General features: G+C 45.1%; 1 protein-coding gene across 3 annotated transcripts; it reads left to right on the top strand.

Moving 5' to 3' along the window:
* Positions 1-24,911: 24,911 nt before the first annotated feature.
* Positions 24,912-138,719, top strand: CERS1 (ceramide synthase 1). 3 transcript variants are annotated; one of them, XM_044285493.1, is made up of 8 exons: positions 63,100-63,421; positions 64,625-64,720; positions 71,320-71,479; positions 94,063-94,243; positions 96,668-96,829; positions 96,923-97,070; positions 118,808-118,956; positions 138,475-138,719. In XM_044285493.1, the coding sequence occupies exons 2-8, from the start codon at positions 64,634-64,636 to the stop codon at positions 138,515-138,517; spliced, it is 930 nt and encodes a 309-aa protein (XP_044141428.1). In that variant the 5' UTR covers positions 63,100-63,421; positions 64,625-64,633; the 3' UTR covers positions 138,518-138,719. The 3 variants fall into 3 exon arrangements, with proteins under 3 accessions (XP_044141421.1, XP_044141428.1, XP_044141435.1); XM_044285486.1 differs by lacking the exons at positions 63,100-63,421; positions 64,625-64,720 and adding an exon at positions 24,912-25,539; XM_044285500.1 differs by lacking the exon at positions 63,100-63,421 and having other exon boundaries at positions 63,939-64,720.
* Positions 138,720-144,179: the final 5,460 nt, after the last annotated feature.

Here is a 144,179-nt window from a genome sequence, read left to right as displayed (position 1 = left end):
GTGAGTAATCCAACACAAGGTCTTTTAAACTGTCAAAATTAACAAGCCGTGTGTTAGCGACATTGAGTGTTATACCCTTAACCTTCAATACGGTTTTGCCGTTGTTAAGTTTGTAGCCGTAAGTCTTTGGGCCTGCGGATACAAACTCGGTAATATGTGCATCGTCGGGTATTTCACTAGTTAGTTCACCGAGAAAATCACCCAAGGGTGGTGTCCATTCAGGCCCCTTACTCACGAATATGACTGAGTCTGTGTCGTGATAAAGGCAACGTTCCTGTAGCCTGTCTAGGAGCGTGTATAATTCGAGTCTGGCATAGGCGGTTGTAAAACAGGCTATAAAAATGTTTGTGTTTTTGTTGTGGGTGTAGCGCTCTTTTACATAGCGCCAATTGACTACGGCCGTATCGTCATCGATGAAATTAACCTCGGAGAGGTCATAGTACGGCACAAAAGCTAATTTGAAAAGCTCGTCAGGGTCCGTGACTATGCTGGTACGTGACAAGTTAGAACGCTGGCCAAACTTACCCCACAAAGAGTTTAGGAACAGTTTTGAAATTTGTCTTTTTGCGGGGTTTACAGCTATCTTATCAGAGCGCAAGCAGACATCTTCTTTTTTTTAAAATGCCGCTATGTAAGAGGTTTTTTCAGAATCCGTTTTACACCAACTGGGATAACCGGAAGCCTCCTGTTTATCTCTAAGGTGTAATTTGATGTACGGGGCGAACAAATCATCTGTTGTATTCGGAAAATGCCAGATCTCGTAGATCTCGGCAATCCTGTAACCTTTTTCAACAGCTAAAACTAGCTCTATCGTGCACCATGTACCGGTTAGGGACCGCTCATCGTCTGTGTGACTGCAAATGTCTTTCTGACAGCTCAAGGCGCATGTGTAACATAGCGGGAACATTAGTTTTTTATTTAGCTTTACAGGGAGGACCGGAAAAAATAAATCTCTTGGCTGGTACACTTTAACTCGTGCAATGCCAAAGTATTTTTTGATGTATCCAAAATGATCATAAATTATTTTTGGGTGCCCTACAGGGTAAGTCTTAGTTTTATTAACAAAAGGGTACAGACTGGTGAAATCGTAATAATGCACTGTTTCATCGGCCTGCACCTTGTGGTAAAGTTTAATGGCGTTAGTGCGCCCACCGTAAAGCGCGTCACGAGGATCCAAAGGAGTCGGGAATTTCATTTTAATCAGAAAGTCTTTGACCCCCGAATCGTTTGCAATCATTTCCCGCCACTCGTGTTTCCACAGGACGCGGACCGTAAAGCCTTGTCGCTGTAGTCGACTTTTCCTGACTAGGAAAGATTGGTACAGCTGTCCGTAGGACGATTTAGTAAGCTCGTTGCTGTCCTGCTCGTTATAACACACAGGACACCCATGATAAAAACAGCCCTGAAATTCAAAAGCGGTGTGTTTACCGTTAACAAAAGCATACCCGTCCAAAAAATATTTACCAACCTTTTTTTCACCGCCCTTTAACGCGTGTTGTATAGAAATGCCTTCAGCATGTTCAAGGTACATGAGCCAATGTATAGCAGGTGTTGAAAAGCGTTTCTGGGTCTTGTGGTAATTATCTGCAGGTACAATCGCTATGGTATTTTTGGGTAGAAATTTAAACCGATACATGGCCATGCACACGGATGCCAATGTGATAAGCTGGAGTGGATCAATACATTTAGTGACTGTTCTGTATTTCTTTTCACGTTTAATGTATTGCAGCACTTTTTGTTCCGTCATGGCCATAATCGTGTCCCTGTAACACTCACAAGCCCTTCTCAAAACCTCAACATCCTGCTTACAGTAAGCTTTTAACTCTTTTTGAAAATTAAAGGTATCATTTTTATGTTTCTCATACCAATCTGTGAATTCTTTTTTCTCACCGGGCATCATGTATTCGACGCCATAATACATAGCGGCCGGTAGGGCGCCTATGTAGTTTTGATTTTCGGCCGTGTTGAAAAAATGCGGGAAGTGACCCTTGGCGCCTGAAAAACCCATAGCCTCGGGCATCTTGCTGAGCTTCATAGGCATGAAATTCAGAGAGTCTATGAACCTAATTTTTAAGTCCTTCAGGGTAACGCACATTAACCGACCGCCTTGATTTATAATATCAATTTTTAATTTTTCATTAATCAGCGCCTGTAAAACAAAATAAGCGTCGTAGCGGCCTGCATTGTGAGCTATGAACATGTAACCCAAAAACTTACCGTCGGCAAAAAATCGCACAAAGTCAAACGTACAGGTTTTTCCGCTAAACTGCCAGGAGTCGGGTCCGTATAGTGTGTGTATAAATGAAATTGGGTATATGCAAGCCTGTTTCTTGCATGCATTCAAAATCGTAAAAGATGTATTTGTCAGTCATTTTTTTGCGGGTGTATGGCTGCATGTAACAAACATGGTCGTCAAATTTGTCAACCTGCCCACTTCAGATGGTGCATTTTAAACCATTACATTTGTGCTCATCGCCGTTTGTTTTTGTAACAAAATCTGCAAAAAGTTTTTTTCTTACAAAGAGCTTTATCACTAAGTGCCAGGTTTCTATGTGTTTCAAAACATGCCGCTGAACGGCAATACGTCCTACATATCGGGCAACGTGTATTATTAGACTGCTCAACACAATTCGGGCTCTGGCACGCTTTACAAAACTGCATGCACCCGTGTCGGTATTTATGTTTGTATACAGTGCAACAAACATCGCAAAAATAATCAAAGCCGATAAAGGCTTTTAGATTTTTTATGCCATAATAATGCTTTTCATGGTGCAATATATAGACGGTCTTTTCTTTAGCGGTGCGGGCTGTGTGATAATAACGCCACTGGCCCCTATTGTGGTACAAAATTTTAATTGTGATGTTTAATTTTTTTTCAAATTCAGCAACGTCAGTAAAAGACATTTGTAAGTCTCTATGCAGTTGTCGAGCTTTCTCTAACAAGGCGACATCGCCCAAAGCAACACCCTCCAAAATAGCGTAAACACTAGCGGCCAGACAGACGTTATTATCGTAATTATTAAAATCTTATAAATGTTGTTTTTTACGATCATTAATACGACTATACGCGACACCGCCCAAACGTCTTCGGGCCCCACCACGGCGGCACCTGACAATGATGACAACTAGTTTAAGTGTATTACCGGCTATGCACTCCGCGTTACTCTGTAAAGCGTTAGCGATATTGTTCAAAAATGTTTCGGCGCTAAATCCATCTCTAGAATACCTATTAGAAAAAATCGAATCAAACGTTTTGCCGCCGTCTAAACGCATTTGTATGAAATCACCCGGATCGGCGACCCGTAAAATCCTATCTAGCAATGTCTGTATAGCAGAGTGTATTGCATCAAGAGCGTCAACAAATGAGCGAATGGCTTCGAGGTTAGCGAATCTGAAGTGTTCCGTGTACATGGTACTGTTAAAATTAGCTAAGTCACGCTGTTGCTGATATACATGTTCTAGATAAACGGATCTAACATTTTGTGTTTCAGGGGGGTCATCTGTAATAGCCGTGTTATAGGGCCTGTCGCCTGAATGACTGCGCTTTGATTGCGTGTTTGAAGGTCTATTAGTGGGCGAGCTGTTTGGCCGACTGTGCTCCGCTTGCGCGGTCTGCGGTTGCTGATGTGTTTGTCCAGCATTCAGACGAGCCGACACACCAGTCTTGTTACGACACTCCTGTCTTTTTTTGCTAACTATTTTGTTCGGACGCGCCGGCGGCCCATTGTTACGCCGGCTGCGCCTTTTTTCTCTAGCTCTTTTAGAACGTTTAACTGAAAAACAGATTTTTATAGCCTTTTTTAACTTTCTAACCCTAGCACTTACAGTTGTTTTTGTGCTTTTAAAAGGGCATCCACCTCCACCAGTCATCACTAGTCAGTCTCGGCGTAGCAGCTCTTTTTCAAGAGCGTCAAGATGCGTAATCAGTCATATGCATTTGTCACGCGTAGCGTGTATTTGTCCCTCAGTATTTTTGTTGGGACTGTTAAACGCTAGAGACGTAGAGTCTTTAACGTAACATTTTAAATGCAACGCCATGCGTGCCATTTTGTCATTACATTTCGCGATATCCCTCAACGCGTCGTACGTCTTTCCACCCCGACAATAACAGGAATGGACAAGAGGCGCGTCTCGCTGTTGGGGTTCGCTTATCTGTTGTACGTTGCTGCATGTGTCTGGCGTATCAAATGTGATGCGCTTTTTACAAGGTACTACATCCTGTGTATTGGGTGCTGGTGTTATGTCGCATAAAGCTGTAATATCATTTATTACGCTAGTTGGCTCACCACTCTGCAGACCCGGCAGCGGCGTTGTTAGAACTCCCGCTATCGGTGAAAACTGCTCCTGATGCTGTTTAGTGGTCGAGCGTTGTCTCTCTTTAGCGATTCAGGCTCTGTTGTTTTGTTTTCTTTTGGCTGAAAATTAAAGACAAACATTAAGATATAGTATTAAGAATTTTAAAGCGCTATAATTAAACAGCTATTATAAAAATATCGAAAAATTGCTAGAATTTATATAGTTGTGTTATTTGGATGTATAGCTACATAGCTAGATAAATGGGTATATAGATAGATAGATAGATTGATAACTATATATGTCATTATGACTTTTATTAAAAATTTAAAGACAAGCAGCCAGCTGTATGTATTAAGAGCATCAAGCGGCTCTAATTACAACAGAGCACCCCGTGTAATATTAACTTACGGGCATCAGGACAGCGGATAACCGACATTGCGGTATTTTCCGCCAGCCAACTGTCGCGGGCGTTAGTGATCGCCTCTGGTGGTTCGGGGAATGAAACATTTCTGTTGGTACGTGCGCTACTACCCGGCAGCTGAAAAACTTTAAGTTACAAGGTTTGATTAAACATTATTGTTTTATAACCGCTTAAAAGTTATAGACATTGTTTTTTGAGCCGCTGTAGCTGGATCCTTACCCTTTGTGTTAGCTTTCTTTGATACCGTTTTGGAGCCGCCGGTCGTGGCCATTTTTCTTTTCAACGCTGCATTTAAAGAAAGTATTAGACTTATAGCCCTTGTTTAAAATATATTACAGCCTCAATGCATTTTGATCCTTACGCTCTTTGCCCCGCTTGCGAAGCTTTTGTAGGGCCTCCTCGGAGAGTGTTGCGATGTCATCAATTGTATACACTTTTCTTTCCAGCGCTGTGTTTTAAAAAAGTGTATTAGAAATATAGATAATGTTTAAAACAGCCAACATCAAAGAAGTCGTTCGAGCCTTACGTGTTCTGGCTAGCCTGGTCGTCTGTTTCATTTCAGGGCGCCCTGGGGTTGTGAGATCGATAACTCGCGACGGATCGTTCTCCTTTAGCTCGTCAGAATTGTTGTTGCTAGTAACTTCAATGTTTGAATGTACTGTATTTTCAGTATCAACGTCTCTGGTCGCAATTCCTAAAATGTTGCGGATTTGCGTGTCTGTAATAAATGTACATGAAATATAGCGAGCTCTAAAACTACATATGTAATAAAAGCATAAGCTGGTTATACTTACCGGGTAGGCAAGGTGATGTCGGATTGTAATCGGGTTCGCTTGAAATATACGTATGAACTAGCCCCATACTGGGCGAATCGTCTGAAAACAATTGCGCACCACCACCGCTAATGTACGACTCATAGTAATCATCGACCGCCATAAGCAGCTGCGCATCGGGCATGTTGTCATCCCCCCATAAATCTTGGTACGAATCCATCTAAACGAAATGTATATTGTTAGTTAAATTATAACTATATAGCTGACACGTTCGATAGATAAATTGTAGTTGTGGTATTTGTCTGTATGTATACATAGATAGATAGCTAGGTATCTAGCTAACAGAGAGATGTAAAGCTAGATAGTTAGATAGATAGATAGATTGATAGAATTTAGATAGTTGGGGGTATTTGGCTGTATGTATACATAGATAGGTAAATGGTTTGTTAGATAGATAGGTAGATAGCTAACAGATAGCTGGAAAGTTAGATAGATGTGAGATATATAGATAGATAGATAGATAGACAGATATGTAGTAGATGGGTGGATAGATAGATAGCTATGAGCTATGTAGATAGATAGATAGATAGATAGATAGATAGATAGATAGATAGACAGACAGAATAGATAGACAGAATAGATAGATACATAGATAGACGGACGGAATAGATAGATACATAGATAGATGGATAGATGTATAGATAGCTAGATAGGTTGATAGCTAGAAGAGATAGCTACATAGATAGATAGATACATAGATAGACGGATAGAATAGATAGATACATAGATAGATGGATAGATGTATAGATAGCTAGATAGGTTGATAGCTAGAAGAGATAGATACATATATAGATAGCTATGAGCTATATAGATAGATATATAGATAGACAGATAGAATAGATAGATACATAGATAGATGTATAGATGTATAGATAGCTAGATAGGTTGATAGCTAGAAGAGATAGATAGATAGATAGATAGATAGATAGATAGATAGATAGATAGACGGATAGAATAGATAGATACATAGATAGATGGATAGATAGCTAGATAGGTTGATAGCTAGAAGAGATAGATACATAGATAGATAGCTATGAGCTAGATAGATAGATAGATAGATAGATAGATAGATAGATAGACAGATAGAATAGATAGATAGATAGATAGATAGATAGACAGATAGAATAGATAGATACATAGATAGATAGATGTATAGATAGCTAGATAGGTTGATAGCTAGAAGAGATAGATACATAGATAGATAGATAGATAGATAGATAGATAGGTAGACAGATAGAATAGATAGATACATAGATAGATGTATAGATAGTTAGATTGCTAGAATTTAGATAGTTGGGGTATTTGGCGGCATGTACACATAGATAAAATGGATAGATAGATAGATAGACGTTACATAGATTCAGATAACATAAGACATATTCAATAAATAGTGAAAGATATTGCTAGTTAAAATATAACCTCATTTGTATGTGATAAAAGAAAAAAGCCAGTTAGTAAAGCATTACGAATTATAAATAAGCACAGTTACATAGATAACATAATGCATATTCAAAATAGTGAAAGCTTTAAAAGCATAAGTGCCAATGGTTCTTACCTTTTAAATGTATTATGACTTGTTTGGTCTCTGCGTCTATGTGCCCAAGTCTCTCTGTGATAGCCATGCAGAGACTGGACCCTGTTTATATAGGCGGTCCGTGTTGTAACACATGTCAGGTGGTAGCGATTAGCATATTGATTAGTTGCAAAAAAAATTAAAATGATCAAGCTGTATAAAATGATATAAAGAGATATCAAAGTGTTTAGCCTTTATATCAATGTTATAAAATTACAAAAATATTATTTCTAATACCTAAATAAATTATACTAGTTAAATTATGTTTTATAAGAATTTATGTTTATTATAGGCCTTTTTATGCATTAATCTTAATTTTATATCAATAGCTTATCGGGTGCTATAAAAAGGACTTTATCAGTGTCTTTTGCATTTATTTAAAATGAAACTTATAAACTGTATAAAATGATATAATGTGTTTTTGATGCACCTGACAGGGGTCATGGCCTTGTAGAGCCACTCCAATTTTATATCAATAGCTTATCGGGTGCTATAAAAAAGAATTATCAGTGTCTTTTGCATTTATTTAAAATGAAACTTATAAACTGTATAAAATGATATAATGTGTTTTTGATGCACCTGACAGGGGGCCATGGCCTTGTAGAGCCGCTCGATGACAGGGTCTGGGACAATCTTGAATTGAGCAGTCGTCTTTTTTTTTTTGTGAAAACCCCTAATTTTTTTAAACTTTCATGTTTTATTGATTTTCCAACATAAGAATATCAGAAAGTAAATATGTCACTTGTATAAGCCAATATCAATGTTACCATATGTAAAGTACATCCATGACATATATATATTATATTTTTACATGGTCAATCCAATAACATACTAATACATTTCAATCCAGAACTTGTGATCCTTCTATGAGATATAATTTATTCCAATATCCTAAAATCCAGGTGTAAGTAGTCATATAGTCGGAATATAGTTCTAAAACGTGTCATTATATAGTTTTTCATTATATAGTTGTTCATCCAGTGCTCTCTCCCACTATGGATACTATGCCATCAGTCACTATAGAGCCAAAGAGGAAATTTTAGCTGCAAACGGTGAGGAGTTCCACAGCTCCCATCTTTTTTGAGTTTTTAAGCGGTTAGAGTAAGAGTTTGCATATATATATTCATGCTGCATATATTGATTTACTAGAGAGATCACCTCAGCTAGCTTAGGTATAATAGGCAACTTCCAGGAGGTCGCAATAAGCTTCCTTGCAGCTGATAAGATGCCCATTATAACCGGCCTATGGAAGTAAGGCAGGTCCCCTATTCCCATGGATAATACAGCTTATGGAGGGTTGAGGGGAATCAGGAAATTTGCTATTGCTGAGATAAGGTCGAAAACCTGCTTCCAAAATGGGAGAATAACAGGGCATGACCACCACATATGGGATAAACTCCCCTTTTCCCCACAGTTCCTCCAACAGTTTGAACTATAGTTAGGATCCATGTGGGCTGTACGGGCTGGAGTCAAGTACCATCTAAGCTATATTTTCCTATTTTGTTATATGTGGTTAATGCACTTGGCGTTAACTATCGTCCAATGGAACGCATCCTTCCACTCCTCAATCGTCCAAGAGCTCCCCAACTCTTCTTCCCACTTCTCCATAAAGCTTAGCTTTGTTTCTAAAGTAGGACAAATTGCATGATACGCAGTCGCAAGTCCTTTCCCTTGACCTTTCTTACTGATAAAATACCTACTAAAAGGAGTAGTTCTAGACAATTGACTAATGGGAGGTCTCGCCCTGTGTAGCATATGTCTAACTTGGAGGTATTGATAAAAATAAGTGTTAGGGATACCGTAAGTTTGATGTAAGGTCTCAAAGCGTTTTATGTTAGAACCCTCGTACAACTGTTCCAGACATAGAATACCCGCTTTCTCCCATGTATCCAGCGAGAGATCAGGAACTCCATACGTGAGTGCAACAAGTGGGATCTCAGATCTCGTAGGAGAGAAAAGCTTCCCTTTCTCTATACAGTGGCACCAGGTCCAAGCTGCCGCCCGCATAGTCAAGAGGGAGGGTGAAAGTTTAGGCACCTCTAAGGAATGGGCAGCAAGAAAGCCTGGGAGAGATCCCATTTTTGTATAAGTGGATTCCAGTTCATGCCATCTCTGTTGCGAGGAAGGCGCCCACCACTCTCAATAAGGTTTGCTTTGTAATAACGAGCAAGGTCTGGAACTCCCAGTCCCCCCTCCCTCAGCTTTGGGTATAAAGCTTGTCGGTCCACTCTAGGTGGTTTGTTACCCCATATAAATCTTAGAAGGTTCGATTGTAACGACCATATTATTTTATGCGGTATTATAAGAGGTATACATCTAAGTTTATAGAGAATTTTAGGCAATATCATCATTTTGACCACATTAATTCTGGCCACCCATGAAATAAAAAGCTTAGAGTATTCGGCATAGTCCGCCAATAGTTCTGTTCTCAGGGAATTGAAGTTATTTCTCACTAAAGTTAGTATTTGAGATGTTAGTGACATGCCCAAGTATGTTATGCCATCCTCTGCCCATTGAAATGGAGCTTTCTCTAAGAGCTCCCTTTTGAGAGGGTCTTGAATCGCAAATGGAAGAACATGCTATTTTGTGACATTAAGTTTATATAAAGAGGCTTGTGCATACTCCTTTAAAACTGCCATGACATTTGGAAGAGATCTTTCTGGGCAAGTGAGTGATAGCAAAACATAATCTGCATATAGCCCAATTTTATGTGATGTGTTCCCCACTTGTATACCTAAAATACCTGGGTCTGTGCAGATTCTTTCTGCCAGGGGTTCCATCACCAGCGCAAACACCAATGGTGATAAAGGGCAACCTTGTCTGGTACCGTTCGTTATATCAAAACTTTTGGTATAAAACCTGGATGCCAATACACAAGCTGATGTAAAAACCCTAATTTTGATACTCTTTCAGGGTACTGTAGTTGCCCCATTCCAGTTATTACTTTAGATGCCCTCCTCTGGACCCTCTCCAGCTCTGCTATGTCTGCTTTGTTCACTGGAGCCCAGAACTGTACACAGTACTCCATGTGTGGTCTGACTAGCGATTTGTAAAGTGGTAGGACTCCCTGTCACCAATCTGATAGTTGCACGCCGCGGAAGACAGTTTCCGGGAGTAAAACCCACAGGGAAGCAGAGGACCCTCTGGTGTTCTACGCTGAGACAGAAGGGCGCCTACTCCCGTCTCAGACGCGTCCACCTCGAGGACAAAGGGCAACCCAGGGTTGGGATGCGACAGAATCGGAGCCGACACAAAGGCGGACTTTAGAGCCTCGAAAGCTCGGATGGCCTCGAGCGGCCAGACCTGGAAATTACTGCCCCTCCTGGTCAGATCCGTGAGAGGCTTGGCTAGCATGGAAAAGTCCCTGATGAACTTCCGATAATAATTGGCGAAGCCCAAAAAGCGCTGCAGGGCACGGAGACCACTGGGCTGGGGCCACTGTAAGACAGCCGAAACCTTCTCAGGATCCATGGAGAACCCCTCAGCGGAAATGATGTAACCTAAGAAGGTTACCTGGGAGAAATTCGCATTTCTCAAGCTTACCGAACAGCCTGTTCTCTCGTAACCGTTGCAACACTCGTCTGACATCCATAATGTGGGCCTCCATGGATTCAGAATATACCAAGATGTCATCCAAATAGACCACCACACACTGCTGCAACAGGTCACGGAAAACATCGTTGATGAATTCCTGGAAGACTGCGGGCGCATTGCACAACCCAAAGGGCATAACCAAGGATTCATAATGACCGGTCCTGGTGTTAAACACGGTCTCATCGCCCGCCTTGATCCTTACCAGGTTATATGCCGCCCTCAGGTCGAGTTTGGTAAAGACCGTGGCCCCTTTGAGGCGATCGAACAGCTCGGAAATCAAGGGTATCGGGTAAGCGTTCTTGATCGTGATGCGATTGAGACCCCTGTAATCGATGCAAGGCCTCAACTCACCGCCCTTCTTTTTCACAAAGAAAAATCCAGCCCCTGCCGGGGACGAGGATTTGCGAATGTGTCCGCGTGAAAGCGCCTCCCTCACGTACTCCTCCATGGCCTCATTCTCCGCTACCGACAGTGGATAGACTTTGCCACGAGGAGGAACGGCACCGGATTGTAACTCTATGGCACAATCGTATGGGCGGTGCGGAGGTAGGGCAACCGCGCGCACCTTATCGAATACATCCCGGTACTCTTCGTATTCAGGAGGCAACAGAGAGTCCGAGGAAGTACACAGCAACTTGACAGGCCCATGGATGCAACTAACCCCACACTGCGGTGACCACGAGAGGATCTCGACCGATCTCCAATCGAAAGTCGGATTATGCTTCTGGAGCCAGGGGTACCCCAAGACCACCGAGTAGTGTGGAGACGAAATAACCTGGAGACAGACCGACTCTCTGTGAACGGCACCAATGGCTATCCCCACTGGAAGGGTCTCATGAGTCACGTGTGGCGGCAGAAGGGGTCTGCCGTCTATCGCCTCAAGAGCCAGTGGGGAACCTCGAGGCTGCAGAGGAATGGAATTGGCGGCAACGAACACTCTATCAATGAACAAACCACCAGCACCAGAGTCCACCAACGCCTGGGTCGTCACCGAGCCCCCGACCCAGGAGAGGACAACCGTGATCAGTGGTTTGTCAACACGGGAAACCGGGGACGAGGAGACTCCACCCAAGATCTGCCCCCGACAGGACCTCAGGTGCGAGCGTTCTCCCGGACGGTTCGGACATGCCAACCGAAAATGCCCACCGAGACCACAGTACATGCATCGGCCCTCGCGTCTCCGGAGTGCCCTCTCCCCCTCGGACAGGCGAGCAAACCCCCGCTGCATGGGTTCACCCCCAGACAAGTCATCCCCAGGAGGCGTGGGAGGAGAGGGAGGCACGGGTGGGACAGCAAACGTAGGCGCCAATCTGTTAGGAGACCATGAGAGAAAGCAGCGACCAGAGCCTCATTATTCCAGCCCACCTCTGCTGCCAGGGTACGAAACTCAATGGCGTATTCAGCTACGGATCGTGAACCCTGTCTGATGGACATAAGGAGCTTCGCAGCAGAGGCAGCACGAGCCGGCACATCGAATACCTTCCGAAGAGAAGCAACAAAACCGGAAAACTCGGCAACCACCGGATTGTTGTTCTCCCATAAAGGGCTGGCCCATGCCAAGGCCTTGTCCGAGAGCAGCGAGATCAAGAAGCCCACCTTTGATCTCTCAGTAGGAAAGGCATGTGGCAGCAATTCGAAATAAATGCCCACCTGGTTAAGGAAACCTCGGCACTGAGTTGGCTCTCCCCCAAAGCGCTGTGGAAGGGGGGCAGAACCGGTCATACCCCGAGACACCGCAGGCGCAGCAACAGGTGTCGGGGTAGACTCTGGCGCAACAACCGGGGCGGCAGTAGGAGCGGGCCCAGGAGCGACAACCGACCCATCGGCAACGGAAGCGAAATGAGCCGTGCGTTCAAGCAGGGTTTGCAACGCCACAGCGAACCGACCCAACAGGTGATCCTGCTGATCAAGTCTGGCAACCAGCGTAGGTAGCGAGGATGGCCCTGTACCGTCAGAATTCATGGCTTGGTCCTAATGTCATGGAACCATGAACCAGACGTACAACAGAGATGAGTGGAAATAAGAAGGCTTTATTGGAAATCAAGCCGTAGCAAAAGTCCAAACGGATGGCTAAACCGAAGCAGGGTCTTGCGTAGACAGAGGTCAGGAACCAGGAGGGTAGTCAGACGAAGCCAGGATCAGGAACCAACGGGGTAGTCAGACGAGGCCAGGATCAGGAACCAGAAGCAGCAGCAGTCTTAGAAGCATGTGAACACAGGAGGACCAAGCAAGGAACTGAAGCCACAGACCTTCTATATATATGAGCTAGGCATCCAGCTCCTCCCAGTGGGAAGGAGAAGCTGCAGGGTGGGAGGCTACAAGAAACCCAGAAACCAAGATGGCCGCCAGCACATGTCAAACGAAGGTAAGACCATGACAGAAGTACATACCATGGGTGCTACCACTTCTACCACCACCTCTTCCTTCTCTGTAGTCACATAATAGGGACACGTACAACCTGTGATTCACAAGATTTAATAAAGCCAACAAACCTGTTCTTTCCTTTTTTAGAAATAAATTACTATGAGGAAAAGTACATGAAGGAGAATCCAGTTGGTTGTCCAAAACTAAATACTGTATAAAAACAAAAAAGGCAAACCTTATAATATTCTCTTCTTCTGAATATTACTCCTTTGGATCCATTTACAAAACTACATGGAGCAAATTATTACAGTCACTGGAGCAAAACTTTTTTAGAACACCAACATGAAAAGAAAATCGTTACTTACCATGTAAATTGATCCTGCAACGCTGAGAACTGGCAGCCACTTCCTTGCAGTGTGGCACATATCAGCACACACCACCAGTCAATATAAGGGCCTTTGTAGTATGGTGTTCTAGAGATCCACTCACACACACTCTTTTATCCAAATGAAAGATTGAATATGATATGAGAGAGATGTTAAACTTTCCCGTGTGCCAAGATCCAATCCTCCTTTTGATTAAAAAAATACGTAAGGACAGCGGATCTGCTAAACATAAGGTAATGCCAATTGGCCATTGCTTAGCAAACTAAAGGAACCACAAAATATTACTCAAAAGGTGCAGATCTTTCCATTACACCTTATCTCTGTGTAGGCTTCACTACTGGTTTTGGCTCAAAATCACTGGTGGAAACCACTGATCAAACTCTGGTCAAACACTGTCAGTGTGAAAGCGGCATAAAAAAAAAGGTTCTTTGACAATAATATGGTAATCAGCTTTAGGACTCACGCACACGACCGCTGGATGTTTTGCGGTCTGCAAATTGCAAATCTGCAAAACACGAATACCGGCTGTGTGCATTCCATAATTTGCAGAACTGAACAGCTGGCCTCTAACAGAACAGTCATATCCATGTCAATAATGAGGACAATAATAGGACGTTCAATTTTTTTTTGCGGAACAGATATGCGGAAACTGAATACACGTGGAGTAAATTCTGTTTCTTGTGGCCCCATTGAAGTGAATGGTTCCGCATACAGGCCGCAAATAAAAAACGGAACTGACACAGAATAAAATATGTTTGTGAGCATGAGCCCTTAGTTTGAGGGGAATTCTGACGGTGGAGGGGGCATTTATCATTGTAAAGAGTCTTTGAGGTTTGTTTTTAGATTGGAGTTGTTATGTGCACCTGCACCAAATTTCTGAAAATGGCACACGGCAGTAATAAGTCTGGCAGAAGTGCAATGTAGATGTGCTGGCCGTTGTTGTGTCCCGTGTCCATTCCGTTTTCCGTGATTTTCTGTGGACCCGTTGACTTTGTGGACCCGTTGACTTTCAATGGGTCGGTGGAAAACTCGGCTAATGCACCGTTTGTCATCCGCGTCCGTGATTCGTGTTTCCAGTCCGTGAAAAAAATAGGACCTGTCCTTTTTTTTTCACGGACAACAGTTCGTGGACCCATTCAAGTCAATGGGTCCGTGAAAAAACACGGATGCACACAAGATTGTCATCCGCGTCCGCGTCCGATTTTTTCCTATCATTTGCATGGCAAACTTGACTTTTTTTACTTTCCTTCATGTCTGGTGATCCTCCAAAAATAAAGGAAGACACACGGAAACAAAAACGGAAACGGATCACGGAACAACGGAACCCCATTTTGCGGACCGCAAAAAAATACTGTCGTGTGCATGAGGCCTAAATGAAACAAAAAAAAGGGATCTACAAGGCAAACTTGACCAAATTCTCACTCCACTTCAGAAAGTGGTTCAGAATGGCGTAGGTGGCCAAATATTGCAGAATTTTGTGCAACAGCGGCCATGTGCATGGATGGACTGGGAACTTAAAGTGGCCCTGGAAAAAAAAAATAAGAGTGACCTCATGTTGTAGACGGGTCCAAATTGACAGAAGGCAGGCAACACGAGTAGGCAGGGATATCACAAGTAGGAAGGGACATCACAAGTAGGTGTGGCCAAGACAAGCCACAAGTAGGTGGGGCCAAGGCAAGCCACAAGTAGGCATGGACATCACAAGTAGGTGGGGCCAAGGCAAGCCACAAGTAGGCAGGGACAACACAAGTAGGCAGGGCCAGCAGTACAATAGTGCAGCCCAAAAAACGGCCCAAGAAAATCAAATGCCACAGTGCAACATAAAACATTTTTACGCCCAAAAAAACAAGTTAAAAATTTAATAAACATCTCCCATAAGTGCGGTTTCCTGTGCGCAAAAACTGCAGCGTAGTACAGTAAAAGCAAAGTGTATGACAGTAAACTAATCTCATGTACACTTTGCATATGTTTTGTGTGTGCGGAAATTGATCCGCCGTGTGGAATCTGCATGGAAATTTGTGCGGCTCTTATGTGCATTCACCCGCATTCATGTACAGGCATCCTTAGAGATTCATTTTCCTGTAGTGCCACCACAGGGGACATCAAGCATTACACAGATCCAGTTAAAATCAATGGATTGTTTCAGTGGTGTACTTAGAAATTACTGGAGCTCATAGCAAATTTTTGAACCCCCCCCCCCCACCAACAACTTCTTACAGTGTCTCTGAATATAATGTCATTTTATAATACTGTTGAGGGGTCCTGACAATAAAATCTGTCAGTCCTCCTCCTGAGTGGGCCCCAAAGCAGCCGCTTCCCATATAGCTATGCCCCTGGATTGTTTGTGCAATGCAGGATAGAACAGGTCCTCCATATGTAACACTACTGCTCTATGCTCTGCTGATAGCGGGGGGATCCTGACAAGTCTTTTGGTTAGTCAACTCATAACCAATTATAATAGCACACTTGTAAAAAATGTTTTGTTGCCCGAGCTTTCTTAAAGGGGCATTCCCATATCAGCCATTTATTGTAATAATTCATGTTCATTATTCATGGAATAATTGTCCCATAGAAGCTAGCTGTTTCAGTAGCTCCCATCAGCTTCTATAGGAGTTACAGAAACAGTATACTCAGCTGTTTTCATTAATCCAGCTACCCTGATGGCTGCATACACTGGGAATATCCCTCGTAGGTGTGAATATATGGAGATTCACAAGAACACAAACAGAAATAGACGCATTAACCCCTTAACCACTTCAGCCCCGCTAGGTGAAACCCCCTTCATGACCAGAGCACTTTTTACACTTCGGCACTGCACTACTTTCACCGTTTATCGCTCGGTCATGCAACTTACCACCCAAATGAATTTTACCTCCTTTTCTTCTCACTAATAGAGCTTTCATTTGGTGGTATTTCATTGCTGCTGGCATTTTAACTTTTTTTGTTATTAATCAAAATGTAACGATTTTTTTGCAAAAAAATGACATTTTTCACTTTCAGCTGTAAAATTTTGCAAAAAAAACGACATCCATATATAAATTTTTCGCCAAATTTATTGTTCTACATGTCTTTGATAAAAAAAAAATGTTTGGGCAAAAAAAAAATGGTTTGGGTAAAAGTTATAGCATTTACAAACTATGGTCCAAAAATGTGAATTTCCGCTTTTTGAAACAGCTCTGACTTTCTGAGCACCTGTCATGATTCCTGAGGTTCTACAATGCCCAGACAGTAGAAAAACCCCACAAATGACCCCATTTCGGAAAGTAGACACCCTAAGGTATTCGCTGATGGGCATAGTGAGTTCATAGAACTTTTTATTTTTTGTCACAAGTTAGCGGAAAATGATGATGATTTTATTTTTTTTATTTTTTCTTACAAAGTCTCATATTCCACTAACTTGCGACAAAAAAAAAAAATTCTAGGAACTCACCATGCCCCTCACAGAATACCTTGGGGTGTCTTCTTTCCAAAATGGGGTCACTTGTGGCGTAGTTATACTGCCCTGGCAATTTAGGGGCCCAAATGTGTGAGAAGAACTTTGCAATCAAAATGTGTAAAAAATGACCGGTGAAATCCAAAAGGTGCACTTTGGAATATGCGCCCCTTTGCCCACCTTGGCAGCAAAAAAGTGTGACACATCTGGTATCGCCGTACTCAGGAGAAGTTGGGGAATGTGTTTTGGGGTGTCATTTTACATATACCCATGCTGGGTGAGAAAAATATCTTGGTAAAATGCCAACTTTGTATAAAAAAATGGGAAAAGTTGTCTTTTGCCAAGATATTTCTCTCATCCAGCATGGGTATATGTAAAATGACACCCCAAAACACATTCCCCAACTTCTCCTGAGTACGGCGATACCAGATGTGTCACACTTTTTTGCAGCCAAGGTGGGCAAAGGGGCACATATTCCAAAGTGCACCTTTCGGGTTTCGCAGGCCATTTTTTACAGATTTTGATTGCAAGGTACTTCTCACACATTTGGGCCCCTAAATTGCCAGGGCAGTATAACTACACCACAAGTGACCCCATTTTGGAAAGAAGACACCCCAAGGTATTCCGTGAGGGGCATGGCGAGTTCCTAGAATTTTTTATTTTTTGTCACAAGTTAGCGGAAAATGATGATTTTTTTTTCTTTCTCTTTTTTCCTTACAAAGTCTCATATTCCACTAACTTGCGACAAAAAACAAAAAATTCTAGGAACTCGCCATGCCCCTCACGGAATACCTTGGGGTGTCTTCTTTCCAAAATGGGGTCACTTGTGGCGTAGTTATACTGCCCTGGCAATTTAGGGGCCCATATGTGTGAGAAGTACTTTGCAATCAAAATCTGTAAAAAATGACCGGTGAAATCCGAAAGGTGCACTTTGGAATATGTGCCCCTTTGCCCACCTTGGCATCAAAAAAGTGTCACACATCTGGTATCGCCGTACTCAGGAGAAGTTGGGGAATGTGATTTGGGGTGTCATTTTACATATACCCATGCTGGGTGAGAGAAATATCTTGGCAAAAGACAACTTTTCCCATTTTTTTATACAAAGTTGGCATTTGACCAAGATATTTTTCTCACCCAGCATGGGTATATGTAAAATGACACCCCAAAACACATTGCCCAACTTCTCCTGAGTACGGCGATACCAGATGTGTCACACTTTTTTGCTGCCAAGGTGGGCAAAGGGGCACATATTCCAAAGTGCACCTTTCGGATTTTGCAGGGCATTTTTTACACATTTTGATTGCAAAGTTCTTCTCACACATTTGGGCCCCTAAATTGCCAGGGCAGTATAACTACCCCACAAGTGACCCCATTTTGGAAAGAAGACACCCCAAGGTATTCCGTGAGGGGCATGGCGAGTTCCTAGAATTTTTTATTTTTTGTCGCAAGTTAGTGGAATATGAGACTTTGTAAGGAAAAAAGAAAAAAAAAGAAAAATCATCATTTTCCGCTAAATTGTGACAAAAAATAAAAAATTCTAGGAACTCGCCGTGCCCCCCACGGAATACCTTGGGGTGTCTTCTTTCCAAAATGGGGTCACTTGTGGCGTAGTTATACTGCCCTGGCAATTTAGGGGCCCAAATGTGTAAGAAGTACCTTGCAATCAAAATGTGTAAAAAATGGCCTGCGAAATCCGAAAGGTGCCCCTTTGCCCACCTTGGCTGCAAAAAAGTGTCACACATGTCACACATTCAGACATCCGCATGATTTTTTACGGATCCATGGATACATGGATCGGATCCACAGAACGCATGCGGACGTCTGAATGGAGCCTTACAGGGGGGTTATCAATGACAGGGGGTGATCAGGGTAATCAGGGTGATCACCCCCCCTGTAAGGCTCCATTCAGACATCCGCATGATTTTTTACGGATCCATGGATCCATGGATCGGATCCACAAAACGCATGCGGACGTCTGAATGGAGCCTTACAGGGGGGTTATCAATGACAGGGGGTGATCAGGGTAATCAGGGTGATCACCCCCCTGTCACTGATCACCCCCCCTGTAAGGCTCCATTCAGACATCCGCATGATTTTTTACGGATCCATGGATACATGGATCGGATCCACAGAACGCATGCGGACGTCTGAATGGAGCCTTACAGGGGGGTTATCAATGACAGGGGGTGATCAGGGTAATCAGGGTGATCACCCCCCTGTCACTGATCACCCCCCCTGTAAGGCTCCATTCAGACGTCCGCATGATTTTTACGGATCCATGGATACATGGATCGGATCCACAGAACGCATGCGGACGTCTGAATGGAGCCTTACAGGGGGGTTATCAATGACAGGGGGTGATCAGGGTGATCACCCCCCTGTCACTGATCACCCCCCCTGTAAGGCTCCATTCAGACATCCGCATGATTTTTTACGGATCCATGGATACATGGATCGGATCCACAAAACGCATGCGGACGTCTGAATGGAGCCTTACAGGGGGGTTATCAATGACAGGGGGTGATCAGGGTAATCAGGGTGATCACCCCCCTGTCACTGATCACCCCCCCTGTAAGGCTCCATTCAGACATCCGCATGATTTTTTACGGATCCATGGATACATGGATCGGATCCACAGAACGCATGCGGACGTCTGAATGGAGCCTTACAGGGGGGTTATCAATGACAGGGGGTGATCAGGGTAATCAGGGTGATCACCCCCCTGTCACTGATCACCCCCCCTGTAAGGCTCCATTCAGACGTCCGCATGATTTTTACGGATCCATGGATACATGGATCGGATCCGTAAAAATCATGCGGACGTCTAAATGGAGCCTTACAGGGGGGTGATCAATGACAGGGGGTGATCAGGGAGTGTATATGGGTGATCACCCGCCTGTCATTGATCACCCCCCTGTAAGGCTCCATTCAGACGTCCGTATGCTTTTTGCGGATCCGATCCATGTATCCGTGGATCCGTAAAAATCATACGGACGTCTGAACGGAGCCTGACAGGGGGGTGATCAATGACAGGGCGGTGATCAATGACAGGGGGGTGATCAGGGAGTTTATATGGGGTGATCAGGGGTTTATAAGGGGTTAATAAGTGACGGGGGGGTGGGGGGGGGGTGTAGTGTAGTGTAGTGTGGTGTTTGGTGGGACTGTACTGACCTACCTGAGTCCTCTGGTGGTCGATCCTAACAAAAGGGACCACCAGAGGACCAGGTAGGAGGTATATTAGACGCTGTTATGAAAACAGCGTCTAATATACCTGTTAGGGGTTAAAAAATTCGGATCTCCAGCCTGCCAGCGAACGATCGCCGCTGGCAGGCTGGAGATCCACTCGCTTACCTTCCGTTCCTGTGAGCGCGCGCGCGCGCCTGTGCGCGCGCGTTCACAGGAAATCTCGCGTCTCGCGAGAAGACGCGTATATGCGTCCAGGAGGAGTAAAGCAACCACCTCCCGGACGCATATACGCGTACAGCGGTCGGGAGGTGGTTAAAGGGGATGTCTCACTTCAGCAAATGGCATTTATCATGTAGAGAAAGTTAAAGGGGTTGTCCGAGTTATTTTTTTGTTCTTTGTATGTTTATAACTAATCAAATGTAAAGGCTTTACCATGCACTTACTTTATCTGCCGTTTCTCACATTTCACTGAGGGTCACATGACCTGTGATGTCAGCTTCTCTCCCTGCTCTGATGATGTTTCGTGCACAAGCCTGAGAGATCAGATATGTGTCTGTACACCGGACACACTGTGCTGCCCCCCCCTCTGCACTGCCATCTGCTCTCTCCCTGGATTCTTCAGGGAAAACTTTAACCCTTTCTGTAGTGAGGAGACAAATGCTGGGCACAGGAGCTGACAGACTAGAGGAGTTCTGCAGGGCATTGCACAAGAACAGGTAGAAAGAAGTTCCTGTGTGTATCAGCAGTGTCATTGTACAGATGGGACTTGTAGTTCTACAAATACAACATGTTGCTGAGTATCCCAGCAGGCAGACATGTCACTTAGGGCAGCACTTGTACTCACTCCGTTTGCAGAGCAGGGGGAGGGGCAGAGATTGGTGTTATTGCAGGTAAACGAAGGGTAAGAAGAGAACCAGGGAAATGAAGAAATATATTTTTTTTTTGCCTAAAACTTGCTTAGCTTGGTTATATATTGCCTATCAGATTTACAGTGCTATATATTTTTTTTTCATAACTCGGACGACCCCTTTAATACAAGGCACTTACTAATGTATTGTGATTGGCTGGATTCATTTTTCCATCACATTATACACTGCTCGTTTCCATGATTATGACCACCCTGCAATCCAGCAGTGCTGGCCAAGCTTGCACACTATAGGAAAAAGCACCGGACTCTCTGGTGACCGCAGGAGTGCACATAGGCTGCATAGGCAGCCGAAAGAAGCAATATAGACAATCACAACACATTAGTAAGTGCCTTGTATTATTTTTCTCTACATAATAAAAGTAATTTGCTGAAGTGACACAACCCCTTTAAGCAGTGGCATAGCGTGGGTTGCCAGCTCCTGGGGCAAGCAAAGTATTGCCCCCCCCCCCAAACTGTGACCACGCCCCTTTTTACAAATAATGCAGTAGATGTCATCTGCAGTCCTATGTAACACCACAGATAACACAGTGATAGCTCTCTGAGTACAGATAATGTAGTAGATGTCACCTGCAGTCCTATGTAACACTACAGATAACACAGGGATAACTCTCTGAGTACAGATAATGTAGTAGATGTCACCTTCAGTCCTATGTAACACTACAGATAACACAGAGATAACTCTCTGAGTACAGATAATGTAGTAGATGGGTGTGAGGCCCCAGAATTCAGAACACACACAGTGTGACCTGAAGTCTGGGGCCAGGCGTCGGCAGTGTGGCCAAATTCTATATCCACCCCCCAAAACAGATATTTGGATGGACATAACATACATTGATATGAAAAATACAGGAGAAGACCGCACCATACCTGTTACATCCAGTAACATCTCCTGTGATGTAGACTTTCCTCAGCATCTTCATTCAGAGATAGGACCGTCATGACACCTTCTTTCAGCCGCGTCTCGTCTCTGTAGAGTTTCACAGAAAAGTTTTTTGATTCCTCACTTTACTATTATCCTCAGATAACAGACCTCCCTGTAGTGCCCATAACTATAATGCCCGCTGTATAATTATAATATATAATGGCCCCTCTGTATTATTATTATAATGGCCCCCTCTGTAGTATTATTGTAATTATAGCCCCCTTCATCCCCTCCAGCATACAGTCCCATGTAAGATACAACCTTCCCCCTGCCTTTAGCCCCTCCAGCATACAGTCCCATGTAAGATACATCACTCTCCTGTCTTCAGCCCCTCCAGCATATAGTCCCATGTAAGATACAACCCCCCGCCACCTTCAGCCCCTCCAGCATACAGTCCCATGTAAGACACATCACTTCCCTGCCTTCAGTCCCTCCAGCATACAGTCCCATGTAAGATACGACCCCCCATGTAAGAGGACAATGGAATAATACAAAGGATTATTACTGTGGGGGCCTAAGTTGAATTTAATGCACAATAGGCCTATGGGAAAGAATATTACTAGTGTGCATATTCCACCTAGGCCCCCACAATAATAATCCTCCATTATTAATCCTGGTCCAGTAATGACTCTTCCTGAGGCTCAGCCTGAGACACATTTTCCCCCAAAAAATTACCCCTCTGGGCAGCAGCAATTGTTAAACTGAAGAAATGCAGTCAGTCACCTACTACTGCTGCCCTCACTCCCTAACTGGTCTGAGTGGTGTTGCAGCAAGCAGCCGCCAGGCACTGTTTAGTTTGTTAAAATTGTGCCTCAGGCCCTCAGCTCAGTCACTCAGGGGCTGAGCCGCATGCCAGGGGGACTTAAAGGGGTTCTAAAGTTTGTTTTAACTGATGATCTATCCTCTGGATAGATCATCAGCTTCTGATCGGCGGGGGTCCGACACCCGGGACCCCAGCCGATCAGCTTTTTGAGAAGGCAGTGGCGCTCCGGCAGCGCCGCGGCCTTCTCGCTGTTTACTGCAGGCCCAGTGACGTCACGACTAGTATCAACTGGCCTGGGCGCGGCTAAGCTCTGTTCATGTGAATGGAGCTTAGCCCCGCCCAGGCCAGTTCATACAAGTCGTGACGTCACTGGGCCTGCGGTAAACAGTGAGAAGGCCGCAGTGCTTCTGGAGCGCCGCTGCCTTCTCAAACATCTGATCGGCGGGGGTCCCGGGTGTCGGACCCCCGCCGATCAGAAGCTCATGATCTATCCAAAGGGTAGATCATCAGTTAAAAATTATCTGCCTGAATAGACGTATGGAGGAAAATAATAGTTTATTAAATCATATAATAAAACGGGAAACTGAATATCACATCTGTGACTATCAGGCTTCCAGACTCAGGTGAAGTGGTGTAGGAGTGGGATTAGATCCACACCACAACCTGAAGGTCCGGACTAGATTCCTATCCAGCTAGCACGTAGGTGCTAATATATGCTGGCAAGGGAGACGGGACACGGTTCATATAATTAGACCAGGCACAGGTGCTTCATATGTGGATCTACCTGGCTGGGCGATGTAGGGTAGCTAGCGAATGAAGTTAAATACCATTAAGGGTAAAGCATCCACAAGGTGCCAATATATATGGACGCTCACTCAGCTATCCCCATCAGCCTGCCTAAACCATTTGGGTGTACAGTGGGGATCACAGACCATATGTATGCAACCAAGTCAGCTATGGCACTGCTTGGCACACAAACACGGGCGGTGCCTATATCAGTGCCAGTGCGTACAGCCGTGTGCACCCTGGTGATTCACCCGGGCGCGCACTCCTTCAGCCAGGCTGAGAGTTTACCACTCCTCGCCCTGTCTCTGCACAGTGCTGCAGAGGAGCAGAGTGAAAACATTAGTGATTTTGCACCAGCTGTTCTCATAGACTGCAATAGAACACTACTGCAGTCTATGGGATTTTCCCTAGCTGTGCCTTGGGGTGGGATGTGCCTTGGTCACCATTTTCAGGCAACTCGCTATAACAGCGCTGGGAGCCTTTATAAATTCACAAGCTGTCATGGCTACTGATCAGAGACCCATGATTTTGATGCAGGGGCTTCAATTGGAAAGCAGAGGGTGCACCCTCCCTCTGTCTAACCCGACAGATGCCATAGTCGCTATTGAGATGTATTTTTTCTTTTCTGGTGGGGAAAAAAAACGTCAACTTTTTGTCATTTTTTTTCACAGTTTACTCCCCCAAAAAAAGGTACAAACTATAACGCCCTATCTGTCCCTAAATCACAACCTGATAAGTTTTAGGATGGCGCTACATGGCAATTCTGACCGTCACACCCACTGTACAATCAAAGATCAGTGGATAGCGAATGGTGTTGTGGTGTGACTTACAAACTGCCACAACCCAGAAGAGGAAAAAATCCAGCAGCAATTTGCGATTCACGCTGCGATGCCATTCAGTTCAATGGCTGCAATGCTACACCGCGTTCCTTGGTTGCACGCCAAATATCGTACACCCACGTACATAAAAATCACATCAGGGTGTATTTACATAGGCTGGATTTTTGTGCAAAAAAGCAGTATAAAACCACCTTATGTCAATCCACCTGCTGTTTTTGAAGCCACAATTTGGAGTGGATCCAGAATAAAGGAGGCAGTAGATAGTTTCTGATATTCTCCCCCTTCCTTTATCTCCATTCCTGATGTTGCAAAAACTGCAGGTGTGAACGCCCCCTTATGGGATGACATACTCTGGGTAGAGAAGTGGTTAAATGAGAACAGCAGCTGTATTATGCGAGGACGGGACTCCGCATGTGATGCCAGTCCACTCCATGGTGGCTGCCTATGACTGAAGGATCTGACATCACTCGGGCTCTGTCCCCGCGCCTCCTGATTGGCTGGCGGACACTCGTCCCTTTTCTGCCCTCCTTCCATTCAAACGTGCCGTGAATATACATAGAGGCTGGCACTGTGCGGATCTCCACAGACCTGCATGCACCATCCTCTCCGACTGGATCTGATCGCTCTCCTCCCTTCTAGATCCTGCCCTGCTACACTGGATCCTACCAATCAGGGTGAGGGAGATTCACTGCACCAGCTGCCCCCTCCTATCCAGCTACGGCAAGAAGATTCGGGGGCTGCTGCTCAGCTTCCTTCCCACCCTCCCATAGCTGCTGGCATCAGTGCCCCCTCTTACAGATGCGCAGAAGATAAGGAAGGGGCACAGCAGAACATCATTTACTGCCCCTGATGTCAGTGCCAACCATCTGTCCTGCATGCAAGGGGAAATCTTCATGGACTCCATGGTCTGCACGTTAACCTGTCAAGCTTATTAGGAGCTGCTGTACTGGTATTTATAAGCAGACCACCATTCTCATGACAGCCATGGGGCAGGATGGGCAGATTGCATCTTCCCAGGGGTATGTGGATCTTCTCCTTCAGAGTAGTAGACAATTCATTGGAGCCCTGAAAGAATGCAAAGGCTGTGGCTTGGCATCATCATGGGACACATTTCGGGCTCATGCCTGTTTCACCTGGATGGAGTTCTTGTGTGTTATCTTTTGCGCCCTGGCATGGACTGGCATACGCATGGCAACTACTAGATGGATCTTCCATGTAAGTGACATTTTATGAACTGTGGGCATGTGCCTAGAGAAGAGGAGCAAGGGGTGCATATTCCAGCACAATAGTTGCTATTCTTCACACTCTCATAGTATAGAAAATTGTATATGTCTCACCTGTATACCTGCATAGTAGTTGATAGGAGAAGTTAGGTGGTACTACCTACACTACAGCTAGTAAAGTATGTATAACTTACCTATAGGTACACCAGCGGGTCACTAATTCCACCTTTGTCATAGAAAAGTGGAGTCTTTGATCTATAAAGTGGCCAGAACTTGTGGCATAGTTCACATTATTGCACACAAACATCTAATGGCACCTAGTCCTAATCCAAAGTTATCAGGACATGCACTGTCCCCATGTAGGAGGGATCTGACTAACCTTCTAATACACACATGGTTACCTCTAAAACATTATGGGCAAGGGCCTGCTGCTGAGCTGACCATCTAAAACATGGGCGAGGGCCTGCTGCCGAGCTGACCATCTAAAACATTATGGGCGAGGACCTGCTGCCGAGCTGACCATCTAAAACATGGGCGAGGGCCTGCTGCCGAGCTGACCATCTAAAACATTATGGGCGAGGTCATGCTACTTAGCTGACCATCTAAAACATTATGGGCGAGGGCCTGCTGCCAAGCTGACCATCTAAAACATTATGGACGAGGACCTGCTGCCGAGCTGACCATCTAAAACATTAGTTGCGAGGGCCTGCTGCCGAGCTGACCATCTAAAAGATTATAGGCGAGGGCCTGCTGCTGAGCTGACCAGCTAAAACATTATGGGTGAGGGTCTGCTGCGAACTGACTCTCTAAAACAGGGGCGAGTGCTTGCTGCTGATCTGACCATGGAAAAAATTAAGGTTGAGGGCCTGCTGCTGAGCTGACCATCGAAAAAATTATAGTTGAGGGCCTGCTGCTGAGCTGACCATCGAAAAAAATTATGGTTGAGGGTCTGCTGGTGAGCTGACTCTAAAACATTAGGAGTGAGGACAGCCTAATAAGCACGTTGATATGATGGAGGCGGACGAGAAAAGGAAGATTTAACCATATACCCTTTTTTGTGGTGGAAGGGGTGCATGGCAATACAGTGTATTCAATACACCATAAGTGCCTTTATGTTCAGCTGCTTTCCTCTGGTGGAGTAGAGAAGTCAGGGGCAATCCAGGTCTTGTTCATTTTTATATGAGTCAACCTGTCAGCATTTTCAGTTGCCAGTCGGATGCGCTTATCAGTTATTATGCCCCCAGTAGCACTAAATACCTGCTCTGACAAAACGCTGGCGGCAGGGCAGGCCAGCACCTCCAAAGCGTAGAGCGCCAGTTCGTGCCACGTGTCCAGCTTGGACACCCAATAGTTGTAAGGCACAGAGGGATCATTGAGGAAGCTGACACGGTCTGCTATGTACTCCTTCACCATCTTCCAAAACTTTTCTCTCCTTGTGACACTAGGCCACGCATCAGGGTGAGGTTGCTGGCAGGGTGTCATGAAACTGTCCCAGGCCTTGGAGAGTGTTGCCTTGACTCTGTTGGAACTGCTGTGTGTTGCCCTCGTCTCCTCTCCTCGGTTGCCCAAGGAACTACGTACTCTGCTGCCAGAGTTGTCAGCTGGAAATTTTGAGAGCAATTTTTCCACAAGGACCTTCTGGTATTGCACCATTTTGCTAGTCCTCTCCACCACAGGAATCAGAAATGAGAAGTAGTGATGAACAAGAATTCTCGGCCGAACTACTGTTCGGCTAGAGCATCGCTATGCTCAGCAGATCCGAGTGCTCGGCTGAATAATTTGGGTGCTCAAATACAATTTAATACAATGGAAGAACCCTAGGCACCCCCTGCTCGTAAGAAAAGAGGATGTCTGGTTCATAAAAAAAAAGGTTAGAAATTGATGGAAACCCCATCAAAAAGGTTTGGCAACAGCATTAAAAGGATAGCTGGATGCATCTTAGACTCCTATTATGTACAACATACAATAGACAACCACACAAAGGCTATATGCCAAAAGCCAGGTATTTACAAGCTATCAATCTATCCACGAAACAGATAACAGCCAGCATACCTTACAATGGCAGCCTTGTGCACTATGAGATATTCCAAACCAGGTCTCATTTGACTGGGGAACCAGTAAACCTTAGTTATTTTGTATCTGTTGGATGGCTTGGGTGGAACTGCACACCTAGATCAATATCATTAGAGCGACAAAAAGTTTTCTGATTGTCCTAACATAATATTCAATAACCTTTCTATACAGTTTTGCCATGTAAACATGGCAAAACATGGGCATATGGGAAAGACATGCAAATGAGCAGAATCTGCCTTGTTTTTCAGCTGTCATAAGACTATGAAAACCAATAGATGGCTCTATTGAGTTATGAACAGCACCCTCTATTGGTTTCACAGTCTTATGACAAGACAAATATTCTTGTCAGAAGACTATTAAACCAATAGAGGGCGCTATTGAGTTATGAACAACGCCCTCTATTGGTTTCACAGTCTTATGACAAGACAAATATTTATATATTTCTCCTTAAGACAAATATTCTTGTCAGAAGACTATGTAACCAATAGAGGGCGCTGTTCATGACTCAATAGCGTCATCTATTCGTTTCATAGTCTTCTGAAAAGAAAATTAGACTGAGTCTTATGACAAGCTTATTAGTGTAGCCTTAGATTAGAATATTCGCAATTAGAATATTCGCGATCTACACTAGGATGATATCTGACACTGGGAAAGCTGGGTAATAACTCACTGATAAAATCTGACACTGGGAAAGCTGGGTAATAACTCGCGATCTACACTGAGTTATTACCCAGAGGTGGAAGTGGAGGAGGAGAAGTTGCAGCCACTAATGTAGGTGGTGGCGGAAATCCTGATAGAAGTAGGACCCACAATACTTGGCGTCGGTAGCACCTGTGCCATCCTAGGGTACGACTCGCTCCAGGCCTCCACAATGTTCACCCAGTGTTCCATTAGAGAAATGTAGTGTCCCTGGCCAAAAGCTAAGTACTTGTTGCCTTCGCTGTTTCTTATTATCTGGGGTGTGTTGTTTTTAGGCCTCAGGGAGCCGCAGGAACCAGCTGTCTCATCCCCTGCTACCTATCCTAGGGCTCGTTAGTTTTAGCAGGGCTTTAGGTATCCGGTGTATGACTATTTCCACCATCAGGATCTGCTCATACTGGCAGGAGTTAGGGAAAGGCCTAGGCCCTAGGGATTACTAGGAGGTCACCATCCCTCTTCCTTAGCTTTTGAGGCCTAGATTGTGGTCTATTCGTTGTGGTGTGTATTTGGTGTTTTCCCTTCCCTGTGACATTATTAACCGCCTAACCGCTATCCGTTGTTTTATCAGTGCAGCTATGGATATTGTTTCTGCACTGGTCGATCGTAGGCAGGGGCTGTCTTTGGAGGTGGCTGACCTCCGCACAGCTGTTGCACAGTTTCAGAGACCACAGGCGGTAGGTTCCGGCAGCGGGAACCAGGCCTGCCCTGAACCGAAAGTTGCTCTCCCAGATAGGTTTTCTGGGGGAAGTGACAACTTTGTTCTGTTCAGGGAATCGCGCAAATTATATTTTAGACTGCGTCCTAGCTCTTGTGGGGACGAGAGTGAGAGAGTGGAGATTATTATTTTTTTGCTGAAAGGTGACGCTCAGTCTTTCTCTTTGCCGACTGGTTCAGAATCCCTCCGGTCAGTAGATTAATTTTTCAGAGCTCTGGGACTTATCTACGATGACCCAGATCGGGTTTCCCTGGCCGAATCTAAGTTGCGTTGCTTGCAGCATAGAGAGCGTTCAGCTGAGTCCTATTGCTCTGAATTTAGGAGGCGGGCAACAGATACGGAGTGGAATGACCCAGCTCTCCGTAGTTAATTTAGTCAAGGACTGTCTGAGAACCTGAAGGACGCCTTGGCATTTCACACAAATCCAGAGTCATTGGAGGCGTCCATGTCTCTGGCCGTGCATATTGATAGACGCCTGAGGGAGAAATCTAAAGTTCCTCTCGCTCGGGACGTATTATCATACAGGGAAGCGGTCTCTTCTGACACTTTGGGTAAAGAGACACTCGAGCTCGTGTCTGGTGATGAGCCAATGCAGTTGGGTCAGGTCACACCTGGACCAGGTGATAAAAACTTTAGGATTAAGAAAAGACTTTGCTTTTTCTGTGGTCAAGGAGGACATTTTGTTAATGTATGTTAAGGAAAAGGAAAAAAAATGTCCTAATGTGTCTAGTCCTCCTCTCACTCGTAGTGTGGATGGGGAAGTTGAGAATGTACTTTTGTCTTTTACCGGTAGTACCCGATTTCTCCTGCCTGCCAAGGTGGCACTAGATTCCAAAACTGTGGAAATGGAAGTATTTATTGACAGTGGGGCAGGGGTTAACTTAGTGGATGGCTAGTTTGTCCGTATGCATGGTTTGACAACAAGCGCATTAGACAAAAATATTTCTGTGTTTGCGATTGATTCTGCCCCTCTCTCTCAAAAGTGTCTGTCTCAAATGGTGCAGGACATTCGCTTAAAGGTGGGAGATTCTCATATTAAATCCATTTCATGTTTTGTGCTGGAGAATTTGCCTGCTCCTATGATGTTAGGTTTACCATGGTTCACTAATCATAACCCTACTATCGATTGGCAAGCGAGACAGATTCTCGATTGGAGTGATTTCTGCCTGGACAACTTTTTTAGCACGTCGCTTTCTGTTGTAACTACAAAAATGTTACCTCCTTTGGTTTCTGATTTTTCTGAAGACCAGGAGTTGCCTCCTCATCGGGAGTATGATTGTCCTTCAACCTTATTCCCGGAGCTAGATTGCCAAAGTCTCGGTTGTATAATCTTTGTGAACCCGAAAGAGTAGCCATGCGAGAGTAAATCACCGAGCGTTTGGGTAAAGGTCATATTAGACCATCAAAATCACCAATGGCGGCGGGGTTCTTCTTTTTTAAAAAAAATTATGGAACTCTTAGGCCATGTTTGGACTTCCGTGAGCTTGAGTTTTTATAAATGTATGTTTTAATGTACTGTAACTGTGAAGCACTTTGGGCAATAACATTGCAATTAAATGTGCTATATAAATAAATACAAGTTAAAATGCATTTCTCACTCTATCAAGCTTGCCATGTGCACTTTTTAAATTTGATCAATTGGTTAGTGTAATGTTTACTATCTTTACTCACTCCAAACACTCCACACAGTTACTCTGCCCACTCCATAAAGTTACTCTGCCCAGTCCAACCTTTCCATAGTTACTCCAGCCACTCCAACCACACAACAGTTACTCCGCCCACTCCAGTTGTAGACTATTGATGGAGGCAAGAACACTTCACACAATTTCCCCAGAAATGTTTGCTTTTCAAGTTTGAGATGTTTTGTCTCTGAGAATCAAGAGGAGTGGTCTTCATTTTTGTCATTGGCCGAGTTTGCCATAAATAACCGTAGACAGAAGTCCACTGATAAGTCGCCGTTTTTTGGTGCATATGGGTTCCATCCGCAGTTTGGCACATTTTCTGGTACTGAGACGTCTGGTATACCTGAAGAGGAAAGATTCTCCTCTTCGTTGTCATCTATTTATTAGCGCTTTCGTTCTAAGGCCTGGGGTATGGACATCTGTACGCTGCGCTGGGACACAGAAGTGGATATGCTAGCTGATGGTGCTTGTCAAGGTCCTGGCAGGCATCTGGGCCTGCATATTGGATGGGGGATTGGCATGCAACACAGGGGAAGAGGAGGCAATGGTGTGACCCGCAGACACTGATTGTGGACCCAGGCGTGCGGCCCACCTATTAGGGTGCTTTGATGCCATGTGGCGGATCATGCTGGTGGTGGTGAGGGTGCTAGTGTTCACACCCCTGCTCATTTTGGTACGGCACAGGTTGCAAATAACAATTATTTTATCGTCCGCACTTTCCTTAAAAAAGCGCCAGACTGCGGAACACCTACCCCTTGGCAAGGGAGATTGCCGCAAGGGGGTGCTCCAGGGAACAGTTGAGGGCCTGTTTGGTGTGGCCCACCTTCTCCCTTTTGCCACCTCACTGCCTCTTCCAGCCTGTTGCTAGGCCCTCCCCCTCTGTACAGCTGTCCTCGCTCGGCTTACCACCTTCCCAGGTTGGGTCAGTGATTTCATCGTCCACCACCTCCTCTTCCACTACCTAACTCTGGTCATCCTCCTGACGTGTTGACCTAGCAACAACCTCACTTATTGACAACTATGTCTCATCCTCATCATCAACCTCTTGAGACACTAATTGCTGTTGATTTATTGGCAAGTGTCTCATCATCCTCATACACCTCGGGAAACACTAATTGCCATTCGCCACCGTCATCTTCTTGTAACTGTGGATGCTCAAGAGTTTGGGCATCAGTGCACACGATCTCCTCATGTCCCTCTTCAAGCGGGCTTGGCGAGCGGCCCAAATCAAGGAATGGCGATGAAAAGAGCTCCTCGGCATATTCGAATGTGGGATCACTTGTTTGGCAAGACTCTCCATGGTGGGAGGAAGGAGGATCAGGTTGAGGATTCTGTTGACCAGACTCTTGACTACTGAGACTGGACTTTGTGGAAGACAGGGTGGTGCTTAACCGACTGGAAGCATTATCTGCTGCAATCCAACCGACTACCTGGTCGCACTGGTCTGACTTCGAGAGTGGTGTCCTGCACCGTCCTGCAATCTGGGACATGAAGCTAGGTATCGTGGATGAGTGTGTGTCTTGTGCTCCTGCAGCAGGCACAGTTTCAACGCGCTCAGGGCCACGGCCTCTGCGTGCACCATCAGCAGCACAGCCACTACCCCCATCCCTTACGGCTCACCTTCTGCATATTAAATGGGATATATGCTTGCAAGTATGTCACACGTACAGTAGCGCAGGTTTTGTAAGTGTATGCACAAATAAATTAAACTGAATGTCACTGATATTTAGGATGTGCAAACGTTATACAGGAGATGTAGCGCAGGTAATGTCACTGTCAGCAGCGGCTAATAAAAAATTACATGGAATGTCACAGCTATTTAGGATGCGCAAACGTTATACAGGAGATGTAGCGCAGGTAATGTTGCTACTGGCACCAGCAGCTAATGTTATACAGAAGAAGTAACACAGGTAATGTCGCTGCTGTCACCGGCGGCTAACGTTATATAGGAGATGTAGCACAGATAATGTCACTGCTGTCACCAGCGGCTAACGTTATACAGGAGATGTAGCGCAGGAAATGTCGCTGCTGTCACCAGCAGCTAATGTTATACAGGAGATGTAGCGCAGGTAATGTTGCTGCTGTCACCAGTGGCTAAGAAAAAATGACAGTCAATGTCACTGATATTTGGGATGCGGAAACGTTATACAGGAGAGGTACCACAGGTAATGGCGCTGCTGTCACCAGCAGCTAAGAAAAAATTACAGTCAATGTTGCAGATATTTGGGATGCGGAAACGTTATACACGAGATGTAGCGCATGTAATGTCACTGTCCGCAGTGTCTACGGAAAAAGTACACTGGAGGTCACATATATTTTTAGGATGTACAAATGTTATACAGGAGATGTAGCGCAGGTAATGTAAATGTCCGCAGCGGACACTGTCTACAGAAAAAGTACTCTGGATGTCACAGATATTTTTAGTATGCGCACACGTTAAACAGGAGATGTAGCGCAGATAATGTCGCTGTCCGCAGTGTCTACGGAAAAAGTACACTGGATGTCACAGATATTTTTAGGCTGCGCACACGTTACACAGGAGATGTAGCACAGATAATGTCGCTGTCTGCAGCTGCCAAACAATTGCAAGCTCTTTAGCGCAGGTTGCGCTAAAAATATATATTGCTGCCAGATACAACAATAGTCCTTAAAAGTACTTTTGGGTCTCTAACAATTGCACACAATTTAGCGCAGGTTGCGCAAATAATATATATTGCTGCCAGATACAACAATAGTCCTAAAAGGACTTTTGGGTCTATACAATTGCACGCAATTTAGTGTAGGCTGCGCTAAAAATATATATTGCTGCCAGACACAACAATAGTTCTTTAAAGGACTTTTGGGTCTCTAACACCAACCCTGCCTAAAAAAAAAAAAAAAAATCCAATTAAATCAATTCCTTACACTATCTGTCCCCTCTACAGCACAGCTTTCCCTGACTAAGGGCTCATGCACACGACAGTATGGCTTTTTCAGTGTTTTGTGGTCCATTTTTTACGGATCCGTTGTTCTGTTTTTTGTTTCCGTTGTGTTTCCGTTTTTCCGTATGCCATACAAAAGTATAAAAAAATTGGGCTGGGCATAACATTTTCAATAGATGGTTTAGCAAAAACGGAACGGATACCGAAGACATAAGGATGCATTTCCGTATGTGTTCAGTTTTTTTTGCGGACCCATTGACTTGAATGGAGCCAAGCACCGTGATTTGCAGACAAGAATAGGACATGTTCTATCTTTTTACGGTACGGAAATACTGAAACGGAATGCACACGGAGACACTTCAGTTTTTTTTGCTGAACCATTGAAATGAATGGTTCAGTATATGTACCGCATACTGAACTAAAAAAACGACCAGTATACTGAACGCAAAATACTGTTGTATGCATGAGCCCTAACGCTGAGCCGAACCACATGTCATTGGGCGCTTTATAATGGCTACGGCATTACAGTGAGTGGCAGTACTTATCGGCACGTTTATTGGCTGCGTAGCAGCCAACAAACGTGTGGAGAGGAGACTCGAGCATCACGCTAGAGCACATGCAGTATTCGGCCAAACACCGCGATGTGCCGAGCATTGCGATGCTCGAGCAACACTACTTGCTACCAATCCCTAGCGATTTTCTTCTTAATAAATACCAAACAATTCCCTCCACTCCCATCCACAGATGGTCATATAGGGCATATTCATACGAGCATGTTCGCTGCATGAAATGCGTTCCATGTGGAGCGTGAATTCTCATAGTGGACACTGCTCCTTTGACTGGACCTCAAGGCATTGTAATTTATAATGCTGTGTTGTCTCTGCCCAGCCTCAACTGTAATGATTTTTAATGAATTCCACCCCCTCCCCAGACAAGCCCTTTAAGGTACCTTTTCATGAAGTGATTATTGGTGCGAGCGGCAAACGAGTCTTTTATGGGTGCAGTGAACGATTCAGCAATGACCTTTTAGACTTGAAGATTATCATTCGAAACAATATAGTTGCGATCGCATTATCCATCATTGGTAGAAAATAGACTGCAGAATTTACGCTAAGCGATTTTATGCACAATGTGCAGTGAGGGCCGTGTAACGTCCCCTTTCTTCCTTCCCACATACTACGATTGGTTGATAAAGGAACAAATAGCAAGAGAACTTGCAGGCGAAAATTGAAATTGTAAATGTTTGCTCGTACTTCAAAAAGTGGCGTGCTTGAAACGCACCCATGGTGGAATTGGCAACGTTGTGCGTGCAATAAACAATTGCTGTTTACACAAAGAAAATCTTTCAACGACCAACGATGATTTTTGTGCCTATACAAACGATCGGACCAGCAAGAATTCTTCCAACTGTCGCTAGTTGCTTTCTCGTTTACAGCTTTGACACGGAACGATAATTGGCCAGTTTCGCACGATTGAATGAGAATTGACAAGATAATCGGTATGTGTAAATCAGGGATGCTCTACCTGCAATACTCCGGCTCATATAAAAATACAACTCCCAGCATGACCTAATAGCTGTAGGCTGTCCAAGAATGCTGGGAATTGTAGTTTTGCAACAGCTGAAAGGCCGCAGGTTGGGCATCCCTGGTGTAAAGGTACCTTTAGCCATCATGCTGTCTTGCAGGTAATGACCAGAAGAGGCTTCCTGTCCCTCTTCTTGCCTCTGGTGTCAAAAAGCAATGGACACCAAACAGAGCAAACCATAATGGCAGGGAGCAGAACAATAGGCCCCATTTACACTAGCACATATTTTATTAAGAAAAGTAAATAATGGATCCATTTTGAGACCTTGTTAAGTTCTGTTGAATGTAGATTGTTGGATTGGACTAGAAAGCTCTAGCAGATGCAAGAATATGAAGGATCATACCGCAATTCTGTCTTTCCGGGTGCCTTCTAAGTGGTGACTCTGAGGTGATTTTGCGCAGGTCTGGTAAATGTTGTGCTCTGTATGTGGCCCATGATCTCTTGTATATTAGAGCACAGTCCTGACAGACAATACACTGCATCTCTTTTACGTCTGCCATTCCTGACTAGAAAAACAGGGCCTAATATTTCTAATGTCATTGAGGGTCATTTATGTCTCAGGCATAAAAGAAAAGTCGCAGCCCCCTTTGCGCCTTTTTTAACACCCAGTCTACAATACAGCCTGGGCCTGTGGTAGTGTTTACTCTAAGCTCATGGACTGCCAGAGGTGCAGCTAATTTATGATGAGGCGCACGCTTCGTTATAAATTAGCCAAATCCTCTGGCAGCGTTGAGGGGAAACAAAGACCTGCATAAAACGCCGGTCTTTGTAAATGACCCCCATTGTTCTTATCCAGTCTGGTAAAACCAAGGCCTGACTATTCTCCCTTGTCCTCACATAGACAAATGTGAATTCCTGCCTTCTTCCTACATACAGCACAGAAGCAGAACAAGACTTTCACCTCCAGCCAAAATCACAGGGGGTGGAGATGAATTTTAACTGAGAACTAAATGGTTGCAGCTGCGGGACAGTCACCCATAGCAACTGTAGCAACCGCATGCTACACAGTGGTGGCACGGATTTGTCTGTATGTAACTAACACGTGTCTATGTGTAGCACAAGACTTCTGGGAATGGCAGTCAAATACATCATGCATACATGTCACCAGCAAAATAGCTTGTGAATACAAGTGCCTTAAGGGTGGCTTCACATTACAAAAAAAGGATACAAAATCGCAGCACTCCACGCTTTTTTATCCTGCAGGTTCCAGTAAAAAAAAACGTCAGAAGTATCCATTAAAGGGATTATCTCACTTCAGCAAATAGCATTTTTCTATGTAGAGGAAAGTAATACAAGACACTTACTAACATATTGTTATTATGCATATTGCTTCCTTCTCACATTATACACTCCTCGTTTCCATGGTTACGACCACCCTTCAATCCAAAAGTTATGGTCGTGCTTGCACACTATAGGAGAAAACTCCGGCCTCTCTGGTGACCGGGACTGTGGTACGACACATAGGCTAGTGCTTTTTCCTACAGTGCATAAGCACGGCAACCACTGTTGGATTGAAGGGTGGTCGTAACCATGGAAACGGGCAGTGTATAATATGATGGAAAAATTAATCCAGCCAGCAAAGGAAGCAATAGGGATAATCACAATACATGTTCCTTTTATTACCTTCCTCTACATAATAAATGCTATTTGCTGAAGTAACACAACCCCTTTTTTGTGTATGTTAAACGGATGGCAAAAATGTGAACCCAGCCTAAGAAATATATCCTAATACAATAAAGTAGGTCACCTTAGCTTGGTTGTCCCACCTGGATAACCCCAATCCATATTCATTATTATAGTGCCTGAACAGCAGAGAGGGGGCCCCCTGTCTGGATCCCCCTCTTTTAGCCAGAGCAGATAACACTGCAAGGTGTTGGTTGCCTGTTTGTATGAATGAGCATTGTGTGAAATGTCTGCCTGCCAATTACATAGCAATCCGACACTCCCAGGTCAGGTCAGGTACTTGGCCCCTAGCCTTGAAGCCTATACGGCAGTAAAATAGCGCAGGTGATCAGGAAGCGATGACACCATTGCAACTGCCAGAGGCAGGTCTCAGGCAGCGCAATAATGTCATCGTAACCACCTGTACTGGGAGGAAGGTCTCAGACTACAGCGTGCACCACAGACTGCTGCATGGAACAGGACTCAGATGAGTGGGTACACTATAGGGGGCACTACTGGGTGATCGCATATAAGATCCGCACAAATTTCCATGTGCGTTTCTACAGCATATCCACACCGAAATCTGCAATTTGTATTTGTGGCTTTTGGTGTGGATTTGGTGCGGTTTTGTCGCAGATCTGACCCTTTATTGGAAAAGGGTGGAACCCGTAGCTAAAACCACAAACATAATTGACATGCTATAGATTTGGAAATCCACACGGCAGGTCAATTTCCACACAGAAAATATCCACAAAGTGTACTTGAGATTTGTGTAATCTCATACACTTTGCTGGTACTGTACTATGCAAAGTCTATTCTGCACAGGAAAAACGTGCAGGTAACCTTGGGGTGCCTTCACATGCGGTAGATTTGTTGCAGAACATTTCTGAAACTGAGAGCCAGTTCCATTCATGTGAATGGGGCTTGCAGAAATCCAGATGCTTACTGTCCGCAGGAAGCACATGGATTTCTGCAAGCGACATTTAGAAGAATGGAACTGATTTTCCGTCTCAGAAATATCCTGCATGTGAAGGCATCCTAAGGCTGGTTTCACATGAGCAAGTTCAACGCATTGAACTTGCAGCGTGTGTCTGTGGAATCTCCTGTACTGACCTCCATAGAACTGATTGATTTATGATGCTATGTAACTCTTACCCTGGGTTCACACCTGAGCGTTTTACAGCGCGTTCCTACGCGCTGTAAAACGCTCAACAAGGAGAAACCTGTGCTTCCCTATGGGAATGGTTCTCACCTGGGCGTTTTACAGCGCGTACGATCGCGCTGTAAAACGCCCGACGCTCAAAAAAGTTCTTGAGCTTTTTTGGGGCGTTTTGTCGCACGTTCCCGTACATAGACTTTCGGGAACGCGCGACAATGGGAGTTTGCTTGTCTCTGTATGCGCGATTGTAAACGCCGGTACAATCGCGCATACAGAGAGCTCCATCGCGAACGCTCAGGTGTGAACCCAGGGTTAGGCTGGGTTCACACGGGCGAGATTTCCGTGCGGATGCAATGCGGGATGTGAACGCATTGCACCCGCACTGAATCCGGACCCATTCATTTCTATGGGGCTGTGTACATGAGCGGTTATTTTCACGCATCACTTGTGCGTTGCATGAAAATCGCAGCATGCTCTATATTGTGTGTTTTTCACGCAACGCAGGCCCCATAGAAGTGAATGGGGCTGCGTGAAAATCGCAAGCATCTGCAAGCAAGTGCGGATGTGGTGCGATTTTCACACATGGTTGCTAAGATGACAGTCTATTCGCTGTATTATTTTCCCTTATAACATGGTTATAAGGGAAAATAATAGCATTCTTTAATACAGAATGCTTAGTAGAAGGTCAATTGAGGGTTAACAACATAAAATAAAATTAACTCACCTCCTCCAATTGATCGCGTAGTTGCCGTTCTCTTCTTACTTCTTTAATCATGAGCTGCCAGGTAAAGGACCTGTGGTGACGTCACATCACATGGTCCATCACGTGGCGATGGGCCATGTGATTGGACCACGTGATGATCTCAGTGACGTCGCCACAGGTCCTTTGACAGGTCCTGAGGAAAGAACAGGAGACCGCCAGCTACGCGATCAATTGGAGGAGGTGAGTTAATTATATATATTTTTTTAACCCTCAATTGAACTTCTACTAAGCATTCTGTATTAAAGAATGCTATTATTTTCGGTTATAAGGGAAAATAATAAAATCTACACTACAACTAACCCGAACTTCATTGAAGAAGTTTGGGTCTGGGTACTACATTCATTTTTTTCTCACGCGTGTGCAAAACGCATTGCACTCGTGCAGAAAAAACTTAACAACGGAACACAATCGCAGTCAAAGCTGACTGAAATTGCGTACCTAGTCGCGCAGGTTTGCCGCAATGCACCCGGGACACATCCTGAGCCAAAATGTGACGCCCGTGTGAACCCAGCCTTAGGCCTCTTTAACACGGGCGTTGCGTGTGAGGGCTGGATAGGATGCCGGTGCGTTGCGGAAAAATGCCCGATTTTTCCACGTGAGTGCAAAGCATTTTAATGCGTTTTGCACGCGCGTGAGAAAAATCATCATGCTTGGTACCCAGATCCGGACCTCTTTACAGAAGTTCAGGTTTGGGATCGGTGTTGGGATCGGTGATTCTGTTCCCTCGTTTTAGGTTATATAGATGCGGACATGCACGGCTAGATCGCCGCTAGCATGTCCGAAATATACCTGTCCTATAGGGCTGTGTCCTTTTATTTAGTTAAAAAAATTATTTTAGAGATATGTAAATGAGCTTTGTAAGGAGCCCAAGGGGCTGTACTAACCTTTCTGGTGCCCAGCCACGCTCCTCTGTGAAGGAGCCCAGAACCGCCTGCAGCCTCCGAATCTCCTCCTTTCTTTACAGTTAGATTGCCGTAATCTCGCGATGCCAGCACAGGGAAGGAACACTACAGGGAGTGCAGAATTATTAGGCAAGTTGTATTTTTGAGGATTAATTTTATTATTGAACAACAACCATGTTCTCAATGAACCCAAAAAACTCATTAATATCAAAGCTGAATATTTTTGGAAGTTGTTTTTAGTTTTAGCTATTTTAGGGGGATATCTGTGCAGGTGACTATTACTGTACATAATTATTAGGCAACTTAACAAAAAACAAATATATACCCATTTCAATTATTTATTTTTACCAGTGAAACCAATATAACATCTCAACATTCACAAATAAACATTTCTGACATTCAAAAACAAAACAAAAACAAATCAGTGACCAATATAGCCACCTTTCTTTGCAAGGACACTCAAAAGCCTGCCATCCATGGATTCTGTCAGTGTTTTGATCTGTTCACCATCAACATTGCGTGCAGCAGCAACCACAGCCTCCCAGACACTGTTCAGAGAGGTGGACTGTTTTCCCTCCTTGTAAATCTCACATTTGATGATGGACCACAGGTTCTCAATGGGGTTCAGATCAGGTGAACAAGGAGGCCATGTCATTAGATTTTCTTCTTTTATACCCTTTCTTGCCAGCCACGTTGTGGAGTACTTGGACGCGTGTGATGGAGCATTGTCCTGCATGAAAATCATGTTTTTCTTACCTTGCAGACTTCTTCCTGTACCACTGCTTGAAGAAGGTGTCTTCCAGAAACTGGCAGTAGGACTGGGAGTTGAGCTTGACTCCATCCTCAACCCAAAAAGGCCCCACAAGCTCATCTTTGATGATACCAGCCCAAACCAGTACTCCACCTCCACCTTGCTGGCGTCTGAGTCGGACTGGAGCTCTCTGCCTTTTACCAATCCAGCCATCTGGCCCATCAAGACTCACTCTCATTTCATCAGTCCATAAAACCTTAGAAAAATCAGTCTTGAGATATTTCTTGGCCCAGTCTTGACGTTTCAGCTTGTGTGTCTAGTTCAGTGGTGGTCGTCTTTCAGCCTTTCTTACCTTGGCCATGTCTCTGAGTATTGCACACCTTGTGCTTTTGGGCACTCCAGTGATGTTGCAGCTCTGAAATATGGCCAAACTGGTGGCAAGTGGCATCTTGGCAGCTGCACGCTTGACTTTTCTCAGTTCATGGGCAGTTATTTTGTGCCTTGGTTTTTCCACACGCTTCTTGCGACCCTTTTGACTATTTTGAATGAAACGCTTGATTGTTCGATGATCACGCTTCAGAAGCTTTGCAATTTTAAGAGTGCTGCATCCCTCTGCAAGATATCTCACTATTTTTGACTTTTCTGAGCCTGTCAAGTCCTTCTTTTGACCCATTTTGCCAAAGGAAAGGAAGTTGCCTAATAATTATGCACACCTGATATAGGGTGTTGATGTCATTAGACCACACCCCTTTTCATTACAGAGATGCACATCACCTAATATGCTTAATTGGTAGTAGGCTTTCGAGCCTATACAGCTTGGAGTAAGACAACATGCATAAAGAGGATGATGTGGTCAAAATACTCATTTGCCTAATAATTCTGCACGTAGTGTATACCGGCACTGCGCATGCGCGAGCTCGCACATCGCGAGATTACAGCAATCTAACTGAAGAAAGGAGGAGATTAAGAGGACGCAGGCGGTGCTGGGCTCCTTCACAGGGGAGCGTGGCTGGGCACCAAGAAGGTTAGTACAGCCTCTTGGGCTCCTTACAAAGCTCATTTACATATATCTAAAATCATTTTTTAAACTAAATAAAAGGACACATCCCTATAGGACAGGTATATTGCGGACATGCTAGCGGCGATCTAGCCGTGCATGTCCGCATCTCTATAACCTAAAACGAGGTGACAGAATCCCTTTAATACAGAATGCTAAGTAAATTAGGGATAGAGGGGTTAAAAAAAATAATTACAAATTAAACTCACCTCATCCACTTGTTCGTGCAGCCAGGCTTCTCTTCTTTCTTCTTTGAGGACCTGGGGGAAAAGGACCTTTGGTGACGTCACTGCGTACATCACATGGTCCATCACCATCTGCATCACCCCGCATATGTGCCGGCGACACCTCCAACAACAAATGGAGCCACGCCCAGCAAAGCGGACGCCAGAAAACACAGTTCCCGGCATAAGGTATACGTGCATGCGCTAGACCCGCAATCACCTGACCTGATCATGTGATGGGTGTCAGGCACACACCGCGACCACTCACCTAGGATAGATTACATAAAAAGGAATATATTATACTTTAATGAATTATAGAAGTAGATATCAGAAGATATTAATTAGGTGTATTATATGGTATCACAGGCCATCATATACCAAGGACATGAATTGAACCGAACATAGGGACATCATGCAATCACTGGCCCTGGTCTGTGAAATATTTAGACAGAGGATACATAATCGAAAATACATCAAATCTAACAATGACTGCATCCACAAACCAACATAAAATTAATAATTGAATTATTAAATAGTAATACCAGTCAATAACGCACATTTATAGATTTATGGTTTATAAACATTTATCAGTATAACATGATCATATGTAGAGATATTAGTATATATATATATATATATATATATAAAAAAAATATATATATATATATATATATAAATAAAGAGATTGCAACAAAAAAGAAAATGTAAAAAGAAAAAGATTGTATCCAAATTCTAGTCTAAACGCTGTGCAAATATCAATGTGCCCAATAACATGCATATGAGAAGAAACGTGAGGTGAAAATAAGTGCCATGTGAAGGGTACTTTCACACTTGCGGCAGGACGTATCCGACAGGCTGTTCACCCTGTCGGATCCGTCCTTCCACTATTTCGCCGGACCGCTGCTCCGTTCCCATTGACTATAATAGAGATGGGGCGGAGCTCCGGCGCAGTACGGCAGTTCGCGGTGAGAGGCCGCCGGACTAAAAAGTCGGACATGCAGGACTTTTAGTCCGGCTGCCTTTCGCCGTGCACTGCCTGTCACGGCTGAGGATGGGGAAAACCCTCAGCCGTGAGATGCCAGATGATGTAGTGGCTACTCGGCCATGAGAACAGGATAGGGAGCAGGTCACCTCCTCACGCATCCCTAACCTGAACCTAACTCCTACCTGCATGGGTCGACCTTGATGGTAGGAGGACCCATGCGCAGGAACCTCGGAGCCCCGACTTACCCTCTGCAGGTCCCTGAGCTAGGAGCTGGGTAAGACGACCTACTCCTCCTAGGCACGGAGGAGCAGGAGTCTCAATGGCCAAGCTGTTGGGAAAAGGGGGACATAAACAGCCTTACGGGAATGGCAGGCGAACGAGAAGTTCCACCAACCTGCCACAGCCTTGCTGACTGGATCCCTGAGCTAACAGGAATCCAGAACCGTGAGCTGCACCAAAAGCATAGAAAGGTCCCAACAGAATGTAACATACTACATAAACACACAGCAAGACTTAAACATAGCAACAATACTTTATGACCACAGGGGTGGCTCTCACTGGCAGGTAATATGCACAGGAGGCTGCTCCAGCCAAGCATGACTGAAGCAACCTACTGAGCCATGCCAAACACCAAGGCTATATAGGCCAAGAAGCCACACCCCACAGTCGGACACACCCAGTGACATAACACACACACACTGGGAAGGGAGTTAACCCTTCCAGCACCACAGAAGGGAAAACACCAACTTAAAGGGGAAGTGTCCAACTCAACAAACACACTGTGGCTGTTGCCGCAGGCAATGACATGGGTGGCAGCCGTCCTGGGAGTCAGCCAAAAGGCCGGGACACTACCACCACATGTACAACATACCAAACGTTGCCACGGGCAGCCACAGAGAAAGAAAAGTGTCAAAATGCACACCAGACAACACAAAGTGCACACCAGACATACAAACGTGCATACACACACGCAACCACAACTCCCAGGGAACCGCACACATCACTGTTGTCCGCGGCAACCGCACTTGAGGCAAACAACAACATGCCTCAAGCTGCGGTTGAAACAACTACCCAAACCGCGGGCAACTGTATGCGGCTCCCAAGGAGTCACAGCCATAACCGTGGCCGTGACACTGCCGTGCTGCGCCGGAGCTCCGCCCCGCCCCCATTATAGTCAATGGGGACGGAGAGGCGGTCCGGTGGCACGGCGAAATAGCGGAAGGACGGATCCAACAGGGTGAACAGCCTGTCAGATCCGTCCTGCCGCAAGTGTGAAAGTAGCCGAAGCCGCGTTGTGCGAATAAAAGTGAATACCTACCACATGGGAAACCCAGAGGTGCAAAAAAATATATATATACCATGTGAATTGCTGCAGATAATACATATAAAAGAAATCTACATAGTCAAATACTAAAAATACACATGATCCAATATAAAAACCAAAGTGGAGTTTCACATAATATATGTGGTAAAAGGTGTATAGATGTACGAACACCGACTGTGGGGCAGCCGCAGCAGATCGTGGACCCATTCACTTGTATGGGGTCCGCCATTCGCAGCCGACGGTCCACCGCAAAAAAGTAGTGCATGCTCTACTTTTTAGCGGTGCGGAGGCACGGCCAGAAACACCACGGAAGCACTCTTTGGGCTTCCGATCCATGCCTCCGTTACGCATCTCCATGATTGCGGACCCATTCAAGTGAATGGGTCCGCAATCCGTAATGCGGAATGCACACGGCCGGTGCCCGTGTATTGCAGACCCATTGTATGCGGGCTGCAATACAGCCAACGGGGGCACACGGCCGTGTGCATGTAGCCTAAAGGTAATGAAATACTAATCATGTGCCTAAAGTGAAATACTTTTAAATATAGTAAAGATTTTTTACGCAAAACCATACGTATAATTTAAAAGTATGAATAGTGACAATCTAATTAATGATGTGAATATCATGTAAATAATAGTGACAAACACTGTAATTGCATCAAAGATAATGATATAATATCATATAAATATCCAAGGCCCCCATCTATGGATTAAACATTGACCAAAGGGATCCATGCTGATAAATAGATGTGCAGTCCATGATGTCCCATCAAAGGAGTTAAAAATGTATTCATGACGTCCGTATCTCCAAAGACTAAAAAAGAATGAAGAAAGAGAAAACTGTTAAGAACACTTTAAAGAACAACTCAATAACTGCACCAGTGAGAGATCCCTGCCGATACAGAATTACCATATAAAAAAATGTTCTACAGAAAAGATACAAAACTGGTATACTCATTTAAAGGGCTTCTGTCACCCCACTAAAGTGTTTGTTTTTTTTTGGGCTAGTGAAATTAGTTATATTGCGATATATCACAATATATTTGTGTTACTTACTTTGATCCAGCAGTTTCTGCAAAAAACGAAGTTTTATAATATGTAAATTCGGTCTCTACCAGCAAGTAGGGCGGCTACTTGCTGGTAGCTGCTGCAGAAATCCGCCCCCTGGTCGTGTTGATTGACAGGGCCAGCCGGGATCTCCTCCTCCGGCCAGCCCTGTCGGCATTTCAAAAATCGCGCGCCTGTGTTGATTCCGCGCAGGCGCTCTGAGATGACGAGGCTCGTCTCCTCAGCACTCCCTCAGTGCGCCTGCGCCGATGACGTCTTCTATTTCGGTGATGTCATCGGGCAGGCGCACTGAGGGAGTGCTGAGGAGACGAGCCTCCTCATCTCAGAGCGCCTGCGCCGAATCAACACAGGCGCGCGATTTTTTGAAATGCCGACAGGGCTGGCCGGAGGAGGAGATCCCGGCTGGCCCTGTCAATCAACACGACGAGGGGGCGGATTTCTGCAGCAGCTACCAGCAAGTAGCCGCCCTACTTGCTGGTAGAGACCAAATTTACATATTATAAAACTTTGTTTTTTGCAGAAACTGCTGGATCAAAGTAAGTAACACAATTATATTGTCATATATCGCAATATAACTAATTTCACTAGCCCAAAAAAAAAAAATATCACTTTAGTGGGGTGACAGAAGCCCTTTAAACCCCGAGGTGATAGTTTACCTAATTTAAAGGGAACCTGTCACCTGGATTTTGTGTATAGAGCTGAGGACATGGGTTGCTAGTTGGCCGCTAGCACATCCGCAATACCCAGTCCCCATAGCTCTGTGTGCTTTTATTGTGTAAAAAACCTGATTTGATACATATGCAAATTAACCTGAGATGAGTCCTGTATGTGAGATGAGTCAGGGACAGGACTCATCTCAGGTTAATTTGCATATGTATCAATCGTTGCTGTCTCTCACGGGGGTGCCACTGCCAGGCCCAAAAGCAATGAGCGCTTCCATCAATACAGATGGAAGCACTCATTGCTGAAGCGCTGACGCCTACATACTGCGGCGGGGCACATGAGGGGAGCGCATAGTTCCCTGCCCCGCTGCCGATCACCACCATAGGCTTCAGGCCTAGTAGGCCTGAGACCTATGCGGTAGTGAAATCCCAGCGCAGGCGCGCGCGATGGCGTCATCGCACACGCCTGTGCCGGGACTCAGCAGCATAGTGCCGGGACTCTGCGAGCAAGTGCAGGTGAGTATTTAGCTTTTAGTTGTTTTTTTTTATTTTGTTTTTTTATGTGCCAACTTTGGGGGACATGAGGGGGATGCACACAGGAGGACATATGGGGGGATACTGTGTGGGGGCAAATTTTTTTTATGTGCCAACTTTGGGGGACATGGGAGGTACACACAGGAGGACATGTGGGGGGGGGGGAAATATGATGGGATACTGTGTGGGGGCAAATTATTTATTTTATTTTATGTGCCAACGTTGGGGGACATAGGGGGGTGCACACAGGTGGACATGTGGGGGGAAAATATGGTGGGATACTATGTGGGGGCAAATTATTATGGGAGGGATTACTATGTGGGGGGCAAATTACTATATGGGCAATGTGGGAAATACTACTGTGTGGGGGGTCAGTGTGGGAGCAATTACTACTGTGTGTAGGACACTACTGTATGGGGGCAGTGTGGGGGAAACTACTGTGTGGGGGACAATACTGTATGGGGGCAGTGTGGAGGAAACTATTGTGTGGGGGGCAGTGTTGGGGAAACTACTGTGTGGAGGACAATACTGTATGGGGCAGCGTGGGGCAAATTACTGTATAGGGCAGTGTGGGGCAAATTACTGTATGAGGCAGTGTGGGGCAAATTACTGTATGGGGCAGTGTGGGGGAAAATACTGTGTGGGGGCAGTGTGGGGGAAAATACTGTGTGGGGGCAGTGTGGGGGAAATTGCTATATGGGGGCAGCATGGGGGGCCTTGCTATTGGGGAGGCACTGCAGGGGCGATTATTTTATTTCTGGGGACACTATACATTATCGTATTGCCTGGAGCACAATAGAGGGTGGTATTATTACTGGGGGCACTCTAGGGGACATTATAGCTGCTGTGGACACTATAGGGACATTTGGGGTAATTTATCAAACTGGTGTAAACTAGAACTGGCTTAGTTGCATAGCAGCCAATCAGATTCCACCTTTCATTTTTGACAGCTCTTTTGGAAATCCAATTCTACTTTACACCAGTTTGATAAATTACCCCAATTATGTCACTATTTTTTCAGCAGTATAGTACCTGGGGCATTGGGGGGCACAACGGGCACAGTATTGGGGGTGGCAGCAGGATGACACTGTGGGGACACCAGGATGGGGAAGTTGATGGAAAAATTGAGAAATCTAACGTGTCTGTGTTACAAACTCTGTAGAAACGAGATGTGGCTGAAAGAATTTGTCATGGCGGTGTAACGGAGGAGAAGAGGAAAGAGAAGGTCTACATGACAGGAGATGTCCCTGGATGTAAGCGGTATGTGGTCAAGTATTGGGGGGTGGGGGGGGGGGGGGGTGCCAGAGAAAAGACCCGCCCCGGGTGCCAAACACCCTAGGTACGCCACTGCTCATCTGTGTGCCTGCCAAGTATCTTGTCTACTTGCCTCATCTGTATCTTTATTATCACTGCCTGCCTGTTTATCCTGTGTCTCCCACTATTTACAGTATGCTTCAAGTGTGCTGTCTGGATCTCAGAAACCTGCTTTCTATTTTGGTGATTGTTCAGACTATACCTGCAGTTTTCCTGCATTTTTGGTGAATTTTCTGTATCCTGAGCTCCTGGTGCTTACACTAGAGTCTCTGACCCCTGTGGATAAGCTGCCAACTACACTGGGACTATCACAGGAGGTTGCTTCCCTGCAGTGTAGGCCAGATCCCTGAACAGGGATCAAACGATGAATACTAGAATAACACCCTTAGGGTTTAGCCGAAAGCAAAACTGGTTAGTTGGCACAGACAGTTCACACTGAGGGAACACAGTATATCCTAGTTCTTTTTAGGACTCTTAGGAGTCTAGTGGGCGGTCCTAATCTTTGGTTTACTGCCTGTCTTGTTTGACTGTGTATGCAGACGAAGCTGTCAATCATTAAGTTGGACTGCCCGCTGGACTCCCAAGCTCAGAACGAGCAGTGATTTCAGTCAATAATTTACAAGTTTTACTGAAACTTTTCCCATAAAACCATAATAAATCTAGTCAGCTCCCCCTGCTCTAACATGCCACCTGCAGATATGACTAGAGATGTCGCAAACATCAAATTTTCCGTTTGCGAACGGCGAACGTGAATTTCCGCAAATGTTCGCGAACATGCGAACCGCAATAGACTTCAATAGGCGAATTTGAAAACCCACAGGGACTCTTTGTGGCCACAATAGTGATGGAAAAGTTGTTTCAAGGGGACTAACACCTGGACTGTGGCATGCCGGAGGGGGATCCATGGCAAAACTCCCATGGAAAATTACGTAGTTGACGCAGAGTGTGGTAAGTTGAAATCGCAATGCGATTAATAGAACTTGAATTAATCGCATTGCGATTACAACTTTCTCAAATCCGACAGTACATTCTAGCATGGAGTCGTTCCTATGGTGATGGGGACGCTCCATGAGCATGGAAGTCAGCAGAAGTTCTAAGTTGAAATCGCAATGCCATTAATTCAAGTTCTATAAATCGCATTGCGATCTCAACTTAGAGCTTCTGCCGACTCCCGTGCTCATGGAGCGTCCCCATCACCATGGAAACGGCTCCATGCTAGAATGTACTGTCGGATTTGAGAAAGTTGTAATCGCAATGCGATTAATGCAGGTTATATTAATCGCATTGTGAATTCAACTTAGAGCTGCTGGGTTCCTAATGGTTGCATTGCTAGAATATAACGAAGATTGTTGGGATCCCGAAAATGAAATATGGAGGGATCCTCATGGGATTATAATCATCCCAGAGGTTTTACTTAGGTGATTTTGGCGGGAATTTTTCCCGCCGAAAAGATAAGGTTTATGGCTAAGAATAGGAAGGTTGCTGGGCAGAGTAGGGGAGGTCAGTGATTGGGTCAGGAAGGGACCTATGGGATTGGTTGCTGGGCAGAATTGTGTAGGGATACCCAGCAACAGGTTCGGGATTGGGTGGAAGTTTTGGGGCTGGGACCAGGTTGGGGTGATAAAAAGAGGAGTTTGACAGCTGAGGGCTGTCAGAACAAGTACCTGAGGGAGGTTTTGCTGCTCTCCTGTGAAGATTGGCTGTCCGTTCCCATTTGCTGCTTTTGGAGAATTGCGGTCTGTTCCTGTCTGCTGCCTTTCATGATGGAGGATTTTGTCGCAGAACTTCGGAGGCGTGCAGGAGATGGCGATACTGCGGCCTGGCTGGAGTCCTGTCTGGCTGAAATGTCATCCCTTTCTGCGGTCCCTGTGGTGGTCGGCGGTTCCGGTGCGGCGGCGGAGCAGTCTGAGATGGTGGCTGAGGATTCCGGTGTTCCCTCCATATCGCCTGTGCTGCGCTCTTCTGTGAGAGAGAAGAGGCAGCGCACCCGTTTTTCTCCTTCCCCATGCAGGTCCGGTCAGGAGAGGAAGAGGCAGGAGAGACGCAGTGCCTCGGCTATTGAGGGCGCCGGAAGCAGCAGCTGTTTGATGACGTCGGCGGTGCAGCAGGAATTGATGTCCCCGGAAATCGTGGACCAGAATTTCCATTCCTCTGGCAGATTTCGGAGTCTAGTTCCTGTTCCTGAGGTCTCTGAGGCTGGGAGAGCTTCCACTGATGCCGCCAACTTTCCGGTCCAGTCAAGAAGAAGGGGAAGGCGCAGAGAGGGACAGCGGCCTGTGCAGCATTCTTCCCAGCAGCTCCACTTAGGTGTTGAGCGCGGGGGGAGTGCGTGCCTGGAAGATGGACCACAGCTGCAGGATTTCCCGGGATCTTCTTCAGGTGTCCAGGCTTCTGCTTCTGGGGGTGGTGAGTGCACCAGTGGTCTGAGTTCTGTGATTGCTTCCTTATCCTCTGTGCTTTCCTCAAATAATTTTGTTCCCCCCCTCCCCCGCCTCCTGAGCCGGCTGGTGTGACAGGCGATTTTTTTGGACGCTTGGCGGTTTTCCGGTCAGGAGGTGGGTGGGGAGTCGGATAGTGAGGAATCTCTCCCAAGGCCAGTTGCAAAACGGAAAGGTGTTTCCGAATGGTGTTATAAAGAAAAATTGCCATGTGAATTATCTCCCTTAGGTTTTCATCTCTCCATGTCGGTAAAGGAGAAGATATGGAGAAATGAATTTGTAGATATGTTATCTCTTCTTCCCGCTTCTAAAGATTTTGTTTCAAAGCTTGAGAAGCGGGAAGATAAGTCTGAGGAGGACAGAAGGCGTCCCATTCCACGGACTTTTAATAATTGGCTTCAAGCTTACTGTATTTTTGTAGCATGATGGGAGAGAAATTTCCTATGAAGTGTTCCGGCCTTTTTCAGCATTTAGATAATGTGTTAGAGGCGTATAAAAATTTTGGAGGAATTGGTTGGTTTATATATGATGAATGTTTCAGACAGAGGCTGTCGGTGTATCCTAGCATGCGTTGGGGTGCAAAGGATGTTGGTCTGTGGCTGAATTTATTGTTGCCGCAGCGTTCATCCTTTGTGACTGTGAGGCAGCAGGCGGCTCCGTCAGCCTCGCATTCGCAGTTATTTAAGAAAGGCACTTGCTTTGCATTTAATGAATCGCAGTGTAAATGGCCTGCATCTTGTAAGTACCGACATGAGTGTGCTTTTTGTGGAGGTAGCCACCCGCTGGTTCGGTGTTATAAAAGAGCTAACATGCCGGCCCAGCCTTCCACAAAAGAGTATGTGTCTAAGAGCTTGGACGCCAGTAAAGCTGGAGAACATGCGTCCTTGGCTCGAGCGTTACCCAAATTTAATGATGGCGGAGTTGCTTCTGGATAGCTTTGCTTTGGGTTTTCGGTTACCGTCATTTTGTGGCTCTGGTTATGAATGGGTCAATAATTTAGCTTCTGTTGATCAGTTCCCTTCAGTGGTTCAGTCCAAGTTAGCAAAGGAATTGGCCTTAGGTAGGATTGCAGGTCCTTTTTTCCTCTCCTCCTTTTGCAAATTTTCGCCTTTCTCCATTAGGGGTGGTACCTAAGAAGGAGCCTAATGCTTATCGTTTGATTCACCACTTGTCCTTTCCTTATGGGGCGTCATTGAATGATGAAATCGATAAAGCATTATGCTCTGTTAAGTATGCCACCTTCTGCTGTAGATTTTGTGCGGGGTTGTGGCGAGGGCGCTTTAATGGCAAAAGCGGACATACTGTCCGCTTTTCGTTTATTGCCGGTCCATCCTTCATGCTTTAATTCTCTAGGTTTCCAATTTAATGGTTTGTTTTACTTTGATAAATGTCTTCCTATGGGATGTTCTTTATCATGTTTTTATTTTGAAGTTTTTTCTTCTTTTCTTGAATGGGCGGTTTCAGTGAGATGCATGCGAGGAGCAGTTACGCATTACTTAGATGATTTTTTGTTTGTTGGTCCGGCGGGTTCTGATGTATGTTCTGAATTGTTGGAGTCCTTCTTTGCGGTATGTTCTGAGTTCGGTGTTCCGCTAGCGGTGGATAAGACGATTTACCCGGTTAATCGTTTGGAGTATTTAGGAATAGTCATTGATTCAGAAAAGGGTGTGTGTTGTCTCCCATTGGATAAGGTTGCCAAGATATGCATAGTTTTGTCTGATTTATTAAAAAGGCATAAAGCTACAGTGAGAGAGATTCAGTCGATTTTAGGTATGTTAGCTTTTGCTAGTAGGGTAATGCCGATGGGACGAGTATTTTGTAGGAAGATTGTCTTCAAAAATTTCAGGTATTAGGAATTCAGCTTTTCATGTTCGGTTGTGCAGAGAGGTTAAAGAGGATTTTGTGGTTTGGTTGGAATTTTTTCAGCAGTATAATGGTAGGTCATTTTGGCAGGAGGATTTTGTTGTGGCTTCATCTTTGGACTTATTTACAGATGCTGCCGGTTCGTGTGGTTTCGGTGCGTATTGGAATGAGCATTGGTGTGCTGCAGAGTGGCATCCGGCATGGGTATCGAATGGGGTCACTAAGAATATTGTTCTGTTGGAACTATTCCCTGTTGTGGTGGCTTTGGTTTTATGAGGTAGTTGTTTCTCTAATAAAAGGATTATTTTGCATTCTGATAATATGGGTGTTTTATTTGCAGTTAATTGTTTGTCATCTGAATGTCCGTTGGTAGTTAAGTTGTTGCGTCATTTAGTTCTTTTGTGTTTAAAGTTGAATATTTGGCTGAAGGCTCGTCATGTTCCTGGGATAGATAACTCTATTGCTGATTCTTTGTCACGTTTTCAGTTTCAGAGATTTCATCGGCTGGCGAAAGGGGCTGACCCAGAAGGGGAGCTATGCCCAGGGCATCTGTGGAATCTGATTTGGTCCTAGGCATGTCGTATTTGCAGTCATCGGTGTCTCCTGCAACGTGGTTGGATTACGGTCGGTCCTGGGGCGGTGGTGTCGGTTTGCTGAAGGTAGAGGTTGTTCCCCTTATGTCTGTGGCGAAGTTTCGGCTTTAGCTTTTTGCTTGGCATTATTTCAGGATGGTTTGGCTTATGCTACAGTTTTGAGAGTTTTGTCTGGGATTTCCTTTTTTCTTAGAATTTTAGGCTCTCCTTCCGTTTTAGATTATTTTCTGATCAAACAGGTTTTGAAAGGATACAGGCGAGGTAATTGTTTTCCTGACAATAGATGCCCTATGTCACCAGTGTTGTTGGAGGCTTTGTGTCACGCTACTTCTAGGGTTTGCTTGGATGATTTTGAAGCTTTGCTTTTTTCCACGGCATTTTGTTGTATGTTTTTTGGTGCGTTTAGAATTGGGGAGTTGTTTCCCAAGAATGGAAGGTCAGGTTTGGGCTTAGAGGCCCAAAGTAGATCAATTGGGTAAGGGTACCTGGATTCGTATGGACAAGATCAGGTCGGTTTCTATTTGTCTGGTGAGTATGTTATCTCGGTATGGGCATGTCAGACCGGTGGGTGGTAGCAAGTTTTTTTTTATTCATGCAAATGCTTCTCCATTGACTCAGTATCAGTTCAGGTCTGTTCTTTCAAAATGCTTAAGGGATTTGGGACTTGAGAGTTTCCGCCTCACATCGCATTCCTTTCGGATCGGTGCTGCCACGTCGGCAGCGGAGTCTGGTTTGAGTACGTCCATAATAAAGAATATTGGTAGATGGTCATCTAATCGTTTTAAGCTATATGTGCATCCTGATTTTATCCTTGTTTAATGTTTTTTGTTTATAGCTTTTACAGGACTCGCCGTATGGATCGTCGGCCATTCGTTCGTGCATTGGGCCCATAGAAGAGCTTTGGAAAGGTCGTACGGTGACAACCTGTCCTGGTCTACAGACATCGTTAGAGTGTATTGGAACGGGGTCAGGGGCTTGCGTTGGGATGGTTTGTTGGATGTAGTTTTGGAAATGTGTTCTTTATACCCTGATCCTGATGTTATTATTTTTCATGCGGGTGGCAATGATGTGGGAAAGTTCAGTACTATTGAGTTGGCCTTTTGCATGGTTGTTTCCTGACGCCCGTCTTGTTTTTTTTCTGAAATGATTCCTCGTTTGTTATGGTTGTCTTGTCCAAATTTTAAGTACTTGGATAAGATCAGAATTAGGATTGATCGGATCATGGCTCGTTTTATGCCGCTAGTATGGGGATTCTCCTTTCGCCATGTGGACCTTGAAGGTGGTTTGCCCGGCCTCTATTTTACAGATAAAATCCATTTGTCAGCAATTGGTTTGGATATTTTCAACCTAAACTTGCAGGCGATGATTGAATTAGCAGTTGGTGGGGTGGGGCCCATGCCGCCTGTTTAGTCGGCATGCTCCGGTGGGTAAAAGTCGCTCACTGATAAGGTGAGCGGACGAGTTGAGTCAGTAGTTTAGGCCGAGCTTATGGCTGGTCTAATGATTGGTTTGTTAATAAGATATTGATGATGAGTTAATTCAATGGTAATTTATTTTATGATGATTTATTGTTAATTAAATTTTAAGCTAATCTTTAATAAAGTGGCCGTGGCCTTATTTATTCCACCCATTCAAGGTGTCCATGTGTATTTTGTATTATTTAAGGTATTGTATAGCTTGTTATAGGTTCTGGGTATGATTTATAATCCCATGTTGGGATCCCGAAAATGAAATATGGAGGGATCCTCATGGGATTATAATCATCCCAGAGGTTTTACTTAGGTGATTTTGGCGGGAATTTTTCCCGCCGAAAAGATAAGGTTTATGGCTAAGAATAGGAAGGTTGCTGGGCAGAGTAGGGGAGGTCAGTGATTGGGTCAGGAAGGGACCTATGGGATTGGTTGCTGGGCAGAATTGTGTAGGGATACCCAGCAACAGGTTCGGGATTGGGTGGAAGTTTTGGGGCTGGGACCAGGTTGGGGTGATAAAAAGAGGAGTTTGACAGCTGAGGGCTGTCAGAACAAGTACCTGAGGGAGGTTTTGCTGCCCCACCCGCCCTTCCCTCTTTTATTTTGTTTTCTGTCACGGCCGCTTTGTTAGAAGGAGGGTAAAAGTCGCTCACTGATAAGGTGAGCGGACGAGTTGAGTCAGTAGTTTAGGCCGAGCTTATGGCTGGTCTAATGATTGGTTTGTTAATAAGATATTGATGATGAGTTAATTCATTGGTAATTTATTTTATGATGATTTATTGTTAATTAAATTTTAAGCTAATCTTTAATAAAGTGGCCGTGGCCTTATTTATTCCACCCATTCAAGGTTGTCCATGTGTATTTTGTATTATTTAAGGTATTGTATAGCTTGTTATAGGTTCTGGGTATGATTTATAATCCCATGAGAATATAGTGCTATATTCGTTATATTCGTCAGTTCTAGCAATACAACCATTAGGAACTTAGCTCTAAGTTGAATTCGCAATGCGATTAATATAACCTGCATTATTCGCATTGCGATTACAACTTAGATCTGAGTTTCTAATGGTTGTATTGCTAGAATTGGCAACGAATGTAGCACTATATTCTCAATCTTCATTATATTCTATCAATATAACCATTAGGAACCCAGCTCTAAGTTGTAATCGCAATGCGATTAATATAACCTGCATGAATCACATTGCGATTACAACTTTGTGACACTGCAGCCTCAGAATTAATCTAAGATGGATGCTGTCCATGCTTTTTGATAGGAGGTGGGAGGGTCTGGGAGGGAGGGTATGCTGATTGGCTGGAATGTGTCTGCTGACTGTGAGGTACAGGGTCAAAGTTTGCTCAATGATGACGTATAGGAGGCGGACCGAACATCGCATATGTTCGCCCGCCGCGGCGAACGCGAACATGCGATATTCGCCGGGAACTGTTCGCCGGCGAATAGTTCGGGACATCTCTAGATATGACGCCATCTACAATGTGACAGATTGTCAGATGACATCAAGTTCTATATTCAGCAGTGACATTGGTTGCTGATCTGTAACCTGTAGTAAAAATTTATGATATTTAACAAGCTAACACTTTACAGTTTACATATGGAACAATGGGCCATTAGTCTTGTGAATGACATAACCCTAAACTTCCTTTGCACACGTTGTCGGAAATCTTTTCCTACGCCAATGGTTTGGGGAGTTCACACTGGCTCATGAAAGCTAGAATAAATGTGTTTAGTCATGTAAACTTGGAAGAGGGTTCCCGGAGTAAAATAAGGGATGAGTTTACTGCTTTCTTATTTATCAGAAAATTAGGTACATTTCTGCCTTGTCAGGAAGTACAGAGACCGGCAGGGGACAAAGAAAGTCTCCGAACAGGAGCATCAGGGTATTGGTAAGGGTAGGTTCACATCTCATCTAAGGTAATCCGGTAGTCTGGCAGAGGACATGGCAGTTTGCGGAGGAGCATAGAAGCCTATGGCTGCCATCCCCACCACTCAACCTCATCAGCAGGGGCGTTGCTAGAGTCTTAAAAGATCCAGGGCCCAAGCCCCAATGAATATGGCCCAGTTCTCTAACGCTCCCCCCTCCCCCCACACACCGCATTTTGCTATACTTGCTATACAGCAGCACACATACCTGTCACATCCAGGGCCTCCAGGTGACGTCTCCTCTGATGTAGATCTTCTCTGTCATCATCTTCTCCATTAGGTTCGTATAACTTCTCTCATTCGTGATAACATCTCCTCTCTCAGCGATTTAGGCACTGTGACCCTTGGGTCTTTGTACAAGATACCATTTTGTAAGCTGATCTCATCTCTGAAGGAGCAATATTCCCGTAGAGTTGCAGAAATTGCTACTTTATCATCTGGCCATCCACTCAAGACAACAGATTTCAGAGCTTGTAACATTGCGTCACCGTCAGTGTGTTGTACGATTTGCTGCAGACGCTGAGCAGTGACATTAAGATAGTCGGCTTGATTGATGTCGGCAAAGGAAATTTGTTCCTGTTGCAGCTGACAAATTGTTTGATGCTCGTGCTCACCTCCAGGTGCCACATTATCCAACATAGCTCTGCAGCCTCTGTTCAAAGCATCACTGATATACATTTCACTTCCTGGCTTGTAGACAACATTGAGGTTGTAATGCTGCAATGTAAGGTTTGTGGTCAGTCTCAGCTGTAATGGAGTCCCACCCCTAGAGATAATGATGGAAGCGTTGGCATGCAAATACAATACTTAAACATTCCTTCTCAATCTGAACATAGTTTCACTCAGCTGGTGAAAGAGCTCTGGACGCATATTCAACCGGTTGACCTTCCTGCAAAAGACAACAACCCAGGCCATTTTTGCTAGAGTCACTTTGTATGGCAACAGGCTTAGTGACATCATAGTATTTCAACACTGGTGCAGAGGTGACCAAGCGTTTGATATCCTCTACTGCCTGGTCATGTTTGGGAAGCCAGTGCTAAACCGCATTTTTGTCCACAAGTCGTCTTAACGGCTCACACACCTCAGATAAATGTGGCAGGAATTTTGCTAGATATGTAACAAAGGTAATACATCTCTGTACTGCTTTGGCATCAGCAGGCTGTGGCATGTCCACAATGGCTTTACTCTTGTCCGGGTCAGCTTTTAAGCCTTGTGAAGACAGGATATGCCCATGGAAATGGACTTCTTGCACCTTGAACTGCAATTTCTCCACGCTAAGCCTCAGCATCACCTGTCTGCAACGATCTAGTAGCGCTATTAACTTTTCGTTATGGTCCCGCTCAGCTTCTTCATCAGTGTTACCACAACCAACTATAAAAATGTCATCAGCTATTGGCTCAATTACACGAAGCCCACTCAGTACTTCATGTTGTTTACGCTGGTAGACCTCTGGTGCCACGGAAACCCCAAATGGAAGTTTAAGCCATCTTTCTGCCCCCAAGTAGTCCAGAAAGTGGTCATGTAACTGCTTTTTTCATCTAGTTTGCACTGTAAAAAGGCATCTCTTGCATCGACTAGTGTGAAAATACGCGCTTTTGGAAGTTTGTACAGAATGTCATTGAGCGTAGGCATTAGGTAGTGTGACCTCTTCAGGGCCATATTCAGGAACTTGGCATTGATACAGATTCTGATCTGTTCAGGCTTTCTGATAACCACCATGATGCTTATCCAATCCTTGGGTTCTGATACTGAAGTTAGATGTCCCTCAGCTTTATACTTGTCCAGTTGTGCTTTGACCTGTGGCTTAATAGCTATTGGTATATTCCGTGGGGCACATTGAACTGGTTGATTAGCAGGGTCAAGTTCAAAGCGCACCTCCCCTGGAACAGATACTACCGGACCCTCAAATACATCACTGTAGGCATGAAGAATTTGCTGTTTTGTCAGCGGCCTCATTAGAGATTTCGCTGGCTGATTATCAACATTGTGCAGCTCAGCCGGAATAGTGAACTGCAGCAATCCCAGGCGCTCACATGTTGAACCAGATAATAGCGGTTTCTGATCAGCTTCCACAATCTCAAAGTGCAATTTGTGCACACAATCTCGTATGCTGCATTTTGTTTGGAAAAGTCCCATTGATTCCATGATTTCCCCTGAATACAGCTTTAGGCCTCATGCACACAACCGTTGTTTCATTCCGTCTCCGTTGTTCCGTTTTTCGTGATTTTCAGCTGACCCATTGACTTTCAATGGGTCCGTTGAAAACTCGGCTAATGCACCGTTTGTCATCCGTGTCCGTGATCCGTGGTTCCAGTCTGTCCCAAAAATATAACCTGTCCTATTTTTTTCACGGAAAACTGTTCGCAGACCCATTCAAGTCAATGGGTCCGTGAAGAAACGTGGAGGCACACAAGATTGTCATCCGCATCCGCGCCCGTTTTTTTCCTATCATTTGCAACTTGACTTAGACTTTTTTTTACTTTCCTTCATGTCTGGTAATCCTCCAAAAATAAAGGAAGACACACGGAAACAAAAACGGAAACGCATCACGGAACAACGGAACCCCATTTTGCGGAACGGTCGTGTGCATGAGGCCTTAGTCTAGTGCTGCTAGGCTGAAGGGGTATTTTGGGCGCCAGTTTCATTTTGTCCTTTAAACTCATTACATCACATGTTGCACCTGAATCCAGCTGACAAGGTTGGATTATATTATTTAAATTGAGGTTTACAAACCATTTCTTGCCTTTTGTGTTTACAGCACCAATGCATTCTGAGGAGTAAAGCATATCAGCAGTGATGATCAGTTCGCAGTGTTTGCCAGCGAACACATGCGGGCTGCCATCTTTAGTAAGGTTAGACTCACCCGTCTGGCGATGCACAGGTAAGCCCTTACCTGTGCCTGTGCCGCGAGCCGGTCTGAAATCAAATTCGGTAACTGCTGGTGAAACAAAGAATCATTTGATTATTTTAAAGGGGTTGTCCGGGTTCAAAGCTGAACCCGGACATACCTCTATTTTCACCCAGGCAGCTCCCCTGACTTGAGCATTCGAGCAGTTCATGCTCCGATGCTCTCCTTTGCCCTGCTCCCGGTGACCGCATTTGATTTCAGACCAGCTCGCGGCACAGACACAGGTAAGGGCTTACCTGTGCATCGCCGGACGGGTGAGTCTACCTTACTAAAGATGGCAGCCCGCATGTGTTTGCTGGCCATCACTGCATATCAGTGCTAAACAGTTCTGCATCCTCAGAATCAGGCATTGCTGAATTGTGTGTAGCTTCCTTACTTTCATGTCACGGGAGAAACACACCCTCGCAGTACAGAAGTTCCCATATGCAGGGCACTTTTCTTTCACACGTAAATGCAAACTCCCCCAATACTCTGCAGCAGTATAATGCCCTTAAGTGCCCTCCATACAAAAGAACGCCTCCAGAAGTGCCCCCTACTCAGTATAATGCCCCTAAGCACCCCTCCATATAATAGAACACCTCCAGAAGTGCCCTCCACTCAGTATAATGCCCCTAAGCACCCCTCCATATAATAGAACACCTCCAGAAGTGCCCCCTACTCAGTACAATGCCCAAATCAGTGCCCCCAGTTCCCCCTTCCTGTTCTAGCCGTCAGTCAGGTCACCACTGATGTAACACTTATTACCTATCCGGCTCCTGAGCTTCGGTTCACTTGCTTGTCAGCCCGAGTCATCTGAGAGCCGACTCAGCAAGTGAATCGAAGATTCGATCAACTGCGCATACACATTGCGCACCACCAGGCCCCAAATGTTTTAACCTAGCAACACCCCTGCTCATCGGCCATTAAGCCTGAACAGGGCCGTAGATAATTTTTTTTCCTGAAGGGGGTTCAACTTTCTCAAATTATAAGACTTTATCTAGCAGACACACCAGGGTTTGAAAAAAATATACCAGCCATATCATTCCTAAACCAATCCTTTACCTTGAGCAATACCAATTTAGTTGTTTGACACCATATGGAAAAAACATGTCAAGACTCGTAATTGGTCAAACATGGAAAGATTCGTACTTGGTAGCTACCCACTCCAGTCTGGAGTGAAAGTCTATGGCAGGCATGACACATCACATGCTAGCTTACTCTTGTAATTTCCATAAGAAATTGTGTTTCTTTATTGTTGAGGAGACTCAAGTGTGAGAGACTAGAAAAAATACATCAAACCATGCAGCCTGCACAATAAGTGATGTGGACCAGCATGGTGGCCAGTTCCCTCAATTCAGAAGAGTCTGGGGGCTGGACTAAATATATGAATTGACACTGTCTGTAGCCTGGTGTGGGGGGTGGGCTTTGAATCTTCTTGATTTTCTTTTTTTGCCTCTTATTATGCCTCTTATTAGCCCCCCCCATTATGCCTAATTAGCTCCCATATGCCTAATTAGCTCCCATATGCCTAATTAGCCCCCATTATGCCTCTTATTAGCCCCCATATGCCTCCAATTAGCCCCCATATGCCTATTAGCCCCCCTATTAGCCCCCATAGCCCCATATGCCTCCAATTAGCCCCCATATGCCTCCAACTAGCCCCCATATGCCTCCTATTAGCCCCCATATGCCTCCTATTAGCCCCCATATGCCTCCAATTAGCCCCCATATGCCTCCAATTAGCGCCCATAATGCCCCCAGCAGCCACATTTTTTATAAAATAAAAAAAACACTTACCTCTCCTGCTCCTAGACGGACGCCGCCTGCAATTTTCTCCCTCCTCAGTAGACTGTGCTCTAAACTGGCGCGCACAGCATGAGGCCACAGAGCGTCCTCACGCTGTGCGCAGCCCTGCACAGCCGACAGCCGAGGACCAGGAAGTGGTGAGTACAGAGCGTTCACCACTTCCTGGTCCTTGGGTACTAATGAGCACTTCCATTATGAAAGTGCTCATTAGTATTCACCTGGGGGAATCAGCAGGGGGGCACCCGGGGGGGCAAAGAACAACATAGGGGGGCAATTTGCCCCCCTCGCCCCCCTCTAGTGACGCCACTAGTTAGGAGGACAGACACTCTGGGGGGGGGTTTGAACCCCCCTATCCCCTTCCTTATCTACGCCCCTGAGCCTGAAGCCTATGAGGTAGTATGGTGCAGGAGGAAACGATGACATCATTGCAACTTTCATGTGCGGGGTCTCAGATGGCACAATGACGTGGTCACAAACACCTGTGTCCAGACGCAAGCGTCAATGATCATGCATTCGCACTGCCGGAGACCTGGTCCTGGAGGTTGTGGTGATGCCATTGCGACCGCCTCGGCTGGGAGGAGGCAACTTAGGCTACATGCTGGAAGAGGTGTGCTAAGAGTGGCAGTCAAGTGAGTATTTGTTATATATATGTGTGTATATATATATATATATACATACATACAGTACAGACCAAAAGTTTGGACACACCTTCTCATTCAAAGAGTTTTCTTTATTTTCATGACTATGAATTCACACTGAAGGCATCAAAACTATGAATTAACACATGTGGAATTATATACATAACAAAAACGTGTGAAACAACTAAAAATATGTCATATTCTAGGTTCTTCAAAGTAGCCATCTTTTGCTTTGATTACTGCTTTGCACACTCTTGGCATTCTCTTGATGAGCTTCAAGAGGTAGTCACCTGAAATGGTTTTCACTTCACAGGTGTGCCCTATCAGGTTTAATAAGTGGGATTTCTTGCCTTATAAATGGGGTTGGGACCATCAGTTGCGTTGTGAAGAAGTCAGGTGGATACACAGCTGATAGTCCTACTGAATAGACTGTGAGAATTTGTATTATGGCAAGAAAAAAGCAGCTAAGTAAAGAAAAATGAGTGGCCATTACTTTAAGAAATAAAGGTCAGTGAGTCAAAAAAATTGGGAAAACTTTGAAAGTGTCCCCAAGTGCAGTCACAAAAACCATCAAGCGCTACAAAGAAACTGGCTCACATGCTGACCGCCCCAGGAAAGGAAGACCAAGAGTCACCTCTGCTGCGGAGGATGAGTTCATCCGAGTTACCAGCCTCAGAAATCGCAGGTTAACAGCAGCTCAGATTAGAGACCAGGTCAATGCCACACAGAGTTCTAGCAGCAGACACATCTCTACAACAACTGTTAAGAGGAGACTGTGTGAATCAGACCTTAATGGTAGAATATCTGCTAGGAAACCACTGCTAAGGACAGGCAACAAGCAGAAGACACTTGTTTGGGCTAAATAACACAAGGAATGGACATTAGACCAGTGGAAATCTGTGCTTTGGTCTGAGTCCAAATTTGAGATCTTTGGTTCCAACCACCGTGTCTTTGTGCGACGCAGAAAAGGTGAACGGATGGACTCTACGTGCCTGGTTCCCACCGTGAAGCATGGAGGAGGAGGTGTGATGGTGTGGGGGTGCTTTCTGGTGACACTTTTGGGGATTTATTCAAAATTGAAGGCATACTGAACCAGCATGGCAACCACAGCATCTTGCAGCGGCATGCTATTCCATCCGGTTTACGTTTAGTTGGACCATCATTTATTTTTCAACAGGACAATGACCCCAAACACACCTCCAGGCTGTGTAAGGGCTATTTGACCATGAAGGAGAGTAATAGGGTGCTGTGCCAGATGACCTGGCCTCCACAGTCACCGGACCTGAACCCAATCGAGATGGTTTGGGGTGAGCTGGACCGCAGAGTGAAGGCAAAAGGGCCAACAAGTGCTAAGCATCTCTGGGAACTCCTTCAAGGCTGTTGGAAGACCATTTCAGGTGACTGCCTCTTGAAGCTCATCAAGAGAATGCCAAGAATGTGCAAAGCAGTAATCAAAGCAAAAGGTAGCTACTTTGAAGAACCTAGAATATGACATATTTTCAGTTGTTTCACACTTTTTTGTTATGTATATAATTCTACATGTGTTAATTCATAGTTTTGATGCCTTCAGTGTGAATCTACAATTTTCATAGTCATGAAAATAAAGAAAACTCTTTGAATGAGAAGGTGTGTCCAAACTTTTGGTCTGTACTGTATATATAGGGGCATTATAGGCTGGAGCACTACAAGGAGGGCATTACAGGCTGGAACACTATAGGGGGCATTACAACCTGGAGTACTACTACAGGGGAGCATTACAGGCTGGTACACTATAGAGGGCATTACAGGCTGGAGCACTACAGGGGAGCATTAGAGGCTGGAGCACTACAGGCAATGGCGTACCGCCAATAGAGGCAGGGTATGCGGCTGCTATGGGGCCCATGGGAGGGGGGGGCCCGGAGTGGATGTAAGGCACCGCCCCCTAATTACACTATTACAACAATGGCTGCTGTGGTGCAGCCAGCGCTACTGTCTTGAGTCCCTGTCTGGGGCTCCGACGGGCCATGCTTTCCTAATTCCTTGTGCTCAGGGCTCCCTCCACCTTACATGCTTTGAGCACGTCTCTGCGCTAGCTCCAGCACTCCGGCAGTAACCTCCTGACACAGAACTAAGTGGGCGGGGTTTGGGAGTCAGGACCTGCTGCGCAGCCACAAACAGATAATGTGAGTAACTGTATGTGAATTGTGAAAAAAAGGTCATCATGGGGAGCGGGGGGAACTTGGGCTGTTGTTAGCCGAGGGGGGGGGGGGGGGGGTTCAGGGGTTGGGACCGTACCGGGAGCTGGTTGGATTCTGCCTGGGGCAGCAGCAAGAAGTGTTCATGAGGGGCCCCATGAACTCTGCTTGCTGCTGATGCATATTATATAGAGGACAGTGTGCCCCAGGCAGCCCCTATGCCTGGGACAAACTAAGCAGGGTAGGGGGGACGCACATTGTCCTATATAAAAGCATCGGCAGCGTGTATATGTAGTATATATATATATGATGCACCCCCATGTATTTCTAGCATATACTGTATATAAATACATATATTTACATATATATATATATATATATATATATATATATACATAGGGGGCATTAAATATAGTGCAGAAGAGATCATTGAATATACTAGGGGGAGGGGGGAATTATATATACTAAATAGGGAGCCATTGTATATACTATGGGGGAGGACAAGCATTCTATATACTACAGAGGGGGTCATTCTATATACTATAAATACAGAAGTTGCATTATACTATAAGGGTGTGTGTGACAGCATTTTACATACTATCACTACAGGGGGCATTATCCTACAGGGGACATTATCCTACAGGGGGCATTATACATCTGGACACTGCAGGGGGTGCATTATATGTAGTGGCACTACAGGGGGTATTATAATACAGGGGGTCATTATAACTGCCGTGGACACTGCGGCAGGGCTGTATAAATACTGGGGCACTATAGGGGCTTTATGACTACTGTGGGCTCTATAGGGGTGCCTTGTAGAGGTACCTTGCTACTGTTGGGGCACTGTAGGGGCATATATTTCTACTACTGGCTGTATAGGGGAATGTTTAATATTGTGGTTACTGTGTGGACATTATTATTGACCACAATATGGAGGGCATTACTACTAACGGGGTTGCTATTTAGGGTACTGTAGGGGGCACAGTTACTACTGGGGGCAGTCTGGGAGCACTATTACTATGGGATCAACTATCTGTATGGCACTGTCATTTCTGCAGTATAGCATTTGGGGCACTGGGATCACAGCGGGCACAGTATTGGGGTAGCAGGATGACAATGTTGGGGCACCAGGCGAAGGAGGATGATGCTAGAAAAGAGAGGCATCTAAGTTGTTTTTTTCAAACTCTGCAGAGATGAGGCATGGCGGAAATAATTTGTCATGGCGGTCTGGTCCGAAGGGAGAAGATGACAAAAGAGAACGTCTACATCGATGAGACATCATCAGATGTAAGAAGTATGTGCGCTGTATGTAATGTCCATCCACACATGTCTTTAACAGTAGAGCTGGGGGAGGGGTTGGATTCAGAATATAGATAGATAGATAAAATTTGTTACAAATGTTGTACTTTATATTTGTGCGGCGGGGGGTGGGTTGTGGCTAGGATGGCCAGACGTCCGGTTTTATGCCGGACAGTCTGGTTTTTAGACTCATGGTCCTCCGTCTGAAGCAAGGCCAGGACGGACAGTCAGAAGTCCTCCTTTGTTGTTAGACGGCGGGTCTGCTCACTTGGTCACTTTAAGGAGGCAGGGACCGGCCCCGGCGGCAGCATGTTTGGATCTGCGTGCTTACATGACGTCAACGTTATATCAGCGTGCACGCTGCATCGGCCAATTGTGCAGGCGGGAACTGTCAGGAACAGAGGAGCACCGTGGATAGGAGAGCAGCAGAGGTGGGCACATAGCTCCTTAAGGAGCCAATACCTGGGGATGGAGATCGGGCGCAGCAGGAACTGAGAAGTTTTCATGGGCAGATGTTTTGGAGAGAGGTCGGAAGTCTCTACAGTGTGAAGATCAGCTAAGCGTGTAGTGTCTACACTTACTGATAGGGAGTCATCCAGGGGAAAGCAGTGACCAGGAGAACAATTGGAAGCATGGGCTTGAGTATATAAAACAGACAAACTGAAGAATCACAGGCACAAGGTGGAGTGATCCAAATAGAATAGGGAATATTGGAGAGATAGAAGAGCTGGATTGGCCAGGTTCACACACAGCATTTGTCTAGTGGAGTATTTTACATGTGAAAGAACAGAAAATCCCATATTTACATGGGGTGGTAGTATACTATACGTTTTTTATCCTGCCTGTGATGGGGGCGTGACTTATAGATTTGGGGCGTGGCCGGTGAGGTCAGGCTTTCTGGGATGAAGCCAGTGGCCACCCTAGTTGGGGCCCAATACTAAGTTTTGCTATGGGGCCCCATGATTTCTATGTACGCCCCTGACTACAGGGCAGCATTGCAGGCTGGAGCACTATAGAGGGCATTACAGACTGGAGCACAATGGTTGGAGAGAGGGCATTACAGGCTGGACCACTACAGGGGGGTTATTACAGGCTGAAGCACTACAGGGGAGCATAATACATACATATAATACAGGACACTATAGGGTGCATTATAATACAAGGGGCACTACGGGGGCATTGTACCACAGGGGACATTATACATACTGGCACTATAGGGGGCACACTTTGAACGAAAGATATTAAGTCTGAACGGTCAACTTCTTATCCAACTATAGCGTCTGCCATCAATTGGCTCAAATTATTGTTTGTTGTAAAATTTCAAAGAACAAATGTTGGTTTTGGTTGAAATAATTTGATGACTTTGATCAACTTTAGACTAATGGGTATGGCCCCTTAAGCCTGGATAGAGTGGTTGTATTGAGAATTTGGCATGGGAAAGGGGGGAGGGGAGGGATATAGATTTTTGCCTCAGGCAGCAGAAAGGCTAGGTGCACCCCTAGCTGCAAAGTGGCACAAATCAGTCTATTTTTCGCCCTTTAAGACGCATATAGATTTTAGAGGACAATAAGAAAAAAATATTTTTCATTAGAGCTCAGATCAGACCACCAATCAGAACCCAATGTTAATAAGACCTCAGCTCACAGCCCCAATCAGACCCACATGTTAATAAGACCTCAGCTCAGACCCCAATGTGAATGACTCAAATCAGACCTCATATAAGAGCCACAATATAAATAAGGCCCACCATTCAGACCTCAGATGGGACCCCCATGCCTCAGATTAGACCCCCATGCCTCAGATCAGATCCCCATGCCTCAGATCAGCCTCATATCAGCCCTCATGCCTCTTTTGATCAGCCCCCAGCATCAGATGACATAAAATAAAAAATACACTTACCTCTTCTGCTCCGGACGCCGCTCCTCTGCTCCAGGGCTCTTCTTCCTCCTCCTCTGTCGACTGACAGCCAAATACCAGGAAGCGGTGAGTACAGAGCCTTCACTGCTTCCCGGTCCTCTAGTACTAATGAACTCTTCCATAATGGAAGTGCTCATTAGTATTCACTCATAAGACACAGAGGCTCATTTGCATACAATAAAACATCATTATTCTCAGCAATGCGGGCACATATGGCCATGGGACCAATACAGATGCCAAGTACACATGTAACAGGTCACCCAGTTTCATAGGTACAAATCTGCGGACAGGTGCCCTTTAAATGTTTTTACATGGTTAACCCCTTCCCGACCTTTGACGTACTGTTACGTCATGGGAACCACTAAGTTCCCGCAATTTGAAGTAATAGTACGTCATAGTGATCGCGCGGGCACCGGAGTGGTGCGCGTGCGATCACTGCAGGGGCTCGGCAGTCCGTGGTAGCCGGGCCCCTGCTGTATCCGCCGGCATACCTGTAAAATCCGATGCCGGCAAATTAACCTCTTCTATGCCGCGGTCCGCACTGACCGCGACATAGAAGAGGTTTGTGTCAGGTGAGGGAGAGCATCGAGTCCCGCGCTGCTGTGGCGGGGACCCTATGCGACACAGGGCAACCCAATGCCGTGCAGAGGCTGCCCAATGCCTTGCACGGCATTGGGAACTGCCTTCTACGGGAGCCTAGGAGATCCAGCCTCATACTGTATTGTAATGCATTGCCTGTTAGTGTATGTATTGTAATGCATTGCAGAGGGGATCAGACCCCCAAAAGTGAATGTCATAAATTAAGTAAAGTAAAAAAGTTTTTAATAAAATTAATAAAGTAATAAAATTAATAAAGTAAAAAAGAAAAAAAACGCCCCTTTCCCCTTATTTTATAATAAAAAACAGAAAGAAAAACCAAAACCCACACATATTAGGTATTGCCGCATCCGTAATGACCAGCTCTATAAATATATCACATGATCCACCCTGTCCGATGAACACCATAACCATAAAAAAAAAGTGTAAAATAAAAGCAATTTTTGTCACCTTACATCACAAAAAGTGCAACACCATGCGATCAAAAAGGCGTATGCCCCCCAAAATGGTATCAATAAAACCGTCACTTTATTCCGCAAAAAATGAGCCACTACCTAAGACAATCGTCTAAAAAATTAAAAAAAACTATAGCTCTCAGAACATGGAGACACTAAAACATCATTTTTTTTGTGGCAAAACTGCTATTATTGTGCTACAGTAAAAAATTTTTTAAAAAGTATACATATTAGGTATCCCCACGTCCGTAACAAACAGCTCTATAAAAATATCACATGGCCTAACCACTCAGATGAACACCATAAAAAAAAAAAAAAAATGTGTAAAAAAAGCAATTTTTGTCACATTACATCACAAAAATTGCAACAGCAAGTGACCAAAAGGGTGTATGCGCCCCAAAATAGTACCAATCAGACCGTCACCTCATCCCGCAAAAAATGAGACCCTACCTGAGTGAATTGGTCAAAAAATAAAAAGCTATGGCTCTCAGACTATGAGACACAAAAATATGTTTTTTTTTGCTTCAAAACTGCTATTATTGTGCTAAAGTGAAAAAAATTAAAAAAGTATACATATTAGGTATTGCCACATGCGTAGCGATCTGCTCTATAAAAAAGTCACATGACCTAATCCCTCGGTTAAACACTGTAAAAATAAAAAATAAAAACGTTGCCAAAACATCCATTTTTTTTGTTATCTTGCCTCACAAAAAACGTAATATAGAGCAATAAAAAAATCATATGTACCCCAAAATAGTACCAATAAAACTGGCACCTTATCCCGTTGTTTCCAAAATGTGGCCACTTTTTTGAGTTTCTAATGTAGGGGTGCATCAGGGGGCTTCAAATGGGACATGGCATCTAAAAACCAGTTCAGCTAAATTTGCCTTCCAAAAAACATATGGCGTTCCTTTCCTTCTGCGCCCTGCCGTGTGCCCATACAGCAGTTTACGATCACATGTAGGGTGTTTCTGTAAACCACAGAATCAGGGTAATAAATATTGAGTTTTATTTGGCTGTTAACCCTTGCTTTGCTACTGGAAAAAATGGATTAAAATGTAATATCTGCCCAAAAAGTGAAATTCTGAAATTTCATCTCCATTTGCCAATAACTCTTGTGGAACACCTAAAGGGTTAAGAAAGTTAGTAAAATCAGTTTTGTATACCTTGAGGGGTGTAGTTTCTAAAATGCGTTCATTTTGGGTGGTTTCTATTATATAAGCCTCACAAAGTGACTTTAGACCTGAACTGGTCCTTAAAAAGTGCGTTTTGGAAATTTTCCAAAAAATTTCAAGATTTGCTTCCATACTTCTAAGCCTTCTAACGTCCCCAAAAAATAAAATGTCATTTTCAAAGTGATCCAAACATGATGTAGACATATGGGGAATGTAAAGTAATTACTATTTTTGAAGGTATTACTATCTATTATACCGTATATACTCGAGTATAAGCCGACTCGAGTATAAGCCGAGGCCCCTAATTTTACCCCCCAAAAATGGGAAAAATTATTGACTTGAGTATAAGACTAGGGTGGGAAATGCAGCTATAATGCAGAGTGTATGTGTATATAATGCACACACTCTACATTATATACACACATCTGCAAGAGGGTGACTCAGATTGATGGGAGTCTGACTCTGACTCCCTGTATTTAATGCAGAGTGTGTGCATTATATACACACACACACTCTGCATTAAATACAGGGAGCCATCCACAGATCTCCCCCCTAAACAGTGCCATCCACAGATCTCCCCCCTAAACAGTGCCATCCACAGATCTCCCCCCTAAACAGTGCCATCCACAGATCTCCCCCCTAAACAGTGCCATCCACAGATCTCCCCCCTAAACAGTGCCATCCACAGATCCCCCCTAAACAGTGCCATCCACAGATCTCCCCCCTAAACAGTGCCATCCACAGATCTCCCCCCTAAACAGTGCCATCCACAGATCTCCCCCCTAAACAGTGCCATCCACAGATCTCCCCCCTAAACAGTGCCATCCACAGATCTCCCCCCTAAACAGTGCCATCCACAGATCCCCCCTAAACAGTGCCATCCACAGATCCCCCTCCCCGACGCTCACAGCAGTATATTTATAAAGTAGTATTTATCAGTAACCTTTAACTTTGGATATCTTACTTTGTCTTTGCTCCGGTAATAGCAGGCAGTGCGGGGAGCGGCGCTCACTCACTGACGTCACGCGCCTGGTCCGACTAGGCGGCGCAGGCGCGTGACGTCAGTGAGTGAGCGCCGCCCCCCGCACTGCCTGCTATTACCGAAGCAAAGACAAAGTAAGATAGTAGACTCGAGTATAAGACGAGGGGGCTTTTTGAGCACAAAAATATGTGCCAAAAACCTCGTCTTATACTCGAGTATATACGGTAATAGTTGAGAAATAGAAATTTGGAAATTTGCTAATTTTTTAAAATTTTTGGTAAATTTGGTATTTTTTTATGAATAAAAATGTTTGTTTTTTTTTTTACTTATTTTTACCACTGTCATGAAGTACAATATGTGATGAGAAAACAATCTCAGAATGGCCTGTATAAGTAAAAGCGTTTTGAAGTTATCACCACATAAAGTGACACATGTCAGATTTGCAAAAAATGGCCTGGGCAGGAAGGTGAAAACAGGCCCGGGGTTGAAGGGGTTAATATGGGTCCGGTTCTAGTGAAAAATTCTGTTTGCAAACTAAGCCAGCCAATAGTTGGCATACAGTCAGAGAAGCGTCTATCCCTGCACCAGGTTTATCATCCAACCTGAGAACCTGTGATATATCTGGTGCAGGTCTAGACGCCCTGTCTAAGCTTACACCATCTATAGGTTTATATGTGAAACAGGCAAATGTTTGCATGATCTACCATGGCCTCTAACACGTTATAAAATCTGAAGAAAGCTCACGATGAGCTTTTGTATTGACCGTCAGTGCTGTGTTCCATGTTTATATCTCCTAGTAGCTAAATCCTAATTTTAGACCTAGGTCATAGAGCAGCACAGGGAAACTGCTGAGGGATACAAGAGGTATGATTACCTCCAATCCTAAACATAGCTAACAGACCGAAGACCCCAGAAGCTCCCTGGATTTCCATCTTATGTTCTTTCAGTCACAGAATTTGATGTGTGGAGTTTGTAACGTACATGTATGAATGTGGTCTTCATACATTTACCATGCTCTCAGAGGACTTCTGCACCAAGGGGGAGATTTATCAAAACTGGTGTAAAGGAAAACTGGTTTAGTTGTCCGTAGCAGCCAATCAGATTCCACCTTTCATTTTCAAGAGGAGCTGTGAAAAATGAAAGGTGGGATCTGATTGGTTGCTGTGGACAACTAAACCAGTTGTCCTTTACACCAGTTTTGATAAATCTCCCCCCAAATCTTTTGGGTATAAAGCTAATTACAAATAAAATGATCTCTGTAGTTCTGAGCTTGTTTTCTGCTTTCCGTCATTATGTATGCTCATTTGTATAGTTCTAGACCGAATGCATTTAGAGCTTTCAGAAACCTCAGATGTGCTACATAACCCCACAGGTTCATCCAGCAGATTTATGGACACATAAATATTCCATGACGTCCGTTCATATTAAATGCATTAACAAGATTTCTGCCTTCCCCTACAGCCATTTAGTAAATGGTGTCACCTGCGGCCAAGAGAAGCAGAAAAGGTCCCAGAGAGTGTGTGGAAACTCCTCTTCTACAGCTGCTCGTGGTCTTACTGTTCATACCTCCTTTTCTTCACTGAACATAACTACTTTCATGACCCCCCTTCTACGTTCCATGGTATGTAAGTGCATATTATTAAAAGAGTTCAAGGGGGGCCTGGATGTATTTCTGGAATGTAATAATATTACAGGCTATAGCTACTAGAGAGGGGTCGTTGATCCAGGGAGTTAGGCCTCATGCACGACCGTATGTATTTTGTGGTCCGCAAAAACGGATGACCGTGTGCATTCCGTATTTTGCAGAACGGAACAGCTTGCCCCTAATAGAACAGTCCTATTCTTGTCCGTAATGCGGACAATAATAGGACATGTTCTATTTTTTTGCGGAACGGAAACACGGACATATGGAAACGGAATGCACGCTGAGTACTTTCTGTTATTTTTGCGGACCCATTGAAATGAATGGTTCTGTATACGGTCCGCCCAAAAAAAAAAAGTGGAACAGACAGGGAATGAAAATACGTTTGTGTGCATGAGGACTTAGGGCTCATTCCCATGAACGTGTGCTGCCCGTTGCCATATTGCGGATCCGCAATACATGGGCACCGTTCCGTGTGCATTCCACATCACGGATGCGGACCCATTCACTTCAGTGGGCCCGCAAATCCAGAGATACGGAACGGAACATTACGGAAGCACTACGAAGTGCTTCTTGGTGTTCCGTTCCATGCCTCCGCACCGCAAAAAGATAGAACATGCTCTATCTCTTTGCAGAGCGGACAGATAACGGAGCCATTCAAGTGAATGGCTCCGTGATCCCCATGCGGCTGGGGCACGGTAAGTGCCCGTGCATTGCGGACTGCAATTTGCGGTCCACAGCACGGACTTCACACGATCGTGTGAACAAGCCCTTAGGGCTCATGCACACAACAGTATTTTGCGTTCGGTATACTGGCGTTTTTTTTAGTTCAGTATGCGGTACATATACGGAACCATTAATTTCAATGGTTCAGCAAAATAAAACTGAAGTGTCTCCGTGTGCAATCCGTTTCAGTATTTCCGTATTTCCATACCGTGAAAAGATAGAACATGTCCTATTCTTGTCCGCAAATCACGGTGCTTGGCTCCATTCAAGTCAAAGGGTCCGGCCAAAAAACGGAACACATACGGAAATGCATCCGTATGTCTTCTGTATACGTTCCGTTTTTGCGGAACCATCTATTGAAAATGTTATGCCCAGCCCAATTTTATCTATATAATAACTGTATACTGTGTATGGCATACAGAAAAACGGAATGGAAAAACAGAAAGAAAACAGGAACACAATGGAAACAAAAAAACTAAACTACGGATCTGTTAAAAACGGACCGCAAAACACTAAAAAAGCCATACGGTTGTGTGCATGAGCCCTTATTCTGATTGCCTGATTGCAGTTCGGATGGAATTTTTTCCCCTTAAATGAAAATTGGCTTTTACTTCACAGTTTTTTTTTGCCTTCCTCTGGATCAACTTCCAGGATGACAGGCCGAACTGGATGGACAAATGTCTTTTTTCGGCCTTATGTACTATGTTACTATTCATTATGGAACAAAGAGCATTTTCAGATTTGGTAAAAAAGATGACACAGGGGCACATTTATCAAGCTTGTCTGTTTTTAGGCTTTCAATAAGACAGGCGTATATTCTTCACCTCTTTGGGTGAGATTTATCATTCGGCCTCTTTCACACTACCGTTTTTTTTTTCCGTTTTGCGGTCCGTTTTTTGCGTTCCGTATACGGAACCATTCATTTCAATGGTTCCGCAAAAAAAACGGAATGTGTTCCGTATGCATTCCGTTTCCGTATTTCCGTTTTTCCGTTCCGTTGAAAGATAGAACATGTCCTATATTTGGCCGCAAATCACGGTCCGTGGCTCCATTCAAGTCAATGGGTCCGCAAAAAAAACGGAATACATACGGAAATGCATCCGTATGTCTTCCGTATCCGTTCCGTTTTTTGCGGAACCATCTATCGAAAATGTTATGCCCAGCCCAATTTTTTCAATGTAATTACTGTATACTGTATATGCCATACGGAACAACGGAACGGAAACGGAACCACAACAGAAGCAAAAAATCGGAACAACGGATCCGTGAAAAACGGACCGCAAAACACTGAAATGGACATACTGTAGTGTGAAAGAGGCCTTACGCATGAAAAGTGGCATTAAAAAGTCGCAGGTGCGACTTTTTTATAAAATTGTCCCATCTCCCCTTTTTTGCCATCCTCGCCACTTTTCTAAAAAGGGGGTGTGGCCAGACACATCAACAAATTAATCTTCATTTACGCCATTTTTCTAGCGTAAATGAAGACAGAAATCTACTGCAGGTCTGAGCTGTTGTAGACTTCTGATTAGGTGCATGGACTACAGGTGGATGCGCCTAATTTATGACCAGGCCTACGCTAAATATGGTGCAACTCACCACTTAAGGCCTCATGCACACGACCGTTGTGTGCATCCGTGGCCGTTGTGCCGTTTTCCGTTTTTTTCGCGGACCCATTGACTTTCAATGGGTCCGTGGAAAAATCGGAAAATGCACCGTTTTGCAGCCGAGGCCGTGATCCGTGTATCCTGTCCGTCAAAAAAATATGACCTGTCCTATTTTTTTGACGGACAACGGTTCACGGACCCATTCAAGTCAATGGGTCCGTGAAAGAACACGGATGCACACAAGATTGGCATCCGTGTCCGTGATCCATGGCCGTAGGTTGCTTTCATACAGACGGATCCGAAGATCCGTCTGCATAAAAGCTTTTTCTGATCTAAGTTTTCACTTCGTGAAAACTCATTTCCGACAGTATATTCTAACACAGAAGCGTTCCCATGGTGATGGGAACGCTTCTAGTTAGAATACACTGCAAACTTTGTACAAGACTGCCCCCTGCTGCCTGGCAGCACCCGATCTCTTACAGGGGGATATGATAGCACAATTAACCCCTTCAGGTGCGGCACCTAAAGGGGTTAATTGTACTATCATATTCCCCTGTAAGAGATCAGGGCTGCCAGGCAGCAGGGGGCAGACCCCCCCCCCCTCCCCAGTTTGAATATCGTTGGTGGCACAGTGTGCCCCCACCATCGCCCCCCTCCCTCCCTCTATTGTATTAAATCGTTGGTGGCACAGTGTGCCAACCACCATCGGCCCCCCTCCCTCCCTCTATTGTATTAAAACGTTGGTGGCACAGTGTGCCAACCACCATCGGCCCCCCTCCCTCCCTCTATTGTATTAAATCGTTGGTGGCACAGTGTGCCAACCACCATCGCCCCCCCCCCATCCCTCTATAGCAGTAACATTGGTGGCAGTGTGCGGTCTCAACAGTAGAAGATTCATACTTACCTGCTTCTTGCTGCTGCGATGTCTGTGTCCGGCCGGGAGCTCCTCCTACTGGTAAGTGACAGTTCTTTAGCAATGCGCCGCACAGACCTTTCACTTACCAGTAGGAGGAGCTCCCGGCCGGACACAGACGTCGCAGCAGCAAGAAGCAGGTAAGTATGAATCTTCTACTGTTGAGACCGCGCACTGCCACCAATGTTACTGCTATAGAGGGAGGGAGGGGGGGGGCGATGGTGGTTGGCACACTGTGCCACCAACGATTTAATACAATAGAGGGAGGGAGGGGGGCCGATGGTGGTTGGCACACTGTGCCACCAACGATTTAATACAATAGAGGGAGGGAGGGGGGCCGATGGTGGTTGGCACACTGTGCCACCAACGATTTAATACAATAGAGGGAGGGGGGCCGATGGTGGTTGGCACACTGTGCCACCAACGATTTAATACAATAGAGGGAGGGAGGGGGGGCGATGGTGGGGGCACACTGTGCCACCAACGATATTCAAACTGGGGAGGGGGGGGGGGGCTGCCCCCTGCTGCCTGGCAGCCCTGATCTCTTACAGGGGAATATGATAGTACAATTAACCCCTTTAGGTGCCGCACCTAAAGGGGTTAATTGTGCTATCATATCCCCCAGTAAGAGATCGGGTGCTGCCAGGCAGCAGGGGGCAGTCTTGTACAAAGTTTGTAGTGTATTCTAACCTGAAGCGTCCCCATCACCATGGGAACGCCTCTGTGTTAGAATATACTGTCGGATCTGAGGTTCACAAAGTAGCTCATATCCGACAGTATATTCTAACATAGAGGCGTTCCCATGGTGATGGGGACGCTTCAAGTTAAAATATACCATCGGATTGGAGAAAACTCCAATCCGATGGTATAAAAGAACTCCAGACTTTACATTGAAAGTCAATGGGGACGGATCCGTTTGAAATGGCACCATATTGTGTCAACATCAAACGGATCCGTCCCCATTGACTTGCATTGTAATTCAGGACGGATCCGTTTGGCTCCGCACGGCCAGGCGGACACCAAAACGACTTTTTTTTCATGTCCGTGGATCCTCCAAAAATCAAGGAAGACCCACGGACGAAAAAACGGTCACGGATCACGGACCCACGGACCCCGTTTTTGCGGACCGTGTAAAAAAACGTTCGTGTGCAGGAGGCCTAAAACAGAGGCAGAAAAGTATGCCAGCTCTGGAGTGGAGTAGAAATTAGACAGTTTTTACGTCTAAGGCTACTTTCACACTTGCGTTTTGGCTTTCCGTTTGTGAGATCCGTTCAGGGCTCTCACAAGCGGTCCAAAACGGATCAGTTTTGCCCTAATGCATTCTGAATGGAAAAGGATCTGCTCAGTTTGCATCAGTTCAGTCTCCATTCCGCTGCCTGCAGTGTTTTGCTGTCCGCTTGACGCAACTGAGCCAAACGCATCCGTCCTGGCACACAATGTAAGTCAATGGGGACGGATCCGTTTTCTCTGACACAATTTGGCAGTATGGGTAACCATCCGATCAGCCCAAAAAAACTGAACGGACGCAGAGAAAAACAACTGTCGTGTGCATGTAGCCTAAAACAGCTTTTTTTATGCCTAAAAACAGGTGCAGACACTATAGTAAATGTGCCCCAGTCCCCTTATCTGCAAACTACCATATCTCAACAGAAGCAATGGTACTTTTTCATGGTACAGAGAGAATGGGGCACATTAAAGTGTCGCTGCCTGTTTTCATGAGTAAAAAGCCTGTTTACGATTGTCTTATTTTTTTAAAGGGTTTCTACCACTTCGCTGCACATATTTAGCTGTCAGACACTAGCGATCCGCTAGTGTCTGCTCTGCCCAACCATCCTAATATAATTGCTTTTGGGGCAGCCGTTTTGCTAAAAAAAGAACTTTTATTAATATGCTAATGAGCCTCTAGGTGCTATGGGGGCGTCATTAGCACCTAGAGGCTCCGTCTACCTTCAGAAACTGCCGCCGCCCAGCGCGTCCCTCCAGCCCGCCCATCTCCTCCTGAATGCGATCCTCGTATGTATTCTGCGCATGCGCAGTGAATGTCTGACAGCTTCCCTGCTCAGACATCTCCACTGCGCCTGTTCCTCGGAGCACTATGGCGTCATCGCGCAGGCGCAGTGGAGATGTCTGAGCAAGGAAGCGGTCAGACATTCACTGCGCATGCACAGAATACATACGCTCACAAGGAGGATCGCATTCAGGAAGAGATGGGCGGGCTGGAGGGACGCGCTGGGCGGCGGCAGTTTCTGAAGGTAGACGGAGCCTCTAGGTGCTAATGACGCCCCCATAGCACCTAGAGGCTCATTAGCATATTAATAAAAGTTCTTTTTTTACCAAAACGGCTGCCCCAAAAGCAATTATATTAGGATGGTTGGGCAGAGCAGACACTAGCGGATCGCTAGTGTCTGACAGCTAAATATGTGACACCGAAGTGGTAGAAACACTTTAATCTCATTTACCAACAGTTTTTGCGCCTGTTTTCGAGGCATTTGCTCCTTTTGTGCCTATTTTGAGTGTTAAGATTTAATTTCCTGCCTACTTATGAAGGTGCTCCTTAGGGCTTATTTACACGACCGTATGAATGGGTCTGCATCCTTTCTGCAATTTTTTGGGTCTGCATTCTGTGGCCCCGCAAAAAAGATTGAACATGTCCTATTCTTGTCCGCAATCGGACAAGAATAAGCATTTCAATAATGGGCTGCTCTTTCCGTTCCACAAATTGCGGACTGCAAAACATGGTGCGCTCGTGTGAATGCGCCCTTACTTTGAGCAAGATTTTGTCGTAAAAAACGTCTAATTCCTACCTCACTCCAGGGCTGGCGTACTTTTCTGCCTCTGTCTTGAGTGGTGAGTTGCGCCACAATTTGCCTACTTTCATGGAGATGTACACCAGAATTTTGCTCACTTGCACTACATTTTCATGTGCATACTATTTAGACCAGTATTAGTGAATTTGAATCCTGTCTTACAAGATAATGACCACTAGATGTCAGACTTAGGCCTCTTGCACACGACCGTATGCCCTCCGAGATATAAGGCCATATGTCCCAGAGCGGCATTGGGCATTGATCAAGCGCACAGGAGCGCACAGCATCATAGATTACAATGATGCTGTGCACGTCTGATCGCTCGCAGGACTATTGTCCCGCACTCATAAGATCATATGAGTGCAGGACAATAGCACTGCGGGCAGCCTCACGTGCACAGCATCATTGTAATCTATGATGCTGTGCGCTCCCGTGCACACGATCAATGTCGCGCTGGGACATATGGCCTGCTCACGGACCTTATATATCGTAGGACATACGATCGTGTGCAAGAGGCCTTAAAGGGTAACGGTCATGTTTTCATCAAAAAAATACATTTTAGCATATGTTACTTCTGCAGCAGCATTATGCATAAAGCAATCTGTAGTTTTTTCACAAACCACTGTTTTCCTTGAGTTATGGCTGTTTAAACATTTACAATATGAGGACCTTCTCAAGATTGCTCCTCTGCCAGTTCTCTGAGGTTCTCGGTTGCTGCATACTGTAAAAAAACGCATTTTTAATCACCCTTCTCGCTATCAAGTAAAAATAAGGCCGCTCTTTACCCGTCCTCTTCACTTTGATTGACATACTGCCTAGAGGCGGGGATCGCGCAAGTCTCGCGCATGCCCGGTGCACTCCATGTTACTGCGCGATCCCGTCTCCGGCTCCCGCAGTCAGCCGGCAGCTTTGTTCTCACTGCGCATGCGCCGGCCATTTCAAGTGTGCGCGTGCGCCCACCGTTTCTTTTGAGGTAATATAATATTTGGGCCCCTGGATAATGTGCCTAAATAGTGTAATACCTGATGCTGGTGAGGTTCTCCTGCGCCTGAAGCCAGTGATCACGCTGCGGACAATAAACGCCGGGTATGCGCACACACTTGAAATTGCCAGCGCATGCGCAGTGTGAACAAAGCTGCCGGCTGACTGCGGGAGTTGGAGATGGGATCGCGCAGTAACATGGAGCGCATCGGGCATGCGCGAGACTTGCGCGATCCCAGCCTTTAGGCAGGATGTCATTTAAAGTAAAGAGGACGGGTAAGGAGCAGGCTTATTTTTACTGCAAGGAGGCTGTTGCCTCCTTGACTTCAAGCTGACTCTGAAGATAGCGAGAAGGGTGATTAAAAATGCGTTTTTTTACAGTATGCAGCAACCGATGGAAGAATGAAAAACTCAAATCATTGTGAACACACTGGGGGCTACTGTAAGGTAATGATGTCGGTTTTATATCTGTTTTGGAGGTGACAGGTTCCCTTTAATGAAAGCTGTTATTTTAAGGTAATTACAGATCTTTTGGCAATCATTGACAGAATAACTCAGGTATACATGCCTAGCTCTAATAAACTAGCAAATAGCAAAAAAAAAAAATGACAGTTACTCTTTAAACCAATGACAAACCAGATTTAATTACGGATAATAAATGAGGTGCAAATTGAAGACAGACTTTGCCTATGTGCCTGTTTTTTTACTCCAAAATAATGGCAAGCTAAGGCTAGTTTCACACTAGCGACAGGGGACTCCTGCAGGCTGTTCTGGCGGATGAACAGCCTGTTGGATCCGGCCTGACGCTAGTTCACGTGTGCCCCCGGATTGCCGCTCCGTCTCCATTGACTATAATTGGGGCTCAGTTTCGGCGGCGGCACGGCAGAGCACAGCGAGAGGCAGCCGGACTAAAAGGGCCCCAATGTCCACGGAAAATGTGAAAATTTGATGCATATAGGGGGAGATTTATCAAAGGAGCTGTGAAAAATGAAAGGTGGAATCTGATTGGTTGCTATTGGCAACTAAGCCAGTTCTACGTTACACCAGTTTGATACATCTACCCCATAATGTCTGATTTATAAACCTTGGCATGTGACAGGCAAGGATGAGTTTACATGTAGATCATCTGGGGTTCCTACACCCTCCACCCTCGCCGATGAGATGTTCGGTATAGCTGTGTCACCGGAAGTTGACGCCAAAGCTACACAGCACTATCAACATTGTAATGGCGGGAGCTTACTACTACAGCGCTGAAGTCATGACATCATATAATCCCCCTCCCCGGCTCTCCTCATCAGAAAGTTAGAACCCAGCACATTTGCAGCAGTCACTTAAAGGGGTTGTATAATTTCAGAAAAAAAAAATCAAAGAGCAGCAGTATGGTCCATTTTATCCCGGTGTACTGGAAAGCAGCATCAGCTACTTGATACAGGCAGACTTTGGACTGGGCTCCCCTTCCCCTCCTACTCCAGAAGAATTATACTTTGCCACGGATTGTCACTCTATGCATTGAAATGTAGATCAGTGGGGTAAATATGTGGCTTTTCCACATTCAAAATGAGAATTCAGTGGATTTGAAAACTTGTAACATGCTCCAAAGGAATTTTTCTGCTATATGGGAAAGGGTTAAAACTCTATCCCAATGTATTTTACTGCAGAAGGCTGTGGATTGGCGGTACAGAAGACGTACTGCAAATCCACTGTACTGCAAATGCCTCCCTCCATGTTTGTTAAAGGGGTTTTCCGGACGTTTGATTTTGATAACCAATCCCTCATAGTGGGAACATGTGTCGAGCGCCAGTATCTAGGGATCACTGTTCTAGTGGCTGTAATAAAAAATCTTAGCAGGGACCTTTTTTGAGACGAAATAGAGCCCGGGAGGATGGAGAGGAGTGCCACTTGAGGAGAATTGTCAACTTGTTTTGGAGAGATTTTATTAAAGGCTTGGAATACTGAGTCCCAAAAGGGTTTAATTAAGTCACAACCCCACCAAACATGAAGCATCGTACCTCTTTCCCTGCAACATCGCCAGCACAACTCCGACACTGAAGGGAAAATTCTATGAAGTCTAACTGGGTACCTGTACCACCGGGATAATATCTTGTAATTCTTCTCTTTAGCGGCACAAGCCATAGAAAGCTTATGAGAGTACAGGAATGCTTTTTGACGATCAACTTCTGCTATGGTAATACCTAAATCTGATTCCCAGCCACTTATAAAATTAGGGATGTCCTTGTGTGAGCCTGTTGGAAGAATCTGATACAGGTGGGAAACGAGGTGAGTCAGAGGAGAAGATACTATGAACAGTTTTTCAAACTCTGTGAGTGTGGCTCCGAAAGAACACTGCGCCCCCCTGGACAAAACAAAGGATTTAATTTGCTCATATTCTAACCAAGAGATCCGTGTATCCGGAAATTTAGCGGAGAGAGATGAAAGGGATGGGAATGTACTCCCTTGCATCAAGTGGTGAAAGCGAGGGTCATCTGCGATCCCCAAACCCAAGAATGAATCCCTACCCATTCCAGCAGGAAATGCTGGATTATGGAAAATAGGGGTAAGCGGGCTAAGTCTTCTGATACCTATCCCTTTAAGGGTTAATGAATCCCATGTTTTGATGGTATGTTGCAATAAGGAGGGATGGTTAGAAGACTGTGGGCGGTCCCCAGGTGACAGCCATGAAATATATTTGAGAGGGAGGGAACACAAATTTAGTTCTAAACCTACCCATTGAACTGCGGACATTTAACACCTAAGATGACCATGTAGTCTGACAGGGCAGGAGCGCTTTTCCCGGGCAGAGATTGGTGAAAGCGTTCTATGCACGTAATGAGCCTGTACTAGGCTTCCAGGCTCATTACTTGTATATTACAGTTCAGGCCAGCAGGTGGCAGCACTGAACTATAATATACCTATTTCTGTATAGGATAAAGGACCAAATTCCATTTGATGATTGCAAGTTGGGGTCCAAAATGGGGTCAAAAAAAGTTTTTAGTTTTTTTTTGATTACCCCTCTTTCCCCAAAATAAAAATAAACAATAAAAAAATAACATCATGGAAATCGCCACGTGCAAAAACATCCGTGCTGTTAGAATATAAAAAAAGTATCCCATACGGTGAATAGCGTAACAAAAAAAACAATAAAAATGTTGCTGTTTTTTCATCACTACTTCCCAAAGCAATTGAATAAAAAGTGATCAAAAAGTCACACACCCCAAAATGGGATTAGCAAAAATTACAGATCGTCCTGCAAAAAATAAGCCTTCTCTCATCTCTGTAGACATAATTATAAAAAAATGATGGGGGTCAGAACATGGCGATGACAGAGGACTGCCAGGGAGAAGGAGACGCCGCCTGAGAAACACTGCCATCTCCTCCTCCCTGTACCGATGCTATTGATTAGCATACAGGGTGCCAAAACAGAACAGGTGGCTCAACAGAGCAGTGTATCTGAAAAAAACTATTGCCCTATAAAATCTAGTAAACATGCCCTACAGTACCAGGTACTGATTTTGAAAAGTCAAAACCGGTGAAAGGTTCTCTTTAATCGCTCATACTTACCGTATTTTTCGGACCATAAGGCGCACCGGGTTATAAGGCGCACTATCAATGATCGCCTGCTAACGCGTTTATTTCCATATATAAGGCGCACCGGGTTATAAGGCGCATTAAATGAAACAAAACTCTGATACGGTACGGTAAGTCAAATTTTATTCAACTCTTTCATAATAACCATAAAATGGTCTTTAACAATAACTCTCAACATTGTTCAGTAAAATGAAATACAAACAATACACTAACTTTTTCACTTTATTCTTCTCCCGCAAATCCATCAAATTCTTCATCTTCAGTGTCTGAGTTTAACAATTGGGCGATTTCGGCATCAAGCACGCCAGTATCCCTCTCATAATTCCCATCATTATCCGAGTCAGTCTCGTTGCTGTTATCGGTACTTACCGGTAGCTCTTCAGTGATAATTCCAGCCTTCCTGAAAGCTCGGATGACACTGGAGACTGATACCTCCGCCCAGGCATCCACGATCCACTGGCAGATAGTGGCGTAACTCGCCCGGCGTTGCCTCCCTGTGTTGGTGAATGTGTGTTCGCCTTCTGTCATCCAATGCTCCCACGCAGCTCGCAATTTAGCTTTAAACGACCTGTTGACACCAATATCTAGTGGCTGGAGTTCTTTGGTTAATCCACCCGGAATGATGGCAAGCACCGAATTAGTTTTCTTCACTTTGGCTTTGACAGTATCGGTCAGATGGGCGCGCATGGAGTCATAGATCAATAGGGACGGAGATTGGTGGAAAAAGCCATCCGGTCTCTTGACGTAAACCTCTCCCAGCCAATCACTCATCTTCTCCTCGTCCATCCAGCCCTTCGGGTTAGCCTTGATGATGATGCCAACCGGAAACTTTTCTTTTGGCAGAGTCTTCCTTTTGAAAATTACCATGGGTGGTAGTTTCTGGCCATTAGCCTGGCAACCGAGAACTACAGTGAAGGATGACTTCTCGTTTCCTGTAGTGCGTATAGATACTGTACTGGTCCCTGTTCTCTCGACAGTACGGTTTACGGGGATATCAAAGGTAAGGGGGACCTCGTCCATGTTGGTGATGTGTTCTGGCCGGATCTTCAATTCATTGATCTTGCTCTTGCAGTAGGTACGGAAAATGGCCAGCTTTTCTTGGTAATCCTTTGGCAGTTGCTGTGAGATTGTAGTTCTTGTGCGGATGGAGAGATTACGCCTTTTCATAAAACGGAAGCACCAAGAGGGACCTCCTCGAAAGTCGTTGATCTCCATGTCGCGTGCTATTGCTGTTGCTTTGAGTCGAATAGAGACAGTAGAGACACTTCTACCTGCGGTTCTCTGTTCAATAACCCACTGTTCAATTTTGTCCTCCAACTGTGGCCATCTTGCTTTGTTTCCTCGGAAACTCAGTTTGGTCTTCTTTACCTGGCGCAGGGCATCTTCTTGCTTCCTCCACTTCCGTACCATTGATTCATTAATGTTGAATTCTCTCGCAGCTGCTCTATTTCCATGTTGTACTGCGTGTCTGATAGCGTTAAGTTTGAAATCCGCTTCATAAGCATGTCTCTTAACAGGAGCCATTTTTAGGGCAGCGAGTACCGGTATAGAAAATGAACGAATGAATGCGCACACCCCCTGACTACAATGGCCGTAATGCCCAATCCAAGCAGTGCAGCTTCCTAGGATTACCAATTCTAGGAAGCTGCACTGCTTGGATTGAGCATTACGGCCATTGTAGTCAGGAGGTGTGCGCATTCATTCGTTCATTTTCTATACCCGCTGCCCCAAAAATGTCTCCTGTTAAGAGACATGCTTATGAAGCGGATTTCAAACTTAACGCTATCAGTCACGCAGTACAACATGCTGGCCGTGCTAAAACATTTTGACACATATCAGTGCTAGGTCAGAAAACGCCATACATTAGGCGCACCGCATTATAAGGCGCACTGTCGATTTGTGAGAAAATTTAGGGATTTTAGGTGCGCCTTATGGTCCGAAAAATACGGTATTACATCTCGTGAGGCTCGTTCAATTTGATTTGCATTAACCACATTCAGTATGTCATTCACTCAGTTTAATATAGGCTTCACAGATCGGAGATAAGTATTCCTGAAGGCTGCCGCATCAGTAGATTTCTGAAGAGAACAGTCACACTGCTTGACCAGACCAGCACCTCACAGCCAGAAAATACAGTACCTTCAAGAGGCCAGAGGCAGCACATATTGAAGGCCAGCTGACACCCTCCATCACTACTGGCTGATTAGCACGACTCCAGCAAAGTGGTGTGTATGTGAGCGAAAGTCCATCTGGCGGCTTTCTGAGAAGTGCAGTCTGCCAGCAGTGGCACGGGCCCCACTTCAGTTCCAGGTCTGGTCACAGTTGCATCCCCTGCGACTGCGATCATTACACCACAGAAGGCTATATGAGCCGTTAAAGTAGCTGTATGTCATTCAAGGACTTCATAGATGTATTTCTTGTTCTGTGTATGTATATATATATATATATATATATATATATATTTGTCTGTATGCAGATGTATATTCTGATATGCCACAGCATACCAACTGAACCACAACATCTTTTATATATACTTATTGACAAAAAAATAATACACCAAGAAGGAGTTGTTGGAATGGAATGAAACTTTCTATGTGTGAATGTAATGATGATATATGTACCGTTTTTTTTCCCTATAAGACGCACCGACCTATATGACCCCCCGACCTCAGGTCAGACCCCCAATGTTAATCAGACCTCAGCTGACAGCCCCAATCAGACCCCCAATGTTAATAAGACCCCAATAAGACCTCAGATCAGACCCTCAATCGGACCTCAGGTCAAACCCCAATGTGAATGACCCCCAATCAGACCCCAGATAAGAGCCCCATGCCTCTCATCAGCCCCCATATGCTTTTCATCAGCCCCCATATGCCTCTCATATCAGCCCCTATATGCCTCTCATATCAGCCCCCATATGCCTCTCATATCAGTCCCCATGTCTCTCATATCAGCCCCCATGCCAAAGAGCATATAAAGTAAAAAAAACCACTTACCTCTCCTGCTGTGGAAGCTGCCGTTCCTCTCCTCCAACTCTCACTCCTGCTCTTCCTGCCGCCAGCTGTGTAGTGAACCGGCGCACACAGCGTGCGGTCAAAGAGCTGCCTCAAGCTGTGCACAGCCACAGCACAACTGATAGCCGAGGACCAGAAAGTGGTGAGTACAGAGCCTTCACTGCTTTCCGGTCCCCAGGTACTAATGAGCGCTTCCATTACTCGCCTCATAAGACGCTGGGGCATTACCCCCTACTTTTTTGGGGGGGAAAATGCATTTTAAGGGGCGAAAGTGATTACAATATTAGAGAGTGAGGTTATGTTTATTGGGGAAACCTGTACAATTGAAAGGAGGATCTAGTACCTTGTTGGGCCACCTGTAGCCTGGATACAAGATGAGATATGGTTAATCGTTAGACATAGAGGCATAGAGGTTCCTTATGGTATCCTGTGGAACTTTTGCCCAAAGATGTTGCAGCTGGGCTTGTAGATCCTGCACACTCGTAGGATGCTGAAGCTGGTGTCCTAGCAGGTCCCATAAATGCTAAATTGGTGACAAATCTGGCGACCGGACAGGCTAAGGAAACATTCCTGCAAAACCTTTGTTATGTGTTTGACGAGCATTATCCTGCAGAAAAATGCTAGTTGGAAGCCCTGCCGTGAGAGACAACACATAGATGCATGATGTCCTGCACATATCGCTTAGCTGTTAGTGTCCTTCGTATCACTACTAGGGGAGACCAACTGTCGTATGTGATGGTTCCCCAGATCATCAAACCAGCAGTAACGGCCATGTGCCGCTCCACAGCAAAGGGAGGATGAAAATGCTCACCATGAGGCCTCCATACTGGAACCTGACTGTTGTCGGATCCCAAACAGAACCTGGATTTGTCACTAAAGATGATATGGTTCTAGTCCATAGCAGTCCAGGTTTCTCGTTCACGACATTACGACAGGCTGTCAATGGCAAGTCAAGTAATGAGTGTCATGACACCAAATTTCCTTCTCCTAAGCACCTGGAAATGGTCCGGCCAAAGACAGGGTTGTGTACTGAAGGTGCCACCTGTGTCAGGATTATGGACAATGAAATTGTGGGAGCTGCTCATGCTTATCAGTGGCTACAAATGATCTTCTCTACTGGTGGTCTGTCTGGAACGTCCGGAGCCTGTTCGTCACGTGTGTGTCCTCACGTAACCACTGCTCCAAGCACCTCCTAACAGCCAGGTCAGAGCGGCCTAGATGGCGGGCATTGTGTCGAAACGACCATCCTGCTTCTCTCAGTCCAATAATGCGACCCCCCTCAAAGTTTGTCAACAGGGCAAAATGTTTACCGAGTGTGTCATAGACTTTCCTCTATCAGTCAATGATCTCTCACCAAAAGTTACACTACCCAAAAGTAGAGCAGAGGATTTATGTAACAATGTTGTATAGTATACATTACCCTCTTTACTATGCTACACTATACTTCACTATGATGTCATACCACAGTGTAACTTCCACATCGAGATATGATATAGGTGAGGGATGTTCAGTTATTCTGGATTAAATATGAATTATATTATTGGATATTATATCACTTTTGCCTGTCACACTCTGTGATTAATAAATCAGACCTTATTTGCCTCAAATGTTTTAGTGCTGTGGATATTCTCTCGGTTCTCATTATTTCTAGAATTGGCTCCTTTCTCAAAATGTCTTGGGATTTTCTGTTGAGTGGTCATATTTAATGAAGCTGGAAGATAAGGGAACATGTCACGTTGAATATAGTGTAAAGCAGGAGGAGCTGAGCAGATTGTATATAGTTTTATGGGAAAAGATTTATTTATTCATTGATACCAGTGCTCATTCTGGGATTTGAGGTCAAGGAGGTGGACCTATCAGTGATTGATAGCTATCTCTGCATGTACAGTCTTAGGCCTCTTTCACACTGGCGTGTGCGGCCCATTGCCGTATTGCGGGCCGCAAAATGCAGGCCGCAATACACGAGCACAGTCCGTAGGGCAGCTGTAGCCAATCGCGGGCCTATTCACTTGAATGGGTCCGCAATCCGGCAGTTCCGCAAAAAGATAGGACATGTTTTATCTTTTTGCGGAACGGAAGTACGGGACGAAACACCACGGAAGCACTCCGTAGTGGTTCTGTAGGGTTCAGTTCCGTGGTTCCGTTCCGCACCATTCCGCATCTCCGGATTTGCGGATGTGGTGCCCCATAGAAATGAATAGGTCTTTATAGGGAAGGCTGTCAGTCATTGATAGGAACGTAAATGAACTCCAAGTTATACTAAATCTTTTCCCATCAAACTGTATATCAATCTCCTGCTCTATAACAAGCAGCCTTCATCTTACAGTGCATTTTCATGGTGACATGTTCCATTCAGGAATCCTCTTTCCCACGCAGCACGGCTGTTGTGGTCAAGTGTCCAGGACATCTGGCACTTAAAAGATAGAAACTCACCGTGATATGTCGCAAGTCAACTGTGACTCATCGTTCACGTCATTCCTGTATCAAAAGCATTGTGTGAATGGCTGGACAGCTGTCAGACCTGTGCTCTTGGCAGAAAAGGTGTTGCCTTGAATAGTTTCAAATATAATTTGACACCCTTCGTAGAAGAGTTCACCAGTGAGCATGCAGTGGTAGGCGATTCCTTCACAGATGGTTAGTTTCCCTAGAAAAAAGAAATGCAACAGCCCTCGAGGAGTTCAGATCCTTCACATAGACTTTACTGAGTGTATGGCCTCTTTCATATGAGAGTGTCCAGTGTGGAAAACATGTTCCTTGTAGGAGCCTGATTTCCCGCTGATTTCACAGGATTGCACAGCCTTAGGGCTCGTTCTCACGAACGTGTGAAGCCCGTGCCCGTGCTGCGGACCGCAAATTGCGGTCCGCAATGCACGGGCACCGTCCGTGGGGCAGCCGCATGGGTATCGTGGACCCATTCACTTGAATGGGTCCGCGATCCCTCCGTTCCGCAAAAAGATAGAGGATGTTCTATCTTTTTGCGGTGCGGAGGCACGGAATGGAACCCCAGGAAGCACTCCGTTGTGTTCCGTATACGGACCGTGTGCGTTCCGTATACGGAACCATTCATTTCAATGGTTCTGCAAAAAAACGGAATGTACTCCGTATGCATTCCGTTTCCATTTTTCCATTTTTCTGTTCCGTTCAAATGTAGAACATGTCCTATAAGGCTCCATTCACACGTCGGAATTGTGGACCCATTCATTTCTATGGGGCCACACTATGTGCTTCCGGAACTGCGGATCCTCACTTCCGGGTCCGCAATTCTGTTCCCGAAAAAAATGGAACATGTCCTATTTTTGTCCACAATTGCGGACAAGATTAGGCATTTTCTATTAAGTGCCGGCGATTGCGGAACGAACATTGCCGGTGTCTGTGTTTTGAGGATCCGCAAAACACACATTGACGTGTGAATGGAGCCTTATTGCCTGCAAATCATGTTCCGTGGCTCCATTCAAGGCAATGGGTCCGCAAAAAAAAAAAAACTGAACACATACGGAATGTACTCCTTATGTCTTCTGTATCCGTTCCGTTTTTGCGGAACCATCTATTGAAAATTTTATGCCCAGCCCAATTTTTTCTATGTAATTACTGTATACTGTATATGCCATACGTAAAAACGGAAAGGAAAAACTGTACTGAACCGGAAGCATTACTTAAGGAAAAACAGATCCGGGAAAAACAGCCCACAAAACGACATACGGTCGTGTGAACGAGCCCTTATAATGCTGTTTTTTCTGCATGACCTTGCTTCTACTGAATTAGGCCTCTTTCACACAACAATTTTTTTTTCCATTTACGGGCCGTTTTTTGCGTTCCGTATACGGTCCGTATACGGAACCATTCATTCCAATAGTTCCACAAAAAAAAAAAGTGTATGCATTCTGTTTCCGTATTTCCATTTCCCTCACAGAATTTACCAAGGTGTCCAGTGAGCATTTTGACCCTATAGGTGTTGTGCAAACATTTATGCACAGCAGATGGTGCAAAGTGAAAATTGCAATTTTTCCACAGTACCAGTGTGAAAAGTAAGCCCTCTTATTATTATGCTGTAGGGTTGTTTCGATACCAAAATTTTGATTTGGTTTCAATACCATAAAAAAGTATTGCGATACTCTATACCATTCGATACCATGCAAAAAAAATAAAACACCCAAAAAAAGCTGCGTGCATTCCGCATTTTATGGAACAATTTTTTTGGGGGACAAGGTGACAAAAAAAAAATGGCGAATCGTGCAGTTTTTATTTTTTCTGTTACGGCGCTCGCCGCATAGGGCATTTTTAAAATATTTTAATAATTTGGACGTGGCGATATGCAATATGTTTATTTATTTGTTTATATATTTTTATATTTAAAATTGGGAAAGGGGTTAATTTCTACTTAATATTTTGGTTTTTTTTTTTACTTTTTTTTTTTTATTTAATAACTATTATCCCCCCCATTAGGGGCTAGAACCTGGGATCTTTAAATCCCTTGTCCTATTCACCCTAATAGAGCTCTATTAGGGTGAATAGGACTTCACACTCTCCCTGCTGCTCTGTGCTTTGTGCACAGGGCAGCAGGGAGCTTACCATGGCAGCCAGGGCTTCAGAAGCGTCCTGGCTGCCTTGTTAACTGATCGGAGCCCCAGGATTACACTGCTGGGGCTCTGATCACAACTGCCACTGGACTACCAATGAGGAGGAGTGGACTGTGGAGGGGACCCTGTGGCCATTGCCACCAATTATTTTAATGGTGGGCACTGCGCCACCAATGATTTTAATACTGGGGGGTTGAGGGGAGGGGGCGCACTGCACCACCAATGATTTTAATACTGGGGGGTTGAGGGGAGGGGGCGCACTGTGCCACCAATGATTATAATACTGGGGGGGAAGGCGCACTGCGCCACTAATGATAATTAAAATTTAATACACGAGGGGGGTGCGGCACCCGAGGGGTTAACTGCCGCTGATCGCAGCTCCCCGCCTCCTGGATTTGTATTAAACATTTACTTTCATTGGTGGCGCAGTGCGCCCGCCCCTCTCTCCTCATTGGTGGCAGCAGCGGCACAGGGGGAGGGAGATAGTGCTTCCTTCTCCCCTGTGCTGCTGAGGAGAACACAGAGCACGCTGAGAGCAGTGCGCTCCATGTTCTCTGATACTAGACTGCGCAATAGCGAAGCCTAGTATCAAAATAAGGCAAATCCCGGTATCTAGGTCGATACCAGACAAAAGTATCTATTGGGTATTGAAAATTCGATTCCCAAAACAACCCTATTATGCTGTGCTTCATGGTTTTATAAACCTGTAGGGTGTGGCCCTAATTTTTTTCCTGATCATACAACATGGTTCAGAACACCATGTGGATTTAAGGCCCAGTGTGTTGATTTACTCAGCTTGTGCTGACAACTGCAAGGTAGTAAAATAAGAAGTGGAATCCCCGAGAAGTGACCTGATTTTGGAAACACCCCTCAAGATATTTATTAAGGGATGGAGTTACCCCACAGGTGTTTTGCAAAAATAAATGTGCAGCGGACTGTCCAAAGTAAAAATTGCAATTTTTCCACAGAAATTACATTTTAGTGCCCAATATGATGTGCCCATCGTGTGCCAGTGTGAAGAGTAACCATCTTATTATTATGCTGTGCCTCCCTGTTTTAGAAATATCCAAGATGTGGCCCTAACCTTTTGCTTGAACATACAACAGGGCTCAGGAGTAAAAGAGCACCATGTGCATTTGAAGCTCTATGTGGGGAATTACGTTGCTAGTGCTGATGACTATAGAGGTTCTGGGGTGAAATAATAAATGGTACCCCTGAGAAATTACCCCATTTTGGAAACTACACCCCTCAAGATATATTTTTTGCCCTATAAGATGCACTTTTTCCCCCCAAAGTGGGGGGCAAATGTCAGTGCGTCTTATGTGGTGATTATTATTCCATTAGTATAAGAGGACTGGGAAGCGGTAAATGCAGTGCTCCCCAGGCTCTGTACGCACAGATTCCTGGTCCTCAACTGTTCGCTGTGCTGTTACTGCACACAGCGTGAGGGCATTGGCACACTGTAACCACAGCGCAGAACAGGAAGAAGAAGAAGAGCGCTGGATGTGAGGAGCAGCAGTGGTGTCCGGAGCAGGAGAGGTGAGTTAAACATTTTTTTTATCTGAGCATGGGGGGGTCATTCACATGGAGGTCTGATCTAAAGTCTGTTTAGAGGACTTATTAACATTGGGGCTCTGTTCTGAGTTCTGATTAACATTAGGGGTTGAGCTGAGGTCGGATGAAAAATATTTTTTCTTACTTTCCTCCTTTAAAACCTAGGTGCGTCTTATGGGCATGTGCGTCTTATAGGGTGAAAAATATGGTATTACTTTGTTGACCAATAAATCGCTGTTCTGGCATAGTTTTCTTCATGGAGTTCACCTGTTGGGGTACAACGTGTGATATTTTCGCAGAGCAGGTTGTTAAGGATGCAGCGATACCAATTAAGTCTATTTTTTTTTTTTTTAGTGTTCACAATAAAAGCATTACTGAAAAAAATGTGCCACCATCTTTTGAGAGCCATATTTATTTTTTATTTTTTATTTTTCTGACTTTTTTTTTTTTGTGGGGGGAGGTGACGTATTTGACACTGTGATTCAGTCATGGCACCAGTGAATGGCCTCCTAAGAACAGAGGGGTTATTAGATGAGCAACTGACTCCTTTCACTCTCTACTCTCACTCCTTTGCTGGAAAAAAAAAAACTCCCCCTATCATATGAAACAATCAGGGAGCAAGTATGTTCTCTGATTGATGGGGTAAGGGGGATTGCAACCCTCCCTGTGGGGACATATACTGTACAGTTTTACAGGGAAGTAGGATCTGTGTCTGTCATATTCTCCCTCCAGCCTTTCAGCATGTCCCCTACTTCCCCCTCTCCTCCTCTATTCTGGCTGAGATCACAGCTGGCTGAAGGGGGGAAGGCTGCTTTAAATTTTATTATCTCAGGATCCAACCAAGATTCTTCTGCTAGCTGCCATAACACCAGAGATACAGCCTTTAGATATGGGGTTGGAAGTGAAAGCTGCAAGTTTATGCAGCCCTCACTGGGAACCACTTCTAATGGCTGTAACAATTTTTGGCAGCCAGCATGCTCCTGGTCTCATTTTAAAACTTAAATTGTCAGCTTTTAAACAAGACTAAGATCTGAACTGTAGCTCAATTTTGACCCAAGAAAGAGACCCCCTCTCTGCAGCCACACACCGAAAACACAGTTAGTTCAAAATAGTATTGTCCTTTCCTGCTTGAATGAACTGTGTTTCGGCTGAGCTGTTGGAGAGGTTAAAGACCTTGAAAGGCATTGGGTACAGTCCTTGGAGACCTCAGAGTGTTATACACAATTTTTCCTTTCAAGCAGGGAACCTTCAATTTAGGCCAAATTTATTTGGACAGAATCCAATATGACAGCCGTTATAGGAAATTTGCTAAACAGGACAGAACCATGCCCATGTAGGTTCAAAAATGGCAGTAATATACGTTGTATGTAAATTAACCCACCCTCCTTTTGTGCAATTCAATATTCTATATTAGGGCTTTTATTGTCATATGCATTTATGAAAACACATTTGAGAAAGCCAAGTGTGTTTACCACTGCTTCTTTCATAGAGCTTTCAAGTTAAATTCACCCAGAGAGTCCTAGTGCTTAATTTCTAGTATATCACTAGTCAATTTTCATGAGGTCTACACCATTTACAATGTTTTGACACATATACAATTCATCAACTGTGACAATCATCTTCCTTTTCATGAAATAAGTCTGGTGTGTGGTCTCTTTCATGTTGTTAAAATTAATGAATAGGCATATGATCATGTAACAGTATATTTATAATGTGTTATTTTTCTAAAATCTGCTTAGTTGCCAGGTCCCTAAAAGTCACTTTTAGCTCTAATTTAAATATATTGTAAGCAACAATCACCCTATGTCTTAGGTTATTGTGAGGCATCAGTAAACCTTTTCGACATCCTCTTCAGCCCCAGTTAGAAACCAAGTGTGGGCACAGTGGCTCAGTGGTTAGTACTGGTGCCTTGCAGTGCTGGGGTCCCGGGTTAAAATCCAACCAAGTACAACATCTGCATGGGGTTTGTATGTTCTCCCATGTTTGTGTGGGTTTCTTCCCACGCTCTGAAGACATACTGATAGGCAGTTTAGATTGTGAGCTCTATTGGGGACAGTGAGAGATGACAATGTCTGCAAAGCGCTGTGGAATATGTCAGTGCTATATAAGTGAGTAGAATAAATAAGTGTGTTCAGCCTCTAGATATGCAAAGCTAGTAGAGAAAAGCCCCAAAAGATTTGCAGCTGTAATTTCAGAGAAAGGTGGTTGACTTAGGGGGGCTGAATACAAATGCACGCCACAATGTCCAGATTTTTTTTTTCTATAAAATTTTTTGAAAGACTATGTATCCTTTTATTTTTTTATTTTTACTTACTTCGTGCATACTTGTTAGTCATTTACATAAAATTTAAGTATGTAGCTGTAATGTGAAAAGTTAAAGGGGTATGAATACAGTTTTTTTTTAGGGACTGTAAGAATATGTCTTAAATAAGTGTCTATGAGCTGTCAGGAGTTCAGAGATCAGGGCTATACATTCAGCCTTCAGAGTAGCTCCCTGACCGATTAACTGTAAAGCAGAAGGAATGGTCTGTAGATACTCTTTGAAATTGAAGGTTGTAGAACAAAAAACAGTTGAAAATGTTTAATAACGACCAATTGAAAAAATGCTTTTTAGCCCAAATTGTGTAAAAGGCAATACTAAACTAAATTCCATAGTCTTTAAGCATGGCACCTTTATGAATTATGTCACATGAATGTGTTATCTGGTTTTCTATTCGCATTATTTTCCCACTGTAAATTACAACTCATTTGCTGATAACGTTTTTACAATACAATTTCGTTTTCTCTTTGGTGGAGTTTAGGTTGGAAGTCGGGAGTAGCTGTTCCCAAGGAAATCGCCCTTGTGTATCTCATCCAAGGCAGCTTTTATGCACACTCTACTTATGCAACTTTGTACATGGACGCATGGAGAAAAGACTCAATTGTAATGATTATACATCATGTGGTCACTTTTACTTTAATTTCTTTCTCATATGCTTTCCGGTGAGTACAGTTCTTCATTTTCTATCTGTTAGGGTAGGTTCACATCTTTTGCACCTAAATCCAGTAATCTATTCCTGCAAATGAGCAGACTCCCTGCTCCGCCAGATCCCAGTTAATATAGTGGGGTCCGACGGGTATGCTTTTCAGTGCTTTCCTGCAGAAAACTGGCATTCATGCTGTAAACCCACCGGATTCCATTATGATGAATGGAGATTTGGCAGTGTCCAGCTATTCCCAATACTGCAAGGATACAAGCCTTACCTTGTTCCATTTGAAAATTTTAAACCATTAGACACAAACCCATTTTACCGCACTAAGTCATTGAGCCTAGAATAAAATGTAAGAATTGCATTAATAATTGGTTCTTCTAGACCAGTGATGGCTAACCTTGGCACTCCAGTTGTGGTAAAACTACAACTCCCAAGATGCCCCGCTTGCTTGGCTGCTCTCAGAACTCTATAGAAATAAATGGAGCATGCTGGGAGTTGTAGTTTCACCACAGCTGGAGTGCCATCACTGTTCTAGACTATATTTCTTTAAGACTGCTCGGAGGAAGCCCTAGTGCATGCTAAACACTTTCTCTGCTTGTAAAGGTAAGGGTAGGTTCACACTAGCGTTAGGGATTCCGTTATGGCTTTCCATTATAACATAGTTATAATGGAAAATAACGGAATGCCCAGACAGAATGCTAAACGGAAGCCTTTAAAAGGCATTCCGTTTGCGTTCTGTCCTAATAGAAGTCTATGGGAAAGCATAACAAATCTGTCTGGGTCCCGTTATGCAGGACGAAAAACAAAGTCCTGTTGACAGGACTTTGTTCTCCGTCTTGCATAAAGGGACCCAGAAGGATCCGTTTTGATTCCCATAGACTTCTATTAGGATGGAAAGCAAACGGAATACCTTTTAAAGGCTTCTGTTTTGCATTCCGCCACAATACAAGTCTATGGGCAGAAGAACGGATCCGTCCTTCCGTCTTATGGATTCCGTTATTTTCCGTTATAACCATGTTATAACGGGAAGCCATAACGGAATCCCTAACGCTAGTGTGAACCCACCCTAAGAGTGCACTGGGGCTACTCCCTCTTCCTGCCCAGTCCACAAGATCCATTATCCTCCAAGTTGCATCCCTTGATTATCAAAGCCAAATTGGTCCTTCCTCTGAAATGAGATATCTGATTACAGAGTTCAACCGCTTAGTCAGTATACTGGTGAAAATGCTTATTTGTCCATTTGTGACATTTATTTTAAGTACTCCTAGGGGAATTTAACATGTGATCATTGGATTGCTTCTCACATAGACTGCAAAGATTTAAAGAGGTTGGGTTCAGTTCAGGGCTGAACCCGGATATCACCTCTTCTGTATTAACTTAATATGTATGAGAGGAGCATTGGAGCATTTCCTTCCTCCGATGTTCCCCTTTGCCTCACTGCATTGCGCAGAGCAAGTCACTGTTTGTTGTGAGCCAGTGACATACTGGGCTTCACAACACTGTGCTAGGCAGAGGCTTCCTGCTAGCAGTGAGCCCGGTGACACTAACGGCACAGATAGTCGATGTATAGTGCTGCCATAGTCTCTATAGGAGGTGGGTACTATGCTACTTTGCATAGTACCCACTCCGAAAAGAGCTTAGGGAATCGCTATACACCGCCTATCTATGTCCTGACATCACTGAGTTAACTGCCTCTGCCTAGCATAGTGTTAGGAAGCACAGTAAGTTACCGGCTCACAACAAACAGGGGCTCGCGCTGCATGATGCAGCGAATCAAAGGGGAGCATCGGAAAAAGGAAATGCTCCGATGCTCCTCTCATACATACTAAGTGATTACAGAAGAGGCGATATCCGAGTACAGCCATGAACCCAGACAACCCCTTTAACATTGATGGGGAGAATTTATTGGAGATCACTATGTTCCCATGGAGCCCTGCCACAGGCAAGGCTCCAAAGGCTCCGGTCCTTCAGAGGGCCCAAGGTTGTCTTGGCAACCATACAGCTCCCTTGATCGCTGTGCCGGGTTGCCTCTTAGGTGCTGTGGTCGTACTTGATCATGGCATCTGAGGGGTTAAATACCCATGATCGCCGTTATCGCCTATCACAGCCGTTGCTTCTGGGAGTCTGCTAAACAGCAGGCATCCAGCAGCTATGGTGCTCGCTTCAGAGTGAGCTTCATCTTTAAAGACCTGACTTGCTCCATACAGGTATGGCACATGTCTGGAAGGGTTTAAAGTCCCCAGCTACATTAACATGGCCCCGATTCTACATAAGACCCCTTTAACAAACTGTAGTTAACCAGAATTTGGGGCGTATATATATATATATATATATATATATATATCCATTTTTTTTATTTTACAAACAACTAATAGTAATCTACCCATATCATCTTCCACTTTATTCAATAGATGTATATATTTCTCCATTTCAGATATCACAACATTGGAATTGTAGTACTTTTTCTTCATGATTTTAATGACATTTTGCTGGAATTCACCAAACTCAACATCTACTTCAAGACACGAGGTGGAACATATCACAAAATCAACGCCATTATTACAGATATTGGATCTGTTTTGTTCAGTGTAAGCTGGTAGGTAATTACGCTGACATATAATCTATCCAAACCCTATACTGTAATGGTGTGCACAGACTTCTACAACTTCTCATGTTCCTCTTCCCTCAGGTTCTGGTTCCGACTGTACTGGTTTCCTATAAAGGTCCTTTATGTCACATGCTGTTCCAGCCTTGAATCTAATCCAGACATCCCTTTTTATTTCTTCTTTAACGTCCTTCTATTCTTATTGACACTTATGAATATTTATTGGTTTTTGGTGAGTATGTGAGTTTTCATTGGAAACACACCCTAAATATAAAGAGCTCTGTACTCATCTGTCACAAACAGTCCCACAGAGAATGAATGGAGAGGCACCGTCTCTTCATTCACTTCAGGGACTCTTGAGACCGTGCAGATCAGATATTTATAACTTATCCTGTGGATAGGTGATAAGTTCTTATGGTAGGACAACCCCTTTAAAGGGGCTATCCAATATCATAAATAGTTCCCCCATGTACCCGGCCCCTCACAGGTAATATACTTACCCCGCTCCTGGTCCCCGCACTGCTACTGCTGCTTCTCCCTGTACAAAGATGAAAACATCCCGTGTCGGGGGGAGCAGCCAATGGCAGGTGGGGACGAGCCTCCCTAGCATCCTGCAGCTTCCCCCAATTATTATCCTGTTGGTGCACAATTTGTCCCTATTACTCTGACAGTTTTGTGACAAACTGCTGGGAAATGCAGTACTTTTGAGAGATTTATCAAAACTAGTATAAAGGAAAACTTGCTTAGTTGCCCATAGAAACCAATCAGATTTCACCTTTCAATTTTCAGAGTTGCTTTGGAAAATGAAAGGTGGAATCTCATTGGTTGCTATGTAATATAGTAGTGCCAAACTGACACTTATTGTGCCTCACACTGTAATAGTGCACAACATAGTAAAAGTGGCACCTTTAGTACCCTCCAGTAATAGTGCCAACACACAGTAAGGGCTCATGCACACGAATGTGAGAGTTCCGTGCCCGTATTGAGGACTTCAAACAGCGGGTCCACAATATACGGGCACTGGACGTGTGCACTCCATGCTGCGGATGCGCAACCATTGACTTCAATGGGTCTGCAATCCGCAAGATACGGCAAAAGATAGGACATGTCCTATCTTTTGCTGAGCTGAGGCACAGATTGGAAGCCTACAAAAACACTCCTTTTGTCGGCTTTCGGGTCTGTGCCTCAGCACCGCAAAAGAGAGGAACATGTCATATATTTTGCTATATGTTGCGGATTGCAGACCTATTGAAGTCAATGGGTCTACATCCACAGCACGGAGTTCACACGGCCGGTGCACAGTTATTGCGGACTGCTATTTCCGGTCTGCTGCACAGGCACAGAGTGCTCACATTCATGTGCATGTGAGCCCTAATAGTGATTTTCTCACTGCCCCCTAACAGCGAGTCCTTTTAGGTTGCACACAGTACTAGTGCTCCTGTTAGTGCCTCATACCCATCATTGCCAAAGTGATATTGCTCTGTTTGTTTCCCTAGACAGTAATTATTTTACTTTCACAGAAATACTACCCCTTTTCTCTTCCAACAAAATGATAATGGCTCTCTTTGTGCAGACCAACTTTGTGCAGACCACTTTATGATGTCACTGCAGATTACTTAACCCACCTGTAATGTCACAGCATCTTTGCTAACTGAAACCCACTTATGATGTCACAGTAGCTTACCTGACTGAAACTGGGTGATGAAGGCACAACCGTTACCTAACTGAAGGTCACTGCTGATGTCACATAGCTTAGATGACTGAAAGTCTGTGATGAAGGCACAACAATTACCTGACTAAAGACCACTGGTGATGTCACAGTAACTTAGATGACTGAAACTCTGTCATGAATGCACAACAATTAAGACAATAGTGGATAGCTCACTACCTTTTCCAAACGGACCTGGTGCTCTAGCCTGAAGACTGCTCACCCAATCAGTCAAGAGGTAAATAGTAGAAAAAATGTATAAGGCTGGCACTCAAATATGTGAAATCAATTGGAAATGGCTATTTATTAAGTAAAAACACAATTCAATACACAATCAATTGATAAAATATACGGTATAAATTAATAGGAAATGCACAATATAAAACACGCAATATTAAAAAACCGCAAATAGTATGCGCACACACTGTAGGCTACAATCTTGGGGGTATTCTCAGATACTCCCCAAGAGACTCAAGATGTATCTGTTGAGAGATGAATAATGATCAAATGGTGTCCTCCTTGGAATAGTCTTCTAGTTAAAAATGCAAACTGTTCCAGGGGCGGCACTATGGCCGGATAGCAAATGACCGTCAGGAAAGATGTCCCGGATAATGTGGATCTACCACACAATGTATATCAGGCTGCAGGTGGGGAGTAAAGCGGGGACCGGTTTGTCTTACCCTGTTGGTCGGGTCCGGTAGTTGGAGAGTCTGTTCCTCCTGCCGCTACTCACCACGATGCGCCGGCTTCTGCTCACGTTGTTCGGCGTCCTCGCTCGAGATTGGTGTATCACGTGAGGATTATCTCGCGGGACTTGCCTGTTTGATGGTTCAGTTTACTTTTCCCTCCGGCTGGTTTCAAATCGGATTTCTATGGAGCGCTCCAACATCCAAGAGGTTTAAAAACTTGCTCGGTAACTCCGGATCATTCCTTATAGGGGTGAATGCACAACAATTACCTGACTAAAGACCACTGGTGATGTCACTGTAGCTTTGATGACTGAAACTCAGTCAGGAAGGCCACTAAGGTAACTAAAGGACTAAAGATGATGTCACTGTAGCTTAGCTGAATTAAGACTGGCGTTCCCATATGCCAGTCTAGATCCCTTGTGTGCTGGAGTGAGACGGGCCTAATATGTTAATATCTTAATAAATTAGGTGCATCTCTCCCATTCTGTTCGCCAGACACTCAGATACATAGACATGAGCTATATGACTTACGCCAGTTTCTGAGTGAAAACAAAAACAGAAAAAATGGTCTCCTGTGGCACTGGACACTAAAACTGTAATTTATTGGACAAAAAAAACATTAAAATCTTAAAAACGGACAAGCAGAGGGTGACTTGTTTCGCAGGTGGTCTGCTTTCTTCCTCAGGCCTGATCTCCCGCTTGGTTGGAAGCAGCATTCACTCCATTTGACTGTATGCACTTTAGGGTGTTTCATTTTTCCAAAGATGTGATTTTCATATGACTTTGCTTATGCACCAAGTCTCAGTGATGTAAAATATACATATGCCAAATATAGATTGAATAAAGATTGGATAATATTTAGGGGTTGCACACATTGATCACTTTTATTACTACTCTCACTTCTGTACCCAGGAGAATGGTCTAAAAACGACTTCAGTTTCAGGATCCCAGGGGCTCTGCATCAAGCAAGGTGGATGGCAAAGGCAATATATGCACTTAAAATTGTCCTCTTCATGAAACTGTTGAATATTCCTCAACGAAAATTGAAATGAATGAAACGGGTTGCACATTTTGTCAGCCTCATGTACACTGAGCAAAAATATAAACATAATGCTTTTGGTTTTGCTCCCATTTTGCATCAGCTGAACTCAAAGATCTGAAACTTTTTCTACATACACAAGTCCCATTACTCTCAAATAGTGTTCCCAAATCTGTCTAAATCTGTGTTAGTGAGCACATCTCCTTTGCTGAGATAATCCATCCCCCTCACAGGTGTGGCATATCAAGGTGCTGATTAGACAGCATGAATATTGCACAGGTGTGCCTTAGACTGCCCACAATAAAAGGCCACTCTGAAATGGGCAGTATTAGGAGAAGTGCTCACTAATACAGACTTAGACAGATTTGTGAATAATATTTGAGAGTAATGGGTCTTTTGTGTATGTAGAATAAGTTTTAGATCTTTGAGTTCAGCTCATGCAAAACCGAAAGTGTTGCGTTTATATTTTTGCTCAGTGTATGTTCGCTTTTTGCACGAGGCACTTGTAAGTTGTGGGCTCCAAAGAATGATTTGGATATGCTGCAGCTTCTGAGCTTATCCAGATGCAGACGTCAAAAAAAGTCCTCTCACAGTTGCTAAGAGATACCTTTGGTATCTGTCAGAAACAAATGTAGGTTTGGCTTTTTTGGACAAACGTATTACTCAGGCTGTTAAGGAAAATATGACTAAAAATTTTTTTTAAAAAACCTGCAAAGAAAAAGGAAATGAAACAATTAGAGGGTAAAAACCTAGTTTTTGAAGGAAAAGACCTGATCCATTTAGCTACTAATAATAAGGCTGTTAACAGCCTGCATTTGTGGGAGGGGCGTCTGGCTATTTATCCCCCCACCTGCCGCTCAGCCAGGCGCCCGAGCCTCACGCATCACTGCGGCTTCACGCTCCCTCCTTCAGTGTCGTCACTTCCGGGTTACCGTGGTCACGTGCCGCCGACGTCAGCTTCGCTGCCAGCCTGTCAGGTAATCGGGGTACAGCGTCCCCGCTCCAGCTTTACTTTACGTCCGGCCTGGTATCTGGCTTCGGGGGTGGCGCGGTCGGGATGCCGCTCTCCCCCAGTACGTTCCGCCCACGCAGTTACAGGCGGCTGGGTCGGGGGAGCGGTGTCCTAGCTTGTGCTCTTCCGTCTCATCGGTGTCCAGGAGTCAAGTCCGGAGGGGGGCCACTTTGCTACCCCACCAGATTACCAGGGGAGAAAGCATATGATGGGAGTACACGGGAGGTAGATGGTTCTGGAGGGTGCCTAACCCAGCTAGATGTAGCGGTGATGAGTATGCCGTGGTATCACCGTATGTCATCTGTATTTTTCCATAAGGCTGCATTTAAATCCTTTAGAGTTATCGGATAAGGGTCATAAAGGATTTAAAGGGCCAGTGGTAGAGTCAGGGCGAGGCTATATTTGAGATTGTTGAAGCAGTGCTTCCAGCACAGCAAGGGTTGTCAAATTCCGGTGTTATGGTGCAGGGGTACTCCTGCGTTCAGGGGGGGGCATTGCTTCATTCATGCTCCCTAACCCCTCCAGCAGGTTACCGGCGGGTTTAACACACCATGCGTGTGCCCGTTTTCAGAGCAGCGATGCAGGCTGGCTATTTAAAAAAAAAAAAAAAAAAAGAAGAGAGGGGGAGTTTAAATATAATAAAAAAATAATAATATATATATAAATATATAAATACATATAATAATTCTTGCATATTTAACAGTTTTCAAACCCTACAGCATCATAATGCCAGAATTTGCGGTCTAGTTGAGGGGAAGTTTTCACTTTACTGTTTCAAGTCAGCGAGTTTGTTTCAGTCGCATTGTGCGTCTGTCTCGGTTGTCTATGTCCCTGGATCGCCCAGGTTGTCTATGTCCCTGGATCGCCCAGGGTGTCAATGTCCCTGGATCGCCCAGGGTGTCAATGTCCCTGGATCGCCCAGGGTGTCAATGTCCCTGGATCGCCCAGGTTGTCAATGTCCCTGGATCGCCCAGGTTGTCAATGTCCCTGGATCGCCCAGGTTGTCAATGTCCCTGGATCGCCCAGGCTGTCAATGTCCCTGGATCGCCCAGGGTGTCAATGTCCCGGGATCGCCCAGGGTGTCAATGTCCCGGGATCGCCCAGGTTGTCAATGTCCCTGGATCGCCCAGGTTGTCAATGTCCCTGGATCGCCCAGGTTGTCTATGTCCCTGGATCGCCCAGGTTGTCTATGTCCCTGGATCGCCCAGGTTGTCTATGTCCCTGGATCCCCCAGGTTGTCTCTGTCCCTGGATCGCCCAGGTTGTCTCTGTCCCTGGATCGCCCAGGTTGTCTCTGTCCCTGGATCGCCCAGGTTGTCTCTGTCCCTGGATCGCCCAGGTTGTCTCTGTCCCTGGATCGCCCAGGTTGTCTCTGTCCCTGGATCGCCCAGGTTGTCTCTGTCCCTGGATCGCCCAGGTTGTCTCTGTCCCTGGATCGCCCAGGTTGTCTCTGTCCCTGGATCGCCCAGGTTGTCTCTGTCCCTGGATCGCCCAGGTTGTCTCTGTCCCTGGATCGCCCAGGTTGTCTCTGTCCCTGGATCGCCCAGGTTGTCTCTGTCCCTGGATCGCCCAGGTTGTCTTCGTCCCTGGTTCGCCCAGGTTGTCTGTGTCTCCCGGTTCTTCAGGGGGTTCGTATATATTCTTTTAATTCTGACGTTGTGTTGTTCTTCCCTTTTAGATTGGCTTTTAGTTGTACGTTCTCTACGTTTTCGGCCAGGCAATTCCGAGGTGCTCTCTGGTAAGTCAGTTTATAGTTGATTAGCAAGGCAGGGCGGCAAACTTCGGTTCTACTCAGGGTCATTTTCCTTTCATTAGCTCCAACTTTAGCATTTGGGGTTTTGGAGCCGTGCTTCCAAATCCGTTCGTGTCCTACCAGGTAGGTTGTTGGTCCGATGGGCATTTTACTCACCTTTTATTGGCCTCACGCTCCGCCGACATCCGGATCGCAGCACGCCAGCCTGCCGGGTGATCGAGGCTCAGCTGGCTCCGTGCTAGCTGCGTCTCGCACCCGACCTGGTTCCCTGCCCCCGGCTGGTGCACGCTTGATTGCCGCTCCCCCCAGCATGTTGCGCTCGCACGAGTGCGGGCGGCGGGGTTGGGGGAGCGGCGTTCTAGTCAGGGAACTGCCGGTCACATGCCGGCTCGGCATGAGAGCCTATTGTGTTAAAAAAGGGTGTCATAGGTTGATTTCACTTATAACCATGCTATCTTGGCATATCTATTAATTCTGGTTTTGGGATGCAGGTTGCCCTCCCGCTGTCAGGGGGGGGGCGCAGTTTTGGGTCCCCTGCCAAATTAGTTGGGGCTCTGTACGTTTAATTTTAAGTTTATCTGCCTTGCATCACAATACCAGAATTAGCGACTTACGTGTTTTCACTTTACGGTCTCAGAAATCAGTGGTTTATCGTTTTCTGGTTCAATCTGCTTCTGTCTCCTGGTCTTTACGTATGGCCGGGGTCCCCTGGCCCCCCCGGGATCTCAGTGCCTCCCGGATCGCCCAGGTTGTCAATGTTCCTGGATCACCCAGGTTGTCGGGGTCCCTGGTTCGCCCGGGTTGTCAGGTTCCCTGGATCGCTCAGGTTATCAGTGTCCCTGGATCGCTCAGGTTGTCAGGGTCCCTGGATCACCCAGGTTGTCGGGGTCCCTGGATCACCCAGGTTGTCAGGGTCCCTGGATCACCCAGGTTGTCAGGGTCCCTGGATCACCCAGGTTGTCGGGGTCCCTGGATCACCCAGGTTGTCGGGGTCCCTGGATCACCCAGGTTGTCGGGGTCCCTGGATCGCCCAGGTTGTCAGGGTCCCTGGATCGCCCAGGTGGTCAGCTTCTCTGGATCGCCCAGGTGGTCAGCGTCCCTGGGTCGCCCAGGTTGTCAGGGTCCCTGGATCGCCCAGGTTCTGTCTTCGTTTAAATGTCAGTGTCCCTGGATCGCCCAGGTTGTCAGCGTCCCTGGATCGCCCAGGTTGTCAGGGTCCCTTGATCGCCCAGGTTGTCAGCGTCCCTGGATCGCCCAGGTGGTCAGCGTCCCTGGATCGCTCAGGTGGTCAGCGTCCCTGGATCACCCAGGTGGTCAGCGTCCCTGGATCGCCCAGGTGGTCAGCATCCCTGGATCGCCCAGGTGGTCAGCGTCCCTGGATCGCCCAGGTGGTCAGCGTCCCTGGATCGCCCAGGTGGTCAGCGTCCCTGGATCGCCCAGGTGGTCAGCATCCCTGGATCGCCCAGGTGGTCAGCGTTCCCGGATCGCCCAGGCGGTCAGCGTTCCCGCTTCGCCCAGGTTGTCAGCGTTCCCGGATCGCCCAGGTTCTGTCTTCGTTTTCTAAAGCCACCCTTCGGGGTATTCAAAAGGAGGGGAAGGGGTCCGTGAGCCATAGGCAACCTGTTTCCGGTAAATTGTTCAGGGATCTTTTTTCGTCATTGGATGGTAATCCTTTTTGGGCCCTTCACTAACCTGATTTTGAAAGCGGCCATGTATCTCACCTTTTATGGATTCCTCCGGCCCGGTGAGGTTCTGGCGGGTTCAAATCGCCATAACCATCCTCTGAAGCAGCATCTGTTATGGGGCCAGGGCCATTACACTCCCCTGCTACCTTCCACCAAAACCATTCAGACGGGACCCCCTTCCGAGGTAAATTCTATCCCACGCTGAACGATTGGTGCCCAGTTCAGGTGCTGCATCAACTGCTAGCCCTCATCCAAGGTTTATCACCAGATAGCCCGCTCCTGCCACACGCAGGCAAGCTTCTCAGCACCCTCAGTTTATATCTTTCATCCGTGCCCTCGCCCAGGGTCTAGGCTAGGACCCCAAGGTAAATTCGGGCCACTCATGTCGCTAGGGGCAGACTACGCTGCTTCTCGGCATCAGGTGCCAGCTCATGTCATCCGGTCCATGGGGCGGTGGCGGCCCTCCTGCTTCACTAGGTATATATACAATCCTCGAGTAGAGTTATCTCGTGCCTTTCGATCACTGGCTTTGCAGTTTGCAAAAAGTGTTGTACCTAACTGATGTTTTTTGCCCCCTTTTTTCACTGGTGTACCCGCGCCGTGGCTCCCGGCACAATTCAGCCACTATGTTCAGGGCAGGTGTCTCTGCGTGCGCCGACGTTGTCCTAGCCCTGACCATAAATAATAAGGCTGTTAACAGCCTGCATTTGTGGGAGGGGCGTCTGGCTATTTATCCCCCCACCTGCCGCTCAGCCAGGCGCCCGAGCCTCACGCCCCTCCCTCCCGCTCTTTTTCTCTAAACTCCCTTCAGGTATGCCCCCTTTTTTCACTGGTGTACCCGCGCCGTGGCTCCCGGCACAATTCAGCCACTATGTTCAGGGCAGGTGTCTCTGCGTGCGCCGACGTTGTCCTAGCCCTGACCATAAATGAAACAAAGACGTTCTTTGAATTGTTTGGGATCCATGACGTGACAGAATACTGCAGTGATTCTCTAAGAAGCCATGTGAATGCTCTTAAGGTGGTCAATGATACAGCAGAAAACGGAATTGCTCTGATAAAAAAAGTTTAACGAATTGGTCAGGAACGAACAACAAAAACAATTCTGGTTGAGGGTAGTCGAGCATCACAGAAAAGTCATCACCAAGCTAACAAAAGAAGGGATTGCATTGTTCAAAGTTGATTAATATAACACCTGTTTTGCCTACCATACTACCTATTAATCTTAGTGTCTAGTTTTAATATTATTTTTAATTTGTGATTTCTAGTTTTCCCAATAAAAGTAATTGACATTTATAAAATGGCAAAAAATTTGGCATATATATATATTTTCCATCACTGAGATTTAGGGCAAAAGCAAAGTCTGCAAAAATTTTACATTTTATTTTTTTCAATTACAAAATTAAACACCCTAATGCACTTGTAGCACAACTAGTAACATAGTACATACATAAGGCCGAAAAAAGACATTTGTCCATCCAGTTCGACCTGTCATCCTACAAGTTGATCCAGAGGAAGGCAAAAAAAAAAACCTGTGAGGTAGAAGCCAATTTTCCCCACTTTAGGGGAATAAAAAATTCCTTCCCGACTCCAATCAGGCAATCAGAATAACTCACTGGTAGCTATAGCCTGTAATATTATTACACTCCAGAAATACATCCAGGCCCCTCTTGAATTCCTTTATTGTACTCACCATCACCACCTCCTCAGGCAGAGAGTTCCATATTCTCACTGCTCTTACCGTAAAGAATCCTCTTCTATGTTTGTGTACAAACCTTCTTTCCTCTAGATGCAGAAGATGTCCCCTTGTCACAGTCCTGGGGATAAATAGATGATGGGAAAGATCTCTGTACTGACCCCCGATATATTTATACATTTTTGATAATCTTTCAGGGTACTGTAGTTGCCCCATTCCAGTTATTACTTTAGTTGCCCTCCTCTGGACCTTCTCCAGCTTTGCTATGTCTGCCCAGAATTGTACACAGTACTCCATGTGTGGTCTGACTAGTGATTTGTAAAGTGGTAGGACATGTTCTTATCCCGGGCATCTATGCCCCTTTTGATGCCACCCATTATCTTATTGGCCTTGGCAGCAGCTGCCTGACACTGGTTTTTGCAGCTTAGTTTGCTGTTTATTAAAATTCCTAGATCCTTTTCCATGTCAGTGTTACCGAGTGTTTTACCATTTAGTATGTACGAGTGACTTGCATTATTCCTTCCCATGTGCATAACTTTACATTTGTCAGTGTTAAACTTCATCTGCCACTTATCTGCCCAAGCCTGCAATCTATCGAGATCCATCTGTAGCAGTATGATGTCCTCTTCAGTGTTAATTACTTTACACAGTTTAGTGTCATCTGCGAAAATTTATATTTTACTATGCAAGCCTTCTACAAGATCATTAATAAATATATTGAAGAGAATAGGGCCCAATACTGACCCCTGAGGTACCCCACTAGTGACAGTGACCCAATCTGAGTGTGTACCTTTAATTGCCACCCTCTGTTTTATATCACTCAGCCAGTTACTTACCCACATACAGACATTTTCTCCCAGTTCGAGCATTCTCATTTTATATACTATCCTTTTATGTGGTACAGTGTCAAATGCTTTGGAGAAGTCCAGATATACGACATCCATGGATTCGCCGCTGTCAAGTCTAGAACTTACCTCGTCATAGAAACTGATTAAATTAGTTTGGCATTACCGATCCTTCATGAAGCCATGCTGATATGGCGTTATTTGCTTTTTTCCGTTGAGATGCTCTAAGATAGCATCTCTTAGAAAACCTTCAAACAGTTTATCCACAACAGATGTTAAACTTACCTGCCTATAGTTTCCAGGCTCTGTTTTTGGACCCTTTTTGAATATTGGCACCACATTTGCCATGCGCCAATCCTGTGGGACATTCTCTGTCAGTATAGAGTCTGCAAATATCAGAAATAAGGGTCTGGCTATGACATTACTTAATTCCCTTAGTATACGGGGGTGTATGCCATCCGGTCCTGGTGATTTGTCTATTTTAATCTTTTTAAGTCGCTGATGTACTTCTTCCTGGGTCAGACAGGACACCTTTAATGGGGAATTTATTTTTACATTCAGCATTTCATCTGACAGTTTATTTTCCTCAGTGAATACATTGGAGAAAAAAATATTTAACAGCTTTGCTTTCTCCTCGTCGCTCTCTGCGACTCCCCCCTCATTACTCTTTAAAGGGCCGACACCTTGAGATTTATACTTTTTAACATTTATATAATTGAAGAACATTTTAGGGTTAGTTTTACTCTCTTTGGCAATTAATCTCTCGGTCTCTAGTTTGGCCACTTTTATTTGTTTTTTACATGTTCTATTTTTTTCCTTATAGTTTTTCAGTGCATCCGTGCTACGCTCCTGTTTTAGTGATTTATATGCTTTCTTTTTGTCATTTTATTGCTTTCTTTACAGTTCTGTTTATCCACATTGGTTTCTTTTTGTTCCTTAACCTTTTATTCCCATACGCTATGTACCTCTCACAATGAGATTTTAGGATGCTTTTAAAGATATCCCATTGTGTGGCTGTATTTTTATTTTTGAGGACTTTCTCCCATTTAGTTAGCCCTATGGCCTCTCTTAGTTGGCTAAATTTAGCTTTTTTGAAGTTTGGTATTTTTGTTCCTCCCTGTAGAAACGCTCTTTTGAATGATAATTGGAAGGTTGTTACTTTATGGTCACTATTTCCCAGGTGTCCCCCAACCTGCACGTCTGTTGTTCTGTCAGGCCTATTGGTTAATACTAAGTCCATTGTTGCCGTCCCTCTAGTCAGGTCCTGAACTAGTTGGGAGAGGTAATTGTCTTTAGTTATTGCCAAGAACCTGTTTTCTTTATGAGATATACAAGTTTCAGTTTCCCAGTCTATATGTGGGTGGTTGATGTCCCCCATAATAACCACCTCATTATGATTTTCCACCTTGTCTATCTCGTTTAGTAGTAGATTTTCTGTGGACTCTGGTATATTAGGTGGTCTATAGTAAACTCCTATTAGTAATTTCTTATTGTTTTTAGCTCCATGTATCTCTACCCACAGTGACTCCACATGTTCATGTCCCTCATTTATATATTCCCGGAGTGTGGGCTTTAGACAAGACTTTACATAAAGGCATACCCCCCCCCCTCTCCGGTTTTGACGATCCTTTCTAAATAGACTGTAGCCTTGTACATTAACCGCCCAGTCATAGCTATCATCCAGCCATGTTTCTGTTACATACACTTGAGAGGTTTATGTATATTTTTTACCCTACACCTTTCCTTCTGAACTGTTCTAGTCCCTCCTACCATTCCTCCCCAAGTCCTACTACCTTGGCCCCCGGTCTCTATCTGCACCCTCCTATAATGTCATTTCCCTACCCCCAGTCCCTAGTTTAAACACTTCTCCAACCTTCTAGCCATCTTTCTCCCCAACACAGCTGCCCCTTCCCCATTGAGGTGCAGCCCATCCCTACGATAGAGCCTGTTCTAGTTCTGGTAAGTGCAATTACATTGCCGACCATCATTGATATTGGCATTGCTTCACTAGGAAGTGCCCGGGCACTTTGTTTTTGTTTCTGGCATAAGTTATAGAAAATCCGGTGGGCGGCAGTAGGCTCACTCCCACTAAGCCTCACCACCTTTTCTCTTCATTTCAGAAAAGTGTCAGGAAGCTGAGAAAGTTGCAAATTATGGTGCAAATAGCTTGATAAATATTCCCCATGGCGTGCAAGTATTCTTGTACATAACAAGTGTTTTCTTTCCAAAACGTATGTTCTGTTGAATTCCCAGTCTGGCCTGGTTGCCATAGTTTTACTATTATAAAATGTAACTATTTATCAAGATATTTTTTTTCAACATACTTTATTATATTTTTATCTGTCTACCACCTACATACGCTACAGTAGTACATTTCACACATTTATTGATGAAGACCATAAACTGGTCTATCGGTGAAGTAGTAATGGAATAAGACTGGACGACTTTTCAGACAAGTCGTTCAACCCTTGTCACTTGGTATAGCTTTTGTGCAATTTGAGACACACACATTTCTCTATCTACATAAAGTCTTTGGAAATAAACTACTTATTGTACGTTCTTTGTTGACTTCCCACAAACCTTCCATTCCTGTGGGATGTGACTGTGATTGCTGACTGACCTCTACAACTCTTATGGCACCAGTGACAACACATTCACCATGCTTTAATAGTCCATTAACAGTACACAACAATATACAGTATATGCATGAACTAACTGGAACTGCCAATGCTGGAAACAATGCTGTGATTCATCGGGACGGGTTTTTTATTTTTTGTGTACATCCTACATGAACAATGCATATTCTGTGATGTGGTTACAAGCTTTGAATTCTGAATCTGGTATGTGTCCTTAAAGTAGTAGTACGCAGACTGTCCAAACTGTAACATTAATTTTTTCACTTAAGTTTTCCACTTCTACAGTACCAAAGTTTTCTGTGAACTGTGGGTGATTCGCTCTGGTAGTTAGGATAAAAGGGCGCAGTACAGAGGCAAAATGCAAGTTCGTAATTGAAACTTCAGTGTTTATTCACGCATGATGCCAAAACAAAACGTCACTTTTGCAGTGTTGGTGTTACTTCACACCCAATGGCAAGTTAATAAAACAAAAGTCAGAAAGTTAAAATACAGGCTTTAGACGGCCTGTTTCCCTGACACACGGGTCTCCACACTCCAGCCCAGCAGAGGACTCAGATCCCAGCACACAGACCTCCTGAGTTCCACTGTCAGACGGAGGTAATCCTCTCCACCTGGCAGTTCTGGCTGTTTTTTATGCCTGGCAAAACCCAGCCTGGAACGTGGGGAGTAGTCACCCACTCAGCACTTTGACTACTCCCAGTAAGAGCCATCCTGGATCAGCTATTACCGCCATGCTAAGTGCCAAAGTGTTAGACAGCAACTGCTGCTGACACATAAAAACTCCACCGAGGCCATGAACCTCGGTGACACGTACCTATCATCCACAATGATTTATTGTACCTTCTTGCATACCTCCCCATTTTGTTCAACCCTAAGGGGGTGAACACATGCCATATAGTATATTCAGGACAGGGCATCCGCTTTTCCCTGCAACCGGCCTGCCCTGTGTTCTACAAAGAACTTAAAGTTTTGTAAGGACAGGAACCACCTGGTGACTCGGGCATTTCTCTCTTTGGCCTGGCTCATCCACTTAACAGGGGAGTGGTCAGTTACCAGGCGGAATGTTCTCCCCAACAAATAGCGGAGAGACTCGAGTGCCCACTTGATAGCCAGGCACTCTCTCTCCACTATACTATACCGGGTCTCGGCTGGGATGAGCTTACGGCTGAGGAAGACAATGGGATGCTCTACCCTGTTGACTTCCTGAGACAGTAGAGCACCGAGGCCTTCTTCGGAGGCATTGGTCCGTACTATAAACTCCCTTTTTTAAGTCGGCCGTTACCAAAATCGGGTTAGCGGTTAGGCCAGCTTTCCGAAGGGAGTCCACTACAGCCTGCACTTTGGTTAGGTGACTTTCCCAGTCGGTACGGTGGATGACAATATCGTCTAGGTAAGCCGAAGCGTACCGACGTTGTGGACGCAGCACAATGTCCATAAGCCGTTGAAAAGTGGCGGGGGCACGATGCAGACCAAAGGGTAGCACCTTGTACTGATAGAGCCCTTCAGGTGTTATGAAGGCAGTTTTCTCTTTGGCAGCCTCCGTTAAGGGCACCTGCCAGTCCTAACCTCTCGATAAGCTCATCAACCCGGGGCATGGGATATGCATCGAATTTGGAAATCTCGTTCAGTTTACAAAAATCGTTACAGAACCGAAACGACCCGTCTGGCTTGGGTATTCATACTATAGGACTGGCCCACTCACTTTTAGACTCCTCAATGACATCTAGTTGCAGCATTAACTGCACTTCCTCCGAGATGGCTTGTCGCCGAGCCTCAGGTACCCGGTATTTTAACCGGATTTTGGCCTGAAGTTCTGTGACAATGTCATTCTGGATTGTGGAAGTGCATCCAGGGAGGTCCGAGAACACATCTGTGTTTCGACTAACGAACTCCCTGGCCTCCTGAGCCTGTTTAGAGGAGAGGCTGTTAGCAACTTTTACAGATGCAACCGCTTCCCTTGCATCAGAAAAAGGGTCTGAAACCTCTTTCCCTAGAAAACCTGGACTCGGGCTGTCTTCGGTAGAGGTCTCCCTATCCTTCCACGGCTTAAGTAAATTAACATGGTAGGTCTGTTCCGGATTTTGCCACCCTAGCTGGTATACCTTGTAGTTCACCTCTCCAACTTTCTCGAGTACCTCGTAGGGCCCCTGCCACCTAGCCAGGACCTTACTGTCCATGGTCGGTATCAGAACCAAAACCCGATCACCCGGGTAAAAATTCCGGACCTGAGCCTGCCGATTATAGACCCGACTGTGGGCTTGTTGAGCTGCCTTCATATGCTCCCTAACAAGAGGCAACACTGTCTCTGTCCGTTCTTGCATCTGGTTAACGTACTCAATAACACTTTTATACGGAGTGGGCTGTTGTTCCCATGCCTCTTTGGCTACATCCAAGAGACCACGAGGGTGTCTGCCATATAGCAGTTCGAAGGACGAGAACCCAGAAGAGGTCTGAGGTACCTCTTGCACTGCGAACATGAGATAGGGCAGAAGAAGGTCCAAGTCCTTCCTATCTTTAGCCACCACCCTTTTCAACATATATTAATACCAGACCGTTTGTTTGCAGAAGGTAAATGGACGTCCGTAGCTGTTTTATGTGCAGCAACCTACAGAGTTCCCTCATCACCTTGGACATAAAAGGGGTCCCCTGGTCAGTCAGAACCTCTTTATGTATCCCCACTTGGGAGAACATTTCCATTAGCTCCTTAGCTATCAGTTTAGCCGATGTATGTCACAGTGGCACCGCCTCCGGGTACCGAATGGCGTAGTCTAGGACGACTAAGATGTTTTGGTGTCCTCTAGTGGACTTCGGTACTGGGCCTACGAGGTCCATAGCGATACGCTCAAACGGTACCTCAATGATCAAGAGAGGTACCAAGGGACTATGGAAAAGGTGCTGGGGGCTAGTTGCCTGGCAGGTCGGGCAAGACTTACAGAATTCGTCCACCTCCCTAAACACACTAGGCCAGTAAAACCGTTGTAGAATCTGGTCCTGTGTTTTCTGCATTCCCAGATGACCCCCGAGAACATGTTGGTGGGCTAACTCTAACACGAGTTTGCGATAAGCCTGCGGCACCACCAACTGTTCAATGGGTTCACCCTGCAGCTGGTTTACCAGATGCAACATATCCTGCTGAACCACAAAAAGGGGGAACACCGACTCTGCCCCAGCTTATCGTGGTTCACCATCTACTATTAATACATATTCCCAGGCTCGGGATAGGGTGGGGTCCCGGTGTTGTGCAGTACCAAAATTATCCCTGGAGACATTGAGGTCTGCCAGCTCAGGCCCCAGCAGCAAATCCTCCACATCTCCCACCATTACACTCAGGGGGATTGTCTCCCCCTCATCCACCGAAGTGGTGGTCACCCCTACCGCTGGCCCTCTGGCTTTGGGTTCCCAGGGTTCTGGCCTCCCCCCAGAGCAAGGCCACTCTGCTGGGGTTACCCGTCTAATGGGTATCAGTCACTTTCATAGCAGGCCACAGTGCCGTGAAACCAAAGAAGTCTCTCCCGATTATAAGTTCGTAGTGTAAGTTTGTGGCAACTGCCACTTCGTTAATCCACCTGCCGGCCCCCGTGGTTAGAGACACCAGGGTGGTGGGATAGTCTTTTAAGTCCCCAGGAATGCACATGACCCCGACTCTTCGGCGAGTATACTCAGCGGACCGTACCAGGGGAGCCCTTACTAGGGACACCAGACTCCGAGTCCAGCAGGTGCTTCGCTGGAGTGTCTCCCACTTCCACCTGGCACAAGTGATTTAAAGTTTCTGGGGTACACAGCTTCCTGGCATATAACGACTGACGGAAGCCGTAGTTCGTGTCCATGGGTTCGACCTGATGTGAACAGTCAGCTCGTACATGGCCAGGCTCCCGACACCACCAGCAGACTGTCGGAGCCAGATCCATAGGGGGTACATCCTGGGCGGGTTTGGTTGACTCAAGTCGCCCGGGTCTATTGTGGAGATTTACAGGATTTAACTGCCTCCCTCCCAAAACAACCCCCCTGTAGAATCTGGGTAGCCTCATAGTGTTCCAGCAGGTTGACCATCTCATGAGCATTACCTGGAGAGACCTGGCCGATCCATTGCTGGAGAGGGGGTGGCAAAGCCCTCTAGAACATATCAGCCAATAGTCTAACCAGCATAGCCATGGGACTCAGCACCTCAGGCTGTAGCCACTTTTGCAAAAGGTGGAGTAAGTCATAATACTAGGGTCTTGCAGGCTCACTGGCTCAAACCCCCACTGCTGGGCCCGGACCAACACATTCACCCCCAGTCTTGCCAAAACCTCACCCTTCACTTTTTGGTAGTCGGCTGCTTGATCGTCCGGCAAGTCGAAATACACCCGCTGGGAATCGGATGCGAGGAACGGAGCGACGACCTCAGCCCACTGGTCTCAGGGTAGCTTCTCCCTTGTTGCCACTGTCTCGTACATCGCCAGGTAGGTTTCGATGTCGTTTATTGGTGTCATCTTAGGAATCGCCGCATGGACTGCCTTCCGGGCATCGTGGACGCTCGGGGTTGCTCCTGCTGTTTGTAAAGCCATCACGTGTTGTAGCAGCAATTGGTTGGTCTCTTGCTGCTGCTTGTTAGCCTCCCGTTGTTGCAGGTTTGTCTCTCGCTGCTGCAGATTAGCCTTCATGAGGGCCTTCACAACAGCCTCCATTTTGTCTTGGGACATGGGTTGTAATACCTCTGATTTGATGTATGACATACCACCTTGCTCAAAAATGCAAACCAAAAAATATTTCGATGTTCACGCCAGCCTCACTGCTAATGCCCGCATCCTCCACCAATTGTGGGTATTCGCTCTGGTAGTTAGGATAAGTGGGCGCAGTACAGAGGCAAAATACAAGTTCATAATTCAAACTTCAGTGTTTATTCACACATGATGCCAAAAACAAAACGTGACTTTTGCAATGTTCAAATACAGGCTTTAGACGGCCTGTTCCCCTGACACACGGGTCTCCGCTCTCCAGCCCAGCACAGGCCTCAGATCCCAGCACACAGACATCCTGAGCTAAGCTGTCAGACGGAGGTAATCCTCTCCACGGGCAGTGCTGGTTTTTATGCCTGGCAAAACCCGGCCTGGAACGTGGGGAGTAATTACCCACCCAGCACTTTGACTACTCCCAGTAAGAGTCGTCCCGGATCAGCTATTACAGTCATGCTAAGTACCAAAGTGTCAGACAGCAACTGCTGCTGACACATAAAAAACAGCTCTTACTCCACCAAGGTGATGAACCTCGGTAACACGTACCTATCATCCACGATGATTCCTTGTACCTTCTTACAGAACTCATATGTGTAAAAAAAAATCCTGAAGAATATTGAACACATGAATTTTAACCCTACCTCTATCAATCCTACCTCTTCCTCTCCTTGCAGTGCTGAAAACAACATCACAGACCTGCAGTGGGGACCTACTCCCCTTGCATCGCAACAACTGGCCATGTGACACAAGGGAAGCAGGTCACTGCTGCAGCCTGTGATTGGCTGCAGTGGCCATTTAATAGGTGTATTTAGGTTTAGATTGCAGCACAAAGGCTAGTTGTGCCGCAATATGCAATCTCACCCTTCTCACACCAGGTCGAAAAAAGTGGGCATGGTGGGGGAGAGGATGGGCGTAGAAAAAGGTCTAAATGTAAGACAGCTAGGAGGCTTTTTTTACATTTAGAAGCTGCGGTGGATCCGCCGAAGTTATGAAGGGGCTGGCACCTCTTTATAACTCAGGCGGATCCACCGCCAGCTTAGTGGTTTATTAACTCCCTGTTGTAACCACATGAAGGAGTGGTGGCTGTGCATGTATGTGGTCCTATCCACTAAAGTCTGTAGGAATTACATAGACAGATGAGCCAGCATCTCCCATGGACTGCACTGGAGAGAGTCACATAAATGCATGGCCATCTCATTTGGATTGGTTATTATGGTACTTTTACCAATCGTAATGGTTTAAAAAAGATATATGTCTAGGGAAAAAAATATACAAACCACGATGAGCTGTAAACAACTGGGAATAATGAATTACAATAGATTTTCAGGGTTGTGTACTGTGGACAGTACTTTTTTAGGATAATTTGTAGAAGAGTCTGGTGTTTCCTCTGCAGTGTGACTACCAGGGAAATTAAGCATTGCAGCTGAGGACATGGGTTGCTAGATGGCCGCTAGCACATTCACAATACCCAGTCCCCATAGCTCTGTGTGCTTTTATTGTGTAAAAAAAAACAACGATTTGATACATATGCAAATTAACCTGAGATGAGTCCTGTCCCCGAGATGAGTCAGGGACAGGACTCATCTCCGGTTAATTTGCATATGTATCAAATCGGTTTTTTTAAACACAATAAAAGCACACAGAGCTATGGGAACTGGGTATTGTAGATGTGTAAGCGGCCATCTAGCAACTCATGTCCTCAGCTCTGTTCACAAAATCCCGGTGACGGGTTCCCTTTCAAATATGACTAGCATAAAAGCATGATTTAAACAATAGGTCATTTTCTGTTTTGGTGGGCAGATACCCAGAGCGCTGCCCAAGCCCTCCTCTTGGCCTACAGCCAGATATATAAAGATCTAATGCTCTCAGCATTATTGCTAGGAGCATCAGGCACTTATGCACCTGGCCAGTGGCCGCAAGTGACCTCCTGAATTCAACTGTATTGCCATCCTCAGAACAATTATACAGTTTCATACTGTGTCACGGGTGGCAGTGTTTTGTGTTGCACTGTGGTATCTGGTTTTGCTGGAGCAGTATGTTGTGCTGCACTATGGTATCCGGTTCTGCTGAAACAGTATTTTGTGCTACACTGTGGTATTTGGTTCTGCTGGGGTGGTTTTTTGACCTGCACTACAGTATTGCTGGCCCTACCTACTTTTGTTGCCCCACCTTCTGTCATTTTGGACCCGCCTAAAACATGGGGCTACTTTTAGTTTTTTTTTCCAGCTCCACTTTAAGTTCCCAGTCCGCCCCTGACTAAGGCTACATGCACACAACCGTTCCATTTTTTGCGGTCCTCAAAAAACGGAAGCCGTCAGTGTGCCTTCCGCAATTTGCGGAACGGGCGGCCCATTGTAGAAATACCTATTCTTGTCCGCAAAACGGACGAGAATAGGACATGCTTTATTTTTTTTGCGGGGCCACGGAACGGAGCAAAGGATGCAGACAGCACACGGAGTGCTGTCCGCCTCTTTTGCGGCCCGATTGAAGTGAATGGGTCCGCACCCGAGCCGCAAAAACTGCGGCTCGGATGCGGACCCGGACTGCGGTCGTGTGCATGAGGCCTAATACTGTTGAACTTTGCACTGTTTTAAGAATACAAATTCCAGTCTTAAAGGGAACCTGTCACCTCTACTATGCTACCCTCACTGAGCATTTCTAAATGTTCATTGTGTTACCCTAAACATATAAATTACACTTTTAACTTCATTTGCAGACGAATTCAATAAGTATTATGCATTTTTGTACTTCCCGCCTTTTATGCAAATTAACATAAAAGAGTCATATCTTACTTGTGTGACCAGAGAAGAGTCATATTTTCAAGCTCTGACTCATCTCAGGTTCATTTGCATATGTATCAAATTGTTTGTTTTTTTACACAATAAAAGCACACGGAGCTATGGGGACTGGGTATTGCGGATGTGCTAGCGGCCATCTAGCAGCCCATGTCCTCAGCTCTATACCCAAAATCCTGGTGACAGGTTCCCTTTAACATCAGACAAATTTACTATTCACGTGCATGTAGATATCTGCCAGATTTACACCAGAATTCTGTCCATCCGCCAGAATTTCTTTCTGTGTGGCAAATTTGTGTCCAAGCTTCAGAACTGTGGTATTTGTGCCACTGAGGAGCAGATAAGTGAGCATGGTGATTACTAATACTGTCTAAGGCCTCATGCACACAACCATATCCGTATTGGGGTCCACAAATCGCAGATTCGCAAAACACGTATTCCAGCAGTGTGCATTCTTCAGGTTTTTTTTTTTTCAAACTTTTGTAGAAATGTCCTACATGTTCTAACTTTTTTGCAGGGCCACGGAACGGACATGCGGATGCAGACAGCACACTGTGTGCTGTCTGCATTTTTTGCAGCTCCATTGAAATGAATGGGTCCGAATAAGAGTATAAACTTAGACAGTCTAAAACTGCACCGGATTTATCATAGTGGCTGAGGCTGACTGATAAATCTATTGCAGCTTTTCTCAATCTAGGAGTTGGCTTAGTTTTACTCCAGAAAATGTGCCAAAATTATTACCCACCCCGTTTCACACTAAGCCACTCCGCCTTCCTAATAAACCACGCTCTTTTGTTGGACAAGACAGAAAGAGGTTAGAAAAGTGTCTAAAACTCTTGATAAATGTATTGCAAAGCACAAATTGTACCAAAGACTGGTGTCTTTTTAATAATAAATCGGCCCCAATATGTTTTTCCAACAGCTTCAGATTAGAATACTTTCACATCTGCATTTTCAATTCCGCTATTGATATCTCAATAACGGATGAAAACGCTTCAGTTTTGTCCCCATTCATTGTCAATAGGGACAAAACTGAACGAAACGGAATGCACCAAAATGCATTCCGTTCTGTTTGGTTGCGTCCCTATCGCGGACAGAGCATTTTTCTGTCCGCGATCTGGTGCGGATCCTGACACACAATGTAAGTCAATGGGGACGGATCCGTTTTCTTTGACACAATAGAAAACAGATCCGTCCCCCATTGACTTTCAATGGTGTTCAAGACGGATCCGTCATGGCTATAGAAGTACATAATACAACCGGATCCGTTCATGACGGATTGTATTATTGTAATGGAGGGTTTTTGCAGATCCATGTGAAAGTTGCCTTACAGAAATTTCGGTGAGTGTCTTTAACCAGCGGTTTCCACTTTTCCACCGTATTTCTCTTTCTTTTCCCAGTACATTGTAATGTTTGTTGGGAAAGTGCTGACGGGCCAGGTTAAAGAAGTTAATGATGTCCGAGAATATGATGTTTCTGAAGATCAGAAAATGGGTGTCAAGGATCACAGCAAAACACCCCCAAGGCACAAGGATACCATGAATAGCAAGTAAGAACAAAACAGTTTTACCAGTGGGTGGTGGGTCATGTCATGAAAGCAGATAATGTATGTGTCTCACATTTTGGGGGTCATTTATTATGACTCCCTACAACTGAAACTGGAGTTAAAGGGATTCTGTCACCTGCTTTTAGCATTTTAAGCTGGCACCATCGCTATGTTGACTAAAGTACCTTATTTCCAGCAGTCTTCTTTTTACTTATTTTCGTTTGGTAGTTTTGATATAAAAGCGATTTTTGTTATGCTAATTAGGGTCCAAGGTGCCCAGAAGGGTGTTTTTTTCAATCTCCGGTGCCCAGTGACGCCCCCCTGCAGTGCCCAAGACAGCCTCCTGATCATCAAAACACCTCCCACAGCCCGGCAAATGGTTCCGCCCCCTCCCCACGTCATAATCTACCTTATAGAAATGCCCCATCCTCCTTCCTGTCTGCGGCCAGAAAACTCGCGCAGGCGCAGTACCGCCTGCGGCCTGTGCGATCATCACCGTCCTGAGGGCAACAGCGCTCAGGTCACATCACTGGGCTCGGCGCATGCCCAGTGAGACTTTTGAGGCTGTTGCCCTCAGGAGATTGATGATCGCGCAGGCGCAGCCCGCAGGCGGTACTGCGCCTGCGCGAGTTTTCTGGCCGCAGACAGGAAGAAGGATGGGGTATTTCTATAAGGTAGATTATGACGTGGGGAGGGGCGGAACCTTTTGCAGGGCTGTGGGAGGTGTTTTGATGATCAGGAGGCGTTCTTGGGCACTGCAGGGGGGCGTCACTGGGCACCGGAGAGTGAAAAAAACGCCCCTCTGGGCACCTTGGGCCCTAATTAGCATAACAGAAAAAAATCGCTTTTATATCAAAACTACCAAACGAAAATAAGTAAAAAGAAGACTGCTGGAAATAAGGTACTTTAGTCAACATAGCGATGGTGCCAGCTTAAAATGCTAAAAGCAGGTGACAGAATCCCTTTAAAGGGGTTTTCCAGGTTTTTAATATTGATGAGATCAAGATAGGTCATCAATATCAGTTTGGCGCGGGTCCGAAATATGAAGCATTACCGTGCCTTCATTGAAATCAGTAGGTTATCTGTGTAAAGCATAGGCCTCTTTGGTCCTCCAGTTTGAGAAACGAAGCTTCTCTCTCTGTTTTTTTTTTTTTTTTTTGCTGTGTTCCTTCTTCTCTCTTATGTCCTGCATATATAGTAGGGACTTCAAGAGTTCCGAATTCCCAGTATCTACAGAAGTCTGTATTTCAACTGCATGTGGAAGATAAATGTAATTGCTGATAAAAGGATATCTCGTCTGACATTTTTATTTTATTTTGGTAGACAGCTTTGACATTTCTGATAAATGTACTTTATGTGCAGGTGAATTCTGATAATAACATGCATGGCTAACGGGAATATTAAAGTTCCGGCATAAAAAAGTTGCCGACCCAAGGTTTTATAACACCACTGCACCTGAACAGGTGGAAATTTTACCCCATCCTTGCTACTTTCCGAACAGGGGGTCTGCTGTGGGCATGGCCATATGCTACTGCACATATATATCTCATGGCACTGTATGGTTAAAGGGGTTGTCTCGCCTCCAGGATGTGCCAACAATGTCAGATGGGCGCAGGTCCCACCTCTGGGATCTGTACTTATCTGTAGAATGGAGCTCACTGCGCATGCATGGCCGCCTTTCATTTATTTCTATGGGAGTGTTGAAAAATAAAGAGGGCTGGCTTAGCTATTTCCAGCACTTCCATAGAAGTTAATAGTGTGGAGGCTATGCTTGCATTGTGAACTCTCCACTAATTTCCAAATGACTTTCAAAAATAGACAAGTGTGCCACATAAGTCCAGTACATATGTCACTTGCTGATTTATAGCCTATGGAACAGACTCCTTTTGAGGCCGTCTCCAGTCTTGGACATTCTTGTCCATACTTGTCCCTTGAGTCATATTTTGCAGTTATAAATCTTATTAATTCCAATGATCAAATAGTCACAAATATGGCAATATGATAATATAACCAGTCACAAATATAACCATTAGAGATGAGTGAATTTCAGGTTATGAAATTCGTTGATGCTTAGTTTGATGGTAAAAGGTGAATTGCATTATAGATTCTGTTACCACTGACCATAACTCAATTTTATGACGGAATGCTTAACGGAATGCCTCTAAAAGCATTCCGTTAAGCATTCCGTCGCAGAATTGCGTTATGGTCAGTGGTAACGGAATCCATAACGCAATTCACCTTTTACAGTAAACGAAGCGTGAACGAATTTCAAAATATGAAATTCGTTCATCTCTAATAACCATATAGCAAGCAATATACAGTATACAAACAATTTAAATATGGGAAACATCTTATCAAGTATTACATACAAATATATTTGCAACAATATATTATCCTGTTTTTGCTATCCCTAGAACACCAACGTATGTACATGTGAAAAATGGCCATAAAAAACAAATCGCCAAATATGTATGCTATTTATCGCACGATAAGTGGTAGGCAATTGAGAGTGCCGGATTTGTGTGAGGGGGAGGCGGGGCGTTCACTATTTAAACCTGGCCCTCCTGCCCCCACTTGTCGGTTTGAACACTTTCAAATCGGCTTGTGGGTTGGTGCCAGAGAAGTGTGTGCGTCACTGGAGGATCGGGTGATCGGTTGCGTCGGGCTCGTCGCTACGGTGATTAGGTAGGCAGGGTGGCCGCACACCCATCTTGCGATGTATTAACATGTGGGGCTGCCGAGCGTGCCGCCGGTCCCCAGCCGCGCTGGCGACTACCCGCGCTCCCGATCGCTGCCGGCACCCCCAGTGACATCTCCGGTTTTCTCTATGTGTGTACTCGTGGTTACTACACACTCCCGCTCTAGGCACCCCCATACAGGCACCCCGATCCGCGCCAGGCCCGGCGCCAAGCACCCCCGCTCCCACATACAGTGTCCCCCAGGCGGGCACCCCTCACCTGTGGCGCAGCAGCGTCGGATCACGCCGGCCGTTGGCTCCACAGCGCAGCTCACTGTCTTGCTGCGCTCCAGCAGCTCCTGGCTTGTTAGTGGGCGACACCTACAGGCCCATACTGGTACTGCAGTCCAGGTACAGGCATCCCTTGCTCAGGCAGTGGCTAGGTACAAGGCAGGGGAAAAGAGAAAAGGGAAAAAAAAAAAAAAAAAGTGTGTGTTTAATATATTTGGAATATGTATTGAAGAGCAAAGACATAGAGGGTTTCAAGGAGGGGGGGCTGGCCACTGCACTTGCGCACGCAGCCGGGCCGCCCGTAAGGCCGCACGGTGCGGCAGGGGGTTGGTTAAAGCGCAGTCGCCATAGTCCGGTGGTTAGCTAGGGAGCGGCGGCATGAGTGAAGGGTCACCCAGCCGGCATGCACTCACTCATATGTCTGTCCTTGTTTACCCAGGTCCACAGGTGGTTGGCAAAATTTACGACACTGTGGGGGTTTGTGGCTGTCATGGCCGCCAGGTGAGTTAGGGGTGGTGCATGCACGGGCTGAACCCCTCTTTTCTCCTGCTTAGGCTTGGGGGTCGGGGGATGGTGGACTACTAGGTCCAGGCCGCTGGCGCATCTATTACAGGGTGGCGCCTACAGTCGTGACCTTTGGTGGGGGGGAGGAAAAAAATAATAATAATATTTTTGTACAAAGAGGAATGTTGCTTTGCCAGGTCTGTCACGACTACAGACTCCTTATAAAGCCCTGCCACGACTGCAGGCAACAGTCTGTCACGTCTACAGACCCGCTCTAAAGCCCTGCCACGACTGCAGGCATCAGTCTGTCACGACTACAGACACGTTATAAAGCCCTGCCACGACTGCAGGCATCAGTCTGTCACGACTACAGACACGTTATAAAGTCCTGCCACGACTGCAGGCACAAATCCGTTGCGACTACAGACTCATTATTTAGGCCGGCCACTACGGCACGCAGTAACCTCACGACGACATACTCTTAAGCCATACTACCACGGCGGTAGGAGGGATTACGGTACCGCTACTTACGATGCAGGGTCCCCTCGGGGCTGCAGGTGCGAGGCGGTCACATCCACGGACTCGGCCGCACTCCCGTTGACCACAGGCACCGGGTGGGGATAGCTGCGGGAGGTGGCGGCACGGCCACACATGCAGCCCAGACACAGCCGGGGAATGCAACTTCACGGTCACAGGCTAGGCCCGGTCAGGCCCCAGTCTCCCAGCGGGTCCCAGTCACGCCAAAAATATATATACAGCCGGGCAGTTAACAGCGGAGTCGCGCATCCCGGCTACGGTCACAAAGACTACGATACTCGGACCTGCTCATTTGACTACGGACTTCAGAATCCCTGCCCGACCAGGCGGCAGACCTAGCAGCGCTTCTGGTCACGATCGTGGGCGCCGTCGGCCCTTGGCCACAGACACTAGGTCCCCCCCCCCGGGCAGAGCCGGTCTGGTCCGGCCAGTAGATAACGATTAGCATTGATGTGGTTACTTGAGTTTGAATTTCTTTTAGTAGGGAGATGTCGCAGGAGTTACTTCCGGAGGGGTCCTTATCGTCTCGGGACAGCGGGGAGCAGCAGTCCGTGAGATCAGCGGAGTTGCCGATAAGGTTGTGGACCGTCCCTAGGCTGACGGCAGAATTATCAAGAAGGGGGATACAGTTCCCGGCCGCCGCGAGGAAGGCGGAACTTCACCACCTTCTGACTTCACAACCAGCGGCTCCTAGCCGAGATGAGGGGTCCCTGAGTGCCATTCTGACTTCCCTAATGGAGCTGCATGCTGCGGTCAACACCATGGGTACAGCGGTGTCAGACATGCAGGCTAGGCTGGAGACTGTCGAGGGCCAGCCTGCAGCGTTCAACACAGTGTTGCAGACAGGGTCTGTCGCCAGCTCATCAGCATCCGCAGCGCCGGGTGGGTCCAGCTTTTCCATAACCATAGCTCCTTCCCATTTTGTTCCTCCCAATATCCGGCAGGATATTCTGGAAGGAAAAGACATTAATTTGGCGTCCCTGCTCGTGCCAGCACACGAAGCCCCGGACAACAAGACCATATCCTGCGGAGAGGTCTCTGTTGTGCTCAAGTCTAGGGACGCACGGCTCAACAGGAAACTCAATGTTCCCGAGTTTGTGCTGGCATTCAGCCTTTACCGAGACGTGGTGTGCTCTGCTAGCCCCCTTAGGAGGGAGGAGCTGGACCTGTATTTATTCAAGGTCGTCGACCTAGGGTACAAGTATGGAGGCCTTCTATGAGTACCACCGCTCCTTCTCGGCAAAGGCGGCGGCCACACTCGCTCAGTGCAAACATGTCGTAGACTGGTCTCGGATGGATACCGAGTTATTTTGCCGCCACTTTGCGGGCCTCAAGGCCCCGGCTTGCGCTGGTTGCGGTTCCTACGCCCACACGGCCGGATGGTGCTCAGAGAGCGGTAGCACAGCTGCGCCTACCGTGTCAGGCGTTCTCCCCATCCAGCCGGCGGGCAGGGCTTCCGCGTCCAATGACAAGTTGGGGCGCCCGGTGAAATACCTCGGTAAGTCACCTTTATGCAATAATTTTAATTATGCCATATGCCACTACAATCAATGCAGGTTGTTGCACTTATGTACCCAGTGTTTCAGGGCTCACCCCCGCGTCGCTTGCACGCAAAAAGGGGGGAATCACGCATGACTAAGCGTGGTTAACGTGGATCTCCTCGCCTGTTTCTTAGCTGGTCATCCAGATTCAGATTGGGTACTATACGTGCTCAACGGTCTGCGGTACGGCTTCCACACAGGCTTAGTGGCTCTTCCGCAAGCCCCGCATGAGTGCGGGAACTTGGCGTTGGCTATCAGAGATCCCGAGACGGTCACCCAATTAATCCAAATCGAGCTGGATAAGGCTTATGTGATCGGCCCAGTGCGGCAGCCTCCGTTTGAGTGCTGGAGGGTCAACCCGGTTGGGGTGGTGACAGGAAAATTTTCCAATAAAAAAAGATTGGTGTACGATTTGTCAGCCCCACATTCCTTAGCAGTCCCCAGTCTGAATTCTTTGATCCCCTCGGAAGAATTCTCCATGAGGTACGCCTCTATTGATGAGGCGATTGAGGTCATACTCAAGTTCGGGAGAGGGGCCTGGTTATCCAAGGCGGATATCACAGACGCCTTTAAACTGCTCCCCATCCATCCGGAACTCTGGCAGTGGCATGGGATAAAGTGGCAAGGGCTGTACTACTTTGCCAGCAAACTGACCTTCGGGTCCAAGTCAAGTCCATGGCTCTTTGATCAGTTGGCTAGCGCGTTGCATTGGGTCTTATCAGACGTCTTCAGGGTCAGCCATGTCACGCATTAACTGGACGACTTCCTTCTGGTCGAGCCCCCGACACGGCAGCCTCAGGACCTACAGCGCTTGCAGACAGTATTTTCTGACCTCAATGTGCCAATAGCTTCTCACAAAGTAGAAGGCCCCGACACCACCATCACGTTTTTAGGGATACGTTTAGACTCGGTGCGCATGCAGGCGAGTCTCCCACCTGATAAATTAGATAGAATCAGGCAGGCCGTGCATAGGTGGGCTCAAGTGAGAGTAGCTTCCAGAGCGGACCTGCAATCCCTGTTAGGCATGCTCAATTTTGCCATGCGCATCATTCCCCAAGGCAGGTCCTTCATCTCTAGGCTTTTGGCGCTGCTCCCACAGGCCCGCGCACAGAACGAGATGGTACGGTTAGGTCCAGAGGCCATGGCCGACCTGATGATGTGGGACAGGTTTTTGAGACACTGGAATGGCGTGTCGCTCTTCATTCCGGTAGTCTCGAACCAGTCTCCAGTGGTCCACACTGATGCCTCATCGTCAGTTGGCTTTGCCGCGCTGTACGGCTACCACTGGTTCGCTGGTCCTTGGCCACCGGAGGTCGCATCCATTCCAGGTTTCTCTTCGTGTTCCGCCTTGTTTGAGGTATATCCCTTAGTGGGGGCAGCAGTGGCGTGGGGTGAGCAGTGGAGGAACTGCACGGTACTATTTCTCACGGACAAAACGGCAGTTGTGGACATCGTCATGAAGGGCAGGTCTAGTTCCAAACTGGTCATGTCATTCGTGAGGAGGTTCGTCTGGTTGTCTCTGACGCACAATTTTCGTTTCGTATGCAGGCACATCAGTGGAGAACGCAATGTCGCTGCAGACGCCTTATCCCGCCTTAATTTTCCACTTTTCTTTCAGGTTTGTCCAGGGGCAGATCTCTCGCCGACACCAATTCCGCACCAGGCCCAGCTGCGCTTGGATTAGTCTCGCATCTCACCGTAGCTAAGACACTGATGGCTAAATCCTTGTCCCACAATACCCTGCGGGCATATAAGACAGCGTGACGCCTGTTCCAGAAATATGAAAATACCTACCCGGCCGCAGGCCTGGGACCTATCACTCACCTACTGGGTTTTGTTGGGTTTTGCCACTCTCAATTACACTTATCCTATAGTACGGTTAAATTATACCTGGCAGGTATTCAGCACCACCGGTACAGCCTATATCCGGAACTACCGTCACTTTTCTCTGCCCACCCTATCAAAGCGGCATTGAAGGGTTTGCGCAAGACGTCTGTCGCAAAACGACAGGTGCGTCAGCCCTTTACCGGCCGCTTGTTCAGGTTGGTGACAGACAAACTGCAGGGCGAACCATTCGGCCCACAGGTTAGCGCGCTGGTAGTAACAGCATTGTATCTGGCCTTCTATGGGTTCCTCAGGCCAGGTGAGCTAATGGGCGCCAACACGCTGGCCGGGTGCTTGCAGAAAGGTCAGCTCGTCCGGCGCGGGTCCATCTATGTGCTCACCTTGGCCTCAACCAAAACGGCGCGGCCCGGGGAGTCGGTGGAGGTCAGATACTTCCCCACGGCCAATAGGTGGTGTCCGGTACGTGCCTTTGATGCTTGGCTCCTCAGCATTGAATCCGAGCCGACATCTTCTCCCCTACTCGCACTAGGCAATACCCGGCTAACCATCGCGGTCTTTCTTAAATACGTGCGGGTGCTGCTGGCAGGGTCAGGGGTCGATCCCCTCTCAATCACAGGACATTCCTTACGCATTGGCGCGGCAGCCGCGGCGTCCCTGCATAAGGTGCCGGCACATATTATTAAACAGTTGGGTCGCTGGAGTTCCGCATGTTACATGCGGTATATCCCGGATCCGCATAACGAAATGTCACTGGCTTTTCAAGTGTTGGTGTTGTAATTTCGGTTATTAAAGCTTTTCAACACTCCTACGCATGGTTCTTTTTGGCCCCTTTAGGCTACCCTTCTATAAGCAGTTCCGGCACAACTCTGCTGCTTCTAGTAGGCAGAAGTGGAGAAAGAGAAAAGTTTCTGTCTCGGCGCAAAATCACAGGTGAAGATGTTCTTTTGTTGGTTTTAATAGAAACAACGCGTTTCGGGGATTAAAAGTTCCCCTTCATCAGGTTTCAGTGTGATACAATAAATAAAACAAAGGGTACATATTTATAGATATAATACATAAAAAAAAACGCCAAAAAGACGCACCTGGGTGACGCCCCCTAGTGGGAGGGGCCACCTCCAGGTGTCATCTCATGTGCAGCACCAATTACTTTGCAAACAAGCAACATTATGTGAGTATGGTTGTTCATAGAGGGTTAGAGTTCTAGTCGCTGGTGTTTTTAGTAAGATAACATAGTTCTTGGTTTGTTTATTAATGGGAAACAGCTCCCTGTCACGTGATCGCAAGTACAAGCTGTCACGTGACATAGGAAGCAGGAAGTGAAAGCAGCCTCTAGTGCTCTCCGTCTCTCGTCGCTAGGGAGAGAGGATCACAGTGCCCGATGTCTGGCAGGTATATTGCGCTTCCGCATTGATTGTTAGGGGGCGGTCATGGTGTATAGTGACGTCCGATGTCACATGATCGCTCTTTATAATATGATTCATTTATCGATCCTCTATTTCTCACAGTGATAGTAATCACTGTTCATTTGCAGCTCTAATAGATTTATACAGCCCATATAATAATGCATATATATGAATAAAATAATAAAAAATGATGAGGAAAAACACACTTTCTCTAATACAAGGAAATCAAATGTTCGATTAAAAAATTCTTGAATAAAATTAGTTTGTAGTAATCGAATCCTACTCAATAGGGAAGGAAAAACCTAAAGGAATGCATATAAATGAATGGATTGATAGCTGAATAAATAGAAAGGAAATTTTTTTAAAATAGGGAATGCATTTTTTGCATCCTATTTTTGAGCAAGCCTTATCCATATCATTATATGAACGGTTTTAGATGGCCTTATATTGATAGGGCTGTCAGTGTATTAGTCAACTGGTGTATGGATGATGATACATTTCTTTTGTGTTGTATGTATTTTATAAATTAATTTCAAACGCCTCATTGAGCCCATACGGATTAAGGCTGTTAAGTTTAAATATCCAGTACATTTCGCGACGTCTAAGATATTGGACATCTTTCTGGAGGTGGATTGGGATAAATTCAATGGGTGTCACTGTAAACCCATCACTGTTACTATGGTGATGTTCGGCCGCGTGTCTAGACACGCTGTGTTTCATAAATTTTTTCTTAATGTTTGAACGATGTTTATTGAAGCGGTTCCGTAGTGTTTGTATGGTACGGCCCACATATTGTAGATGGCAAGGGCACTCAAGGACATAAATTACATAGCTGGAGTTGCAAGTTAGATGGTGTTGTATTAGAAAGGACTCTCCAGTGGTATAGCTATGGAAAGATGTTCTTTGGAAGATATTTTTACAGCATAAGCATCTCCGGTGACCGCATTTGAAGCTACCTTTCGAGGATCTAATATCCATATCCTGGTCGTTATTTGGATGTGAGGCTGGTTTAATTTTGCTGGGTGCCAGGAGATTTTTTAGGGTTTTTGCTCGTCTGTATGTGAAGCGTGGAGTGTCTGGGATAATCTGACTTAGTATCGGGTCTCTTTTCAAGATGTACCAATATTTTCCCAAAGTTGCCTTTATGGCAGTATGTTTCTGGTTATAGGTTGTCACAAAATTGTAGCAGTAGGACTCTAGATCTTTTTTTCCCCCTCTTTTCTTCGTTGGAGCCAGACATTCTGACTGTGTCAGTGTTTTCGCTCTATCCATGGCGCCCATGATGATGTTATTTGGGTACCCTTTTTGTCTAAACCTGGATGTGAGGTTTTTGTCTAAACCTGGATTGTTTTATTTATTGTATCACACTGAAACCTGATGAAGGGGAACTTTTAATCCCCGAAACGCGTTGTTTCTAGTAAAACCAACAAAAGAACATCTTCACCTGTGATTTTGCGCCGAGACAGAAACTTTTCTCTTTCTCCACTTTTACCATAACATTCTTTTTGGGGGATTGGACACCTCACCAAAAGGAACTTACAAATCTGCGGCTGCAATCCGGGCTAAAAGACTATATCACTACTAAATCTACAGTAGAGTTGTGCCTACCTAAGCACAACCCTACAAGGTGAGTGTGGATAATTCCCACTACTACTGTTTTTATCTGTTGTTTTAACAATATTACCCTATTGTGCGCTTTTCTTCTATTCTTTCTTTCCCTTCATTGGGAGAGAAATACAGATTTGTCCCTGACAAAAAAAGCTTCTAGTAGGCAGGGGAGGGTAGGCTTAGGTAGGGTATCCTCTCAGCATGAGCCGATCCGAGCACAAGTGGTAGGCAATTGAGAGTGCCGGATTTGTGTGAGGGGGAGGCGGAGCGTTCACTATTTAAACCTGGCCCTCCTGCCCTCACTTGTCGGTTTGAACACTTTCAACCCACCCAGGAGCCCTCCCTTCTTTCAGGGCTCATCATTGGGGTAGCCCCCTTTAGGCTACCCTTCTATAAGCAGTTCCGGCACAACTCTGCTGCTTCTAGTAGGCAGGGGAGGGTAGGCTTAGGTAGGGTATCCTCAGCATGAGCCGATCCGAGCACAACTGCATCATAACAAATAATGTAAAGGCATATTCTGAATTTGATGGTCCTTACCACCCTAATAAAAATTATAAAACATACCTACACTATGCAAGGTATCCTAAAGAGGTTGTGCAGTCATATAGAAATGTATAGCCATGAATATAACTACTTAATAATACAAACTACTTACGGTACTTATGATAAGTTTTGTTCAGTTAGGGCTCCTCTTGCCCCCTAAGGCCTGTGGTCACTTGACAGTATAGAGAGGACAAATCAATGATGTCACATGACATTCCATCATGTGATTTGATCTTCTTATTGCCCTGCCCCCTTAGATGGAGCAAGCAGACTCAAGGTGTTTCATGTTGGAGCATGGCTGTACATTTTTATAGTGCCAGTCGCTTCGGAGTATCATAGCCTAAATGGGTGTCAGCTTTCATGATATTGATGACCTATCCTCAGGATAGGTCATCAGTATCAGATCGGTTACGGTCCGTCTCTTGTCACACCCCTGATCAGTCATTTGAAGAACCGCAGCACTCATGAGAGTGCTGCGTCCCCTTCAGTGTTGCCCTGCCCACCACTACAATAAATGTGCAATGAATGTTTGAAGGAACAGCCAGGCAGGGCAGCATTGAAGGGGACTATTGTTAGGTCCAAAAATAAAGCCTAGTAATGGTAACATCCACCAAGCCTTTTTCGGACAAGCACGGCAACCAATAGCTTTCTGCACTGGGAGAGTTGCCACCCATTTCCCCTAAAGAAGGGGATACCTAAAGGACAGTACATTCGTTTCCGTCGTAACTGTTCCTCCATCTCTGACTTCCAATTGAAGTCTATTGATTTAGAAAAAAGGTTTTTACGACGGGGTTACCCTCAAAGGATACTAACCTCGGCATATCAGTACTCCCTGTCATGTACATGCAAATTACTGCTCAACCCAAGAATTAGAGAGCAGAAGAATGAACAAGTATGGTTGATAGCAACTTTTGATGCTGCAAACGATGCAGTACACAACATCCTATCCAAGAATTGGGGCATTCTACATATGGATTCGGACGTTGGCCATCTGGTGGCCGATGCCCCCGGGATTACATACCGCAGGGGTCGGAATTTAAAGGACCGGTTGGTTCATAGCTTTTTTCAGACACCTCATCCTACCACTTGGTTGGTGAACCCCATGATGGGGACATTCCGATATGGCAGTTGCGTGGCCTGTGGTTTGATCCAACAAGGAAGCAATTTTGTCAGTACTACCACTTCGAAATCATATAAAATCAGAAGTTTCATTAACTGCAAATCTTGGGGTCTTGTCTACTTGGCCACATATTCATGTGGCCTTCAATATGTGGGCAAGACGATCCGAGAGTTTCGACGTAGGCTAGCAGAACATCTAAACGATGTCCACAAAAAAGCGGATACTCCCATCGCACGTCATATTAACTCCCTTCATTAGGACGATGCACGGTCAATTCTATTTCAAGGCATAGAGGTTCTAAGACCATCCCCTAGAGGGGGCAATTTGGACCAAAGGGTCTTTAAAAAGGAAGCACAATGGACCTTCCGGCTGAGGACAGTACGCCCCCAAGGACTGAATGATTACATCTCGTATGCTTGCTTTATTGATTAATCCGCATGCACAGAACAATCGTTAGGGGTGTGTAAAAAATACAAATATACCATCCTTGGGTCCAGTTGCGTCCAGTGTGGCTCTGTTCATCACATATATATGTCCCCATTTTATTATTTTAGAGGCTTACAACTATTTCCACCACAGCCATCACCCGGATGGCCAGTATCATCTGAATGGCTATCCCCATTGTATATTTTCTGGGGCTCATAACAATATCACTACAGCCATCATGATTCTGGAGATGAGGATGGTATTCTATGACCGCAATTAATATTCAGCATTGACGCTACTATCAGAATGCGCACTGTATATCTGCGTGTGTTAACTGTCAAGTATTTCTGCTTTAAAGCCGATACCTCTATAATGATCAGTGATTGATCGGCTTTTATGTTATCTGGCAGTTGCGAGGATGGTGCCCCAGAATTGGGGTCTTTTGCTGACAATAATAATGATGCCGATCTGTTTACACATACAGTCGGCACACATGCTTCCAGTTTTAGTGGGTGTCAATATATGAGGATACCAGCTTTAGATTTTTTTTCGTCTGAGGCTTGCCCATTGGGCACCTGCGATCATTATGTTAGGTAATGTGTCTTCCGAGGCGTGTATCTAGCCATCACTGTATCCCGTTCCATTCACTATTATACCTGTTTTTTTCTACAGTTGGTCCTGCCTTTTGTGTCCCCTATTCTTTACGTTATTTTGTGGAGCTTGGTGACTCATCGTGTGGAGCCGACTGGGATGTGGGAGGTAACCTGCTGGCTTGCCCTGCCCTCCCCTCTCCGGACCGGCATACACGTCCTAAGGGGGGGTCTTCCCTCTTTAAATCTCAGCGAGTCGGGCGGCGGCATTATGGACACCCAAGTGTTGGACGTGCTGCCAGATACATTCAATATGGCGGCGTCTTCTCAGCTCACCACCACATGCCTAGTAAGCTCCTGATGAGTCACCCTTGTGTCGAGCCGGACGCTGATGTGGGGTCCTTAGCTAGCTGAGGTTATTATTTATTTTGTTAGGAGGCAGTACAGGGGTTTTACAATAATTAGGACACTAGGTATCGTAACCAAGGTCCCAGTTTGCCCTATATGTGTGTTAATTTTTGGAGGCAATTTTCTAAAAGACCGAGTAAGCTATTGACTAGCTCTCAGTATTAACTAATTACCCTCCAGTACCCCCAGCCCCCCTTGTCACAGTCAGCACGGACAAATCCAACAGGTGTTTTATATTATAATGGGTGTGATAACCATCAGTGACTATTGTTCTCTTGTTTCGTCTGGAGGAGTCTAGTGAATTGTCCAAATGGAGTCTCCCTACCTTTCCGGGGTTACCACGGCCATCTGACACATATGACCTATTTAGTGCAAGTCCTCTATGTGTTCAGTAGTAGTTGACCTCACCATCTATTGCATGTACACAATTAGTGATGTTAATATGTAGCACCCCGTTTATTATTTTTTATCTTCTATGTATCAATAAAGTTATTATTTTAGCGCCTCTTTCTGCAGTAACAGTTCTCACAGAAGGTGTCTGTATTTTACGGATCCACTGTTTGCAGACTGACATACGGACACGGTCATGTGCATGAGGTCATAGTTTGGTTGTTATTACGTATTTACTGTCATAATATAACATCAACATATTCCATATTTCTAGACACAGATTCTAGCCATTAGCATCTCAGTCTCACAAGCAAATGAACCTATGAATGTTTTTTTTTTCCAGAGTAAGGGACAGCGTAGCCATATGTTCTCTAGACTGTAACTAGATAAATTGTTCCCAGTATTGTCCCACAAATGGCTGTATAAATATTGTATGGAATTGTCACCTCTTTCCTAAGAAACAGCAGTGTCAGTGTCCTGATGCGATCAACTTGATGCGATAAGTGGGAATGCAAGATGGAAGTTGTATTTATCACAGTAATCAGTTTAGACCGGGTGTCTTTAATTACCAGTGGTTTTCTTGTAGCACACAAGTGCTCCTTCTGCGGACATTGCATAGATGAAAATCTGCATAGTTACATTGTTAGTACGGTTGAAAAAAGATACCCACCAATTCTTAAAATGGAGGGGCCGCAGTACTACTTAGGCCTCTTTCACACGAGCGTGGCGTGTGAGGACCCGATAAGATGCGGGTGCGTTGCGGTAAAATGCGCAAGCGTGAGTGCCAAACGTTTTAATGCATTTTGCACCCGCGTGAGAAAAATCGGCATGAAGTTCAGGTTTGGGTTCGGTGTTGTGTAGATTTTATTATTTTCCCTTATAACATGGTTATAAGGGAAAGTAATAGCATTCTGAATATAGTTAGTACAATAGGGCTGTAGGGGTTAAAAAAAAAAAATTTTTAACTTACCTGCTCCATAGCTGCCGGTCTCTGTTCTATCTGCAGGACCTGGCAAAAGACCTGTGGTGACGTCACTATGGTCCAATCACATGGTTCATCACCATGGTGAGGAACCATGTGATTGGATCATGTGATGTGACGTCACCACAGGTCCTTAGCCGGCAGCTGAACATTACAGAAGAAGACAGAGATCCGCAACTACGCAATCAAGTGGACTCGGTGAGTTAATTTTTTTTATTTTTAACCCCTCCATCACTATTTTACTTTGCATTCTGTATTCAGAATGCTATTATTTTCCCTTATAACCATGTTATAAGGGGAAATAATAATGATCGGGTCCCCATCCCGATCATCACCTAGCAACTGTGCGTGAAAATCGCACCGCATCCGCACTTGCTTGCGGATGCTTGCGATTTTCACGCGGCCCCATTCACTTCTGTGGGGCCTGCATTGAGTGAAAAACGCAGAATATAGAGCATGCTGCGATTTTCACGCAACACACAAGTGATGCATGAAAATCACAGCTCATGTGCACAGCCCCATAGAAATGAATGGGTCCGGATTCAGTGCAGGTGCAATGCGTTCACCTCACGCATTGCACCCGCGCGGAATACTCACCTATGTAAAAGGGGCCTTAGACTACATTCACACAACAGAAAAAATGGCCATGAAAAACATACACATTGTCAGTTTTTCATGGCCTTTTTGCAGTCATTTTCTGTCCATTTGTAATGGTCGTTTTGCATGTTTTTAACGGCCATTAAAAACTGATGAATTCCATTGCCTTTTTTTTTTTTAATCCAAAACCCGGCAGTGCCATCTGTACACATAATGTCCTCCATATTGCCCCCTGGACATCAAATCCCCGCACAGTGCCACTAGGATGATAAATACCAAATTAGAGCTCCCCCTCCACCCAGTATTATTAGTTCCTCCATTAGTGCCACATAGTATTATTAACCCTTTCATGACCAGGCCTAAAAAAGTCCTGAATGTCCAGGCAATTTTTTGTGATTTTGTGCACGTGGTGGTTTAGTAACCCGAACTTTTTTTATTTGTTTGACTATCAAAATATTTTTGCAATGAATTTTACTTGACACTTAGGACTTTTTATTAATATTCTTTGAGAGATTTTTTTTCCCTTCTTTTAGGTTTGATTTGGGGAAAACCGCTAATTCTTATTAAAAAGTAATTTTTTTTATTATAGCTTTTTATGAAAATGGCAGCACTGATTGGATAGTAACCAACTGATTACCTCCCCTTGGTACCCTTACTGAAGGCTAATAGCAAATCATTTAAAACTTCTAGTAGAAATAATGAAGGAATGGCGCAACATAGAGCCCTAAGAATAGATGCTCCAGAAGTGTTATTAGATGGAGAATGCATGAAGCTATTAAAATAGGCATGTCAGGAGTGGTGAATGGTCCTCTTTAACCTTCACTGATCTTTTCTGCATGACAGCACTCTCTACCTGCTGCAAATGGAACCACAACACAACCTCATTCACATGAATCTTATTTCCTTCATTCTCCTGCATATTAGGAGTCAGACCCTCACTGATCATCGTGTTATGGAATATGCTAGCAATATACTAAAACCTTACAACATGGAAATACCCATTTAATATCCGGATTAATCATACTTGCCACCTTTTGAAAAAAGGCATAAAGAAGATCTTGAAAAGGAACATATGAATGTGTCAAGTGTCTTTTTCTCTTATGCCTCACCCATTTATATAAGACACAACCCCAACCAATAAAATTTGATCTACAAACTATACGACATTGTTCACCCTTCATTTAATCCCAAAATGAATACAAGCCCTTGACCAGACCCCCTTAACTAATATAGTCTCCTGAGCAAACAAATCCAGACCTGACTCTCTAGATAAATATAGACACCAGATTCTCTAAAGTAGTACAAATCCCGTAAAGAAAGACAGACCACAGAGAAGACCCCCCATAGACAAATACAGACCACAGAGAAGACCCTTAGGCCTCATGCACACGACCGTTGTGTGCATCCGTGTCCGTTGTTCCATTTTCCGTGGTTTTCTGCGGACCCATTGACTTTCAATGGGTCCGTTGAAAACTCGGGAAATGCACCGTTTGTCATCCATGTCCGTTATCCGTGTTTCCTGTCCGTCAAAAAAATAGGACCTGTCCTATTTTTTTGACGGACAACGGTTCGCGAACCCATTCAAGTCACAAAAAAAACACTGAGGCACACAAGATTGTCATCCGTGTCCGTGATCCGTGTCCGTTTTTTTCCTATCATTTTCAAGGCAAACTTGACATTTTTTTTCACTTTTCTGGTCTGGTGATCCTCCAAAAATCAAGGAAGACACACAGAAGAAAAAACGGACACTTATCACGGAACAACAGAACACCGTTTTGCGGACAGTAAAAAAATACTGTTGTGTGCATGAGGCCTTAAATGAATACAGACCCCAGGCATCCTAGATAAATACAAACAACAGACTAGTTCATCAGCTCACCTCTTGTAGATGCTCGGACTTGGGCCAGCTCCTGAATGATACAACAATTAAAAAAAATTTTTACAATGTTTCCATGAACTTGTTCCATCTGAAGAGTTCCAACATTTTGATACACAATTAAAGAAGACCATTTCTTCTTTGGGGGCTTCTAATATTGCTACAAAAAAAAAAACCACTGTGAAATAAGAGAAACCTTTCAGGTTATCAAACCATTATTGTAGAATAGTTTTCAAGGTGGGAAAGGAGTACACCAAAATCAGTGCTAAAAACATACTATGGTTTGCACCTACTTATCACTTTGGTTTGTATAACACTGTTAAATATGTTAACAGACTTACAAGATTGTTATTGGTGAAAAAACACTTTTTTTCTTCCAAGATGGAAAATCGGAATAGACAGAAACCACAAAACAATGATGTCTTTGATAATACTGCTTCTATTCAAGTTTGTGACTCTCTCGATAAAATATTTACAGGTCTTCCAATTGAAGACAGAGGTTCAGTCTGAAATATGTGAACATAATATCAGATACATTATCCCTATTTTTATCCCCTACGATTGCGCTGTGAGTTCATAGAGGAGTTCCAAGAAAATGTATAAAGGAATCTTGTACATTTATATCGTAATACACACAAGTACGGTATGTTAACTTGTGGACCCCTGCGGAGCAACAATCTATTAAAAAAATGAACAAGCTTAATGGATCTCACAATCCAAACTGTGGATAAAAGGGGTGGTTGTTGAACTTGTTCCCTATAAGAATCAGTAGGAGCGACAAACACAGCCACGAGAAACCTTTCAAATGTCTCAAAGCATTTTATGCAAGAACACATGATAACTCATACCTGCACTTCTCTGACTTGTTAACCTGCTGCCTGCTGGGAGTGGAGACTGTAAAAGAGTACGGTATGAGACGCATAAGAGGAGTTTGGACATAAGGGGGGAGATTTATCAAAACTGGTCAAAAGGGAAACAGGCTTAGTTGCCCATGGCAAGCAATCAGATTCCATCTTTCATTTTTCAGAACTCCTTTGGAAAATAAAAGGATCAATCGGATTGGTTCCTAGGGGAACCTATGCACCCGTTTTGGTAATACTCCCCCTATGTTCCTGGGCTGTGATATTTTTTTTTTTTTAAAGTTGCGTTTTATTGGTATCTGAGTGCTAAATTATCTTGTCCAAAACCAATCCAAACACCAGACACCTCAAACTAATAAAGATCCCAGACCAGCAGGAATGAGGAGAATCGAGTATTCCCAAGGGTTGTGGGGTGTCCAACCCCCCATCAGATAGTGACGGCCATACCCTTTAATATTGCTAGTGTCCATAGGTTAGAAATTGGTCAGCTCTCAGGAAAAACCATCAGTCATGACATTTTCCTGATTGTTGGTACTCTACCAACGGATTTATTTTGCACTGCCACGAACACAAGATACAAGCATATGAAGAATGGTTTTGGAAGATGTGTGTCGATGTAAAGTACATGAAACAAATTCTGTGCATCTGTGGAGAAATTTTCAAGTACATTCAAATTTAGCAATTTTGTGTATTTCGTTTTTTTTTTTTTTGTTTTTTTTTTGCCTAGAGAGTAGAAGTATAAAATCTTTTTTGTTTTTTTATTGTAGATGCAATGATTTTGCCTAAATTTTTGTATGTGCTGATGTGCATTTGAACTGCCCTGTGAATATTCATTTGTTTTCAGTGAGGGCTATATCTGTTGTGTAAACCAATAAAACAGACTGTAAAACGATATGATATACTTAAATATACTGTGTTGTACAATTTTCTTTAACCCTTGTAAAGAAAAGTATATTGAGCTGAAGAATATTATTTTATTAAGAAAAGTAATATAGTATAGGGTAATATTGCTCAGAAGGCGTAGACTCATGAAACCTGTATTAGGGGCCCCTTGCTTGCCAGAAGTGCAATGTCCTATGTTTACTGCCTAAAAACCAGACAGGTTATTTCTCATCATTATTATTTAAAGCAAGTAATATCCTGAGCAGATATGTACTATACATGGTCAGATCTGTCAGAAAGGAAGGTAGGTATGCAATGAAAAAGATGTCTCCACATCTCTGGCTCCATCTAATAAATTTATGGTGACTGGAATAATATGTTTACACTTCTATAAATCTTTTACATACATACTAACATGCTGCTTTCTCCTATTTTATACAGGCAATACATGTCAAATGGATATGTAAAGAAAAAGAGAGCATAAGGACGGTGAAGTAAAGTGCCATGAGCGATGGTCTCTTAAATAAAGCCTTGTATTGTCATTCAATGAACTGATTTTTTTTTCTTTTTTTGCTTTATCTACTGTATTGTCAGAGCCTCAACATAATTTACCTCAAAACCTCAAGTATTTAACGTATTATTGGTAATTAACATGTCCCTATTGGTTTAAGGTATAGCTGATGCTGACTCTAACAGTGTTCAAATATTTCTTAAATATAATAAAATTTAAAAAGAACAGGTGTGCTTGGAATTTTATATCCTTACGTGTTTGCAACTTTTTTAACACCACTTGCTCAACAATATTTAACATCAGCATTTCTGGTTATCATAGACCAGTGTACATGCCACCTTGACTTAGGCCAAACAGACACTTTCTTGACTTATTTGGTGAATGGGCACCTATGGCTAAGTTCGCCGCATGCATCAGGAACTTTACTAGCTTGTTTGCTTAATATGTTCATATAGTATGATGTGTACACAGCCAAATATTAAATAACTTTAGCTAGTGAAAAATTCTGAGGGCTCACATGACCCTCTTAGATTTGCTTCAAACTTGTCAAGACCAAGATAGAGTTAGTATTTGAATCTCTTTGCTGCTTCTGAATGCAAAAGGCTACTGCTACTCGGCGACCTTGGCATTGAGACTGGCAAGAAGAAATCCAGCTGTCATAGCAGCTTGTAGGTGGCAGTGCGACTCCATTCAGCTTCATTACTTACTATGCTAGCAGTGCTATACTGTGATCTTTGGTCATTGTGTGTGGCATCCAAAGTCTTTGTGTAGTCCTAGCCTAGAAGGTTTACAGACAAGGAGGACAACCTTATTACATATTGTATGTAAAGCTGCATCCACTACATTTTCTTCTACTACAGTATAATGTCATCTTATGTGTGCCCTAATGAATGATGGACTGGTAGAAATGGAAAGAAAACCCTGCCCTCGAGGGCCTACAATCTACAATAATAATAATAACATGTCTCCAAAAACTACTGTACGTGTAATTATGTGTTGTAGACCAGGACCTAGCAAAACATAAAAAGCCAAATATCTGAAATAATATATTGATGCAACTGCCCCTCTGGTCTCCAGTTAAATAAAGAGGAGAGCATTTATGAAAACTAGCATGAAACAAAAAGGGTGGTAATCAAAGTTCACTGGATAATATATGCTATACATATGAGAATCACTCTTTTAAATATCTGCATGATATGCAAAATTACCAACCATCTCCAGTTAACAGTAGTCAGTAAGTGGACTTTAGTTGGAGAGGGATGGGCATCATAATGTAATAACTTTACAGGATATAATCAAGAGCAAATATAGAGGAACCCCTCATTGCAAGGCCACATTTATGGTGATACATCTCATTTTCTTGACCCATATGCCTATTCCCCCCCCCGCCCAACCTTGTTTGCTAACATTGCAGTGCAATGTTAGGCCCTGTTCAGATGGCATACAAACCTTGTGTCAGAAGTATATGTTAGGAGGATTTTCTGACGTATACCTAGATCAAATGCTCTGAAATATGCCAATGTATATACAGTATACGGTGGAACCTGTCTTGTTAAACCCTTGTATGGTCTTGGTCCTGCAGCTCAGTTTCAGAGTGTTGGCAATCTTCTTATAGCCTAGACCATCTTTATGTAGAGCAACAATTCCAACAATGCTGAACTTCATCCAGATCCAGCGCGCGTGCACTAGGTATAGCCTGATGCGCCCGTGCGGACTACTGGCAGCGGCCTCGTATAGCGAAGTGCACATGCGCCGGCCGGCGCACTTCGCTTGAACCTCCACTGACTGTCCTATTACAGCCCATCCCAGCCATCCAACCTAGTCCACACAGCCATCCAACCTAGATACTGTAATAAGATGGCATACATCACCCATAGGCTTGCATGTAAATAAAATAAAGTATACTGTGCATAGAAATGTATAAAAGGTAAATAGACATACACTGACCCAAAGGAGACCAAGAGGACACTCTTGTGAACTGGGAGGGGGGTCTATCGCTGTATTTAGCTACATACCCCTTGTCGAAGCCCTGGTTGACTGAATCGTCCTGTCTTCCCCACCCTTTCTTTGATAAGTGTAGAGTATGATTGTCGAGTCAGCCTGGCGCGCTAGTGGCTGGCTGCTGGAAACCCAACTCTTTCAAGTGCATATTAATCCATCGCCATCCAGTGCTCTAGAGACCTCCATTCTTCTCTACCAGGCCCTAGTATATTAGAGGGGACTAGCTTATAGCAACCGTTTTGGAGTGGTCTTGACGTCTGTCGCCTAGTCTGTCGCCTAGGGGCACTCAAGCTTCAGACTCAGAACATGCTAACGATGATGGTGACGAACACTTTGAAAAAAGCAAACCAATCTCCAGATCATTTATCTCCCCCATTGCAAAAGACATCTCTGAGATTAAGCAAGACCTCCAACACCTGGGCCACAGAATTGACACGCTCAAACAAATGCAGACATCCGTCATAAACCACTCGGAGGCAGTAGCCTTAAACCTACAAATACAAGAGGCACACATCAACAAGCTGTACGCCACTATGGAAGTTCATAGAAAATCGCAACAGACGCAACAACTTAAGAGTTAGAGGTGTCCCAGAGCCTGTTGAGGCCACAGACATCATGACTACTTTAACAGACATATTCTCCGGCCTACTAGAGGACTCAGAAGAGCAGTTACTGGTCATCGAAAGAGCACACCGAGCTTTGAGGCTGAAACCCAAACCGGCTGAACCCCCCAGAGATTTAATCTGCAAATTGCTGGACTTTGGCATAAAAGAAAAAATCCTACAGAGTGCCAGATCCTCTGATTCTGTTCTAAATAATAACACCCCAATAACCATATTTCAAGACTTAGCACCTTCTACACTCGCCAAACGGCTTATACACTAACAGATGTCTCACTCCAGAGACAATTCGCATTTCGCTGGCTATTCCCATTTGGCATCTCCATACATTATACAGCTCGCACGTCTGAAGAAGTGATTAAAGTGGCAGAGGAGCTGGACATCCTGCTTGATCAGCTTCCAGTGTTAGAGAAGGCACATTCAAACATCGACATTCCACCCCTAACTGTTCTGATGCCATGGGAAATGGTTGAAAAGCCCAAAAATCAAAGAGCAAGAAAGAAGTCCCAGAAAGCTTTGACTCTGCTAAGACGCATTGAACCCGAGTGAGCTGCTGCTGAGCTACATTTCCTGAAGGACTACTCCTCATCTGCTGAGTATTATGTTAACCTTCTCTTTTAGGTTTTCAATAGTTATTTTTCTTCTGCTTTAAGGGTGCGCCTGACAGTACCCCCACGCACACCACAAGATGTTCTTTTTTGTGTTCTTGGATATAATACACATAATACCGCTACCAGTTGTTGTGGGAGTGGTACATACCCCACCCTTGTATTTTCCTACACCATTTTTGCTTCCCCTAACTTACACAGTTCCTCACCCGAAATCACGTCTCATGCTTAGGCTATCAATCCCTAACCCTCCAGATGGCCACTGAAATATAATCTATGACTTTCGTCTCATATAATGTGAGAGGCCTCAACTCACCCGTTAAACGGTCTCAAATCTTGGCACACCTTACAAGAATAAAAGCAGACATCTTAATAATGCAAGAAACACACCTAATTTAATCTAAATCTCCCACTTTTCACAAATCCTTCTACAATCAGTGGTACCTTTCGTACTCAACGTCAAGGAAGTCTAAGGGAGTTGCCATTGCCCTCAACAAACATGTACCTTTCCAACATCTAGGTACTCTTGCGGATGACCAAGGTCGTTATATTTTTATTAAAGGTAAAATAGCCAATACATTGGTAACAAAAGGAAATCTCTATGCCCCAAACAAGAACCAGGATTCTTGGATCTCACGCACTCTGAGAGAATGCAGACAATTTATAGACTGAACCTTCCTTTTAGGAGGGGACCTGAACGCAGCCTTACACCCACACGTAGACACGTCTACAGGGCGCTCAATGCTGACTAAAAAAGCCTTAACCCGTATTCATAAAGCTTTACACTCTGCCCAGCTTGTAGATACCTGGAGACATACAGTATTTATCCAGCAGACAGAGTTTACACTCACTTTTCCCCCCGTACAACAATCGTACGGGTGCATAGATTATCTATCCCTTTCTACTCCCAGCGCTCTTAACCATAAGAGACATAACTATTGTTCCTAGTGTATATTCGGATCACTCAACTCTACTTTTACATACAGTACATCACTTGGTAGCATCACTAAGTCTACTCAGACTTGGAGACTTAACAAACCCCTCCTTTCCAACGCCTAGTATAAAAGCCGAATATAAAATGCCCTGAGAAATTATTTTAATCATAACGCTGATGACACACTACCTTTTACCAGGATTTGGGAAGCACATAAAGCTGTCATTCGAGGCAAATTTATTTCGATAGCTTCACATCTCAATAGATCTAGACAAGGAACTGTAAAGGAGTTATACAGTGAGATCCAACAACTAGAACTCACACACAAATCCTCTAGCTCCAGAGACACTCTTCGAACTCTAGCGTCCAAAAGACAGCAACTAAGAGACATCTTGAATGTACAATCAGCTAAATTCTACATGTCACGGAAGAATAGAGTATTCATACATGGCGATAAGGTATCTAAATTGATAATGTCTCTTATTAAGAAGCGCAAAGCACGCACATATATACTTTCAGTAAAACATCATACAAGTTCACGTGTCACAAATGCTAAAGGCATATTGGATGCATTCTGCCACTATCATAAAACCTTATATCAACTCAGGGCACAAGACACAAATGACCAAACAGCCAAAAGACAAGAGGATATAAAAAGCTTTCTCTCCTCTCTCCACCTCCCAACATTGTCAGAGGACCAGCAAAGAGAGGTCAGTAGACCTTTCACACTATCAGAACTCCAGTCCATCCTGTCAATGAGCCCAACGGGTAAGAGCCCGGGTCCTGATGGTCTCCCTATTTCATACTACAAGTCTCTACGAGAGATTCCCCACCTCCTATGCTTTTGTAATGCTGTGCTGCAGAGCTCTGCATTACCGAGACAAGCGCTTGAAGCACATATTTCCCTTATACACAGAGGGGAAAGATTCAGAACTATGCAGTAGTTTTTGACAGCCTTGTAGCACAGTGTCTGAGTCTTCTGTTACCGAGTCTTGTCTCCTCAGAACAGGTCGGCTTTATAAAAGTCAGATAGGGCAAGGACAAGTCCATCAGACTTCTTTATCTCATGCAACACGCTAACATATCCCGCTCCCCTCTATTTTTCCTTTGCACAGACTCTGGGAATGCCTTCGACAGGGTGGACTGGACCTTCATGACTGAAACGTTGCAATATTTTAAGATTCCTAACTCTTTCATCAAACCCATCAACTATACTCCAGTCCCTATGCGAGAGTTCACGTCAATGGCCTGCTGTCAGACTCGTTCGACATCTTAAATGGTACTCGACAAGGCTGCCCGCTATCTCCTTCACTATTCATCCTAGTGATGGAAACTCTGATTCAGAGCATAAGACAACATCCTGCCATAGCAGTTTATAAAGTCAATGCAGTAGATCACAAAGCGGCAGCCTTTGCTGATGACCTTCTTCTGATTCTCACTGATCCTACAAAAGAAATGCCAGCCGTGCTGGA

Source organism: Bufo gargarizans, chromosome 1, assembly GCF_014858855.1.
Source record: "Bufo gargarizans isolate SCDJY-AF-19 chromosome 1, ASM1485885v1, whole genome shotgun sequence".
Taxonomy (NCBI): Eukaryota; Metazoa; Chordata; class Amphibia; order Anura; family Bufonidae; genus Bufo; species Bufo gargarizans.
This window is presented reverse-complemented; position numbering and strand designations above follow the sequence as displayed.

What these genes read in the sequence shown, in the direction of transcription:
- CERS1 (XM_044285486.1), top strand. Translation starts at nt 25,300, where the DNA reads ATGACAGCCATGGGGCAGGATGGGCAGATTGCATCTTCCCAGGGGTAT. An exon ending in CTACTAGATGGATCTTCCAT is followed by an intron (nt 25,540 to 71,319) that starts GTAAGTGACATT and finishes CTTCCCCTACAG; the next exon opens with CCATTTAGTAAATGGTGTCA. An exon ending in TGAATATTTATTGGTTTTTG is followed by an intron (nt 97,071 to 118,807) that starts GTGAGTATGTGA and finishes TTCTTTTCCCAG; the next exon opens with TACATTGTAATGTTTGTTGG.